At 39.0% G+C, this 144,179-nt stretch overlaps 4 protein-coding genes across 6 annotated transcripts; 2 read left to right on the top strand and 2 right to left on the bottom strand.

Annotated features, from left to right (window-relative positions):
• The first annotated feature begins 40,392 nt into the window (after nucleotides 1–40,392).
• Nucleotides 40,393–45,616, top strand: BET1 (Bet1 golgi vesicular membrane trafficking protein). The gene is made up of 4 exons (XM_021538403.3): nucleotides 40,393–40,574; nucleotides 41,822–41,937; nucleotides 43,841–43,897; nucleotides 44,370–45,616. The coding sequence occupies exons 1-4, from the start codon at nucleotides 40,556–40,558 to the stop codon at nucleotides 44,523–44,525; spliced, it is 348 nt and encodes a 115-aa protein (XP_021394078.1). The 5' UTR covers nucleotides 40,393–40,555; the 3' UTR covers nucleotides 44,526–45,616.
• A 163-nt stretch (nucleotides 45,617–45,779) lies between these two features.
• On the bottom strand, nucleotides 45,780–121,258 carry LOC110474736 (putative acyl-CoA dehydrogenase 6; the record flags this gene model as incomplete). Its single annotated transcript, XM_085574137.1, has 9 exons — nucleotides 45,780–46,576; nucleotides 53,271–53,421; nucleotides 53,544–53,705; nucleotides 59,656–59,829; nucleotides 64,994–65,161; nucleotides 71,119–71,225; nucleotides 75,752–75,881; nucleotides 109,099–109,219; nucleotides 121,166–121,258. Coding segments are annotated over 9 exons (1,197 nt in total), but the record flags the coding sequence as incomplete, so codon positions are not given.
• A 131-nt stretch (nucleotides 121,259–121,389) lies between these two features.
• Nucleotides 121,390–127,609, bottom strand: LOC110482444 (guanine nucleotide-binding protein G(I)/G(S)/G(O) subunit gamma-11). Of its 2 annotated transcripts, none has more exons than XM_085566624.1 (3): nucleotides 127,172–127,609; nucleotides 124,672–124,775; nucleotides 121,390–121,825 (listed from the first exon to the last, which is right to left on the bottom strand). In XM_085566624.1, exons 2-3 carry the CDS (start codon nucleotides 124,765–124,767, stop codon nucleotides 121,700–121,702), a joined length of 222 nt encoding a protein of 73 aa, XP_085422750.1. In that variant the 5' UTR covers nucleotides 124,768–124,775; nucleotides 127,172–127,609; the 3' UTR covers nucleotides 121,390–121,699. The 2 variants fall into 2 exon arrangements, with proteins under 2 accessions (XP_085422750.1, XP_021407383.1); XM_021551708.3 differs by lacking the exon at nucleotides 127,172–127,609 and adding an exon at nucleotides 124,904–125,158.
• Nucleotides 127,610–128,328: 719 nt separating this feature from the next.
• TFPI2 (tissue factor pathway inhibitor 2) lies at nucleotides 128,329–136,730 on the top strand. Of its 2 annotated transcripts, none has more exons than XM_077787986.2 (5): nucleotides 128,329–128,447; nucleotides 128,532–128,711; nucleotides 129,181–129,360; nucleotides 130,574–130,747; nucleotides 133,229–136,730. In XM_077787986.2, exons 1-5 carry the CDS (start codon nucleotides 128,366–128,368, stop codon nucleotides 133,327–133,329), a joined length of 717 nt encoding a protein of 238 aa, XP_077644112.1. In that variant the 5' UTR covers nucleotides 128,329–128,365; the 3' UTR covers nucleotides 133,330–136,730. The 2 variants fall into 2 exon arrangements, with proteins under 2 accessions (XP_077644112.1, XP_077644110.1); XM_077787984.2 differs by having other exon boundaries at nucleotides 133,226–136,730.
• Nucleotides 136,731–144,179: the final 7,449 nt, after the last annotated feature.

Below are 144,179 nucleotides of genomic sequence, written 5' to 3'. Positions count from 1 at the left end.
GTGGGATAGCTCCCAAATACACACCACACCTTCCAGGTGATTACAGAGTCCTTTTATCCATACAAGTATTGAATACCCAAAATATAAATACATATTCATAATTTTGATACATCCCATTCCTCGCTTTGTATGCTAATAATTTCAAAAGATATTAAGCATATGTAGTTTGTCCCTTGAAATGGGTCGATGGTCCCTTTCATGGGGATGAGTTCCAAAATGAGGAAGTAAATGAAGTCTTCTTCATTCTGACCTTTCTACCTTTTCAATGCAAATATGACAAATTAACTCTTGGTAGAACTCCCATTCCTTGTCTTCAATTGGTTTCAGAACAGAGGAGGCCCACAATTGTCTTATGTTTCTAAAAGCTCTTTGTCAGTTTCTATATTCTTCATTATAAACCCAGCTAAATAAACATTGTGCTGACAAGCAATTAATTATTAGTTAACTACTAACTCAACTTCATCAAGGCCTACCCATTTATTTTAATTAACTCTATTAAGGCTTATCTCTAACTAAAATCCTAGCTCTTCTAAAATCTCTAAATTCCTTAAAGCTTATGTTTCAATACAAGTATGTTGAAATAGCCTGATCTTCGTGATGGCAATGACTTTTTTGGCAAAAGCTTTACTTTCGCCTTCCACTGCATTGTCTCTTGTCCTTCTTCTGCAACTATACATCAAAGAAAACCCAGCAGGTTTAGTACTTTATTTTGCTGTTACTAATACCTGTAGTTTTTGCTGTTTCCAGTCCCTTTAAAAAAGGATGGTGTTCTCTTTCTGTCCTTATGCTACAACCACAGGTTTAATCAACAGCAGAGCTTCCAACCCAAATTAATGTGCCCCTGCTGGAGAGCCAGCTGGTCCCACTGATCTCTGCAAGACTGGCCACTTCACTGTGCTGACAACAGGCCTGGAGCTGCAAGTCTTCTGTCCCTAACAGACAGGACAAGGTACATGTGCAAATGGTATTTATTTTCACCTCATATCTGAACATCATAGATATCATCTCCAAGAGCAACCTGTGATGCAGAAAGAAAAAGAAGCAAGGTGCTTAATTTAAGGGGTTTTGCAAAATGAATTTAAAGGGAGCACTAAATCCATGCTCATGGTGAGGTACATGCCTATATTGATTAATGTGCAGCTACTGATCTTTCCAAAACCTGGCAATTATCTAGCCATTCAGCAAAGAACTCCTCCTGGCGAGGAGGCTATTACTCTTTGTATCTCTCAGGACAGTATCAACACTTCTATAATCACATTTGCACTCATTGTTTTGGAAGAAATTAACTATTTATTCTTGAAAAGGGGAAATATGTTTGGGCATGTCCAGTGAAAATTGAAATTTTATCATCTGTTACAGTGAAGTGAGATTGCCTTCAGGCACCAGTGACACATGACCAGTAAATACACAGTGAACATGCTGATAAGACTATCTGCCACGGTCAGGTATGCAGAAACTGAAGAGAGACTACAGACCATATTTACTTCAGTTTTATTTTACTGTAGAGGGTTAAATGCCAGAATCTTAATATTCTGTAGTATCTTTTCTAAAATTAGATAAATATTTTGTTGAGCTTGCTGCCCAATTTTGATCAGAAGAGCTAGAGATCTCAATAATTAAGTGCTTACAAAATTTATAAAAGGGAGCAGACAAAAGAACATTGTGTGAATATTTGGAAATTCACTCCACCATCTTTTAGGTGTTGTTTTGCTGGCCACTCTCCTGTGACTGCAGCAGCCTGTGCTCTATGGAAAGATGCCACAGGAGCACAGGGCATAACCAAGGGCTTCTGACCAATGCTCCCATCAGATCTTTCATCAAGGACTAAGCCATAGCCAGGCTTCATTAGGCTTATGGTACTCAGGAAGCTTTTTTTTTTCCAGACACAATCCTTAATTCAGAGCTCTGGGAGCAATAAAGATCTCTGAATGAACTTTTACCTATAAAGTGTAAAGGGTTCCCATAGCAGCTGACTATTGCTTTGCCTTCACTACCCCTTGGAGGTCCTTTGGACAACCTCAGGATATATGTTATCACACATAGCTATGCTATTTATCACAGGAGTTCTCTTTCCTAATGACTGCTTTCCATAGCCCTATAGATAACTTCCTATTTTGGTAGTATGGTTCCCTTATTAACCAGGTTCTACTACCTTCCATAGTCTTGGAACACCTGGTAAACCAATCTAGCAAGTTGGTACAGTTTCTAAAGGTCTTCTATTAAAAATATTTAAGTAACTAAGAAGAGTGAGAAAGATATATGTAAATATTTTTCCTCTTTGAGTGAAAATAAAACGTATTTATTGTAGTAGATAGGGACAGGTGAACGGAAAATCTCGGGATGTGACGGAAAGCAAGACCTTTCCTCCTCACCCTGTAATATGTGATCTATTACCCTCAAGACACGCAGCCCCACCTAACCCAGTAGTTTTCCACTCCTTACTAATCCCAGAAGACCCTACCCTTCTTCCTTTGACGTAGCAAAGTCCCCCTAGACTATTTAACCCCATGAGATAAGATAATAAATGCCATTTGACCATCCACCACACTGGTGTCTGTGCGTGTCTGTGGCCCGAGTGGCCCAGGCGAGGCCGGGCTGCCGTGCTGTTCTTTCAACCAGGTCGCCTTGCAGCCCTGAAGGCAACAATTTATTATTATTGCATCCGTGAAAAGATAGCCCTTCCTAAAAGCAGGAAAATCTCCTAGCTTATGTTATAATAAGAGACCACTGTGTAATTTTTTAACACAGGTACATATTTTGAGTTATCCTCTTTTCTGTTATTATTTTTCCCTTCCTCCCACCACTCCCCCATTATTTTAATATCTTAATTGCTTGGATATTTCTGTCATTGAATGAGTAAGAAAGCACACAAATCACAGATAAAAAAATAATGACATTCTTTGCAATTAATAGAACTTTATTATTTCCAGAACACCTGACATTTTAGTGCCCTCAAAATTTATTGCATTCATAGAAATAGCTGTGATCTCTTCAGAATACCTAAAATGGATAGAAAAGCTTAATGATGTTCATAAAACTGCATAAAAAACATGGACAACAATTTTTATTACTATATTTCTTTTGTTTTTAAAGTTTCAGGTGGTTCTAGAATTATTCTGTCATACTTTTTCCTTCCTGGATGTTTCAAAATTAAAAAAAAAAAAGTTGATTTATTAAAGAATAAAGCTTTTCCATGGAAAGACAGATACCAGTTTCTACTATTTGAATATTCAGAGTACTCATCTTTGCATAACTGACAGAGGAGATTATAAGAAATTGGTTGGGGAGATAATATATCTCTCCTTCACACACTGGTTTTGAGAGGAGGAAGCTTTCCTAGGGACACAGATTTAACTTAGTGGTACATGAAAAAATGAAATGAAAACATCATCATAATAAGATAAAGATATTCTATAAAGCATGGTTATCAATTGTAACCTTTGAACAACATAAAAAACTGCAGAAAATAAGAGCTTGACAAAACACAATGCCTTTAACAAATATTAATATTTGTTATATATTTGAATATTGAAAATATATATATTAAATATATTTTAATTTGAATATAATATATTTGAATATTAAAAAATTTTGGTGGCAATTGATTTTGATCTGAAATCTCTTGTATTTATGAATGACCAATGAGACATATTAGCCTTGCAGCATAATGAATTCTACTTGGTGTTATCTCACGAGGCTAAAGGATTGATGATCTTCTTTGGTGTCTCTTTGTACAATTAAAGCTTAATTGTTCTGTTTCACCTACAGAAACATTTTTGGGTCTGTTTCCTTCTGCCATTCTGAGAACCTCAAGGAAACTGAGGACAAATGAAAAATGAAGCTGAGAAGAGAAGCAGAATTCTTGACAACAGGAATTCCTCACAGAAAACTCGAGGAAGAGTCTGCAGCCCCACCAGTTGCTTCACAGATTGCCTGGTAGACACAACAAGTACAAAGCTCACTTGAAGTTTGACTGTAGTCAGCCACCCACAGATTACATGGAATACCAAAGCCAGCTGAAAACAAGCCCAGAATTTTGTATGCAGGTACATCTTTTACATGACATTTTAATGCATTATATGTCTTTGTATGAAAAATAGCCTCGCTTCTTTAACTAATAGCCAAGAAAAGTATATTTATTAAGAGTGGGGTATAAGTGATTACTAGCTATGGATATTTGAAACAATCATTTTTAGTCCTTTTCCCACTGATGGATAGATCTAGATTTTTCCCAATGTGTAACAAATCTCTAAGTGGTATATACAGGCAATTTAATCATTTGAGAGGCTCTTGGACCTCATCCATGTCTTATATCTATGTGCATGGCACAGTTTTTCCTCTGACACAACTATTAACTCTAATAAGCTGGAGTGTAGCTATTGTCTAAATGGAATATGGAAGATTCTCTACTTCTCTTTATGACTTACCAAATGAAAATACAAAGTTTGTCAGATTTCTAGGATAGGTTCTCTTTTAAAAATCTAAATGTTCATGATGCTTACATCATGTTGTTCTCATGAATACTTCAGAAGCAGCTTGATCTTAGAGAAAGAGTATCACATCATCAAATATTTCTCTGTTCTGTCTAATTTGGTCTAGACCAGAAGAAAATCAAAGGCTCAAGGTGTAATTAACATAGCTCCATGCTAAGGAATCAGAATGCTCTATATATGTGAAATAAAGAGCTTCCCTAAGGATGAAGGAAGTTTTCAGAAGATAATCTGAGCATTCTATGAGACACTTTATGTGTGCTTCTCACCAGCTTTTTGGGAACTGCTGTACAATTAGCCTTTTTTTTAATCACAGAATTTTTCACCCATTCCTAAAATTTGTGTACAGACAAAAGACAATAAAAAGTGCTAGACAATGAGTCATCACACAGAGGCAAAGATTAGTGATGACAACCTGCACAAATGGCACTGTGAACCTTCTGTAATGAGAGGCTGATTAATGATAACATCATAGAAAAAATAAACTTGTTGATTTATTCCTTACATGAAGGTAACACTGTGATCTGTAAAACCATGATCCCACTGTGTTCAGCACATCGTAAAGGCTACCATCTCTGGTCCAGAATGCCTTGTATCACTGATATCTCATAAGGGCTTCAATGCTGTCAATAAGCTTGGCTTGCATCACCCCAGGTGTTTTACTACTGATCTTTCATCTTTTTCTTCAGCAGTCATGCTGAAACTGTTCGGCAACAGGTATCAGGTATTAAAAATACTCTAGGTATTATCTATTATATTACCTGTAATCTACATAAATTACTTATAATAGGTATCATAGGTATGAGTGACACCTAACATCCTCACTATATCATTAATATGCCATTGAAAGGCAACATAATGGATGTGTAAAATACATGTACATCCTTATGCATGTGTCCTCATGTAACACCCCTTTTGAAAGCTGTCATGCAGGGAACTGCAGAATTGTGGACTAAGATGAATATTTGAAACTGAGTTCTGAAGAGACAGCAAAAACACATAAGCTCTGATTCCATGACACTTGTTAGGGAGGAAAAAAACCCCAAAACCTCAAATACCAAAAATCAAGCAGAGGACCGTGTTAATGAAGAACACTTTTCAAATTAAAAGGTAAACATTGATCCTCAAAGTCTCACCTAAGTGGCTGGCTCAGCCTGTTCTGAACAGAAGCCTCTCAGCCCAAAAGGAGACAAACAGAAAAGGGACTGGAAACCATAAAATTAGCTCTCCTAAAGCACTAAGGACCAGCTTCTATTTATTCTTTGAGGAACAATCTGACATTCAATATTCTTGTAATAAGGAGTTACTGACCTGCAACACTTAACTACTGTGCCTGAATCTCTCCATGGGACACTGAGGAAACGAGAAGCAGACAGCAGGAGAGCTGCAGTCACTGCCAGAGCACAAAGGGGAACTCAGCTTAAAATGAGATGACAGAAAAAATAAAGCCAGGAGTACCACTTCAGAATGGAAAGACTTCCTGGAAAAGCTGAAAGAGAAAATCCAGTTGGGTATTAACAGTGCTGCCTCAAAATTGTGAAAGCTGAGCTGTTCACAAGAGACACTTGAGTAATGCAGTGTGAGATGTAACATTACTGATTCTCATCTCATGGGCTCCAGCATAAAGAAAACTGCCTGATGAAGAAATTGAATAAATTTAAACATAAGGTTTAATAATTAAAGCAAAAGGAATCAACTAGAAGGACACTATTTTATTCCTTTCCCTTGCAATTAAAAAAGAACAGGTGTAGGAGCAGTCAGGAAAACACCAGTCTGCTACAACTGGGAAAATCCCCATTTAGAGTTATGTACTATCAGTTCTAGAAGGTGAGGCTGTTTTCAAGTCACTCAAGACAAAAAGCAGATTTCAGGCATTCAAGAGAATATGAGTGATAAGTGATTTAAAAGTTTCCAGTAAAAGATGAAAGCAACAAGAAGGAAAACACAATGAAAAAAATACTCAATGTGTTGGCAAGTGGAAAGTTGCAAAGATTAGAAATGAGCGTGGGTTTATTTGAAGAAAGTGCACTATTCAAGGTAGGATACATAAGACTTTTGTTCTCTAGAGAAATAGAGGTATAACAAGCAGACCAATATCAGGGCTAACAGAGATGGAAGTGGAAGAGAAAACCATTGGTTCTTCCCAAGGCTACCCCAGTTACCAGAATTGTCCATGAAGAAAAGAATTAGACCTCCAAGATAGAAGATGTACTTGTCTTGGAGTGCAATATAATGAGCCCAAGCTGTAACAATGACAGATACATACACAAATTGTGCTCTGGGAATTTGCAAGGAGAAATCAAACTACATTCAATTGTCAATATGACACATTAGGAACCAAAAGGTATTTATCACTGTAATAAAAAAAACCTGCTTCCATACTTCCAAGGCCCATCATGACTTCAAACTCTTTGATTAAATGAAAAGTTTTCATCTGTGACTTCTGCCTTCAAAGTGGAGCTTACAGAACTCAGTGCATAGTACTCTCCAGGAGTCACAGAGTGAAGGGCTGGTAATCTGAGGATGCAGAGTACTTGCTTCCCTATTTACTTTGCTTTTTAATTCAAGCCTTTGTAATAAGTCTGCCACCATTTTTCCTGAACTGATTTTTTTTCTTCACAACAAGAACAGGACCTTAAAACAGAAATTCTGAAACTATGTCCTGTTTTTGACTGAAGCATACCTCAAAATGTACTGTTAATAATAACCCATAATATATACTCTCTAAATATAAGAATACAGTAATGTGATCAAGTATGGCATATACTTCTCACAGCTTATTCCTAAATGGAATAGTCTCCTTTTGGTGTCGTGAAGCCTTTTTTTTAAAGAGCTGTCATCTACGTATCCTTTAAGTCCCTTGATGTAAGGCAACAACAGTGGCATTGTCTTCCCATTCTTCCTTAATCCTTACAGGGTTTTTCACTTTTGTAACAAAATTTAGCCCCTAATAAACTAAAATATTACTACTTCTACCTTCCATATAGATTTTTATGCATTCATACCAATATGTATGAAGTACCTAAATTAGCCTACATAAGGTGTTTGCATTTCATCTCTTCTCAGAGGTACAAATTTTTCCTTCTCAACTAATTATTCATGTATTTATTTTGATAGAGAAGGGAGTAAAACTCTGTAATTGTGTCCTGGTTTCAGCTAGGGTAGAGTTACTTTCTTCTCAGTAGCTGTTACAATGCTGTGGTTTGGATTTAGACTGAGAATGGTGTTGAAAGCACACTGATGTTTTGGGGTTTTGCTGCCATGTTTATTTTAAGTCAAGGATTTTTTAATGTGTCTCATGCTCTGCCAATAAGGAGGTGTGGAAAAGAATCTGGGAGGGAACAGAGCTGGGACAGGTGACCCAAACTGACCAACAGGATATTTCACAGCATAGAAAGTTATGCCCAGTATTTAAACTGGGGGGAGTTGTCTGGAAGGGCCACTGATCTGGATTTGGGAAGGGGTGTCTGGCATCTGTCAGTGGGTGGTGAGTGAATTCACTGTGCATCACTTTTTTTTTTTTTAAATTTTCATTTTAATTATTATAAAAATTTACATTTGTTACAATATTTTAATTACTTAACTGTGTGTGGTGCTTAATTTCCACCTGGGCTTAAATTCCAACAAATAGCAATAAGTTGCCTGGGAACACCAGTCAATCGTAGACAAGAATAAGTCTGTCAGACATTTTTCCATGTGTAATAGATGTGCTATTATTGCGAGGAGTTAATGCTGATTCGTCCTATGACTGATGTTACATGGCAAGTTACAGTGTTCTGCTGTGACCTTACAATATAACAAAGCTTTAAATTGACACACCAAGAGTGGCAAACAACTTATAGACCATCATGCCTCTCATTATGTTCTGTTTCAAGTTTTTTTAATTGTCTGATCAAATGCCCAACACTTGTATAACAAGAAAAAACTGTCCTCCCAATAAAAAGTAAATGGAATAGCAGTTCTTATCAGATACAGGTGGAGGCCAAGTAGTCATAACAGTACACTAAGGACATTACACAAGGCTGTGTAACAAACTAAGGCATCCATAGGCTGCAAAGTAAAATAAAACTGAATTAAATAATAATTGACATATGACAAATCTGCCCAAGATGTCTTAGGGAAAGTGGAAGAAAGTATTTCAGAGTTTAAATATTTCAGTCAAGAGCACAGAAATACACTTGTAGTATACATTTGACAGTTGCCAGAGCCTTCATTCTTGGTCCAATGAATCTCCTGACATCCTGTTGACGTGCTCAGGCTGTGATCTGTGGGTTTGCCTCAGAAAAGTGGCACAGTGCTATTTGTGTGCAGCTCATTGGTCTCACAGCACACACCAGGGACATCTCCCTCATCACACCTCTCACAGCAGGGTGGGCTATTTTGCTAATGTCCTGTCATTTCGACAACAGGCTTTTCAGGCATAATCTTACAGAATGACAGAGGACACCAGTCTGAGGCAGGATAGATGCTATTTCAATGTCTCATTAATCAGAGCTTTAACTTGGCCATGAGGGTGGGCCTACTTATGGTGGTAAAAATAGGTGGCAAAAATGAGGCAGTAATTCATTGGGCTGCATTAACATGAGCCCAAAAGACATCAGGAAGGGAATAGAGAGTCCATTCTCCCTACTAGGGTCTCAGGCTCAACTTTTCTCATCTCATAGTAGGTGCTAAAACGGTTTACCTAATTGTTTTTCTTGACTGTAAATTGAGCTTAGCATGATTAGCTTAGATGGAAAGTATTATATCTGAAGTTAAGCAAGATGAAAGCCAGAGCTCAAGAAACTTGGTGGCTGATCTGTACTTAAAACAATAATGTTTGCTTCAAACCCATGTGCCTTCTCCTTCTCTACAGTCATGCACACTTACATTATTTGCTAAGTGGACATCCTCAGCTCCAAGTTCTCATAAACATCCAAATTTTCTCCCTGGAATCTATTCAAAATACTCTGATTACCTTTCATAATATAAAAAAAAAAAACCCATAGACAAGACAGGGTGGAAATTCTGATCTCAGTGTCTCAAGAAGCAGAGAAAACCCTTGAATGGTTCTAACAGCTGTTAGAAATGTAAAAAGCAAAATAGACAAGGAGCTACTTTCAGCTGTAAAAAAACCCCCTTGACTACTATGCAGTTCTGTAGTTGAAAATTTCAAAGACCCAACAGCCTGAAAAAGAGATGTTTTCCAAACATCTAAGCTGAATAAACTTTTATTCAAAAAATCCCTGCTGAAGATTGTTAGTGAATAAACTGCAATTTACCTTGTTACATTGTAGAGGTTTGTATTTGCATAAACTGCCATTTAAGATGACTTTGAGCATCATTCTGGCAATCTCCTGCTCCATCCTCTAATGTATCTTGCTCTTTAACAGCCAAAATTTTTTAAAGTTAATTTTACATTTAATCATCAGTCTAATGTCAATATATTCCTGTAGCAATGCTGCAGTCATTATCGCAAAGTATATTTTAGAAAGAAAACCTATTTCCTAAATACATAATGATCTACCATCTTTTAAATGATTTATATTATTAGGCAGGCTTTGGCCTTATGGTTTGTTTTACTAACCATGCTTTTCTTCCAGCTTCTTGAGTAGTTGCCAGAGTTTTGTGAAAAGCTGAAACAAATGTGTGTTCCAAATCCCTACTGGTGAAGGATTTCTAACACTTTGTGCCATGTAATTCTCAAAGCAGAAAGTTCTGACAGTGTTTCTTTTTCCATGTCTTTTTTACTTTGAGAATTCGACTGTGACTTTGTCTTACAGTACAAAGAGTATGAGGAGGTTAGAAATTCCTTTGTACATTCTAAACTCACTCCACACACCAGTTTTCATCCTGATCCAATTAAGTTACTGCTTAAAATTCAGCATGTTTTTAAGCATTATTGCTATACTGGGATGACTTTGACTATTGCCTCTCTATACTTTTGTAATAATTCCCACACTTTTTAAGCCTTTGGAATTTTTTTTTTTAATCTCTCAGATAAAAGACAGTGGAAGTTTTCTCATGATGGTATAAAAATCTTTTCTTTAAAGACAGTGAAAAAGAGGATTCAGTCAAACATCTTGGTTCCTAAGTTAAAAATGAATTAAAGAAAATATGTTGCTTGTTTTAAAGATTTCTTTTAAGCAAATTCTCTTTCCAAAAGTAGAGTTCAAATATATATATATATATATATCCAAGTTCTGACTTCAGCTCAGCCATATAGCATGCAATATATTAATGAATTGCCTTATCACTTGAGCACTAGGTTATGCTTCCCTAGCTAGTTTTAAAAGCAGCAATTCTCGAAGTCATAATTATTTCAGATTCTATATTTATTTTGAATTGATGTCTATAAGTAGAGCTTGCTGTTCTGATTCTTTATAATAATTGGACCTGCTCCAAGACATCTGAATAGTCAGGTGTAAATTTGGCTTGCTGTTGGTCTTAAAAAAAATTATGATTAACATTTATAAACTGAGAACTTAGTGAAATGCTGATGTCGAAAAATGCAAATATAGAGCATAATTAAAGTACATCCAAGTACAGTGACTTTCAAATACATGAATGTTCCTTGCTTCTAGCAGAAGTTTGTGGGGTTCACCAAAATCAGTACTCACTGACTGCAGAATAGCACAGTGTACTCGGAGAGCTGATGTAAGGTCAGCAGTGATCCCATTGAAGCTGAAGAAAGCAAGGATTACATGATGTCCCTTTGAAGAAGGAGTGTGGTAAGATTCCAAACACTCAGACTTTTGTATTTCTAAGTCACCTATTAGCAAATTAAAAGTCCCCATTCCTACTAGAAAGCCCAGTTGAAAAATGTAAGTGGTTTGTTAGTCCAAGGCAACCCAGTTCAAGAATCATTACTGACTAACCCTATCCATTCATTAAAAGAAGTTTTCAGAGCACATAGCAAAATGTAGGTAGCTTTTTAAAAGTGACAGTGTCAGGGTTTTACACCTATCATAACAGAAAGCAGTGATAATAGCTGCTGGTCTTTATTGCTATTTGCTGTATTTCCCAGGAGATTTTAGAAAAGATAAAGACACTGATAATGCCTCCACTCCTCTGTGTATTAGGAAAAGAGGAGGGCTGGCTGGAATAAACTGGAATAAACAGAAGAAAAAAAAATAGTTTTTCATCAGAAAGACTGTTGCAAACTGTCATTACAGAATGAGGTTTGAAAATACTAATTTCAGGCTTTCAAAATGACAGTGACCTCCCTTTCCTGGAGACTGCCTTCTCTTTCCTTCCATACAGCCAAGAACACTTGCAGCCTTGGCAGCCTTGTTCAATCCCTCTTGGGCTGCCCCTTCAGACCTTTTGCTCTGGGGAAGGGCTATCTTGAATGCTAAGGCTGCCTCTACACCATATAGCAGCCTGCTCCCTGAAGCCTCCCTGGGCTCCTGGGGAAAAGTAAAAGGAAACATCATAATGCTGCAGAATATGCATAATACAATAGAAAATAATGTAATTGGAATGCTCTTAATCAGCTTTAATTACAAGTCCCTAGAATACATTACAACACAACCACAGAGCTAATTTTATTAAACCCTTGGTATTTCTGGGTGAAATGTGCTATTACAAGGCTATACTAATTGAAGCCCAGGCAAAAGATCCTGGAACCACTATAGAAACATCCAGAGGAATATGTAATCCTTCTGTATGGAGTTTTAACCAGATTCTCACCTAATCCTGTGTTGGCTTTTACTACTGAATGAAAGCCACCTGTGAAAATAGATGACAATGATTAGTGAGATGTAATAGGAAGCCAAGTACTCCTCAAAGCAGAAGGAATTCAACCCTTCTCTGAGCATCTAGCTGATCCAGTAGGATTCGCAGATCTGTATTCTCTCCTTACCTCCAGTCACATCCCCAGTTAGCCTTCACATCTCTTCTGCTTGTAGAGGCCCCATGGTTTTGAAGAAATGTTAATTTTGTTCACTCTTCATAATTTCTTTTTTCCTGAGAAGCTTCAGTCGCAGTCATCTCCTACTGCAACATGCCCAGCAGTGAAATTTGAACACATACTTTGCCATTAGGACTCTTTTATTGTAGTGTGTGTCTGTGTGCACCTGTGCGATAAAAATAGGCAAATAGGACATGGCAATGCTTTAAAAAGCAGATATGGAAAGAGAAAATGGGCACAAATTTCCACAGCATCAGATTCTGCAGTTTTGCTCCTCATGCTGTTTTCCCTAGGTCTTCAGCTCAAACCAGTTTCTCTCTGCCCTTTTCACCCTACCTGTGGACAATCAGCAATACTACTTTTGAAGAAAGAGGCATCTTTGAGCCTCTGTAAAAAGTATCCTAGGAAACAGCAGGATATTTCCCAGAGCAAAAAAGCTAACTTTTTTTGTATGGGAAATGGAACCAGAGTAATGGTGGTAAACATAGGAACTCATTGTAAAAGCAGAATTCAACTTATGCTGGAAAATGGAAAGAAAACTGATAATTTGGACTCTTCCAATAAGTATTGTCAGAAAACTAACAATTGCAGAACATAAATGTGGAAGTGAGATTTAACTGAATAGCCCCATGTTCTGTGGAGGTGCTCAGTATCACATCTCCTTGCCAGATGTTCCAAACAAAGCTCAAATGTTTAGATAAAATAAGCATTTGAATGTAGAAAGACCAGGCACAAAGGAAAGCAGGAAACATAAAACACACACAAAATCCAGTTTATTCGCTGTCAAGAGGGCAGTATTTTTTCATATTAAATTGGGCTTGCTTCCTGCTGCCAGGTTTGGGGGTCGTGCAGTATTGTGGAGAGATAGGGAACTAAACATTAGATGCAATGCATTCTTTAAGTCTAGTTCTTCTAGACCTGCCTGAAAGAAGCCCTCTGTTCTCATTTTGAGTCTTTGGCTGCAGGTTTGTTTAGCCTCTGGGGAAACAAAAAGATTGCATTAAATATAATTAAATGAAGTATAGCAGAGTCAGTACTGCAGCAAGGTCCTGATCCAGAGCTAATGAAAAACTAACTAAATTAAACCAAATAAGTTTGGAAACAATACTCATAATACAATTATTGCATTTTAAATATGAAAGGGAAAACTGCACCATGGGGAAGGGATTATAGCACTGATAGTGAATGCAATAAGATTTCAGGCAATGGTGCCTGCTAAACCATTGGATCTGGGATAAATGTTCACAATACCCATATTTGAAATACCACCACAAGACAACATTTCAAAAGATAGACCAAGATCAAAGGGGGACTGTTTTCAGGCAGCCTGAACACATGGAGAAAACTTACATAGATGTTTTATTAATAAGAGAAAAAAGATAAAAATGTGGTGTGGTCTCCTCACATCATGTATTATTAGTATGGGCTGCTGCCTCTGTGAACCTGATGGCATCTCAGCTTTAAGAATGATAAATCTAGATTTTTTTCCCACCCCCAGTGCTTTGTTAATGAGATTCTCTATTTAACCATTTTCAGGTAGAACAGGCATAAAATTCTAATCAGCTGTACACTGAACCAAGTTAGTCTGTGTTACTGACCTTGATTTTACTTTACAGATTAATTCCATGTGTTTTGTTCCAGCATTGAAGGGGTGGTGAAAGCATCATCAGTTAGCTACTGGAAAACTCATAACTTTGCTATATAAAAACCAGACTAACACAGTTTGTGGTGCTATTAACAGCAAGGAAAAATCAGAAACTACATTCAGTTTCCACTAAAAAAGTAGATTTTTCTCCTCAGCTGAACTTTAAATAAAAGCTGATGTCACACTTCCCAAAGGCCTAAGTGGGAGGTTTTTCTTGCAATCAAGGTTATCAGTAGTAGAATTATGTTTCAAGGGAAACTAAGTACTGGAGGACAAAGAAGATAAAATCCAGAAAAACAGCCCAGTTATACTCTATATTTTATCACATAGTGTAAGTTTTGATGTCAAGAAAAACAATTCAATTCCAGTGTAGACATAATTCTAAATTCCACTGTGGTCAAATTATAGCCACAGCAGATATGTCATTGGCCAAAATATTAGAAGGTTTATTGCAGTCTGCCTTCACCCATTTTCCAGCTACATGTTTCTTTTGCAAAATGAAACAAAGAATGTAACATGGCAGAAGGAAATGATATTCCAGTGGGGAAGATGTTATGTGTTTGTTTGGGATAATTCAACTTAATGAGCATCCAAGGAAATTAAGAATCTAATATTCAAGATATATTTGACCACTGTACAAACTTATTTTTCTGCAGTATATGTAAATAATTTTTAAACTACTGAACTGAACTTTTTTGAAAAGTGTTTTCTTGTATTCTATGAGAAGAGTGGTTCATTTCAAGACTTTCCCCACCAACATAAATCCCCCTTTTCTGCCTACATAGTCAACACTATTAACTTTTTCTTGTTATGCTTGAAGGTTAGGAGTCAAGGAAATGAAATCAAACACAGGAACAATTCATTTTACTAGGATACAAAATATGAAGTGCCAGTCTCCGGTATTCAAGTGGTATTGGTGTGATGCATTAAAGCAAAGTGTTCGAGAGAGAAAGAGGAATTCTAGTCTCAAGTCCTCATCCACTTTCAAGCAGAAAATTCAGAGTAGTCCTGAGGTTTCTGGCATGCCTGGACACAAAGTGGGCTGCTGAGAATCCAGCAGCAGCCTTCTGGCTCCCTCTGCCACCTCCAGACATTTCAGCATATGCATTTCTGTGATGTTCACATTCCAGCTGTGCACTGATTCAGGCCTGCTATAACAATTTAGGATTTGATCTTGAATTGTTAGAAGAAAATGTTTTCCATTGGATGGAGGCTTCATCAGGCAGCAATGAAATATTAATATAAAGGTTAAAAATGATCCTTAGAATTTTATGTGCTGTTAACTTTACTTGAGGCTGAATAACCTCAGGGGAAAATACAAACATCACTTAGGAAGCATGTTTAAAATAAGGCACAGTAACAAATTAAATGCAGTGTCTAAAATATGAACAAGTTCAATTCAGACGTTGTATTTCCTAGAGCTGCACAGAATTTGGATGGATAGAACAAATGCTACATGGTTCAAAATTACTAACTCATGCTTCCTAAGGTAATTAGTATGAGACCACTGCAGGAATATAATCTTTCACATCTCTGAGATTTATTGTAAGGTGTCAAAAATAGTATCTCAAAGTCAAAGATTTATACTTAATCTAAGTCTTCATATAAAAATCTTCTACCAAGTATACTGGTAGGTTTCTTGCCATTATGAATGGATAAAAATTGCATTTCAGAGATCCTAGCATTTTAGGATCATTAGATAAATTAGGCAACAGAGGAACCTGTCCTGTCAAAGATAGAACAGTATCTGGAAGTTATCTTGCTTCAGAGCCAACAGGAGGTCCTTTCATAGTGTTCCTCCTCTCCCCCATCCCAAGTAACATCAGATACTCCTCGGTGTCAGGCCTTCAAAACTAACTTTCCAAGAACCTCCTAAATAACCCAGAAATTGGTTTACTTACCTAGGACTGGTTCAAGTCACCAACACCCTTCAAGTACAGAATTAAGCCTGAATCTCCTACAAATACCAAATTATTGGCAGTTACAAGCAGCAGTTTTTTGATCAAGCTTCTTAGAGGCTATATAAAGGGGGGGGAAACTGTAATGTAATGATTATTTGAAACATTATATTAAGAGATTCCTAATTAAAATATAGCTGTCAATTACCTTTGTAGGCATTACATAATGATTTGATGTAGCAGTTCTTTAAGATAAATACTCTTGAAAATATTCCTGAGAAGATGAAGATTAACTGCTCCTGTTAAGAACATCCAACATGCATATCACCAGGAGGGTTCTCTGGATAGCTGTATAATAGTAATAATTGTAAGATTTTCTTTATTCTGAGGCAGTTCACTCTATTGGCTATACTCTGAAGCACCTGGGAAGCTGAAACATCGAAATAGAACCAGTTTCATAGGCCTGCATTAGTTTGCTCTGCAGATGTCTTCTGGAAGGAAATTATTTCTGCAGTAAGAACAGCTGTCCCCATCTTGGAGAAGCATACTTTGAAATGCTCTAACACATAACAGAAGACAGCCTTCATGTGTCTTTTTACTAACTAGTTTCCCTCTAAATTCAGTTCTCCTAGAATGATGCAGTGGAGGAGGCCAGAGAGATTTCATACAGCTGAGGTCCTCTTATACTTCATTGCAGTGCAAAAGAGCTGAATGTACTGGCACCAAGCCACAGTCCACATTGAAATTAAAGAGAATTTCTCTGCAAGATACAAGTATCCCTTTTATGCTTACTCTTTCCTTCAGCTCAACTTCTATAGAAACATTGCAACTCAAGACTGATGTGAAAGCATTAAAACTCAAGTACAATTTCTGGATAAATGATCGTGTTTTGTAATGTTCTCTTAGAGAATCTTATGCTGAATCACAGGAAGTGTCAGAGCAATACACCACCAGAAGGCACACTGGACCCAGAGCTTTCTTAGAGAACTTACAAGCACAGGATTTAACATGTGAAGAAAGGTGCAAATATCACTAAGAAGAGAGAGAGGCAAGGAGAGGGAAGGTAGATCTATACAGGCAACTATTAACAGAGACTACTGAACAATTTTAGGACTTATCTGGCTTGTTTGAGTCTAAAGTTAGGCACTTCATTAATCTGTAATAATTGAATATGAAATGCAGTTTTCCAACTACAGCAGACTTTCCTTTAAGGACAGAGGAGTTCATTACAGAACCACAGGATCAAGGAATGGGTAAGGCTGGAAGTGACTACAGTGGGCATATGGTTCAATCTCTCTGCTCTAGCAGGGTCATGCTAGAACACAAGGCACAGGATTGTGTATAGATGGTTCTTTAATATCTCCAGTGAGGGGGACTACACAACATTTCTGGACAACATATTCCTCTGCACGGTCACCTGCACAGTAAAGAAGTTCTCCCTCATGCTCAGGTGGAACTTCCTGTGCATCAATTTCTGCCTGTTGCCTCTTGTCTTCTTGCCTGGCAGCAGAGAAGAGCCTGGTCCATCCTCCTGACACCCTCCCTTCCAATACTGACAGACATGGATGAGATCTCACCTTGTCAAGGCTGAACAGACTCGGTTCCTCAGCCTTTCCTCATAAGAGAAAGATTCCTGTCCCTTGATCATCTTTTCTGCCTGCTGCTCAACCCGCCCCAGAGCTCAATGTGCCCTTTCTACTGAGGAGCTCAGAACTGAACACAGCACTCCTGGTGTGACCACACTAGGGCTGAGTAGGGGGCAAGGATCACCTTCCTTGACCTGTTGTCGATGCTTTTCCTAGTGAGCAGCAGGACATTGGCCACAAAGGTGCTGCTGGATCATGGACAGCTTCTTGCTCACAAGGATTCCCAGGTCCTTCTCCACAGAGCTGAAGTACAACAACGTAACTCAGTTAATTATACTCTTTGACTGAAGTAGATTTGGCCTATTATGAAAAAAAAGGTTTAAAAGCATGGGAGTTAGCAGTTACTGCTCACTATCAGATGTTTCCTTTATGCAACAGGAGAATCACCTGTTCCTTTAAAGTGTAGTGGACACCATACCTGCCCACTCCCCACTTTTCTCCTGCTCTATATGTGTTATGCCTTATTTAAGGGCTTGTTACTTGACTTGATTTCATTTGAAATTATGTGTTGAGAAGCATTAAAATTAACATTAATAAAGTTTTTTCTTCAAATGAGAGAACTTCAGTACAGACCAACTTTGGGTCTCTTTCATGACTAAGAACCTGTACTTTATTGTGTGCAAGGGATACATTTCATGGACTAGTATCATTCCGGAGCATCTAGGCAGTCCATGTGTATTGGAATGCTACAGCAAGAGCTCTTCAAGTAAAATATACATTGAAGCTCTCATTGGTCACAACCATTAGCAGCATTTAATAAATGCTCTGGAGAAGAGCATTTATTTAAGCAAGTCTGCAATATAGATGCAGACCCGGGAGGGTAGTGCTGTCCTGAGTGGAGACAGAAGATCCTTACAGGGACTCCTCAGTGCTTTGCAGAACCTCTGATTCTTCCTTTTGCCTTTCCCCTACTTCCTAATAAAAACTGAAAAAAAACTTCTTTAGAAAGACTGCTACAGAAAGTATTGAAAAATGGGAACTTTATTATCAAAAACAGGCAAATTGAATCAGATGGGCAAAAGCTGCAGAGTACCAAGCACCCAATAACATGAGGTGGATCAACTTTTTCCCATGGGCTGAGAGAATACTGAGGAAGGGCTCTTTGCAGAAGTTACATAAATATGCTCCTATACAAAAAGCACTTACTCATGCAAGATACATGGTTTGGTAGATAACAAGACATTACCATACATAATTATCACTTTCATGCTCAAGTGCCTATTTGTTTAGGCAGTCATTACACACACAGAAATAATTTGCCTACATGCAACTGAAATCCTGTTATCTTTGCTCTTATTTGTGGACTATTTCACATATTTATTTGCTTAATTTTCTGTGAGGAATCTTAAACAAACATTCACTGTTTCTTAAGAAGCATAAAATTAAAATACCAATCTTCTTTTGAATTATTTCCCATAAGACTCTGAATGGCTTGTAATATCTAAGATGCCTCAGCTGAGACATGTCAGAAAGCATAAAAAAACCCACAGATCAAAACAAAACAAACAAATAAAACAACAACCCCTTCCCTCCCAGTATTCTGTCACCTGTAGCACATAACTACTAGGGATGAAGGATCATTACGTGATTAACTGATCAGGAACTTACTACAAGAGCATGTAGTGGTAATTCACAAGGAGGAATGACTTTAAACTGAGAGAAAGTAGATTTAGAAAAGATAATAGGAAGAAATTCTTCACTGTGAGGGTGGTAAGACCCTGGAACAGGTTGTCCAGGGAAGTTTTGGATCCCGAATCCCTGGAAGTATTCGAGGACAGTTTTGATGGGGCTCAGAGCAACCTGATCTAATGAAATGTGAAATGCTCATGATTCTATGACAATTAAAAAGCAACTTCTCAGGATGTGACTGAAGAAGAGTACATGGAATTTTGGACTACAGCTGTCTATTTAATATGTTCTGCTGAGTTTACAAATACAATAGTGCTCCAGCATAAAAATACTACAGTTAGTCTTTAAATTTGGCTTCACAACTATTTTGCTGGTCTACAGTGCAGCTAGGAAGAAAACAGCTATTAAAATTCAAGAAAGAGTTGAACCAGTAAAGCAAGGCAAGTTAGATATCTTTTTAGCCACTAGCAGAGTGACACTCGATATCCTTCTAGTTTCTGATGGGGTCAAAACTTTCACATGAGAATCTGCTGCACTTGCACAAGGTCCACAGCTTAGCTGTGCTCTTAGCTACCCAACAGTGGATACTGGTATTTTTGTTTAGAGTAGCTAAGGAATATATTCTGCTCCTTAAGTGGCCTCTGCTAGCGTTGCTTACACCATTAGCATTTTTATAAAGCAGTTCTAGGATTAGAAATACTGTAATGACTTTCATGGCCAGTGAATACCTAAGGTTTAAGAATTTGGTGAAGAAACAGAGCACTGCTTTTGTACTCACAGGTCTGGAATATGGATTTTCTTTATGTCTGCTCATCCCCTTTTTGTCTTTTGATTGATCTATTAGATCTGGGGTATTTTTAAACTTTTTTTGAGAATCAAATTTTGTAACTACCAAGACCTTCTCTTTGAGTCCTATACTTTGCAACCAATAGAACACATATCTATATAATGTTGACTGAAAAAAGTAATTTTACCATAAAATGATGTTTACTGATGCAAAGTAAGCCATCAGTGATTCTGCACACTCCTAATGGCCTGCCTTGCCCAGATGCCAAGCACCTTAATTTCTTAGCTATGCTTTCAGTGCTTTGCATATAAAAACCAAAGTAGACCAGGTGTTTCTACTCTAAATAGACACTAACAGCTTTGTCAGCCATCAATGAATCTCAAGGGTGCTTTATCCTGATGTTAATGGATTTTTCTCAATTGGCAGTAAAACTGAGGACTTTCTGGTGAAATGGACTTGGGCCATTGTTTTGAAAGCTTATGGAAATATCCAGCCACAGGGGACTTTTCCCCAGAGAGATTCGAATTGTTTCTCTTAAACAGTTTGGAGGAAACTGTTAATCTCAGTAGCTTTTTCCCACTGCTGGCTACACTGGGATCATGAACTCTGCAAATAGTCAGTTACAATTGCCTTGCCAAAATATGTTTTGACATTTGAACTGCTTCATTGCTTGAACTTCTTTTTTCTTTGTCTCACGGGTGATAGAACTAGCCTGAGAGTGATCTCTGGGAAAGTGCAGTTCAGATGAAACAACTACTGAGAACACAATCAACCTAATGCTTTTAGTCAAGGTTGCATTTGTTACAGAGTAGTGAGCACAATGAAAAATCATTTCTTCATATAGGTTTCAAGCAAGGCACTTTTAGAAAGCTAGAAAAAAACAGATTTTGACTTGCAGCAATCCATTCTTCAGCATAGAAGAGGGAACCACAGAAAAAACTACGTTGTATCACAGCCCATGCTGATAAACAAGCAAGAAGTTATTTTGTCACGTAGAGGAGTAGGTAAGTACAAGATGAAGTTCTGCTCTCACAGGAGCCTGTGGGAAGTCTTGAATTTGGATTAGTAGTTTCTGATATTGACTGGACTGAATTGTGAATTGTAGTTGTAACTGTGTTAACTGTAAAACTCTTCATGGTGAGACTTTTTCATATTTGACAGAACACAAAATATTATGAAAATTAATATATTTTGAAGTAGGAACTCAAATTACAGTTGTCCATTGTTGCATACTGAGAAGAAATTACAGCTGAAGAAACAGCAAAATTGTTTACACAAACAGGTAAGTACTACTAAACATTACTATGGAGATGCAAAACATTTCTTCCTTCATATGAGCTCAGTAGGCTATACATACAATTCCAATACTGATACAAAACCTACAACAATTAATTTTCAGCACAGTACATAAATGAGCTGATCTAAGTACAAGCTGATTTCAAGGATTCCAATTTGAACATTAGCCTCTGTGATCCTCCGGATTTGAAGGTAACACAGTGATGTTTTGTTATGAGCTCTTTAGCAAAAGAACACACATTGTCTTTCACATTTGGAACATACTCCAACACACTTAGGGATCTTAAAAAAAGCAACCTATTTATTTCCAACTCTAAGTATTTTTTTTTTAAATGAAAAATGCATCCATGAAAGCTGATGCACTTGGCTAAAAGAATTTAATTATAGTAAAATAATAAAAACATTGGAAGAGATGTTTTGATGTGATCAAATACATAATTTCTGACATTTCTGTAAACCACAATTCAGCTATTTTAGGTTACAAAGAGTTGTTTCTTCTGTAAGTCAGACTATAATTACAACTTACTTAGGAACAAGGTAAAAAGGTTAAGTATTACATAAGGCAACAGTTTTTTGATCCCAACTCATTTTGTTCCTGCCTCTCAGTTCTGGAAACCCTTATGCGTCTCTGACTCCAAAATGAGAAAAGGAATATAAAAAAAAGCAAATTGCCCTCTGTAAGGTGAGGTCTGTTCTGTTTCCTTAAATGTCACTGTGGAAATGCTTACCCTTCACCAGTCTGTGTCCAGGGGTGCTTTAAGATCCATTTTTTATTTGCACCAGTGGCTCTGCTCCTCTAATTTATCCCTTTCTCTATCAAGGTTCCTGATCAATACAAGCTTCTGCCACATCTCCTGGGTTTCCCATAGCCTTAATTTACCTTTTATTTAGTTCCTTCTGGCTTGCAAAGTATCCAGGACCTTATAATTACTCTCAGGTTTAACAAGAGCCAGAGTCTACATTTTTTCTAGCTGGTGGCTGGCAGGGTAAGCACAAAGCAAATGTTGAAGGAGAAGATGATAGAGGACAGTGAAAATCTGTAGTATGCCAGGAACGCTAAATCAAAGTAAGGGCACATATATTGCTCTCTCTTGACTAAGAACAGAGGAAATCACTTTCCCCTTGAGTTCTCCCCAGAATAATTCATCAGCTTCTTGCTTTGCTAATTTGTTTCTAGACACTACATAGAGCTGAGTCAGCCATGGTCCCACTGCTAATCCTGAGGATTACTCATGGGTTTTGAAATCAGCAACAGAAGATTCTCTTATGTATCATGAACTTTTCCTTCACACATTAAGCAATTAACAACCATCTAATTAGGCCCCAAACCACAGTGGATTCACAGCCATTGTTGATAGAGCAAATGAAATCAGATCTTTTCTTTGCTTGCTGAGGGCATGCATGTCTCACTGCAGGAACACCTCTGCATGCCTGAATTATCAGGGGGTGTACGTTTCTAAGTCACATTTTATTTTTTATTAATATCTAGCTGAGGTTAATAAAGGAAGAGTTTCAGCTAGAAAGAACAGAGAATGACTTTATGAAAAGGCAGCAAACAGAATTAAGCCTCATTAGCAAGCTTCAGTTTAACTCTTTACCCTATATTCAGTATTCACCTTTACTGTTTTTACTGGACTCTTAAGATATGAAAACATATAAAATTAACATCTTTCAGTTTTATTAAAGAATGCACAAATTATGCTTAAACAGTCAAGAAAAAATATCTGGTTTAAAGTAGTCTTTTTTCCCTAATCACAGATAATTCAGCTTATTTGGTAAAAGATGGGAACTCTCTGTTTCTGAATTTTATCCTATTTTTTTTCCCTGTGACATTTTAAATGGGCCTGAACAAGTGATTTGTACATTATGTGCCTTGACTTACTGCATCCATAGAACTCGTACCAGATACTGTCAGTAATATTCCACCAACACACTACTTGGACATACTGCAGACATTAATCAGGTCATAAAGATGGAAACCACTCCAGTTCAGGCTACATCAGAACACCGTGAACACTGAAAGTGTGAGTCCAGATTTTGTATGATTTTTGTTTGCAACATAGAGTCAGAATTTACATCAGCTAGTAGTCAGCTGAATCTAGTCCAGACTGCAAGCTATGAAATTTGGCAACAATTCATTTGTCCTATATCCCATACTGTTTTCTGCTAATAGAGAGGGAAGCAGTACACCCAGGAGGGGAAAAAAATACAGAAAGAAAACCAAAATAAAACAGGGTTAAGGCTTCACCTTCAGCCCTGGAAACTCCCACACACAAACAGCTGTCTCAGTTTTTGACAGTTGGAAACGGTCTGGAAACTAAGCACTTCTCACACACTGCTGTGGCCAAAGAAGAGCAGTCATAACACAGTCACCAGATAAGCACAACCTCACTGCCCCTGATCTCTCAACAGGTAAGGCTGGAAGGGACCAAACCACAGAGCTGGTGAGGAATCCCAGCATAAGTTTGGTATCATAGTAAAATTAGCACTTCTAGACTTACACCATATTACTTCTTGTGAGTTCTTCAAGCCTTGCATTTTTCCTCTCTAGAACAACTGTTCCAAATAAAAGCAGAACCATGTGGCTCTTTACATATATTCAATTTACCTGCTGATAGCTCCTAACAACTTGCTAATAGCCCCACCTTGGAAATCATAAGCACATTGATGAGAAAGTAAATAAGCTCAGTAATCACAAATATGCACCACAATATTCAAAGGAAAATCACAGGCTATTTTATGGATTCATAAAACATACACGTGGACAAAACCCCAAACTCCCAAAAGCTGGACTGTATTTTAATGGTTTCTCATTTAAATTAAATAACAACAAGTTATTTTTATATAAAAATAAAAATCAGCTCCATCCGGTATTTTTGCAACATTTTAAATCTACAGGAGGATGTTTCTATAATAGTACTATCCATTTAGAGCCAATCACATGACAGAAAATAAAAGCACTACTCTATGAAGTTTTCCAATGCCTCTCTGTTTCTGAAAATAAAACATCTCTTTTGAAAGTGAAGGCTCCCTATATGGTAGCTTAACAACAGATTTTTTTAAACATAGTTACATGAAGAATGGTTTTTAATAGCTGTTTTCACATTTTTCTTCACAAGTGTCATACCTTTAGAACTTCCCTTACCCAAAGGTACAAACATTTATCAGATGAAAAAATCTTCTGAGTCAGTCTTCACTTAAAATTTATTATATGCCCACAGAGTTTGGAAGGTGTTCAAGATCACAATATAAAGAACTGCCAAATTTGAAATATATTATTTGGTTAGAAGGAAGTGGAAAAAAGTGCTGGATTCAATCAAATTAGTAAATGTTATTCTCTTTTGGTGGCTGACAGAAATATGTATTTTTTTTTGTGGAGTATTTTTCTGACTTTGTGAGAAATACAGTGTTCTTGATCCTAATTAGAATTTTTTTTTTTTTTGCATTCAAACTTTGAGGTATTGTAGTCTTCAAAGCATCTATTTTTTTTAAATGAGGTCTCAAGCCTTGAGACATTTAATACAGCCAATTTTTTATCACAGTGAATTGCTGGTATATACTCCAAACTGGAATGAAGACTATGTATGAGGTGACTTCTATATCTAGAAGGTTTCTTCAGTGTGACTAAGGTTTCACCCTTCCAGCAACTCACTTTTTCATAACTGAGATCTTCTGTTTCATAATGATTATTCCCTATGTTTGATTTAGCTTATTAAAAGTCAGAATACCAAAAATTATTCCTGTAGTCCATGAGCAAAAACTTTGTCAGTATGAACAAGAATTGCTAAGAGAAAAGTGGGAGGAATCTTTTTGTGAGCTCATACATTAGCTAATATTTTGAAACTACTGACAAAGCAATGATATTTTAGTTTAAAAAAATCACACTTATTGGTAAACATGTCCAGAAGTAATTTCAAGGATAAAAACACACAGAAGCAGGGAAAAAAAAAAAGGAATTACATTAGATTCACTATAAAACATACAATTAGTAATACGAGATAAAGTATTCCATAGAGCAATCAAAAGAAGTAGCCACATCAGGGTATTCATTGGCTGCTAGTCACCAAAAGTCTTATGTATCTGATCTCTAAATTGAAAAATCCTGAGGATGTCAGCCTTGTCCAAGCAGAAATGCTTCTGAGATTGAGTAGATTAAGAGGACTCTGAGATTGAGTCCTTTTAGAAGCCCAGAGGACTGGGGGTCTTAGGAGTTTAAGTGTGTGCATTATGAGACAGAAGCTGTGGAGAGGTTCTTGAAATTGCAGTTTGAGATTTGACAGCTAAATCTTGCCTAAATCCCTCTTTCAGATGCACACATTTTTTGTTATATCCCTTATTAAACCTTTTTTTTTTTTTTTCCTAATTTTCCACCACAATGCAGAAATACCAGTTTCTTGCATTATTCACACAATGTGAAGGAAATTATTAGGACTGCAAGATGTTTCAGACACAGCTGCAATCTGTCCTATGTAAGGACTAAAGGTAAGCCAATTCACCCCACAGCAGCTCCAGCTTTCTAAGCACCTGCAGGTTCAGACACTCCCTTCAATGTGTGATGAGGCATCAGCAATCCTGTGTGCAGTAACCTTGATGGTCACTCTGAGCAGACATTTAACACTCCACAAAATATTTGAAAAAGGCCTCAAAAATAATGAACCCTAGATAAATAAGGTATAATTTGCATTTACCGTTGAGAAAAGCAGTGGTCTTTCTGACAAAATATTTGTAAACATTTACTTAGATACTCATCTATGAAATACATATGTCCTTCTACATTCTTCCTATGTTCTGACATGGCACAGATTATTTGCCCTTGAATGTTGAAGCCTGACACCAAGAAGCAATACTGCAATAATTCTGTAAACCACAGAAGAGAGATTTGCAGCCTGGGCCCTGAGCAGATGCAAATAATAAATCAGCTATGATTTCTGGATTTATTGAACAAACACTGAACAGACATTGAAAAGCCATACAATGTAAATCAACAAAAACATCCAATATTTAGTGGACTCTAACAACATATGTATGCATATCTCTGATGTGTAACATAGTGGGATATTAAATATTAATAGAGGAAAGAAAAGGTATTTCCTTTTTGACCTAGTAGCAGTAAAAAATCTTTATTCAGCATAGATGAGAAGATTAACTTTTTCACCCCTCTGTCTAGGGTAGCATAATCTATGCTTATAATTACTTATGTCTGTAGATTTTTAGGTCTCTGTAGCACACTTGTAGTTCCACATCCTTTCAACTGTCCATAGGTAAATATATGACCTTTGAGGTGCTCGTTTTCATAAACAATTACTGTTGCCTTTCCCTTATGGAATGCTGAGCAGAAAAAGATTTTTCATGGTTTTGTTAATTCTCTTTTAATCATTCATAAATTACTTCTGAATGTTATTAATAAAAGTCAATTATTATTTATACAACTACCAGTTTGGAGCTTTGTCCTAATTTTAAATGCATTTGTCAAACCAAATGATATATAGCTTAATGTTTTGTGAGTGACCTGATAACAGACCCAGAAACACTTTTCACTTGATGGACATAGACAGCCATGCATATGTTGGTTTGCAGATTGCTTGAATGTATAGGTCACAGCTATAGGAATACAAGCAACCCTTTTTTGTCTGAGCACAGAAATTGCTCCCAGAGCCTCCGCTGTGGTTCCTGTGCAGTCACTGTTGCACCCTCACTGCTGCTGCTGGCCCAGCATTGCCTTCTCCTGCTTTGTGTGAGTCATTCTGCAGCACTTGGCTATCACTTCTGATTGTGTGAGATAGCTCAAGAGATTACACTTGTGCAAATTCAAAGACTAGTATATTCATACCTAACTGAGAGCATAGCCCTTAAAGAGTTAAATTAGATGGTCAGAGCTGACACAACCACAGGATACTCCACCTCACCCTCACCACTTTGGACTGGAGGGTACTGCACCAGTTCTGCCAGTTTATTTCACAGGTATGTGAAAAAAGGTGATTGTAAGTTTTCAGCAAGATTTTTACTTATAACACTTCCACTGACCATGTGGATCTTTGTGGTCCATGGATCTTTGTGAGTTAACAGATGGTAATTAAACAATTGTTTATGGGAGATTTAACAGACATGTCCCTGCTAAGATAGTATACAGACCATATAAAAGGTCCAAGCCTGTCAAATGAAAGAAAAAGTGCTCTAATTCTGTGCTAAGAAACAAACAGCCTAACAGCTTGACTTCCCTTCTCAATGTGCCATTATTAAATGACAAACCCAACTGACTCAGTCTATGAAAAGCAGAAAATAAATGACATACAATAGAATTGTATATTAAGGGCTATTTATTTCTTCATATTGAAGAAATCCTCTGCCCTACAATCAGTGTTATTTCTTGATGGTATCAGAAATTGCTGCTAAATAAGTTTTTGATTGCCATATTTGTCTGGTGTAATAGATGTGTGCAAGCTTTCTATTTGTTGCCATATTGACTAATACATACTCAGTATTAAGAAAGCTGTTTAGTATCTCAGATTGTTTTCTAAAAAATAGATAAAGCATTCAGCAGAAACCAGGTGATAAGTGGAGCATTTGAAATGAAGCAGTGAATTCTGCCAGCAAATTGCTGTGTGTTTGATAAAAAGGCTGGACTGGAAATACAATTGCAAACTCAAATAAAAAACAGAACTGCTTATGAAATTCCTCAGCAGATTTTTCCCAGTGAAACATATGAAACACAGTAGAAGACAAATATTAAACTTCAGACATAACTGAATCATTCCAGTGTGTGGTCACTTGAGACTCCAGGAGTCTCAACCCAGACTCTGAGGTAACCCCTCTGTTCAGCAGTGTAATCACTGTGTATTTCACAGCTCTCAAGTAGTCAAAAGTGTCCTTGAGGCTTTCTCAAAAACGCTAAGCCTGCTTTCAGAGTGCTTGTAAGAGTCATTAAGAGACGCAAGATAATAAATACATTATCCCCATCCTTGGAGACCCTTCAGGACATTGTTCTGGCAGCCTTCTGGCTGTGAGTCTGTTTGAGCATGGGGTTGGGCCAAATGACCTCCAGAGGTCCCTTCCAATTTTCGATGCTTAGGCAAATTTAACATTACCAATAATTTGTAGTACTTGATGCAATATCTCATCTAATCTGGGAACTGTTCATATTGAAGATAAGGAATGCATCAACATGATATTTTAGCAGTGACTTGACAACTTCTTTAAAGTGTTCACAGAAAAAGTTAGAAGATAAATATTTTATGAAATAATTACTATTAAGCAGCACTGGCTTAACAAGATTACTGTAATTGTCAACTTCTATGGTTTGCTATTTTTATATATCTTGACAGAAACTATAACTAATTTTACAAAGTTCTCAGCTTTCTGAATCAATAGTTTAAAAGAATGAGTAGATTTTTCAAGAAAGCATCTAGGACAGAGTCCTCTATTCTTCACAGAAGAGAAACGTCTGTTAGAATTGATGAAGGTGTATCTTTTCCTCTCTGCTATTGCATATGTACAAGCTAAAACCTAAAACCTGAATCTGCTTCACATCAGACATCTTTCTGTTCCTCTTTTGGATTCTCTTTCAGCTATTTTTTTCATTTCAGAGTCAAAATTCTGTGCTCCTTAAGGTCTTAATGCCTTTTGGGTCAGAAATTCCACCCAAGTTGTATGAACACAGTCTAAATAAAAACTGTCTTAGGAGCAGAAATTGCAGATTTTAGTGAGGTAAACCTACTGAAAGACATTGAGTAATAGCATCTCACATAACAGTATGTGAGAAATTAATAATCAATTAGTAAAGCAAATTCAGAGCAGATGCTCATAACAATTCTTTCATATAATAGATAAAATAGCAAATATTAACAAATATTCAGGACTTTTGAAGGAAGGAAAAATATTTACATTCTCTTTGCTAGCCTACCAGCTTTCAAATAATTCAAAGTGAAAGGTTTCAAGGATTTTTATGTTTCTTTCCAAATCTTTATAAGAGCCAGCTACCACTAAGGAGCATGAAACCTCAAAGTTTTTAATTTTAAATCTATTTCCATTTGTAGTAGGGTTTTTCCAGTCATTGAGGCTATATTTAGAAGTGTAACTATTTTTACAAGAGAGGAATTGCACTGAGAATGAAAAGAATACTTTACAAGCAAAGAGGGTGAGCAGAAGAGATGTCCTTCTCCATCCTCAGAACTCCTGAAAATGTTAGCAAGGTCTAAGAGATGTCCTTCTCCATCCTCGGAACTCCTGAAAATGTTAGCAAGGTCTCCTTTCCTGCCTCTGGTGGAACTCAGCTGATTCTCCAAGTCATGCTTTTCAATGCTTCCCAACACCACTGAGTTATTTCTTGTACTTCCAATCTTGTACACTGTGGTTCAGGTTAATTTGCATAAACCATTTCCATTTTTGGGACATATTTATAAAGTCATTTACATAGCTGACAACTGCATTTCAGTGAACGATTCAGGGCGTGGCTTCTGATCTCCTGCTAATTGAGGTTAGAAAGGCATTACTGATGTAAAAATAATAATGATACCCTGCAACTCTGTACAAACCTACTAATAATTCAGCTGTGGAAAGAAAATAATCTTTTCAAATCCATTAAATGTAATTTGAAATCCTCATTAGTATTCCATTAAATAAAATCTTAACTGTCACTGCATTATGGTCTCCTAGAAAGAGGTTTAATTGTTTTGCTGATGGTTCGCAGTATGTATAAACAGTTTGATTTGACTTCAAGGTAATATTCTCCAGAGTCTTAGGAAAAAAAGAGCTCTTAAGTGATTGAAGGCAGTGAGTTGGACTATTTTAAAAGCCTTGGCTAGAATTGATTACTATCAAAGTTCATATAAGAGATGCCTGAAAACCAGTTTTGTACAAACCAGTTCATTGAAAAACATCAAAGTTAAGATGTAACAACTCATCTAATGAAACTCTTAGCAAAAGTCACCCCTAAAGGAACATACTCTCATTTTCAGCTGCCTGCAATATTCACATCCCTTACATGTGAGTGTCCAGCAGGATTCAACATCTTTTAAGAATTCTGCAGGGTAGGAACAGTTGAATATCTCAGCTCCCTCAGAACATCTCCTGCAAAGCATAACTTCCTTGCTTTTGTATTTGTAGTAACCATGCACAAGCCTTTAAATAATTTCCACCCCTCCACATATTTTCTTCTAGTCTAAGGAAGTCTCGCTCCCTTCTTCCTCATCATCTTCCTTCTCCAGGACAGGAGTCTTATCCCAGGAGCCCCCAGTGACACTGGACACTGCATTCTGTCCCTGAATACATTTGAACACAAACCCTAACTAATTGCTGTCGAATTTGAAAAGGCTTCTGGCCTTATTCTTCATTGCTCACGGGGAAGCTTGGAGTAAACTACACGCCAGGCAGCTCCCAAGTCCCTCTCTTGCCCTTTCCTTCTCTCTCTGTTCCTTGGGATCAGCACCAGGGCTGCTGTCTGACATGGCCAAAAGTAGAGACAACAGGGTGCTCATCGCAGCAGCCTTGCCATGAGCACCTGAGCAGCTGATGCTGAAGAAGCTCGAGCTGAAACACCAGAGAAATGTGCAGCTCTTCTGTCTTCAGTTGTCCTGCTGTAGAAACCCCTGCACCTGTCAGCACATCAGGGTGCAGGGATCCTTCTGAATGCTGCTGGCTGCTTCCCTCCCTGCTGGCAGTGCCATAAGGGAGAGATGAATTTCCTCTTTGTGACAATCACTGGGTGGGGGATGCAGGAAAGGTCAGGAGAAAGCTTTGAAAAAATCAATTAATAGTGTACAATAGAAGAAATCTGCTTATTTTTAACTGTCATCATCTAAATTTTCAAAAATTCTTATGAATTTGTTAAAGTGTGATTGATATCAAATATTTCTTTATAATTCCTAAAATGAGCTTTTGCTCCATAAATTATGTGATTCCTAAGAATAGATTCTTATTACCAGTAAGTGCACACACAGATTTTGTATCTATTCCATAATAAAACATGAGCTTGAAGAGCCTCACACAAAAGCTCTTTGTATATGGCTGTTTGGTGATGTGTGTGAACATGATTTTGCAAACTTTTCTGCACATTCTCTGTGTTTTTCATAAAAATGGAAATTAGGGTGCAACAAAATCAAAACAAAGCTTGTGGTTTCTTTTATCAGGTTTACATTATTTCTAGCCAAAATATTTTCTACTTTATTACAAAGACTTTTATAGAAAATAAATATTTTATATACTACATTATATTAATGTATTTCTATTCAGTTTTCATTTCTATGTTTTTTCCTCCAAATGGCTTCCTTGTTGCTGAAATGTGGCATAAATTTACAGCTCACAGTAGGATAGAATACTCCAGAGGTCATAAGAATTATAAGGCACCTAGGAGAGCTGTTGTGTCTTTCTATATAATATACAAGATGAACCATATAATCTGACTCTATTGTAATGCAAAAAAGGGTCATTCCTCTCCCACTGACTCTGAGGAAGGAATTATGTCCCCCCACAGATCTCCATAATAGATCAGGTAGTTGTTCCTACTGCAACACAAATAGTGGACATTATTCTTTCACTGACTATGAAAAACACTTTTCTTTCCTAAGCCCCATTTCAAGGCATTAGAGCATATTAGTAAAAATGATTAAATAAACCTCTTAACATCGTTGGCAAGAAATTAACATTTTAGTGACAGGGAAAAAGAGGAACAGACATATTTTTGGCTCCATCCCAGACTTTATGTTCCAAGCTTAGAATCCAATCATCCTCCCTCTCCATCCTGCATATCACTTTCTAGGAATATTTTCTGAGCTGTCATTTGCACTTTGTGCTGCAAGAGAAATGAGGAAATACTGCCCCTTTCCCAGCAGCAGCATGTGGGAGTCTCACTTCTCATGTACTACCATGTCAGGAGGAACAAACTTAGAATTCGAGCCAGACCTGCTCTCCTGGCAGGTCACCAAGATTTTCTTGGAGACTTGACCCAGGATATTTTTTGTTTCCTATGATTAATGAAGACCATGAGTCATATCCGAGAGAGGTGGACTCGGCGCCATGTGCACACATACATTGACTTGCACACACATGACACATGCTGGGTATGTCACACTTACATCAAACTGCACACCAGCAGTGGCTCCAGTCCTCCAGTCTGACATCTGGCACAGCATGAGCTGACCTGTATGTGCCAAGCAAATGCTAGGCACAAGAACCAGGTGCCTCAGACCTGCCTTTTTTGCTGTCTGGTTTTGCCAGGCTTCCCTCTGTTACTAATTTCTTAAGAACGGTAGCCTCTGAGGAAGGCCTGCAGCAATTTGTACAATGCATTTGGCCAATGTTCTCAGGCATGTGGTGTAATTCTTGAGAATCCTTGTCTTTGTGGGACCTGTTGTTCTTGTTGGACCTGTTTAATTCAGGATATTCTGTGATTAATATATACTCAGTCACATTGTCATTGGTCATGATTTGTCAAGATACAGAAAACTGCATCTTGTAAAACATAATCATGTGGCCAGAATCATCCCTACTTTTGCTGTGGTCTATGAGACCTATGTGGTCTATGTGATCTATGCTGACCTATGAAAGAGGAATGTGGTGTAAAGTTTATACTGCTGACACCAGTGAGCAGAAAGCCATCAGAGGAACTTTTGAAGCCAGATCCATGACCATGTATCCTGTCAGGAAATAGGGATTCTCATAGGGGTACTAGTATACGTCATTTAGTAATTCCTAAAGCATAGCTTTTACACATATATGGAATACATAACTTAAAAGACAGTCATATTGAATAACAACTTTCAATGAATTAGGTTATCCTAGTAATCTCATTTAAAGAAAAACTAAAGATTCATTAATATGAAATTCAGATATGCTCTCTACATTTTCTTTTACATCAGTGGAGTATATAGACATTCAGCATTGTTCTAGTAAACTAACATCTGTATTTTAACTCTGTCAATTCCCAACAGTACAAAAAATTAGTATTTCAAGTCAACTCAGAAACATCACTCTGAGTAGAGTTTGTTGTGTCTAGTGTTCTCTCCATCCTTCCAGGAAAAGATATTCTCTAGAAACCACCAGCCTGACTCCTCTGATTCAGGATTTCAGGGAAGCGACTTGGGTAAGAGGGTCCAGTTAAATAGTTGGATTCTAGGTAAAAGGATTCAAAAATACCAACCTATATTTACTTGGCTATGAAGAAATACAGATTGCTCAAGGATTATCTGAGCAGGGATATCAAATGGTGTTAAATAGGGTGGACAAACTGAATAAGGTCTCCTTAGCAAAGCATAAAAGGGAAGGTAAAAGTGTTTAAGAGTCGTGCTTAATTTGTCACACGTCAAACAGCAGGGAATGGGGTTCCAGCAGGACAAGGCCAGCACTGAGAGTAAAAGACAGAAGAGCAGCCCAGTAGACTTTGAGCTGTAAGCCAGGACCCAATCCATAACAAAGCACGAGCAGGTGGACCGTGAACCAAGGGGCAACCCACTACTGGGTATGGGCTGGTGGACCTCAGACCATTCACAATAGGATGCAGGTTTTGTGCACTCGAACTGGGGGTAAATGGGGTGGAAACCTTTGACCCCATTTCCAGACCTTTTGCCTAAAACAGTCCCTAAAGGGACAGAGGGTAGTGGTTATTGTCCATGTACGGGTTTCTGAGTACAGTTGGTGTCAATGTAGATGGTTTGCATGTGGTGGCATAGATGTAGAATATAATTTAATTTGAACTCATAAATCATGTCCTTTTTGACCACTACAAGTGATGATGACTTCTCAAATTATTTTCAAGTAAATATTACTTCTCTTAGTGAATGGTCTGCAGGAGATGGAATCTTTCTTCATGGATGTAGCATAGAATAGAACCTAAGTTTGATTTTAACTACATTTACAGAAAATCATGAAGAGAACCTATGACTTTTAATTCTGAAACATAGTGATTCTTTCTGCACTATAATTACTTCAGGCTTTGACCCCATGCCATAAAAAATGATGTAATTTTTTAAAATTTTCATTTGAAGTTAGATATTGTCAGATATTCAGTAAGTTAAAGTAGCTTTCTCTTAGAAGTGCATTAACGCATCTTTGTGGAGAACAATGTTCCGCTTTCTTCCACTTTGCTAAACTTCATCAAACAAACAATATAGATACAGAAATTAAATTTGTATTCTTGTGGCCCAGTGTAGTGCTATGCAGAAATACACAAGAAAACTCAGAACGAGCCACCATGGGACAGAAAGTCACATATTCCCATTATCACTGTGCTCTGTCCAGCACAGGTAATTAACCCAGCTGCTGCAGTCCATGCAGCAGCCTAAGAAAATAATCTTTATAAAGGTGCTTTGAATGGGCAATTTGTTTATAATGGTCTTTCCGAAAAACAGATGGCTTGCAAGAGCTTTTGCAGATTTATGTTCAGGCATTAGCTTCTCAAATTAATTATCAAATAAATTGATTTGTGCATAATTTGTTGACTCGTGAGGAGACTAAAGAGATTTCTCTTAGGGAGGAAGTATATGATGGTTTGTTTTTTCCTTCTTAAGTAATTCTTCAGTGGCCAAACACAGAAGTAGAACAAAGCTAGCTCCAATATCCAAGAATCTTGATTCACACATTCTCAGTTCTGCCTTACTGGACAAAAAAACAAGCATGATGTCTGCTCCATTTGTCTTGAAAAATATCCCATAGGAAAATGCTCTGCAAGTCTGCAAAATAGAGCTCCCTTCATTGAACTCATTGTGCTCAAAGTCTCTGTTTTTATTGAATTCTCTGCTTTAACTGGTGAAAGGTCAAAATAAACAACACAAATCATCAAATTACTAGTTAATTGTATCTTACGGAGGATTGGGACTGTGTGCTCCATTCATTTTTTCTATTGAAATGAAAAATTACTTTGACTTCCACTTTTTATTTAAAATGTATTAGTCCTCCTCTTTAGACATTACAGTTATTAATGCTCAGGCTTCTGCCATGGCTCTGAATTCTTATCACTCACTCAGCTGATATTATTACCCAGTCAGAGCTGACATCAGAAATGGTACCATAATATTAGAGAAAGAAATCATGACTGGAATTATTCATAGATTACACAGCATACACTACTTGGGAGATAAATAATCAGCAGAGGTGTTTTTTTTAAATAAAAATTTATAGCCTGATCCAAAGTCAATACAAAAATTCTCCATGACTTCAGTAAATTTTGATTCTAGCCCTACGTAATGAAATTTAGGAGGGAGACAGCAGTTGTGTCCATAACCTCTCTTCTTTATTTTGATGTAATTTAACAGCACTGACAATAAATTTATAAAAATACAGCAGAGATTTCTGGGTGTGTTCCCTGCAGAATCAAACAGGAGTCAGAGCAGTTTACAATACTAAAAATCAGAGAAGGAGAGAATAAGAATAATCACAGTATTTTGCAACTAGGTAAATAATAATTATAATTAAATTATATGGTGCATGAACTAATATAAAGCTCAATACTTCCCTAATACAACTTATATTAAAGTGAGAAGAAAGACGCCTTCACTGCTACAAATTTTAAAAGTGTTGTAAAGGTGAAAAAGACCATACTTTCTCACTAGACACTTTCTGCTGATGCAACTACAGATATTGTTTCTCTTTTCCCAAGGTGGTTCTTTGCTGCTCATGTGTATCTGAAAAACCAAGCTTCCTGAGGGACCTCTATTATGACTGTAAAATGGAGATGGTACTGAAATCAGGAACAAGAAAATAGTGTGGAAAGTGTTCCATCACAACTTTATATAAATACAAATTGGAAATTTTGCTCTAAGCATATTTACTGAGTTGTAAAATGTTATGATAGGTTTATGTGATTTTTCAACCTATAATCATACACATATGCAAAGCTGTGAGATAGTAAGTCTTTATAGCTACAAAGTGTTAATGATCTTTTGAACTTGTTTATGGAAAGGCTTAGGATGACTAGGCAGGAATAAATACGATTACATATATTCTAGGAAGCCCCTCTGATTTCCGGCAACATGGTTTTATAAAAGATTATAAGAATTCTCAGAATCTTGTCCAGGTAGATATCTTCTTGGTTATCTTCTAAAGACAAAAAAAAAAAAAATCTATTTAGGCAGATACTTGATAACTGTCTTATTAAAATAACATCATAAAAAAAATTACTTAGACTACAAAATGAGATGAAATGCATCCAAACTTTATTCCAGAAAGAAGGTGCCAGCTATGATAGAATTGCTTTAAGACCAGAAGCAGCCATAGTTCTCTTTGGCATTATTTAATAAAGTTTTGAATCATCATGATGGGTGAACCAACAGGTTTGGTGGTACTTGCAGTGATTTATATGTGGTCTCATGATTAAACAATTTGTGACGACTGCACACACTATTCCTCTGATGACTCAGATGGTTAATTGTTTTCAGTCTGGATGGCAAGGAGCAGCAGACTCCTTCAGCCATTTAAAGTCTTACAGAATGTGTGGTTTCACACAGTATTTGGTTTTCTTGATGGCATTATTTGGAGAATACAACCAGGAAGAACAAGGCTTGTGACATACTAAGCCTACTATCAGATTTGTCAGCTTAACAACATGGGAGCAAAGTCCTAAATTATTTGACTAGGTTCGTTGGAACAGAGCATTTTGAGAGTTCTCATTTGCTAAAAATTCTTAGAACAAACCAAAATATTAATTGACAAGGATACTGATGAAATATGCTGACATTACTCCTTTTTGAAGATATTGAGGCTAACTAAAATAGTCTGTTGTCTTGTGCTGCTTCTCTGTCAGTAATGCCTTAGTTTTATTAAGAAAAGTCAGCTGTTACTTAATTGTGCAATGGATCAAGGTTTAATTGCCAAGTGTTTTTTTTTAATAATTGAAGCTTACTGCTTAACAAAACATTGAAATATTTGATACTAAACATTATATTGTGTGATATCTGCTTTTCAACTTGCTAATGATGCCTGTGACTAGTTAGGTTGTTTTCACAATCTATAATTGCTGAAAGTAGTAAGTTAATAATGAGGACTGTAAAAACCTGTTTCTAAATGTGTAAAACCACTGAAATTCTTGTTACTTATTTAATTATTTGATTTAAATAATGTCATTATTATATCATGTTAGTAAGAGGCATGGGTTTTCAGTTGTATATTGGAAGACTGATTTTACAGGATGCTCGAATCAGATAATCAGATTTCCTGTGATTTTTTTTTTTTCATTTTTATTGCTTTTGCAGTGGAATCATGGAGTAATCCACTAATAAAATCTGTGGGCTGTTTGCTATATAAATGCATCCATCCAGTTTAATTTGAGTCAGTAAAGAGAACCAGTAGAAGTCAGCAGAGTCAATAAAAGTGGTAGCAGTGATAGGACAGCTGGTAGGACATGTGGAATGCTCTTCTTCTAAAAGACATAATTTCTGTTTTTTTAATGAGTAAATTGTTCACTAATATTTTGGGGAAAGGAGACTGACATGCACATTGCCTCAGCAGGGTCTCTGACAATGACACACCTGCAGCAGGCTACTATTAAAAGACTGTAAAAGCATTGACAAGACAGGCAAGCTTGTAGGCTTTATTTATTTATTTTTAACATGCTTTTTCTCTTCCTTTGTGTTGTCACTGGTAAACCAAATATTGATGAGTCTCTCATTTAAAACCACTTGCCAACTACTCGTTTAAGCTTCCTGGCAGGAAGAACTGCAGATGCCACAGAACAGCTGCAGCCACACCTGCTGGCTACCCATGCACAGCTGGTTTGCAGTACTGAGGAGTTCAGGGCACAGCCTCCAGGCAGGGAGCTGCCAGGGAATGGGCCAGAAAGCCAGCAGCAGTACAGAAAAATTGTATTTATTTCACAGATGTGTTCTGTGAAATGATTAACATGAATACAAGCTGTTCCACGGAAATGTAAAATAAACATAGCAAATATTAATGACACACAGTTGACCTCTGTGTGCAGCTTCTGCTCTGAGATGTAATCATGATTTCCTTGTTGTAATGCCAGGAGATCTACAGGATTAACTTTCCTATGAGGTACTTACAGTGTATGAAAAAAACATAAATTCAGTATGACTAAAATGGATTTGAAACATTAATCATATCAGTATAATTTTCATGCTTTGCTGTAAGAAACTGTAGAATTAAATGTGATGTTTATAAATCACATATAGACTCAAGATGTTATTTCACAATGTGATTATATAGATTATATATCTATACACTATGAGTTGTGAACACCTTACATGTGTTAATTGGGATTTTATTTTACAGAAAATGTAAGTAAAAATTAAAAATGAGCCCCTTAACAGGAATTATAACTACAATCCTTGTCGAGAGATATACATTTTACCTAGTTATGTATAAACCCATGTTTACTGAAAAATTGAAGACGAGTCATGTGGGAAAGAGGTGACACATAATATGCAAATACTGTAAAGACAAATCTTCTCATATAGCAATGTCACCAATGTCATTCTTGGATAATACATTGACACAAAAATGTAAATAAAATTACACCTTCGCTGCTATGAAAAGACATTTCCTCAAATTCAGGTTTAACTTTCTGATTACTTGTTTTATAGATTGTCACATTAGCCCTTCTACAAAAATTGTGATGATGAGGACATTGCTCCTAACAGAGCCCTTGTTCAAATCTGAAGCACTCAGGAAGAAGGTTTTCTCTGAATCTGTTCATTTTGCAACCTCTCAATTTTGCTGCTCTAAGCAGGTAATCCCTTAAGAGATTACCTTAAGGGTAATCTTAAAGCAAGGACTCATTTTTTACCCTGCTCTTTTTGCCCATTTTTTACCTTACTCTTTACCCCAGTAAGGTAAAAAATGGGCCTGTCTGTGAACTTGAGATGGTGTTACCTCAAAGGGCTAAATCTTTGAGCTTCAGGCTGGTGATAGCACTTTTCCCATCTTTGAAACAACTGATACATTTCCCTGAATTGCTGTAAATCTAGTCTCAGGTTATCAGTAATGGCAGCTAGTGAATTCCTGTAAGAATTTCTGAGCTCCAGACAGAATCTCATGGAGATTAGCTTCACAGTGAGCACTACAGAGAACAACACTGCAGCTAATTTCTTTTCCTTGGCCTTCTCTTCTGTTTTAGATGAGCAAATGATGCTGTACTTGAAATTTTGGATAAACTGCTTAAATTATCAAAAATAAAATAAATAGTAATTTTTTGCATTAACTAACTTTAATTTTGCAATGTTGTTTGAGACATAGGCATCCAAGGGTGACAGAGAAGTAAGTAAATCAGCAACTTCTCAACATCTGCCCGGAACTTGGAGAGGTACAAGACTAAGGTCTCAAATGCACTTCAACAAATGCAGAGAAAATAAATGGTCCAAGTACTTGTGGGTATATTCACTGGAGACTTGGGATGTCTTACAGCAATTATACAGGAGGTCATCAGGATGCCATGGGCCTTCTTATTGACCAGAACGATTCTATTCTTCCTTCTACAACTCTGCCTGCCTAGGTGAAGACTCCTGGTGTACTGCAAGCTCACTGAAGAAGGAGCTGTGGTCTGTTTTTATATACCTTGTACAATGCAAGTAGGTGCTGGTCCAATACTGACAGTCTTAGTTCCTACCAGAAGACAAACACCAGAGCAATTAATGAAAAGGCAGCCTGTTGTAGTTGGAAAGGGAATTCAGCTTCTTTAGTCCAGTGGACACCAGGTGAAATAGCAAATTCTGAATGAACTCAGTGGTGTTTGCTTTACATTGGAGTACTAATTAATCCTTCTGGTATCATCCTGGCAAATAAATTCAATTCACTGGTGTAGAGTGAGAACACATTTTTCATATAAGCTAGAAAACCCCATATGTGCTAAAGCATTGCAAGGGGTTAAAGAATGAAGGAGAAATTACCTTTTAAACCAAAATTTAAATCATTCAATAATCATTCAATGATATTTTAAAACATTCAATAAAGTAATCTTCAGGTTTCCAGTCTAAGCATCTGTATGCTGCAGTGGCACGCTTTTTACTCCTAAATAGACAGTGGAGTGGGGGGGAAAGAGAAGTGAAAAGCTCCTCTTAGCACTTAATGTTCTTGGCATTCTGCGTCGGCCCTCGGGCGGGACTACAGCCCCCAGCAGCCCCCGCGCGGCGCCGTGGCGCGCACCCGGCGGGCCGCGCGCGCAGCGCTGTCGTGGCGCTCGCGGGGGAAGCGTCCGCGCCGCCGCGTGCCCGCGCTCCCGGCAGCTCCTCAGCCTCCTCCTCCTCAGCCTCCTCTTCCTCAGCCTCATCCTCATCCTCCTCATCCTCCTCATCCTCCTCGTCCCTCTCCTCCCGCGGCAGCTTAGGGCAGAGCCATGAGGCGCGCGGGGCTGGGTAAGCGCGGCGGGGGGACCGGGCCCGGCCCGTGTCGGGCTGGGGGCGGTGAGGCCGCGGGGAGCCGCGCCCGGCTGCGGCCGTGTGGCAGGGCTCGGCAGCGTTGGCGGGGACAGGCCGTCACCGCTGCCTCTGCCTCTCCTTCTGGCCTAGCTGGATTTGCGGAGCAGCGCCAGCGTTTGTGTTTTGTCATAGAATCGTACGATTTGCTTTGGAAGTGACTTCAAAGGCCGGCTAGGACCACTCCCCCGCCCCCATGCCGTGACACCTTCCTCTAGAGCAGGTTGCTCAGAGGCCTGTCCAGCCTGGCTTTGAACTGTTCCAGGGATGGGGTATCCACAACTTCTTCGGGCAGCCGGTTCCAGTGCCTCACCACCCTCATAGTAAAGCATTCTTTTGTGATATTGCATTTAAACCTATTGTCCTTCAATTTGGACCTGTTTCGCTTGTCATGCCACTACATGCTTTTGTAGATAGTCTTGCTCCATTTAGTTGTGCTGTTGTTTAGTTGTTCCAATACCAAGATAGTTTGAGCTGTGTTCCCATGGATTGGCAGATTTGTTTTTCTTCTGTCAAGTCCGTTCCGAATTCAGAAATTGTTCGTTTGGGGTTTTTTTTTTTTAAGTGCTTCTCTATGTTTTCTTGCCGTGTTTAGGGAGTAAAAAAACAAGAATTCCGACTGTTATAAACTTATTACAGATAAAATCTGGTGCTAATGGAGAAATCCTTGCAGAGTTCCTGCTGAGTGTTTTGAGCAGTTTAGGCCTCATTTTTCAGCCAGCAGTCATGCTGATGAGTAGAAGGAAACTTTGAACTCCCACGTCATGTTCTACAACTATGTGGGTGCTGTGACGGCACTGTAAAGCTCAGGAGGTGTTTACACCTCTGAGATGTATGACTGAGCTCTGGGGCTTCCTCCTAGAAAGTATTTAGGGCTAAACCAGGTGTGTCTGACACTACCCTAGATTTACTCCTACACTTCAGATTTGTATTGTGCAGCAGTATTTTCATGAACTAAAACAAGTCCTGGGAACACTTCTTAGAGAATCAAGAGAGGTATGAGGAAGTGTATCATTAAGAAGTGGGCATTTGATAGTGCTGAAGTCTTCAGTCCTTTCCTTTGTCAGACTGGCAGCTCCCTCTGGGTTGGAGTGGAGGCCAGCCAGCCGTGTGCTGTTCCTGAAGAGGGGATGGATGTCTATGCAGACAGTTCTGAAGGAAGCGTGCCTGCTGACTTGTGTTTGCAGGTGATGGAGCAGCTGCAGGGAGCCATGGCTACACCAACAGCGGTTACAGCGTTTACGAAGAGGAGAACGACAGGTTAACAGAAAGCCTGCGTACAAAAGTCAGCGCCATTAAATCGGTACGTGTCTAACTGCAGCGGTGTCGCCACAGGCACTTCATTCAGTTATAGGAATCAGGGAAGCAGTAGACTTAGTGTAGAACAGAAATTTACAACTGTGATGTTTTAATCGGGTTGGATGTCAGGTGACTGACCGCCAAAGCTGCTCTGTCCTCAGGTGGATGGACAAGGGAGGAAAAAGCACAATAAAAGGTCCATGCATCAAGATATGGGCAGGGAGAGATGACTCACCAATTACCATCATTAGCAAAACAGACTCAACTTGGGGAAATGAATTTATTGACAGTCAAATCAGTAGGGTAATGAGAAATAAAAGACTTAAAATGCCTTGCCACTACCTTTCCCTTTTTCCTGGGCTCAACTTCACTCCCAATTTTCTCTACTTCTTAAACCTCAGTGGTGCAGGGGAATGGGAAATGGGAGTTTCAGTCAAAAAAATTGTGACATGAAAACAGCCTTCAGAAATAGCATCCTCTGAAGGAAAGGTTTGGTGCTCTTAGGATTCTAATTCCTTTCAGAAATTGAGGACTTCTTTCAAACAAGTCTAACTGAAAGACAGCTCTGAGATTAAAGTTGTGTGGATTTATTGATCTTACAAGTTTAAAGTATTATAAAGCACATTCCAGTAAAGTTTTTAGGCCTGAACTCACTCGACATCTTACTGCTAATATTCTTGCTTAAAATTGGTTTAGTCTCAAAGAGAAATGAAACAGTTTTAGAATAAGAATTTGGAACAAGTTAAGGGGTAAAAAAAAGCTTTGACCTTTGTTATCAAATTTAATTTCTTGTCTCCTGCTGTGCTATGTTACATTTCAAAATCCATGTATGTCAACAAAGCAATTTGTGGTTCCCCAAGGAGCTCTTTCTGGAGTTGTCTTTTAGTGCAATGGGATAATCTTGGCATATGGAATAGCCTTCACATAATCTTCCAAGAAGCCTGGTGTAAAATCAGTTTCACTCTTGATTGAAATGCATCAGTATGAGATAATGAGATTCAAGTTTTGACATGTGAAAACAAATGGATTTTGGCTAATCCAAAGCATGGCAGCCTGGAGTGCCTTTCCCTCCATCCCAGAAGTTGAGCAGGTTGTTCAAGGCCAGTGTGCTGATGACAGAGGAATGGCTGCTAAGAGTTGGGCTCAGTGTCAGTTCTCCCCTGTTTAACTCCAGAGCTGCTTTAAGCCAAGGCTCTTCTGGCTGGCTCCCACCTTTGTGCTGTTGCAGCTCCAGCTGGGCCCGGTCTTGTACCTCTCTGATTCCAACACTAGCCTGGCTTCACTTTCTGGCTTGACCTGGGACCTGTCTCAGGCTTCTGCCCAGGCCGGCGTTGGCCCTGGTGACTGTCTCAGAACTGGCTCTTGTGCAGCTTTCCTCCTGTTCTGTGACACAAAGCAGAGAAGGGCTACACAAGTTCACTGAAGAAAGTCCTGTTTATAGCACAGCAGCAGCTTGTCAAAAGAGATGAGTTTGCAGGTTACAAGTGTCAACTCCAGCAACACTTTTAAGTCAAACCAATGCTCAGGGTTCTCTCTACTGTTTGCCAGCAGTTTTAACAGTTGTTCCAGGAAATGGGTAATTGCTACTTCAGACTTGACTAGATCTTGAGATTTTAAAGTCTGTGCAATAATTCAAGTATGACATTATCTGGAAAAAGGGAAGAGGAGCATCGAGTACTTCCTGTGACTCTTTACTTCCTGTGACTCTTTAGACTCATCAATCAGATGAAAAATCTTACTTCTTTAAGGGTTATTGATAGATAACTGTTTTTGGTTTTTGAAAATATCAGGTATTGCTTTCACTGGGGAAAATGTTAGTCATGTATTTTCGACTGGGTTTTCTAGTGTATGTATTAACTTATTATTCATATTTAATACTTTTTTTGTTTTGTTTTTGTTTCTGATAGCTTTCCATTGAAATTGGAACAGAAGTTAAAAACCAGAATAAAATGTTATCAGAAATGGTAAGTATTGAATAACTAGCTTTCTTTAAATATGGGTCAGGATTAGAAGTTAATAATGTAAAGCATCCTGTCTTTTATTATGAACATTGGTATTAAAATGTTGACACCTTATTGTTGACTGTAACATGTGACTGATTTGTCAGCAGTATCAGCATTTCTGTTAAAAAATATAAGATGTGCAAATACATTACTCTTAAGGTACAACCAAGATCTTTATGCTTCAGATAGGAGTATAGGTTTTCAATCAGCAAAAGTCACTAAAAAGGTACATCTTGGTGCCTTGGGGTAATAATAACAGTGGATAAATGGGTGAAAGTTTTTCATGGTTAATTTTTGTCTCTAAAATAATTTTAATTTTGGAAACTTTATAAAAACAGGGAAAACTATAGTGAGCTGTAAGGGTATTTCTTTCTCATAGTAACATGTTTTTTTCTCTTTTGTTTGCTTGCTTGTTTCTTTTTTTAAAATGTAGGAGAATGATTTTGACTCTACGGGTGGACTGCTAGGTGCAACTATGGGCAGACTGAGAACACTCTCCAGAGGAAGCCAGACAAAGCTATTATGCTACATGATGCTCTTTTCATTATTTGTTTTTTTTGTAATATACTGGATTATTAAAATGAGGTGATGCATGTTACCTCTGGTTTACATTGTATAATTTCAGCTGTAGACTTAGTTAATGAAGACATTGATTTCTAGTGGCACATTTGGTGGATAAAACAGTGAAATTGTTGTAAATTGCATTAACAATTAATGCGAAGTTATATATAATTTTCTTAATGTATCAGAGTTTTTCCTCCTGTTTTGGGGGGATTATTTATAAATATGCAGAAACAGCTAGCCTAGTGGGATGGATTTTTTTAGGGGAAAACTGTTTTTAGAATTGATTGAAAACATTCAAAGAACAGTGGTTATTTGAAAATGAAGTAATTGCAGAATTTTGAGGCTTTCTTTTTCATTCTGCTTTTCATTCTGGACCATGCTCTAAATTAGAGCTGCAGTTTCAGGCATATAGTAATTTCAGTTGCAAGAGCACAAACAATATGTGGATCTTTCTAAATAGATCTTACCTGTGGAGTTTTAAAGGCTGGCCTGAAGCTAGCAAATACCCCCAAAAATTACTTTTGTGGTTAGATCTGATAATGTTTAAGTAACTTTAACTGCGTGTTTTGGCAAGAAGTTACTTAAAACTGGATTTTTTATTTTTTAATTTAAAGGTGACAGATTGTGTTTACACATCTACTATTTTAAGCAAATGCCTTTCATCATTGGGACCAGCCAATATGGACACAGTACAAATGTTTTCTTTATATTTAAAGTATTTAAAACTTAAATGATTCAATTGAATCACTTGAACTTCTACCATTAGTATGTTTACTTTTCAGTTAGTGATAGTCCCTAAATCTACAGCGCATGATGTCTGAAATACAATGGCAGATATTTTGAATTTTACGTTAAAGCATATTATGATGCACTTGTTGGAGGTGCAGTCACATTAAGGTATGTTATTTTGAAGACTTAATTTTGGCTCACCAAGTAGTTTCTAATCATTAAGGCTATTACATTGCTGAGTTTAATATTCAAAAAAATTTTAAGTTTGCTAGATATTGAAATTGTATCTACAATTTTTGAAAAACTTTTTTAGAAATTCTGTATGATGTGTTACCATTAATGACAAATTATGAATTTACAAATAAAGTGTCCTGTAGTATTATCCTAGCTAGTGTTGTTTATACACATTTTTTCTACTGTGGAATACCAGTATATTTTTTTTAAATGGTGGTGTATTTAAGGGGCAATTTCTATTGTTTTAATCAATAATACAGGCTGCCTCTTCCAGCTTAAATGGCTTTTTAAGGAAGACTTAAGTAATTACGCACAGTTTTCATATTAATGTGTTTAATATTTTCCTTAATAATTATTAAGAAAACACAACATGGTACATTGCTGCTGAAGTTCAGGTCTCTGCAAGCTTCAGATACACTTAAACAGTTGTTTATAGTGTTCTACAAATAAAACTAACACTAGTCCCATCACCAAAAGTCCGCAACAGAGGAGTACAAATTGATACAGATTTCACAAAGACGGAGCTCATTTTTGCTTGCTAAAAGTGAAAGATAGGGAAGGTAAGGCACTGTTCTGGGGTTTCATTATGGCAGGGAATAATTTGTGCCATAGTTGTTCATCTTGAAAGCAAAGCTATACTGAAATGAGATTAAGCTACATAGCTTCCATTCACATGGAAGTTCTGTTTCGTAATTGTCAGCTTAGATGCTGTGAAGTGTAGATAAAGCTTGATTAAAGAAGATATTTTTTTCTGTGTGCTTGGCCCGGGTCATTGGAAAACTTAGGTAACTCACTGAAAAAATGGAATGCAGGAGGCTGCAAGCTTTCAGAGTGCTTCATATCAACAAAAATTTGACACTGGAAAACACAGAGTGGTAATGGTGAAAGACCTTGATTTGCATTCTGATAGCAAAATTACTGATCTGTTTTCTGCTCGAAGTGTACTGCCTGCTTGTCACCTTCAGTGTGCAGTACAAGTCATGCTCTTGCTTTCTTAATTTTCAAGGAAGAGTGCAGATGCATCACTTTCTTGGAAGTATGTCCATGTATTTGCATATGATGGAAAGCATGGTTTCGTCTGTGCCACCTCCTATTGACATCAATCTCAAGTCCCTGCAGAAATATAAAGGGTAGATTTAAACATTTGTATGCTGTTGTGATGGTGCTGTGCTGGACAGCTTGTCCAGAGCTACTTACACATTGCATACAAACACCACATGCCGCTGGCTCCTGGGCAGGGGTCTGTGGTGCTTCCCACAACACCCCTGCTGCTCCTGTCCCAAACCTGTGGGTGCCTAAGCCTGCAGTTGAACTGTAGGAGGGGAGGGAGCTTTTCCTGGGCCAGCAGCAAAAAGCATTGCAGCACTTAAATTTGCTTAACTGGTAAAAGAGTCAACCAGCACATGAGGTATTGGAGAATTGCACAGAAACAGTACAATTTCCTTTCAAGGTTTTTAACCAATCCAGGTTTTCCTAATGGCTACATAAGATCTGGTAAAAGCCTTATTAGCATTATATAGTACCTTAATGTTTCATAGTATCACAAGTAGTGTTGTATGGTATTCTGGTGTGGTTTCATATAGTATTATGGAGCTTCTGTGCTTTAAAAATTAATGGCTGCTTCAAGAATATTTATTCTTTATTTGATATTTCTAATAAACCTGCCCTAACCATCACTAAGTCATCCCTAACAGTACTGCCTACGTTCTCTGTGCCAGCCAGAATGCTAACTACTGCAGCCTCGAGCAATTTTACTCACAAATACTTTACCTCACGGGAGAAGAAAAAAACATCAGCAATAAAACTACCAGAACAATTCTAAACTACATCTACTTAGTAACTTGAAGATTCCCCACCTTCCTATGGGCCTTGCTGAAGGCAGCAGACCTGGAAAGTGGTAGATTGCTTGTTCTTAGTGGTGCAGTGCTATCTTCTTTGTCAAGCTGCAGAAAGCCCCTGCCAGTGCTCAGCATTGGCATCTTCACTGTAGCAACAGCAAGTAACTAATCCTCAGAACTCCTCTGTGATGTCAATAGAAATCCTCTCTATGCAGCAGGAATCCTGGACACATGGGGCTTGTTTATATGAAATTATAAATAGACAGTGCTAAGATCTGGTTTTGGTGTGTGACAAACAAGTCAGGCTGTCACATATACAGACACATCCCAGAAAAACAGAACACCTTTCGTACGTTTTCTGCTTGTGTGTATCTTTACAAATTTGCTGATTATATTTTTGTCTCAATGGGTGAGATAAAGAATATTTCTTACAGGACCTACAGCCAGGTGCTGATCTTTCCTCTGAGGAGACAGGACAGGTTTCCCCCTTAATGTAAATGGATTAAGATGACAAAAGATACAAATTACTTTAATCCAGAAGCCTTCTTCTGAGAAAGAAACTTGCTTTCATCGTAAGAAGACGAAACCACAGGATTAACTATCCTGACAGAAACTCTGTAAGGAAGCTGGGAAAGAGCACATAGTGAAGTCAACTTCTATATCAGTTATTTAATGTATGCTTATGTTTATTAATACAGCACATAAATATTTCAATATATATAAATATTGGAATTGGATTGCTTTTGTAAGGGACATCGTTAGGCTACTGCTGTAAAGGCTTTTAATTTGGCACAATAACATTTTGCTTTTGATTCCTGCATCACTTTTGTTGCCACATGACAGAGCAGCACATCATGAACTACCTGCAGCCCTGCCGAGGTGAGCACCCCCTGACAAAGGACCATGAGGAACCAGCCTGCAGCACACCAGGCAGTTTGTAAAAGTGTAATTTTGAGGTACCAAACCTCTAGCCACTTGTTGAATGTCATTGAATGCTGTTTTCTTTAGAGAGTGGGAGTTAACCTGAGGAAGGACAAAAATCCAACTATTATGTTCTATCCCTCTAAAACATTCCCTGCGAAGAATTTCCTTACATTCAGGAAATCCCATGTGTCTGAAATACTCACTGTAGATTATAAGACTTCACTCAACCAAATCAAGATATATAAATGGCAATTAATCATTTTTTTAATGAATAAAAAATAATCCATGTTTTAATGAATAAAAGGAAAAAAATCTTCAATGTCACATTAAAAAACTGCACTTAGGAGGGAGAGTGAGGAGCCATTCCCACCCACCAAACTCAGTCCAGGTAATTACTAACTTCTAGTTAGGTAGTAACAGGAGAAAAAAAAGCCCTCCACGTTGTCAAATTGTGTTTCCCATCTCCATAGAAGCCATGTCATACAGCCTAAAGAAATGTGTCAAGCATTGCTTAAAGGAGAAAAAACAAGATCCCTTTAATCTTAGACTACCCTAATTTGAAGGTTATAAGATAACAAAGTTGTTCTAATGATTAGGAACCCTCTAATTAACAGCATGAAAATGTCTTTCTGAATAGTGTTATCCAAAATAGTCTACAGTTTAACATTCCTTTGTTGGCTGGTGTTGACCCCTCTGCACCCTGAGTGACATTTGCACCTTAGCACAAGCTAAGCTATGTCTGTTACCCGGCCCCTAAAACTTTTGGTCCCAGTTTTCCTGAAAATCGGGTCCTTATTCCAGTCTGAGCTCTTCCTTCTATGCGATTTCCCCAGCCATAAGGCAGGGACAGGTACCCATTCACAGCACAAGCAAAGTTTTAGATTTTTGCATGTGCTATATGCAGCTTAAGGCACGCTAAATCCGTTTGTAGCTTCAAGCTGGTAAAATGTGATCGTGTTTGCAGTTGTGCCTTCCAGTACCATTTATTACCTACAGCTGAAAAGCTGGGCCTGCTCTGAGAGCTGCTTTACAATTGCATTTTCCTCTGGAAAACCATATGGAATTGGATTGAAGCCCTTTCTGCTCCCAAACAAACTGAGAGGAGCCTGCTGCACTATCTATGATGCAGGTGTCTTCACAAAACTTCAAACTTCCTGCCAAAATAAACTAAGAATTTTTTTCCCCTTTTCTGGCAGTGATCAGTGCCAGTCAGGGGGAAGAAAGTGGGTCTTGGTGATTTAAGCCCCGGTTTCCCCTAATAGCCTGGCATTATGGCTGCAGTCCTTCAAAGATGCTGCTCTCTGCATCCCTGGTTAGAAGGCCATTGGTAAAAAACCTTACCAAGTTTTGCATGGCTCAGAGTATCACTGCTTCTTTTCAGCACAAACTGCACTTGATTACAAAACCTTTACCCTTTTTTCTCATAAGCACGATTTTAGGTTTTAACTATTTAAAGGTTTTATTACTGGTAAGAATTTCCTCCAAAAAAGGTACTGATGAACCCTCAAGCCACAATATTTTGTGACTTCTTCCATCTTCAGTTTCACTAAATTACCTATAGGCTGTCCAAATTAAGCAGAATCTGAAGGAGGCTTTGTTCTAGAGAGAAGAGTTTGAGCTGGTGCCACTCAGTGCAGCAGGCATCTGACCAGGCTGGCACAGCCCACAGCTGTGCCTGCCAGTTCCCATGACCCTGTTCCTTCCCCCTCAGGGATATTCTGAAGGCCAAGATGAGGGAATGGCCTGCTCTGAGTATAAAGCAGAGTCAAGAACAGCTCTACTTTAAAGTCATCATTGTACAGTTACCTGCCTTGATTTGCTGTCTTAAAGGTAGATGTCATGTGCTTCATCTCCTAAATTCCTTCTCAAGGTACTCATAAAAGTTAAACAAAGTGGTAGACAGGCGTCTGTCTCAAAACCTCTGCAGAAAAAGCTGGAAACTGCAGATTTTGTTTCACAGATGACAGGAACTGGTATTAAGTCTTGTCTCAGCAGTTAGCTACAGACTTCAAAGCAAATTGGTTTTGTCAGCAGAAATGGATAGGTTTCATTTTGTTTGGTACAACTATAAATTACTATATTGAAATAAACTGATTAAACTCCCCAGTTGTCTGGACTCAAGTTTAGACATGCTTTGTAAGGAACGAAATACAATAAACAATGAAATAAAAAATGAAACTGAATGAAGTATTTAAACTAACTTTTTAAACATGAGAAGGAAAAAAATCTAGACGGAAAGACATTACTTATCTATCCTCAATTACAAATATACCTTCATATTGCAATAACTACATGCCAGTTGATGAAAAAAATGAAAATGTGTTTCTTCTGCAGCTATGCATTTTCAGTGCTACTTACACTTCTATTTCACATGAGTAGTAGAATGTTTTTCACTGCTGCTTTCTTGAGTCTTTTACAGTGTAGCAAGAAATGATGGCATTCTCCCCATCACAGCCCACTTGTGAGAACTGGCAGCAGTTAGACATGGTGTTTAGCAGTTAATAACAATCTTAATTAAAAATAAACCTAACAAACCAAACTCTTTTAAGAAGACCACATAAGGTCTTCCAATAACAATTGAAGTTCACATAATTACTATTAAAACATATGGATCACTACCTAAAATTTTTTAAAACTCATGAAATCTGAAAAATTGCAATAAACTTGATACTAAAAGATTTCTTTCCTCTATCTCTCATAACCCTGGTTTTTCATATAGATGATGGGTTTGTTCAATAATAGATTTTTGCTAAGTCTCAATGGCTTTAAGGCCTTTCAGACAGAGAAGAGAAAAATAAACAAGAATGACTCCAGGCTAGTGCTTTCCTTCTCCAGAATCCTGCCATTAGGGTACAGTCTGGAAAGTCAACTCTTTATGGCTTTTATATTGGCTTGTATTTTTCTATTAAACCTTTTCATATTTGGGCTCTAAGATTTTTTTTCTTAACCTATTCCCTTTTTAGAATCTGTACTAGTTAGACATTCACATACATAAAATCAACACAGTATAGACACCTACATGGTGAAGCAGCTCTCCATGCTTTCTAGAGAATAAGTGCAGTTGTTCTACAAAGTTTAAAAGGTTACTGATAAAAAATAAGTTGGCAAACACTTTTGTGCTATTTCTGTTTATGATCTCTAACTGACCCTAATAACTAAAATTCAGAGACCTCATGCACTAACTATACATTGTGCTGTATGTTCTTTGAGGCGTGAGTAACAGCCCGATGTGTCGAAGACTAACCTACATCTCTCTGGGAACTTCATAAAGATCATGCTACAAAAATGTTTCTACATTAGGACTAGATGTCCTGCTGTGCAATTATACTGCTGCTACTGGACAAACATCACAGTGACGTGAATAGTTACTCAGACGGCCGTACTAAAAGGAACGACTTTAGGGAAGTTGCTGCTTTGCTTATTGTTACAGATTAACAAGATTCTATCTTGAACGTGTAATCGTTTATTTAGGTAAAACTCTCCTTGTCCCTTCCTGGACCTTTGGTTACTCAATGGTGGAATTTTACTGAATCATAGAAATTTTCAGAGTATAAATATCACACTGCCTTTAGCCTCATTTATGACAGTGTTTGTTTTAGAGGTAGAAAGATATATTTCTTTAGCCAGCTGGCTGTGCACACCAACAGGAAACACTCTGAATTTCTTCTAAGGAAAAATGTGACTGTGCTGGTATAATTGGAAATCACTCTGAAATCCACACAAAAAAGAAAGCCCTGCTCACAGTTAGCGCTACTATACTGGGCTAGGAAATCTTAAACAAAGCTATGTAAAAGCATGTACGCATTAATCTGTACAGACTACATAATTTACAGTAAGTGCTGCAAAGACAAGGATTCATTTTATTCAGAGTGCCTACTGCAGTAGCTCTCAGCATCTCCATCTCCAGTGACCATTAGTTGTTTAAACAAGGCTGTGAAAAAAATAACTAAGGAAAACCATCATATTGACAGCTGGTTTAAAACCACCATCATAAAGGAGTCTGTACCTTCATAAGAAAAAATTCAGGAGTCCACTTGTCAAAAATATTGAGGATCTCTTGGCTTACTGCAATAGCATTCTTATTCATAAAATGCTATTAAAAATAGAAAAAGTAACCCAACCTACCTATGAAGAAACAAAATTTTTGCAGGTTTTCTCAAGTGTTCTGCTCTCACTTTACACAGATATATTTACCAAAACTTTCAACTAACTGAACCACTGATTTGGCTGACTTTGGATTAGGTATTGTCTATGTAACAGCTGAACAGAAAACTGTTACTGCAAATGAATCCAAGGTCAATTTTGGTCCTTCTACAGAATGTAACACACTGAAGCCAGATACCAAGAAAAATGTTTCCTTAAGGAGAATTTTGCTCTAAGTAGATAGAGACTAAAATTTGAAGGGACTTTAATTAATTTGCAAAAAGGCTTCTGTACCATTTTAATGATCTAACAACTTTCTGGAAGCAATTACATCTCTTGTATGTCTCACATGGTATCTAGTGTGACTAAATGGGTGGAGACTGCTATCAGAACAGACTACTGCAGAAACCAAGTGGGAAACTCCAGTTTCACACATAGCCGGGGAAAAGAGGATTTTCATTCATTTTAGAAGAAGATTTATTTCTGTTCTTGTAATCAAGATTACAAGCACAAAAGGCAAAGAGAAAAAAGTCACTGGTTGGTAGCTCTCAATTTCCCCCCTCTTTTTTCTACTCTGTGGCAGATAGCAGAGGACCATCATGGAAAATACTGAGTTTTCCTCTTTCATTTGACATTTAAGCTAACCTGTGGGCAGTTCAAACTTCACAACTATAACACAAAGCCAAGATTTGGCAAAAGACTAGCAAGTTCTGACACATGTCTACCCAAAGTTAGTTGCACTGGGTGTCCTTGCATCCACAACCCACTTCAGTGACATGCTATGAAGCAGAACAACACTATTCACACTGGTGAGAATCTTTTCAAGTAGGTGATTGTTTAACAGGATATTTAAGAGGCTAAATTTCAGTTAAAGACACTTTGTATTTTCATCACTCCCTTACCTGTAAAACCTGCTCACGAGAACTTCATTGGTGAATCCCATTCCTCCCCAAAACTGGAGACAGCTGTCAGTCACTTCACGGGTCAGACGACCTGCCTTTAGCTTAGCCATGGAAGCAAATTTTGTCACATCGTTGCCTTCTACATAGAGAGCTAATAAAAAAAAGAAGAGATAAAAAAGCAGTCACTCTGGAAGCCACCTCCCCATGTTCCTTTAGCCTGACAAGGGTCTTTGCACAAGAGGAGCAGATCTGGGCAGCAGAGTGGGAGCTCACCCACGGCGCGGTGCAGCAGCGAGCGCAGGAGCTCCACCTCGGTTGCCAGCTCGGCCAGGCGGAAGTGCACGGTTTGGTTGTGCAGGACAGGCTGGCCAAACACCTTCCGCTGCCCTGTGTAGTCAATAGTTTCTTGTAGAATAGTTTCCATTGGTGTCAGGGCTGGAGAAACAAAGCACAGAACAAGATATAATTTTAGCCAGATCTGTTTAGCTTCTTGTTGAAAAATAAGGTTTTTTCACATTGTACAACCAGCACATTAAGTTTTTTAAAATAAATGGTTCTGTACACTCAGTTTGCGGTGAAGCCTCAATTCTGAGAAAAGTCTGGTACTTCCTTGTACCTTGAAGACATCTATCTCACTTGAGCCCTAAACTGCCAAAACCTGGAAGAGAGGGAAGAGAAATGGGTAGGAAAGGAGAGCATAGAAAGCAGTACCAACATGATGAGATAAACTTTATGCTTAGTGTCTCATTTAGGGCCCTAGCAAAAGCTTCTGGCAACTCCTACTTTCCATGCTACCTGTGCCCTGAAGGTTTTTTAAAATCCTGGAAAAAAATCTGAAGGCTGACAGTGTAGTGTGCTTGGTGAGGAAGGCTGCAGAAATATAAATTGAAGGAAGCCTTCAGAGAGAAGGCAGAAACCTGTTCTGAGATCAAGGAACACAAACAGACTGCTTGTTACATCTGCATTCAGTGATCCCAGCATAGAGAAGAAAAAAAGCATATCCACTTTAAAAAAAAACATTAAATAATTCTCCTAATGGAAACAGAATGAAAAGAGGATACTGCTGTAAAACATGTGAGAGGGGCAGCAGACGATGCTTTCAAGCAGAGCTAGTTTGCTGCTGCTTTTTGTGCAACTGAGACATATATCATTTTAAACAAGAAAAAAATGGAAAAGTTTCTCTTCTGAGGCAAACCAGCCTTGAAGTGAATGACTAAGCTATCAGTCTCTTGCAGTGTAGCTGGGATAACAGCAGATACAGAATGTGTGGAGAATTTTGTTTGGCAAATATGGGCTCATGTTACTATGAAAAGCAGCAGGGCATGATTTCATAAATTTATCTGTATGAGAAGGGTCACATTATCTTTTTTCAAAATATGCATATCCACATCCATTTGCATTTAAAGTCTAAACCACAAAACTCTGAATATGAAATGCAAAATAAACCCAAGTCTTGGACTAGGATGAAATCCCTTTTCCTACCTGCCAGTTACTCACATGATAATCCCTTGCAGGAGCCTGGCCTGGTTCCATGTACATTTTTGCTTTGTTTTCAAGATCACTGCTAATTAAATTTTATCTCTGTACTGCTCTCCTGTGTAGACTCTGCATCCCACTAATTTCCCCTGCCATGATCATTCTCTATCACTTCCAGAGCGCCACTTTTCACATTATGTCTCCACATTCCATAGGGTGATCGGCTTTTCTCACTACCTAAATATTTTCTCCTCCTTTCTCATACAACTAACCTCAATGCTTATTTTTCAGAAGAACATATACAGTAATATCCTCATTTCTTCTGTGTTAACACACAATGCTGTCACCCAAATTCTGGCTTTCTGGATAGGAAAATAATTTTCTCTTTTCAGAAACATCTCCTGAATAGAAATACTGCCCTTCCAAAGGACAGTGTCACACAACACTGTAGCATGTATAGCAGTTAATTTTTTATTTGTATGTCTATGGTCTCCAGCTTGAGAAGTGTAAAGAAAGAGCAAGGAGTATCCAGGCACCATTTGTCCCTTTCCCTTGGACTGAAATCTGGGAAGAATACAGCAAAGTCTGAGCTGATGGGTGGGGAACTAAACAGTACATGCCAGTGCTAGGAGAACAGAAGGGAGGTGGAAGGGATAAAGATGAGGGATTAATCTTGTGTTGGTCTGTCAGTGCAAGGTGCTCCAGCATGGCTTGTGTTGTTCCCAGTGTCCAGCACCAGGGAAAGAGGGATGGGAACAGCAAAGAGGAGGCAGGAGCAAGATCAGGTGGGAAGAAACAGGACAGAAAACATTTAGGTCCTGCTTGCAAAAGGTCTAAAGATCATGAAGGGACTTAGCCAGACTCTGCTCAGGCTGTCACCACACATCATGGCTCAGACTGGGGTTCTGGGAAAACTGCTCTTACACTGTGTCCACCTCTCCAATCCACTGCTGCTTTTCTGCCCCTGCTGATCCATCCTCCTCCTTTGCTGCCATTACTGCCGTTCTTATTTCAGGAACTATTATTTGCACACAGAAACAAATAGAGGAACTCTAAGGAGTGTCCTGGGCTGCTTCAAAAGAGGTCATCAGGTCAAGGGTCATGGTTCTCTCCCTCTACTCTGTTCTCCCAAGACCCCATCTGGAATACTGCATCCATCTCTGGAGCCCACAGTACAAAACAGCCATTGATCTGTTGTTGCACTGGGTCCAGAGGTGGGTCCTGAAGAAGATTAAAGGGCTGGAGCACCTCTCCCATGAGGACAGGCTAAGAGTGTTGGGGTTGTTCAGCCTAGAGCACTGCAGCCTCTGGGGAAGCCTTGTTGCAGCCTTTTGGTATATAAAGGGAGCTTATAAGAAAGATAGGGACAGAGTTTTTACCAGATCCTGTAGTATCAGGACAAGAGGAACTGGTTTTAAATTGAAAGAATGTAGATTTAGAGAAAACAAAAGGAAGAATGTTTTGGAACTGGAACTACATGATCTTTAGGGTCCTTTCCAACCCAAACCATTCTACTGGTCTTATGATTTTAAGATATTCCTGATGAGAGTGGTGAGACACTGGAACATGTTGCCCAGAGAAGTTGTGGGTGCCCCAAGACACATCCATTCCGTGGACATGTTCAAGGCCAGGATGGATAGGCTTTGAGCAATCTGGTTTAGTGAAATATGTCCCTGCTCATGGTGGAGGGGTTGGATGTGATGAATGCTAAAGGTCCCTTCCCAAACCATTCTGTGATGCTGATGACAGGTACTCAGAGCTCTGAGCACAGCTCTAACATGGCAAAGCTTGGCTGTGTAGCAAACAGCACCAAAACACAGCCCATCATGAGTACCATGACAGCCAACAGCTGTGTTCAACAAGATAACAGCACACAACACTTTGCCAGTCATATGAATTCAGAGCAATGCCATTCATATAGGGAACAACCCTCTTTTTCTGTGGATTTGTTTCCTTTTCTTATACAATGCTCCCCACATCCTCAGACAAACTTAGCCCCATGGGTTTCAACTGACAGCATGCAGGAAATGTCACTCTAGGGCAGCCTAAGGAATGCATGGCCTACCACACAGCTGAGAATTGTGAAAGCACTTGAAGTTGCCAAATGCAGAATAAACTTTTCCTTGTATCTCCGTCCAACTTATACTATTCCACTTGAAATTTCTGCTCACTGTAAAGACACTTTGTCTTGTTGCTGTTTCCTCCCAAAAGAAAAGGAATTAATATCTTTTTCTTAGTTTGTGACTGATCATTCTCTAATGAAACGTACAGTGAGCTCTAAGCTGAGCAATCTGATTTTTAAGGATGTGTGTTGCCCATGCAAAAGGATCTGTCATCCACTTACTGGCTGTGACTCAATGGTGCTCATGAAACTGAAGTTGCAGGAGCAAATACATGTAATTAGAAAAGTGCCATTCTGCTTTCACATGCACACTGAATTCCCTCTTTGTCTCTGAGCTAAGCAATTCACAACACAACTGTTTGCTTTTTTTGCCATAGCAACATTATTTTCCTGTGATCAGTGCAACAGGCCCTCAAAGTGTTTACCAAGTGTCACAACACGGGATACACGTGGCACCTTTTTTCTTTCAATGAAGCAAGAAACACAGTGACTTTGACCAATGCCTTTGAGGATATGTCACTCAGAAGAAGAGACCACACCTAGGAGCAAATTTTGCAATTCCAGGAAGCTAGTTTTCCATTTGTATGTTAAACCTGTTTGATTGCAAATAGATTTTAAAAGAAAAAAGAAAACAAGTGAAGAAAGATACTGGCCACAAAGGAGATAATTAATAAACAAAAAGAAGTCTAGAGCATGCGATACTTTAAACTAAAAATACATAAACCCCCCCACCAAACAAAGAGAAACAGAACAAAAAACCCCCAAACACAAAAATATAACACCCAGAAAGGAAAACCAGACGAGAATGGCAGTCAACTGCCTTTTCCAAGTTAAAGTGAGGAAAGCAGGATTGGTCCCTAAAGTATCTAAAAGCAGACTGATGATTTTCAGTGTCACAGTCATGAACTGGGAAGGAACAGAAATGTCCTACTGAGGGGCAGAAGTGAAGACCAGGGTTAAACAGGGTTAAATGCAGACTTAATCCCAAAACTGATGAAGGCACTTAGTTTCATATATCTGAGCCTTCACCTGAGCAGTCATGGTTGAACATACGCAAAACTATTTGCATTAACTCCTCTAGATGCTGTGATACAACAAACTGCACCCATCGAGTACTGAGCTCCCTTCTGAACACTGGTTAGTCCTTTTTGTGTTTACAATTGGAGATCCCTGAAGATTTCAGTTTGCCCCAAACCATGGGTCTTGTCCCTGTTGCCAGTGCTTTTATGCATTTTACATCAGATAGTTGAAAAAAAGCAAACCCAAGAGGTCCAGCAAGGTTTTACACAGCAGCCACTGCAGAAGGCTGTGCCCTCTCCTTGGGGAGCTCCTAGACTCCTCCTGCCTGCTGTCCCCTGCCTGGCCATAGCAGGCAAGGAGAAATGCCCTTCCCACGCTGCTCATCCAGGGCAAGCGTTCACCTGCTCCTGCTGCGTTGTTTTGGACAAAAAAAATGAATTGCAACCTGGTGTTGCAGTTCCTGGCAGAGCACAGCGACAGGCAGGCAGTTGTGCAAGACTGGAGAGTACCAAGCTGCCCGTGGTTTCAGAGGAGTGATCTAACCTGCCGGGCTGTGTGCACTGATGCTGTCAGTGCGCGTCACTTTCGCCCGGGGCATGACTAATGCTGCCTGGGGAGTCTCGCTGCGGCCCAGAGCTTCTTATGGTCTGTATAATTTAGACTTCAAACTGAGAATAAAAATGCACAACGCACATCCTTGCAGTCTGTATACACCTCAGTTAAAGCAGAGCTGTGGTAGGATCACAACTCCTGCTTGCCTGAGTCTGCAGTGACAGCCTTGGCAAGTGTCACCTCCTGTCCTTTGCCAAAACTACTCTCACATGTCCTATTTATCTCAAGCTGAACTAAGAACTTTGTCTCAATAAACGATTTTTTTTAAAAGGCATTTGAACTCCAAAATATTTGGTCTGGGATGAACCCAAAGCAGTGAGTGCTTTTTTTATTTGTTCACTGAATCAAAACACCACTTCTTAAAATGCTCAATTCCCCAGCCACACACAGACAGTTAAAGACAGAATGCACAGGAGTGTGAATACAGTGACATTACTTAGACAACCCTGGAATCTAAAGAAGACCAATCTTCTTACAGTGAACCACATTATATTTAACCAAACACTGAGTGGTAGGGAGAAAGTTTGCAGGCTGAAAGTAGACAATTCAGACTTGGATCTGGTTTCCTGGAATATCCAGAATCCATATAACCCAAATACATAGATTTGAGTATAGCCTGAGTTCTGAGTAACATAAATTCTGTGATGACATAACTTCAGGGAAATGAATGTACCACTTATGTCCAGATGTAAAACATCTGCAAAACAAAGCTCTGACATCCGCACGGGCCACTTAACTTTATGCAGCCAATAAGTTAATTTTCTAAAATCCATGATCAGCATGATAATGCACTGTACTACAGGAAAAGTCAGCATCCTTCTAGTTCATGTTGATATTTTGATAGCCTTTGCACTATATTTGTAATAGACATAACATGATGCCATATTTTCTTATCAGCAGAGTAGCACCAAGAAAAAGAAACAAGGCAAAAAGAGCCTCTGAAATGGCTCACAAAATATTTTCTGCTCCAGGTTTTTCTACAGAAAAAGGAATTTTTCTACAGAAAGGGAATATTGTCTGTATCCAGGCTGTTTTTTATTATTTAAAAAACAGATCCTAAAAGGTCATTGCAACTTACAAGAAAAGTGTTGTTAGTGATGCAAACAGTGACCCCTGTGTCTCTGCCTGGCTGCAGAAGCATGAACGATGACTTACCAGTCGCTACTCCCCACAGCCGCTCTTCTTGGAATTGCAACATCTGGTATGTAAAACCCTTTCCTTCCTCACCGATGAGGTTCTTGCAGGGGACTCTTACATCTTCAAAAAAGATCTGAGCTGTGTCCGATGACCTCATACCTAGTTTGTCTATCTTTTTAGCAACAAGAATGCCTGAAGAGAAAGGCATATGAGAAAGGGGTATGAGAAAGGCCACCAAAAATAGAAGCACTATGAATAAATACACTGTTGTCAGAAAGAAAAGTCTGCAGATGTGAATGTATGTTCCAAAACAACAGTGAAACCTACCTTTAGGAAAAATATAATAATATTCTGGAGTAAAGTGGCCCAAATCCTATTTTAAAAGGGTTTTCCACTTTACTAAACCAGCAAATGAGAAAATTTTCATTATGTACCCAAATAATGAATATTTACTATTCATAATAAACTGGCTCCACACAGATCTTCAAACAATGCAATATTTATTTGTTTATGTTTGATTTTTATTTAGCATTATAATAAAATGCTGAAATTCAATTTGGCAATATTTGCCAAGTGCCTGCACTGCTATGAAACAGTACACAAATATTCAGTAAGGACAAAAACAGAGCTGTATTTTAAGCTGAAGCTAAGAGTATTTCTCCTTGAAATTCTCTTCCTTCCCTCTCTTCTTCATTTATCCTCCCCTTCCTAGCCTATGCTGTTTTTTTCTGGTACAGTGATCACTCTGACTTTTCATGTGTGTATTTTTGTGAGGAGGGTTTGCTTCTCCACAGACCTCTCTAGACAGCACTGACTCTGACCCCATGTGCATTGGTCTGTTGAAGATGAACCTGGTTCATTCAGGTCTGGCCACATGAGGGTTCAGCTACCTGAACCCTCAGGAAGGGCAGGACTCCTTCCTGTTGTTTGGTTTTTCTTAGCTACAAGTTCTTCCTTGCATAGCTTACCCCTATGCCATGAGAGTTTAACAGGCATCCACTGTTTTCTCGTGGCATTTCTCCTGTCTTCAGCTTTTATCTCCCTGTTGATCTGGAGTTAATTCAAATATTCAGGGTGAAAGTCAAGAAAGTTTCAAAAGTAAAAGGAGGACAACAACCAGGCATAAGGATTTGTGCATAACAAGGTAATTACATCTGACAAGTCTGCATGTGTAGCAAAACGGTCCTCCAACTCAGCATATGTATCTTCACCAGAAAACCAAAGCTTTTTACTACTCACGCACATGTTATTCCAACCAGCTTAATGATGAGGAGGTATTCTGTTCTTATTTTCCTCTTTATTCTTTTTCAATCCTCTACTACTCTCTGGCACGGCTCAGTAGAAGCCGGTTGGTCACCACACAGATTGTTCTGGTCCTTCTGTTTGTATCTTGCTATTCTTCACAGCTTTTAGAAAACATCTCTTTCTGAACTAATACAGACATCTCACCCTTTACTCACAGGAGGCCTTCAGACATATGAAAATTACTTTGGTTTTTGTAGGCAGAAGAAGTTGGCAGTAATTTCCTTCACATTTACTCTCTCTGGCTGCACTGAATAAGGTTGTGGAAATTTTCATCTCTTCACAGAGATGAAATACTGACAGTATTTACAATTGCCAAGACTTCTCTGAGAACAATATTCACATAGACTTCCACAAGTTGCACTCAAGATTTTTTTCTCCACCAACCAATCTGTAACCAGATTATGTATTAGGGAGACTTGCTTTGATATATGATCAATGTAGGAATAAAATCAGGACAGAGGTATAAAAATTCTTGACTTTTGAATTGAAAATTATCCAGCAATTTGTACTCAGTCAGCCAAAAAAGCATTTGTAGTTTGTTTCCATATTAAAAACACAGCTCCATAATCATGCACTGGGAAACTTAGAAGCCCAGATGAAATCTGGAACATTGTTTCCCATTGGAAATACTGCTATTTGGCTTCCTTGTGAGTTGCAGACATCATGTATGGTCTAAAGCCAACTGGCGTTATGCAATCACTGCTCCTCACCCATATGAAGATGCACTTACTGCTCTTGCTAGTGGGTGGTTTAAAAGGATTCTTCTTAAGAAAGCACAACTGCTGCCAGTTCATTATTATATTGCTAAATCAATCCTGTTGTTGACTTCCCAGATCCACATACAGCAACCACTATTGAAGAAAGCTCTTACAGGCTTGGTTAGTGAGCTAAATATGCTGATGATTTCTACCAGTAGACTGGATTGAGTGTCCAATTTTCCTGGGTCCAGCAGCATCCCCCTTTGTCATGCCCTATCAGCTTCACTTGCTCTTAATTCATGGTTGTCACTCACAAGGAGTCCAAGCTGCATCAGTCTCTTCTGAGGCTAGCACATGCTTTACATCATGGAAGACAATCATACATAATTATCTCTGGCCACTACGGGGGCATCAAAATCTCCCTTCCTGTAATTATCTTCCTTCTCTTCCTAAGGGGTACTACAAATGGAAAATGACCAGCAGCGGTAGAAATTACTGGTCCAGATAACTCCTGGTGTTCACCTGTATTAAATAAATTACACACAATAACTCACAAATCTGAATTTATTATAGCCAAGCGCCTGACTTACCAAAATCACTCCAACACACATTTGAGCTACTTGAACCAGTATCATTGAGATGGATTGCTATTTCTCTGCCTGGGCAGTTCTTCCCAAGTGTCTTTGATTTTTCATTTTCTCCCATTCCTCCAGCCTTCTGACAATCTCTTTTATTTCCTGTATTCTATCTTGAGAGAAAGGCAGTTGCTGTCTCCTGACACCACTTAGTGCCATTACAAATGGAAACACTTTAAATTGCAATCCAAGAAACACACTCTTTTCATGGTTGTTCTTTTCCTTATTAACTCCTCCTTGCAATCTCCCCTAGAGCTGTCTGAGGACTCAGAGGACAAACCAGAGGACAAAACAGTTACCATATCAGGGCTGCAAGCCATTTGTCTATATACCTTACACACAGACATTTTGCAGCTTACTAGGTTCTATTTCATTATATGAAAAATTCAGCTGCTTTTCTAAGACATTGTTATTGTATGAGAAGTATTCGCCTAATTTGGATATCTATTGTGCATCCATGGTGCTGTTATCCAAACTTCCTTTATGAGAGATGTATTCAGCAGTGTCTATCAAAGCTAGACCATGGTTTACTTCAGCCCAGATTAGAGTGTATATATACCTAAAATTAGAAGAAGCAAATCCTATTATGTCTAGCCAATAAACTATCAATTGTTGAAATTAATAATTAATTTTCAGACTTGGAAACTTTTTCTCTCTCTTTTGTCCCCCACCACACTATATAAATACAAAACAACTTAGATTTTTAGCAAAAATACACCACAGATCCTTTCTCACCCAGCCATAGAGGCTGGTGCCTGCAGAGCTGAGTCAGATACAGCACATTTGCTCTCCATTGCAGTTGTTTTTGAGCTTTGACACACAAACATCCACGGGCATTTGAGAGTGCATCATTCTGTGATGTCCTCCAGACGCTTCCTGTACAGCCTTGGTCTGCTGCCCTCCATGGAGCACAATCTTTAGCAGACAGACATCCTTAGGATGTATCAAGCCAGATGAGCTTCCTGAAAAATCTCACTTCTGATATGACTCACCCAAAGAGTACAATCAACAGTCTTAATACTTCATTTCAAAAGGTCGCCAATCTTGGTACTGTGACCCCTTTGGAGATAAATATGTGTATCATCACAAAAGAATTAAAACACATGCATTTTGAGGAGCACAAATTTTGCTCCTAGGGAGACTTCTACACTTCTGCAGATCAGAATAAGGTCTCAGATAATTTTTCTGCTCTACATCTATTTAATGCAGGTAAAGAAGATATGTGTGTAGGCTGTGAGATCTAACATCTCCCCTCTCCTAGAGCTATGACAATTCATGTCTTTTTGGAGTAAGCCAAGTAGCTGAAAACATCTAATCCAATTTCTGTGTATTTTAGCTGCCACTAACTCTGGGTCAGCTGCTTTGTTGTTTTAGGAAGATTGATCTCAGAGAAGAAGTACTGCATTTGCATTCTGACCCCTCCATGAAAAATCACAAGAAGGACTTCATTTATTTATCAGCAGATGGCTGATAAGAGAATTTACCTGGAAATTCAGAGCAATTCTGGCTGCAAGTTACATGTTTGCTCATCACTTCACAATAAGAATGAAGTTCACCACTAGTGAAGAAGTTCAGGTCTGTCTTCCATGAGCTCCCATTCAAAGCATGTCTTGCATGAGCAGAGGTTCACTCAGTTCACTCAGAACCTGCTTGATTCCCAAGGCTTGCTTGATTCCCACTTGCTTGACTTACTCCATGCTTAAATTCACTTAAAAGACATTCCCTTAAGAAGCCCTCATCATCCTCTTTTGCGACACTGGAGACCTGGGTTTTGTTCTAATCCATTAAGTGAACATAGAGACATTCACTTCACTGCTATGGTGGTGTTCCTACATGTGAAATGTCAATAATGGCACATACTTTGTGTGTAAAATACTCTGAATTGAATGAACAAAAAAGCCCTGAGTATAAATACCTTATATATAAATATATTAATATACATTATTCTGGATTTAATAACTATTAAAAACTATTGAATTGTTAATGGTTTATTTGCATAAAATAAACATTAATTAAAATTAAAATTAAATATACTATATATTATATTGCACATAAATTAATATGTTGCATATTTTTAAACATTAAAATGAGTCAAAACTGAAAAGGTTTAAAAACTTTTGAACAGGTGTCAGAACTGCAAAAGATCCCCACCAGCACAATCTTAACTGCATCCTCTCTGGATGATGTTCTTTATGCATACAGCACTTGTGCATTCTGCAAGGTCTGCAGATTGCTCAGGAACAGACACTGTGTGGATGTACCACTGAAACTGGTAGCCTTAGCTCAGGCAGTAATTCTTCCATGTCTTCACCTGAATTGCTAGTCTTATTCAAAACCAAATCCCTGCTTCCAAGATATTTCAATCTTTCACTCCAGCCCACATTTAACTCTTAGACTATTTTTATAATTTAACTGGCAATAGTGCCCTGGTGAAAGGATCCCTTTGCACAGCACAGCACAGCCATGAAACACTCTGAATGTGCCTGCAATTCTCTTCAGCAATTCTCTTCTACCAGGCTTGAGAGGTATTTCCCAAGTTTGAAATCTCTAAACTCTTTATCCTTTTACTTTCATATGGTTATGAATCAGTGCCATGAAAATGTATCTGAACAACTCCTCTAAATATATTTTTGGTTAAACACCTTTCCTTCTTGTATTAGGCATATAAAAACCACCAATAAAAACCAAATGAGAAGACAAAGAGTTCTGTGTTATTACCAGGTAGATTCATTGGCAGACATATGAGAGATTTATTTCGATGGGGAGGTCCTTTGCTGGTATTTGCCAGGAGGCACATCCAGTCTGCCTGGCTCCCAGTCGTAATCCACATTTTACCTCCATTTATGACATATTCATCGCCCTTTCTCACAGCCGATGTCTTGATATCTATTTCAAAACACAGGAAATGAAGGGTTATTCTTGTGAAGGAGAGGTACATTGGTCCACGTATGACTGGCAGGGTCACTGCCTTGCTCTCAGACAGAAAACTATTTGCTTCTCCCTCATACTCCCCTATCCTGTAACCCTTCCAGGACATAAGGCAAAACAGTCTGGAAAACTTGGAAGGCAAGCCAGGGAAACAGGACCACTTCTCCCATATTCCTTTAGGTGGAGTCTTCATCCCAGTAGATGAGAGCAGAAAGCTTCCTCAGTAGATGTGGTGGTCAAAAACTTGGGAGAGAAGCATTTCACTGTGAGGTGATCTATTAGAGTTTCACTTGCTGTGTACCTTAGTCCTGAGGAGGCCATTAATTCCAGAGTCATGACTTTAGCAAACACAAGCCTCGGTATCTGTGAATGCATAAACATAAACCAACATGCACTTCCTGCATGCTCTTGGTCACCGTGCTGCAATACGTTCAAAGCTGCTAAACTACTGAAGGCCAAGTCTTGCAATGAGTGTCTGGACATGAAGGAACTCTAAACACATGCTATTTATACACCCTGGCAAAAAACAATCTTATTTTCATCTGCAACGGTTCACATCATGCTGCAAACAGTCCTAGCTGCAACAGACAGCCAGAAAGAATAATTATATGTCCTCCAGCAGAGTTTCCAAAGGGCTCCCTTCTTTTCCCTGCAATCAAACTTCTCTGACAAGAACCCCAGCTGATGAGGACTCTCCAACAGTATGAGCCCAATAGTACCTGTGAATCTAACAAGGCTATGAAATCCATAAGAGACCATCCACTGAAGGGGGATCATAGAGGGGAGAGATCCATAGATCTTGGAGAGTAGGAGTCAGACAAGAAATGGAGTGGGCAGGCATGTTTAAGTAATCTGGTTACACTTTCATACGCAATCACCTCAGTCTGCACATGCATGTTCTCCCTAGGGCTCTAAACATAAACCAAAAGCAAACCCAAGTATCTGATCTTCATTTAGGAGATAAACTGGGACTGAGGTCAGCATGGCTGAAAATTTGTCTTATTAATGAAGGCACAGGAGAAAAATGATGGGAGAAAATTATATAAGGTATAAAATAAGGAAGTATGGGATATAGCTATGGCTAAACGAATGTAAGCAAGGGAAAGAGATCGTAATCATGTAGATAAAACCAGCAGACACAGAGGAATTCACCCAATAAAAAGACTATGGCAAATCTGTCCAAGGGACTCAATATAAAATCTGTATAATAATGAATGCCAAGAACCTTAAGTAATCTAAAGTACTGGCACTTATAATACATGGACACAGACACTGTACACTCATATACATGGAGACTAAATAATAAATGAAGGACACACAAGAGTTGGAATAAGAAATATGACTGTACTGAAGTGGTAAGATGGGAGCATACACAGTGATTTACATCACACATCCCTTTGTTATGGAACAGCTACTGAAGAGATTAGATAGAAGTCCCATAGAAGGTCTGCAAAAGAACAATGAGCACTGTGATGTTACCACAAATGTAAATAGTTCTTGCAGGCATGGCGTCACAGGGGACTAACCACCCAAATACAGATTAAAAGAACAAATGCCTCACTAATGAGAATGATCAAGTACTCCAGATTCAATGGTTCACAGTTTACTTCAAACACTTGAGAAACAACTATTTTACATGATCTTGTGAAGAATTGATTCTATTTAATTAGAGATGATTAATAAAGATGATCAAATAAATATGTAATATATAATATGTTTAAAATATAGCAGGCTTTGAAAACCTACTTAACAATTCACTATGGTCAAGTAGACCCAGGAATATGGCTATGAAGATAATTTGGAATATTTCACTAGTTATTTTCCCTGACAGAGCATATCTCTGGGAAAAGGCTACTTCAGTGGGTGCTCCATAACTCATTTTTGCAGGCACATACCACTGACTCTTACAACCATCATTCTCTGAGGAGCCCTTCTAGGGAAGAGCACAAGGCATCACCTGAGGTGAATGATACAGCGGATGCCATACAAGCAGCCAGGGCTGGTCACATCACTGTTCAAATCACACCTATTCAAGCCTCAATTTTCCTCTCCACTGCACTCGAGTCCAGCCATGTGCTTAAATAGATTTGATTAAAGGTAAGGTTGGCTTCACCTTTTAAGGTCAGTATTACAGTCAGAGATAAGAAACACACATCCTTAAAGTAAAGTATGATCAACATACCTGAAATTTACATCATCATCACACGAAAAAAAGACAACTCAAAACTTTAAAGAAATACCTTCATGTCTAACTGAATGAATAATCACTTCAAAAATCAGGAAATTACTTGTAGGAAATGAACAAGATTAATCATGAAAGTAAGCTACAATTTGGAGATTAGAATATAAGCACTGCAGCAGGTTGAACTAAGTTAAATCTTGCAGATGAAAACCAACAAAATCAAAGAAGATTGTGGTAGAAAACAATACTGTTTCAACCACAGAAATGAAAACAGGATAGAAAAAAAAAAAGGCATATAGAGGATACTTTAAAAAATATTTCACAAGAGATTACAGTCAGATTCACAATTTGGTTGACAAAGCAGAACAAAAAAAAGAGTGTATAGAAACTGAAATTAGTAAAAAAAGAGATTGCTGGTTTTAGCAATCTGCACAACCTGAAAATATTTTTGGAAATTAAAAAAAAAAAAAAATTCAGTTTACCCATGGTATCTTATTTAAACCCAACCTGATTTATTATGAAATAGGCTTTTCTAGAGAAAAATCCTATTGGACCCAAGCAAGTGAAATTAACACTACTAGGTAACTGTGAGTTAAAATTTGAAAATATAAGAATTAGAACAAAAGTGGAAATGTGCATAAGGAACTTGGCGAAGCAGAAATTGCATCAGGTTACATAAAAAGAAGCAATTCTGATGTACAGAGAAAATTTATATCAGAATGTACAGTGAATGATGTACTAGTTAAGCCCCTCCTTGGATATCAACCTCTGGACAAAACCTACTGAATATTTGCATTAATGATCTTTAAAAGGATAGGAATACACTAATTAAATTTGTCTGTGACACAAACTTGGGAGACATCACCAACTCAGACAACTAAAGTATGGCCCAGCAAGAAAATAATTATCTTGAGTTTTCAAATTCAGCATGGCAAGGACAGGCACTCAGACACAAAGCAGTAAAAGTGATTGCTAAGTCCTGCAATGTTTCAATAGCAAACTGGTAATGAGGATGATCCACAGTTAATCACAGGATTCACAAGTCTGCAAGCTGTTGTGTAACATCATGTATTGGAGTGTAATACTTCTACCAAGGTTGGAAATGTATTTGTGCCATTATAGACACCATGTGAAATCCTGGGGTTTCATGCTCAGAAAAGACAACCTCAATCCAGAAAAGAAGAAAGGCTGGAGAAAGATACTTATGTTTAAGAGGTAGACATCAACAGAGTTACTAGCTGCAGATACCTGAACATTCCCTGAAGCTAGAGGATGTGTTTGAGAAAAGTGTTTTTCATGATGTGGTCTTATATATACCCACAGACTACAGTCTATAAATTGTGGAATAAGAGTGAGATAAAATGAGACAATATAATTCAAATTTACACAAATGTTTATGCTGTGTAGTACCAGAATCCTGAAATTAAAGACACATTCTGTACCATCTGTACTGTTCTGTTTTTTTCTTCTCAAGCCAACTCTCTGCTAGTTTTGGTTCACATGGTCACTACTATGGACAATATAGAAAAACCAAACTTGAAAGTAGACAGATGTTTTTTCATATTGACATGAATTTTGTATTAGACTAATATACACAGTCCTTTTTATTACGTTGAATTCTGAATAAATTAGTTTGAGGCACATTTCAATCCTCACGTAAACATTGTTTTTGTCTTCTGTGTTCCTATCACCTTCAGCAATTTTGGAACTGCAGGAAAAAATGTTAGAGATACCTTATTCTGTGTCATCCTTCAGTTTAAAATATACTGACTCACATGGCAGAAGCACGTCCCCAACATTCACTTGTGAACAGCTGCTCTGCCCCTTCACTTCTCTCAGGGAGACAAACATCCCAATAGCATCAGAAACAAAAGGAAGCACCAAGTGCAGTTTCACACACCTCAGGCTGTTTACAGCTGGGCCATCTGGAGATGGTGCAGAATGGTGCAACTCAAAACACGAGCTATTGCTGCTCATACCTAACTTGTCCATTTAATTGCCCTTCAGAAGCACTGTAAGCTGGATTTGGCATTTATATCACGGATCAAATCTTCCAGGAGGGGGGAAAAGGTATTTTCATTTCATCCTGCAGTGTATGTCCAAGCTGCAGCATAGGTTCAGTAGATAATCCTCTTTGATTCCAAATTAGTTTTTAACTGCATTCATCTAAGTGTATCACACCACTTTAACTAGATGATAAACAAGATGCTGTTGAAGGAATATTTATGTTACTTATTATCTAGAACACTGCATCCAAAAGAAAAAATTAAATTCATATTAAGAATTTTCTGGTAATTTTCCTAATTAAACTAGAGAGGCACTTATTAAAATAAATGATGTTTTTATTACATTAGTAAAATTCAAATTTATAATTACTTTAATAAATAAATTATTAAGTGCTATTATGAGATTGATTATTTAAATCTTATTAATATTTAAATTATAACAAGCAATAATGTAGTTTTAATTATATTGAAATTTAATATTTTTATATTTATTACTTATAACAATTAAGCATTATTAATAAGTACTCTTTAATAAACAAGTCTACTAAAATTATGGAATTTTTCTTAGAACAAATTCAATTAACCCAGAAAGGAAAACAGCAATAAATTATGCAGGAAGATTTAGTCCCATTACCTCATTATCCACATTAACATTCTTGAAATCTACCTGCTGCACCCTTGCTTGAGCACTGGATGTTAATCTATTTGCCTTGAAAAAACAACAGGAGTTTGGTCACGGAGGTGATAGGACTCCTCAGATAAAAAATGTCTGTCATACTTGGCAAGTTTGTCTGCAGGAAGACGTCTCATTAATTTGTAAGAACACAATGTGGTCAGCTTGGCCATGCTCTGTCCAACAGCTAAACCTCTAAAAGTAATCACTTATCACTCCTTTTTCCATGAAGTCCATGATTCATCATCAAAGGAAACATATTTTCCTTTTCTACCGTATCTGTTTTGATTTAATTTCTCAAATTTTCTACTGCCTCAGGCACTTCAGAATAACAGTTTCATTTGTCCTGGTTTCTAAACCTATTTTTGCACTAAACCAAGAAAAACAGTTGCATGCAAAGTAACTAAATCATAAAGATAATAAACTGGACATTGCAAATTCTTCATTAGCTCTAAATAAAGCAATCACCAATTGAGAGATATTTTTGCTTCACAGGAATGACAGAAGGGGCTGAGGTGAAATAAAGATGAACAAGAGGAAATAATTGTGAAAGTGATGCTGTCATTTTCAGAAGAGAGGGGCTCTGTAGTTTTCCCCCATTCAGGGAGAGGTCTTTGTCACGGCAGCCCAAGTTCCAGTGCAGCTGAAGGGGCTGTGTTCCCTGTCAGTACATCTGGAGCTGCACGACTGAATTTGGCTGTGCAGCTGATGAGGTGTGGAGTGCCCCTGCCAGCAGTGAGCCTGGACAGAGCAGGACAGCACTGGAAGAAAACTGGGGCCAGCAAAAAAGCTGCATTAATCTGTTGTGCTCAGCCTATACACAAGGTCACTCCATTGATTCACCTGACAAGATATGTTAAAATTGATTGCTTCTGGATGCATGAGAAGTATGTGTTATGTTCCTGGAATGTTACTTTTTGCCCTCACCATGCCAGACTTTCCTTCCTTTTGTTTCTTACAAAGGACAAGGGCAAAGTGAAGGGTCAGGAAAAACAGATCCTTTCCATTAAAACATCAGGCTGTCTAAAACTGTCAGTTTGCTAGCTTAACTTACTTGCAACATCTGACCCAGCTCCATCTTCACTGATTCCCAAGCAAGCCACAAAATCACCAGCTATAGTTGGTACGAGGAACTGTTTTTTCAACTCATGAGAACCAAACCTGCAACAATATAACAAAAAAGATAGGATATTAAAACCCTATGAAGGTAAATTTTATTCAGAAGTTCGTTACAAATTCTGTTCTACCCACACAGAGATCAATTTTCCTATGTCTAGGGAAAAAAAAAAAAAAAGCTGTCCCAGAGCCAAAAGATAGAATAAGATACCTTCCAAAGTCTTCACCAGAAGTGCAGTCACAATCATTTCAAAGAAGCTTTAAAAAGTGTTCAGGCATCTTACTCCCACAGAAATGTGTGGTCTAGATGCCCAAAATCTATCTACATGACTGTTGCTTTAAAAGTTCCAGGTCTAATAAATACAACCCCTGAGGATTCCTCTCAATGCTCCCGCACTAATACGCAGCCACCAGGATGGAGGACCTGCCCTCTGTTTATCTTCTGACTTTTACACCATCTCTTTGCCAGATTTTAGTGGTGAGTGAAATCTTTGGCCACCATCTGCAAATACCTGTATTTAAATTATTTATATTTCACATCTACATTTAAATCATGCAGTAAAATCCATTAATGCTTCTTCCAGCTGTTCTTTTAACTCCGCAAGAAAAAAAAAAAAAAAAAAGGGAAACAGCAAACTCTTGATGGTATTTTAACACAAAAATTTCATTTGGCTGTATTTAAATTCAGTTAAGAGGCACATGCTGTTTTCCCGCTGTTTAAAAGACTGTATCCAGTCAAAATATGCCATATTTCATTTCATGCTTGATTTTGTCCTAATTAGAATTCACTGATTTCCTTTTGCAGTGTGAATGGTGAGTTCATGATCTGGTTCTCGAACCTTTCTTGTGTGACTGAAAAATTCCTTGGGTCATGAAATGTCTTATGTGTCCAGGAATCCATAAATTCAAGTTCCTCCTCAGCCTCCTCTTTGTTGTGAGGCTTCCCAGGTCATCATCACCACTCAGCTCCTCACTGGGGTCTCCTTCTAAAACATTGTCCCAGTACTTCCAAAAGAGTGGTGCCATTCAAACTAAGACTAAGTCATCCCCTCCAACCAGCCCTGGACAGGCAGAGAACAGACTGGGATCTGGCAGACACTTCCACTTGGTACACACAAGGAGCTCAATTCCTGGTCCTGTCCCTGCTGAAAATCACAGCAGCAATTCCAAATAACTACAAGTAGCAAGTTTGGAGGGCCTACTCCTTCCTCTAGCATACTGGAACAAAGTTCCCATGTCTGTTAGACAGCATACTTTATTTTTTAATTTTCATGGGGCATGATCAAGTATGGCTAGCTGCACATTCATCAATCAAAAAAAAAACCCAAACAGCCCAACCAACAAAATGGACAATCAGATTATGATAGTTGTGATTTTTGGCAATGCTTTCTAATGTTTGAAACTTTGCTAACCTTTAGCATTTCAACAGAGGATTTTCATTGCAAAAACTTTGCTTAGAATAATATTTTTTGTTTGATGTCTTTCTTTGTTTTGAGTTCCAGAAAACAGTTCAGTTCTTTCCAAAAATGTGGTTATAGAAAATGTTATTTTGCAATAAAAATAAAAAAAAAATTGGTTGGGCACCACTATCTTCAGAAGATGGCGGGTCTCCATGCCTTGCAGGAGACAGCTTGCTTCTTGCTAAGCTGCTAGCTTTTGTGTTAAAAATATGTCATTTTTGTAAAATTTTACCCATCTTAAATGCATCCTAGAAAAATCTCAGGTTTGCACAAATGTAATACCCACTTCTTCCCAATTTAACAGCTCCAGAACTAGAAAACTCTGTTTTCAAGGAGATCATGCTCTGGACTCAAGACAGACCCGACCATGTCTGCCTTCTGGTTGGGTCCATACCCCAGAGGATAGTTTCCCATGTGATTACCTGTGCAGCCTTAGCATCACCATAAAATATATTTCTATGCATTTGAGTATCCACACATACACACAAGTCTACAGTCAATGAATCTTGTTGATCCTATGCAACATAAAATCTCACACAACTGTGAGATTCTGACACATTGACTTGCGTGAAAGTGCTTATTCATCTTTTCTTGCTCCATACTTTGTAACTAATATTGGTGGAATGTCATGAAAACAAAGACAGAAATTCCAGTGGTATACAATCTTGTAATTAGAGGGTAAAAGGAAAGTAAAACCATGGCAAAATACAGATGTAACACTTCTGTGATCCACGCAGTTCTGTTTATATTTTCTAATTGTCAGCTGCAGCTTCTCTTCTTTACAGCAAACAATAAATCAGATAGTAAAGCCAACTTTTTTTATATTAATTCCCAGCTATGCTGCTAACAAGGGTGGAGAAAGAATCAGTGATGAAATAGAAAAGCATTCTCTTCCCACTAAATAATCATCATTGTCCTTACTATTTGCCTATATAAAACAGGGGGTGGAAAAAAAAGTTCACTGCCTACTGCTGAGATAAGCAGCTCTAAACTGATCTGGTATCACTACAGATGTGACACACTTCAGGTATGTCTATAAGCTCTGGGAAATGCATATAATTCACTGCCTCAGCTAGGAGCTGCTTTCTCCACTCTATTTGTAAGCAAGCAAGGGCAGTATTATATCTGAATGCATTTGAAAGACCTGGCAGAAGGTTATGTTCCAAACCATCAAAGGTCAGATCACTGCGGGCAAAGCATTTTCTATTTAGTTCTTAAATTTAGAAAGTCTTATTGCTTCACTTAGGGGACTCTGGGAATTACAGGAATCACATTCATGGAGTTAGTTTGTAGGTACACTCAACATATGCTGGATGAATGTTGAACAAAGCTCAAAGTTATGAAAGCCACCAAAGAGCTACAGAGGCTTTTTTATGGGTTGATGGTTGATTCCCACATTATTGTTTGATTTGTGTAACAATGAATAATCAAGATGCAAAATCTGACTTATCTCTACAACGTGTTTAGAATCCCCACAGTACACAGATACTATTAAAGAAACAATCCAGGACATGGGTGCCATTTAAATCCATGACCCAGGACAAGCAATCCTGGGAGTGGTGGGATCTTCCCACTACACAGCATGAGGTAAAGATGCACACAGGCAAAATTTCCTGTAGCTTTCTCTTTTCATTACCAAGTTTCACTTTTATATGTGTGTGGGGGGAATTGTACTGCATAAGGAGCCCATGTAATTGGCTCTGCAGTGGACGAAAAATTCAATCATGCAGATACAAATTCAATTAAAGATTTCATCAAGTTAACAACAATTTCACTCTTCTTTTCCAAGAACTTCCAGTTTAGGATTTCATTAGCACAAATATGCATAACTTCACTGTTCTACTACAGCAGAACAGAGTAACAGAAGGCCAAAAAACTGCGATGGAACAAAATCCCATTTTCTTTTACCCACAGATTTTCTTTAAACCCCTGAATAAAGGGCTGTCATGAGGGCAAGGTAGTACTGTCTGAAGTCTTTTAAAATACTTATTCTCAGTGGGACTATAGTTAAGCCACTGTTGCAAGAGACATATTGAACTCCATGCATTTAGCAAGCTTTTGGTGCATTACACAAAGGAGAAGAAAACTTTAAGAAAATTTTTTAAGAAAAATTTGTTGTAGGTGAGACCTCCAAAGTCACACATACAGCAGGATAAGCAGATCCCAAGAGAATGAAGCTTATATTCCAGACTCTACAGTAGATTTACAGGGGTTTTCATTCAGAATGGGGGAAAAAAGTCAACAATTTTTTTTGTTAGCAAAAAAACCCTAAAATGTTCTTCTGAGTAAAACTTCCCTTCTTGTATATCTGTTTAGTGCAGAGAAATTCCCTATTTCAACATAATTATTAGAAATTAATTCCCACCCTCAGCTTCCAGAATTTTAGGTGTATCCATATTCCAGGGGCAGACTGCTGGATCACCCAGTTGCCCCACTCTAGTTTTGAACTGCTGTTACGATAGAGTGTGTCTGCAAAACTCCTACATTAAGAAGTTGGTAACTGTCACTTTTATTGAGGGAGGAAAAAACCACAACAAATCAGATTAAGAAAATGTAGGAGCCTGAATGATAGTAAGCGATTCAAATGGAAACACTGATGTAGCTGATGAAAAAAACAAAAATGATTAATTGCCTAGAATGGGCATATTTAGGAAGCATGATATTTGTGCTACAGCTTTAGGACTGACACATTGCAAAGCTGGAAAAAGAGCAATTATAAAGCAGAATTAGACTGATACTAATCATTGCAACTAAATGCATCTTTAGTATTACTGCACTGGGATATAAGAAAAAAAGACAGACATGAAGAAATTGGATTCTGGAATTGCTTTTTTAAAATTGGTTTTGGTACCAAGATTTTGTGTTTGTAAACATATCATTTACTACTCAATGAGGTTTATGTTTTAACATATAATTAATATAATTCTAGCATTAAAAAAAAAAAAAAAAAGTGGAAGTATTTTCTCCTCTAAAGCAAACTGAGAGAAGTAAAGAGTTGGTTCTTTTCTCAGGCATTACGGAGTAGCCACTAGACAGTAAATTTACACAGTATTGTTTTTTTCTACTGATGACAATTGGGTTTTAGCCTAAACCAAACTTTCTGAAAATTACCTTGTAAGAGCAGGGGTAGCCATGCCAGCTTGCACTCCAATAGCCATGGGAATACCTCCACAACGGATATTTCCCAGCTCTTCTGCCACTGCAATATTATAGGAGAAGTCCAAACCCATGCCGCCATATTCTGAGGAAAAAACAAATCTATGATTCTCAAATTCTAGACTGCCATAAGCAACAAGAAAAACAACAAAAAAAGATGTTGCTACTGCAAGGACTTGCCAACTGCAATTTAACTGCTAATTTTTATGTATTTGACAATTACCAGCTTCCCTTTCACAAAAGCAAAACACATTATTCTCTACAATATTGAGAACTGAGCTGAGAATGACACCTGCTCTAATTATGTGCACATCAGGTCACTTCTGAGCATCCTATGTAGCCTCATTACTTTTACTGGAAACAGAAGGAATAAGTGACATGCTGTTGTAAATGATACCAGAGGGTAAAATTATTCTTTCCAACAGCAAGGTCATATGAACAAATCACACCACAAGGTAATAAGTGCTTTTATTTCCCCATGATAACACCTGACATCCACTCTCATCACACAATGCAATCATCTTTCTCAGACACAGCAGCCAAGTCAGCACGGAGCGCGACCACACGCGGGTCATGTTTCTATTCTAAATTCCTGCTCTAGCTCAAAATGCATGTTAGACACAACTGCAGTACTGAATGCATTTACTCCACACCCTGCACCCATCTGTGCAGTGATTAAAGCCCTCTGTTCCCAGGGAGCTGACAGCCTGGGGTACTGACCTGGTGCCAGCACAGCCCATTGCTGCCCCTCTCCCACCAGCATTCCAATCTGCAAATTCAATTAAAGAAGAAATTATTCTTCACCTCATTCCCATGCCCAGTGCTGATAAACCCACTACATAGTGAAACACAGAAAAAGGCTACATTGCTATGATGGATGAGGTAATTTTTAGCTGTATAAAATAGCTTATAGTCCATAGGAAATATGGTGAGAAAGTGAAGGTTAAGGTTACTACCTGACGTCATTAGTTGACTGAGCAGCTTTGATTAGATAATGCTGCCTCTTTTTTTTTTTTCTTTTAGATCCTTTGAAGACCAGCTAAAAAAGTTTTGAATAAACAGATACAAACCCTCACCCCTCACACACACAATAAGGGGCAGATGACCCTTGTCTGTTTTCACTTGCTGACCTCAAACACTGAGTACACTCTTCACTGACCTGCTCTGAAGTTTTCAAAAAATACCATTAAATAAAGGTCAAAACACCACAGTGCATATAAACATGGGGCTTTGCATGCTATCATCTGTTTCCTAAACCCACAAAAACTATCTTTGTGCATCCTTTCTTTGCTGAAAGGAAAAAATACAATAGGAAAGGCTAAGCATAAAGTTCAGTTTCCAAAAAACACTTCTCCTTAGGTCATACTGAATAGTCTAGACTGACAGAATTAAAAAACTGCTACTTTTCCAAACTTTTGCTTGAAAAGAATGTTTCTTAAAAATACACACAAAATTAAAGTGCCTACTGGGAGCTTAAGCAGTATAATGAAACATATCAGCAATATGGAAATGTGTTTAACATAACAGATAATCTAATTTTCTTGCCTTTACACAGCCCCCATCAATAAATAAATGCTCTGAAAAGCAGTAAGGAATCTATGTGTACGTAAAGCCAAAATTATTTAAAGATATCTGGAATTAGAGAGATTGTATTAATTTGGTAGCAGAGTTATAATAGACAACCTCAGTTCTGGCACCTCACAAATTCTTTTAAGAATTAGATTTTTTTTATATAATTTTATTTAATTGTCAAACTACTGTTATTACTGATTTTATTTTTAGTTTTGTCTACCAGGCAGTTATATTCCCATCTTTCACTTAAATTTCACAGAAATTTAAGAAACCTTAGTTTCTTGATTTGTCCAAAGTAACTTCCCAGGAGGAATGTTATGCACAAAACTGACTCAAAGAAGGGCTACTTTATCCAAGTATACAGTTTAGAGACATTCTTTGTCCCTACCACTTTGTCCCTTGTATATTACCACAAAACAGACTCTTCTTGCAGTCATTTGAGATAAGTTACTGAGTACACTTTAAAAACAAAATACTGAAAAAGGTCAACTTTTAAAGGGATAACAATGAAAGAATTTCTGAACAAAGGGAGTAAAAGATCAGAATGAAGCTTTGGGAGCTGGAGAGGGAAGTCCTGCCAGGCAAAGAGATGGTAAAATCCTGAAGTTTTATAATCTGGGGATAGATAATGCAAGAGACAACCACAGCTGCAGGCAGGAAGGGCAAAAGCAAATGGTAAAACCATTAATCAGACCACACCTAAGCTTTAGTCAGTTCTGTTCCAGGAGCCAAGTTAAAGCTTCATGGAGAAATGTGAGTGATTTGCTGGACAATGACAGGGAATGTCTTTTTTAGCCCTGAATACTTGATCAAAGTGGAGACTGATTTTTCAGTGCAGTCTGTGCCATTATATCCCTGGTAATTCAGGTAACTTAGGCCGTGGCCAAACTCAGCTGTGTCCCATCTCTTCGGAGAACTGGCACTCCACACTGAGCCAGGCTGCAGTGGTGTCACACACAGCTTCAGCAGACAGTGCTGGCTACAAGCACCAAAGAAATTTCCTTTTTTCCTCAGTTCCTAGTGGCAGCCTGGTGTTGGCAGACCCACCGCCAGCACCCCAGGCAGCAATTCTGGGGCTGGTCTGAGCACATTTCCCTGCATGTCATGGAACTCGGCTCTTAATCTGGGAAAAAACCACCAACCAGACTTATTTCCATCTGCTTCAGTGATGATGGTAAAAGTTTTATGACATTAATGTTCAATTTTTATTTGGAACAGAACTTGGGAATAACTCTTTTTGGAGGAGGGAAGAACTTTTTAAAATAACCCTTATTTGCAAAAAAGTCAATATGCTGGTGGTAGTAGGTTTGTGTTCACCAGTCTCATCAACAAACACCACTTCCTGGAAGTACCTCTTCTATGATTTAATGCTAATAGGTCAATTAAATTTTAATTCAGAAGAGCAAACACCACGCCTGACATAGGAGTGAAAATTTTGGTGAAGAATCCATAGTTCAAGAAACCAAATTAATTCCAGATTTGATTGCTTTACAAAACATACAAATAAACACACACAAAATCTCAAAAAATTAACAGCAAAAAAACCACACCAAAAAAAACTCCACATCAAGAATAACAAATTATATTTAAATACTCACATATAAAACATTTCTGGGGTAGGTAAATATTTCATTTTACTTTAAAATGAGATGAGGGGCCTTTAGAGAATTATTTGGCTACATTACCATTTATAATTTGCAAGAAAATTAAATTAATAAAGCACAAAGTAGATTAAATTAGGCAGAAAGTCTATTGCATTATTGCTTTTATAGCTGAAAACAGGTAAAAAGAGGCAACTCAGCTATATTCAAATTGTTACATTTTTGATGATAATAGCACAACTTCCAGCAGCTAAATGGCCTAATACAATATCTTATTCATTGTCGGATTTCAAGTTCTTTTACAAAGCAATTAAAATATAAGGCCCAAAGCAGAGAGCACAGAAACATACAAATAAATAAAGATTCTGCACTGCAGCCCATGGGCAGGAGCCAAGCTGCAGGAAAGAAAAAGTGTGTGGAGGAAGGAAGAGCAGAGAGGATGTGCTATGGACTGACTACAACCTCCCATTGCCATCCTGCTGTGCCGCTTGTGCTGGCGAACGAGGAAGGTGAGTCAGGAATGAAGAATGGAAGATGAACCTGGGAAGAAGGGGGAGAGGATGTTGGAACTTCTTGTTTTAATTTGCCTTTGCTTCTCACTACACAGATCTACTTTAACTGGCAGGAAATTAAAATAACTTTCTGCAAGCCAAGTCTGCTTTTTCCTGTGATGGTAACTGGTGGCCAGCCCCCCTGACTTTCCTCGGCAGCCAGGCCTTGGCATTCGATTTTCTGCCCTGTCCTGTTGAAGAGGGGGAGTGAGTTAGTGGCTGGCCAAGAGGAACCTAGCACACCATGGTCAGTGTATTAACCTATTCCTTTAAACTGGCTCTCTGCTTTTCTATTGATCACCACCATCACATTATTTGAACACTCCTACAACCCACAAAAACTCCTTATTTTAGACAGACCAGCAAATTTTTACATGTCATGTTTGTAGATCCAGGCAGTGGAGTAGGAATCCAAAAGAACACAATGAATCTTAAAAAACATTGGTTTTAAAAGATGCAAGTGTACATTCTACTAAATCTGACAATTTAGGGTATCAGGAGTTTTACATATGAATTTAGGGCAGATGGCCCAAAACTACAAATAAAAGAGCAAGACATGATCTCCAGTTGCAACATGTCAAAACAGAAGCACTGCTGAGAAGACCAGTTGGAAAAGCAATGGCAAATTCTATGAAAAAGGAGTCATAAAGGCAAACAAGAAGCTGAAGTCTTTCATATAATCATTTCACTTTTGTAAAGACCAGAGCATTTCTTGCCGCTTATTCAAGATCCCTGTTCAAATATGACTCTGTTCCATGATGAGACAGGCTTGAAGTCTCTAGTCAAAAATCTGTAAGATTTTACAAGTGTCTCTATTTGGAATTTGCTTCTGAACCCCATGTAGTAGCTGCTAGTGAGAATGACAATATCTGTGGTGAAAAGGGTCTGGAAATGAATTGAAGCAAGGTGAAACAGGTGGTCCTCAGAGTGTTTTAAGAAGGTAAGTGAACCTAGATAAAGGAATGATGATAATACAATGCAGAATGTATCCAGAACTCCATTTTAAATGCTTATATTTATATAATTTATCTTGCTTGTTTATCTGCTTTCCAAATTTTCAGTGAAGTGTATCTACACCAAAGAAAATCACTCAGCATTATTTCTACTATGGGCATTTACCTCAGTGCAAGAAAAAAAAATCAAATATGTGCTTTTATATTTGTCACAGACAAATAAAACATGAATCCAATCCCAGTTTGAAGATAGGTCTGAGACTACTATATTTGACACTAGAATGACAAAGCTAATTGCCAGTTCACAGCCTACAATTTTAAATCAACAGAAGCAAAATTTAATTGTTCAAACTTTATTCACCTGTCATAAATATGGTTCAAGAATTTCAGCTCCAGAGAAGTACAAAAAACCTTGAATATACATAACTCCAAACGTCATCAGGTAGGACAGTACAGAAGTCCATATCATAATTCCTTTCCTCTGCTTTATATTGAAGGAATTTAAAGAATTACCAAGGGTGTACTCTCTGTCTTGTGCAATTTCCCATAAGTCCATTATGAAAAGTTGAAACTGATGAAGTTCAGAAAACATCTCCTGCCTTCTTGGTTATTTGCTTCTGGCTGGGTGTAGAGGAAAAACCCTCTCATTAAGAGTAACAGAAAAACTGTGAGTCCACTTTAATCTTGTTGGGACTAAGACATAAGTATTTTTGGGCTACTTTTTCCCCCCAGACCAATTCACAAAAAAATCAAAATGAAATAGCAAACTAAAAAAGCCAACAAGGAAAAAAACCTTCCAACACAAATAAACCATTGTAACAGACGCAAAGTTCTTTTTAACAGATTACCTTAGTAAGAGAGACCAAACTCCCCCAGTTTGAATGAAATTTTGTCCCAAACCAAGAAAAAATAATAGTGCTTCATGATTTTGTTTGGTTGATCCTAGATAGATTGCAGTCACCTTTCAGTACTTGCTCTCTCACAGATACCATTTAATCCAATAATTTCAAGACAGGTAAGGACTTACTCTCCTAAACAAACTTTTAGTATTTCTCATTATCTAGTAGCCCTTGGAAAAGGAGAAATATGGATTGGCTTCTCATTACTTTTCAAGCACTTATGGTTAGCAGCACAAGTACAATCCCAAGAGCAATTAACAACACAAAATGTGTGTTCCTGCAAAACTCCTTCTGTATTCTGTATTATTCTGTACTGTATTCTGTTAATTCTTGCTACAGACATCATCACAGCTGCCACCACAGAAACTAAATTTACTGAGACAAATAAGGTTATTGGGTCTGTATAGGACTGTTTCAGATTAAGACAGATCTACACTATAAAATAAAGGAGAAACTTCTCACACAGTGTAAGGATAAAAACTCTCCTATAACACAAAATACCACATCAGAACTTGGCAATGCCTGCCACTGGGCAGATAAATGCACCACACAGACCTGGCCCCAGCTAGGGACAGCATGGACACCTTTAAAAAGGCTTCAGAGCTGTGTAGGACACTTTAAAAAGCCAGAGCAGTATATTCTAAATCACCAAGTTGCCAACACTTGCACTAACTACCCTCTGATTTCTAAAATATCCCTCAAAAATTTGTAGAGTTTTCCTCCTTTTCTAAGTGGTTATGCAGAATCACCCAATGACATTGATTAGAAATCACATTTGTACCAAACTTTGAACTGAGAAGGTTAGCAAACTCTTAAAAACAATATCACACAAACCCACAAATTTTGTGTACAAACAATGTTATGGGGAAGGAAAAGCAAAGCTGCCCAGCACAACAGAATAAAATGTACACATGGCAAGAAACATTAACAATGTAAAAGATGTAGTAGCGAAAAAAAAAAAAAAAAAAAAGAAAAAAGAATATCCAAAGTGCACACAGCCCCAGGCATCAGATGTTGCATCAACTCCAAGCCAGAGAAAAACTTTAAGCAATCCTTGGTCACAGACCCTTCAGTTGTCTTCTGTCTGGAGTTTTAAATGTAGCTTATTCCCCCCACCACTCAACTCTGATCCAACACCTGTTCCAAAGAATTGGAATTTAATCAAAATAGCTTACAGCTTTTTCTTTAAGGTTAAAGAGCATAGATCTCAACTGTTCTACATTTGTACATTTGAAAATGTCAGTCAAACTAAATGCCACAGCCTAAAGAAAATTAAATAAACACCAAACACACAGAAAAATGAAATCAAGAAGTATAAAGGCTGAGTATCACCCTTCCTGAGCTTCAGTGGAAAAGCCATGTTACTTCTCATTGGGATTCTCTTTGGGCAAGCTCATAAACAAATCACAGAATGAATTTCAAGGATATCCCCTTTGCAATCTGCCTTCTATGTGAGATCAGCCAACCAGCAACAGCTGCCAGCCTCCTTACATACACCGAGCACACACGTTGCTGCCAGCCTGCTCTGAGCTTTGCTTACTTGAGCATTACTCAAGTAATGAGTCAGGCCCATCCAGCAGTGAATGCTTGTTCTCTCCAGCTTAAAGGTGGCCACCCTTCTGATGCTCAAGCCACCACTGCATCAAATCCTTCAACAACGTGTGTCCCCTGAAGTCCTCCTGACACAACCATATGTCAGCCCTCAGAGGCACTAAAATCTGTCACCAGCATCTGTCAGCCCCATGTAAAATGCATTCTTCGTCCCAAGAAAATGTCTAAACAGCTGCTCAACTATCATTAACATATTTGTTCACATTGAACAGGTAATAATTAGTCCCACACCTGTACAAGGATGAAGCAGGTACATCACCTTTATGTGGTGCTGGTGCTTCTATTCAGGACTCGTCCTCTCACATGAACCACCACAAATTCCTACAAAAAGTTTATGTTACTTTGCATCACTGCAAATTTTCTTCCAGTAGGATCTTAAGTATGAATGCACAAATAGATATTATAAGAATATGCAGTAATGCACAGACATTGAACCATACACAGGTCAACAGGGAAAGAAAATGGGAATTGACTTATCAATGGGTAACTGACAGAGATACCCCAAGGAACACACCCCAGTTTAAGCACAAGAAGAGATGAGTAACAGGACTGAATAAAAGTATGTACATTTGTAAAGAGTTTTCAAAAGCTGGATGAAAAGAAGCCACTGTACTCAGTTTTGTAGCACTCTATGGGCAAAAACAGACTTACTGCTTTCATTTCTTTCAGGCATCTAATTACTTTCATTCCTTTAAGGTATCAGGATATACAGTCACTATTAAAAATATCATTCTGTTTCTTCTGAATGCCAAATAAATAAATAATTAAACTGAGAAGCAATACTAAGGGATTTAAGGATTACAGATTTATTACATTTGCTACTTATTAAAATTTATAAAATTGTGTAAGTTTTTTTAAACTTATAAAATGCTAAGGTTTACTACAAAGGCTAAATATTTATCAGCTGAAAGCTGTGTTTAATTTTCTTCCCTAGCAGATCTTTTAATCCAGTCCAAGCTAATAAATAGCTTGTTGGAAATTCACATTTGTCTTGACATTTAATATGTCACACTCAAAGACATAAATTTTACTAAATCATACTTTCCAAAACTTGCAATCTACAAATGGAATTATAAATTGAGAATTGAAATTTTGGGCATGGGGGAAGAAACTTAAAAAATGTTAATTTTCAATAACCTTAAAAATACCCAAAAGGAATTTCAGCATGTATGCAGTGAATAATGAAATAAATTTGGACATGCTCTGGAGATAGCCTGGCAAGTATAGGGGTTTTAGTTCAGTAGCAGCAAACTTAGAACAGAAATGCATTGCATGAGGCTTCCACAGGAATTCCTGATCAGCACAGATTTAAAGGAGTAAAAGAATTTCCAGTGGCTGCCTTCTTAAGTCCTTGATATTTTGGGTCAGATACAGAGAAGAAGGTAACATTCCATCCTAGAATGCCTGCCACATTGCAGGTCTGCACAGTCCCAGCACAGCCAACAGATTATTAAAGAGACATCCATCAAGTGATGCTGCAGCCAGAAGCACACCCTCTGTCATTAGGCAATTTCCCAGGTTATAAAATCTCTTCAGCTGGCAACATCTGCATCTGCACGCTGGCACAGCCTTCGGCGTGAGCAGGGCTGGGACCACCAGTTCCACCCCCTTGTCTCTGGCAGCCCCCAGCCACTCTCTGTGGGACAGCCCATCGGGCTGCTGCAGCATCTCCAGAGGTTTTGGCTCCCAAGCACAGCGGAAACCAAAGGAGACCATCTGTGTTTGTGATTGTTGAGAAACCTGACTGGCTTTGAAACCACTTTCTGTTAGCAAAAGCAAAGCAATAAAGAGTATTTCTAGGTCTGAGCAATGGATTATGGTGAGCTCCTCAAAACAAAACCCAAATTTGAAGTTTTCCAGGAAAGGAAATGGGTTTGATCTCAAATGGGAAACAAAAGTAAAATAAAAGTGAAACAATATGAGTATTTTTATAACATAACATAACATAACATAACATAACATAACATAACATAACATAACAAACATAACATAACATAACATAACATAACATAACATAACATAACAAACATAACATAACATTTTAAATTGTATACTTCTGTCAGGTGACCTTAGCTTTTTTTAAAGACACACAAAGGAAAGATCACAATAAAAAACACTTCTGGGGTAAAAATGAAAGCATTTTTGCGATGTCCAAACAATGCATTTCCCTTAATTTTCTCCAATAAAGTCAATATTTTGGTAAAACTGATACATTTCCATGCTTTCTCTATTCTTGATAATTTTAATGGAGAAAAAATTTCATTGACAACTTTTATTTGGTTTAAAGAATGTGGATAAATGTTTTAAACCATATTCTAGAGCTGCAAATACAGCTGATCATTTCTCATTTTTGCCTATGATTCTGTGTGCATCCTTGTCCTTAAGATTTGTCAGCCAGACCATATCATGAAACAGATTATTCCTCTCTGTTTGTAAAAGTGCTGACACAACAGGATTCTGATCTGAACTGCTATCTCCAGTGTGAAATATGCTACTCTACTATTTTTATTTATGCTGACATTGGAGGGTGTGCCTTGTATGTGCTACTAGCCAAAACTGAAAGGATTTTCAGTATAGTGCAATCATACCACAAATAAAATACCCCATTCAAGATTATTTTCTTCAAAATAACCTTCTACTCAGAGTGTTATATTATTTCTATAAGCATTTCATCACACAATGTTGTCTCCAAGAAATTATTATTGATCAGAATTATCTTTTTCTTCTTATAGATTTGGTTCCGAAATCAGTAACAAATCAACTCACAAACCAATGAAAAGCAGGTTGTTCCAAGAAGGACTAACAGCACCCTGCTGCAGAGCAGATAAAATTACAATAGAGTTTGCAATTAAATCACATCAAAGTGCCTATTACACAATTACCAGTGTGACACACTGGGGTCCATAACATACCTAGGGATTAATCTAAAAAAGGGAAACAATGACAAAAAGGGAACAATGACATGGCTAAAGGTATCTGTAGAAGACTGAGACGAGTTCAGAAAAATAACAAAACCTCCTCCCCAGAACATCCCTGTCACTCTCCTTGATTCCCAATCCTACCTGAACTATAATTAATGATTCTAAGAATTCATGCACCCAGTAGCTAAGTAGCCTTTTACTACACAGTTTAGCTGTAATTTTTTACAACAGAAATGGAATATAGATTTAGCCATAGCAAATTAAAGTCTACAGTAAGGATGCATTTGCACCACTTGCTATTTAAACACTTAAGACTAAAGTCAGACTTCTCCCAGTTGTGAATATTTACAGACCATTCAGGAACCCAAGAAAGGTTCACTACTCATCTCAGTAATTTATTTTTTTATAAGTAGCTATGCAGCAAATTTTATTTCAAGTTCTTGTTCTCAAAATATCACTCTAGAGTTATATAGCAATAAATGTGTATTTCATATTCAATATACCGAATACGTGGTCACATAGTAAATTTGTAAAGTAATTAAATTTAATTGGTTTCTTCAAGAAATTCTGAAAGGCAAATTACATTAAATCAACACATGTATTGTATTGTTATGGGATATCCCTGAAACTGAATTTAAAATATTTATATTTTAAAATAAAAGAAGCAAAACCATTTTAATTGAGGGAAAAAATTCCACTGTCTTAATATAAATTCAGAAATTATTCCAGGAGATATTTTAAAAATAATCTTAGAAGTATTTGCTATTACCAGAATTATTATCTTCATGGTTCAATAATCTAGCCAATAACACACCTTCCTTTCAAATTAAAACAAACAAACAACAACAAACCAGGGAGGCTGGAGTCCCCTCCAGCTTCCACTCCCAAGGACACAGACTTTCCAGACACATCTACATGTAGACAAAATGTGGGGATGATGGGGGAGGGAAAAGTAGCCTTTTCATGTAGGAAAAAAATTCTGTCAAAACTACATATTACTACTAATTTTTAATTGGTCTTGTATGAAGGACTTTCCATTAGATCCATCTAATTGCAAAGAATTTTTAAAGCACTTGCAACCATTCATCAGACACTTGGTGTTTATACAGTGTTTTATACTGTTTCTAAATGAGTAACTGAAACATCTAAAATAAAAAATAAAATAACATGCAATTTATTGGCAAATAGTGTAAGAATCTCCAGAAACAAAACACACAATTAGAAAATTATTTTAATATATTAAGGCTTCTTGTCATGTTTTTGAGTTACATAACTTTCCATCTCGTAAGAGGGACAATTTTAGAAGGACACTCAATACTATTTGCCTATAATACTCAAATACTCAATACTCAAAACTATTTGCCTAATTTTCACATGCATTTCACATCTATCACTGCATGCTTCTGTGGCCATAAGACCCCAATGGGCAGCATAGGTCTGTAAGAAAGGGAACTGAAGAGCATTTTATTAACCTTTTATCACAGTTAGTCATGTCACTGTGCAGCACTGTAAGTAAGATTGCTGATGAATCCTTTGTCTCATGTGGTCTCCTGGACATTTCTGTTCAGAGGGAGAAGTATTTTCCATCACTTCCTTGTTACTCTTAAACAACTTCTCCAAAGAGCTTGCTGATAAGCTTTCCAAAATTTCAGAAGCATCCTAAAGAGGTGCTGGGCTAAATTAGTTTCCTCATTTATGGGCAGCACATGACATGGGAGGTGGGTGAGGCTGCAGGGAGCATCCTGAGGACACACAAAGAGCCCATTGCTGCTGGACCCTTGGAGTTCCCCAGCAGCTGAAAGCACTGTGGGCTTTCCATGCTGCACAGCAGAGGCAGCAGAAGTGCAGATGTATGGTTCTGGCTTAAAAGGCATTTCCAGCACTCGTATCTCACAGTCATGCAAAAATACAGGATTGTCAACATCTCTGAGTACCCTTAGTCTGGTGGAGACACCAAGCCCACACTGACTCAGACTGTATAAACTGCCCAAGAGCCAGGGCAGCTCTTCAAGGGTGCAAAGGAGCTTTTTCATCAGCATGATCCAAGTGCAGAGTGAGATGCTGAAGAAACAAAGTGATACATAAGCATCTGTAATGTGACGCATTCTGAAGCTTCTGCTGTGTCTCGGACAAAATTATAATAAATGTATTACAATTTATAAGCTTCATGATCTTGAGCATACTGCACATCCTTTCAGTGCTGCATTATTATAATCCTTTTTCTCCTTAAGAACTATTTGCTAACTCATTATGATTAATCCACTGCATAGCATCTCTCAGCCTCAGGTAGTCCCAAACTGAGTGATTCTGGCAACAGCAAATTAATGGTGAGCAAAGCATCGGTGACTGCGCCTCCTTTTCCCCAACTACATCATTCTACACAACCATTAAGAATGAGAAAGCCCACACCAAAGACATCAATTTATGCTAAACTCTCACCCTATATTTAAAATAGTCGAGGAAAGGGCAAATACATTGTTCATTAAATACTGAACACTAAAAATTAGCAATATGCTTTAAGACCGTGCTATACATCATTGAAACAATGAAAACTTACATGAACAATTCCTCACTTGTAAAGCTGGAGTTCTCTTTCCATTAATAAAACCAAATCAAACAACTAACCAACTAACCAACAATAACAACAACAACAAAAAAGGGAGGGGAAAGTGAAATAAGCTTTTCTGTCTGGAAAAGATCACAGCATCTTCTAGGCTACAGCCTCATGACTTCAAGTCAAGTGACATAAAACAAGTAAAACATTAATTAATGTGTATCATCTGCCTAAAAATCTCCAATGCAGAAGCAAAGGAAAAAAAGAGCTTATTTATTTTACTCATTTATGCAAACATGGTATAGCTGAAATGACTGAGCTGTTTTTCTTACATCACTAAGCATAAACAAAGAATTGTTTCTTGTTTGAAATCTGTCTCAAACTGTGGTTAATCTTGTTTTCTAAATTTTGGAGTAGCACTGATAAAATATGAACTGAGAGTAATTAACTAAAGCAAGAAATGAAAAATGTAGCAAATACAAATTAATCTAAATAGCATGCTAAAAGACAGACCTTAGCAATTACATCTTCAAACCCTGTCACTATTCTCTGCAACTTAAGGAGGTTTACATGAAAGACTAGATACATATTCTGTTGCACAGATTTTTCTTACATGTTGGAAGTGGAAAGAAACAGAAAATCCCACAAAAGAAATCCCAGCCTTTTACCATTTTAGGGAAATTGCTTTTTGGAAGCTTTGCTGCTGCAGACTGAGGTTAACCACACTAATTTTTTACCACTGGAAAATGTCTTCCACTTGCAATTTACTCCGTGAGATTTGGCTTGCTTCTGACATTGTGTTGGAGTGGTTAGTACTGTTGGAGTTTAATCTTGCCCTGCTGTTGAAAAAGTGTGTGCAGCCTGTCAACTTCCAGAAAACTCTAGGCTAAAACTTTAAGCAAAAGAGAAGAACTAGTAAGCTTTACTGTGTTGGAACAAAGAGATATAAGAAACTGGTTACTCTTATTTGAAAATTAATATGCTTGAGTAATCAAACATTGAAAAACCTTGATATGATTTTTGTTTGTTTTTTGTCTCTCAGTGTATCCTTCCATGCCAGTTTCCCAGGGCTAAGATGTGTCTTCAGACAAATCCCATTCTCTGGTTTTTGTTTTCCATTCTAACCTGGGGTGAAATGTTCCCTAATTTCTACCTCAATGAAAAGTCTTTATCAGTGTAAATGCAGCTTTGGGCACTGTGCTTCACTCAGTCCTGTTTCTTATGCTAATGAAGATTTATCTTCTTTATCCCACATTCAGGATGTTTTTGGAATATCTTAGCAAGATGAATGGGCATTATTGATCTGATTGCTTTGTTGATTACAAACACAGAAAAAAATGGAATAATCCAAACCACATTCATACAGATTTTACAGCAGGATCAGAAGACCTCTTTGTTTAGCCTGCCAGCAATGGAGAATGTGCTGCAACAAGGTTATATAAAAACTAATCATATTGGAATTTAATTATTCCAAATGTTTCCCTGTTGACTCAATTTATTTTTTTTAATATGACCTCTAGCTAAGTTTCTCAACTGCTGTCAAAACAGCCACAGTAGTGTGCTCTGCCAGCTACTAAGCAAAAAGCCCTCACCTCCCCACACTGCCTTGCTGCCTCCCCATGTCTGGATGGTCAGATTTCACTTGGAGATACAAGGCACTACCTGCTATCAGGTCTTTCCTGCTAAGGAGGAGACAGGCCAAACAGTTGTACTTCTTATCTTTCATTTACCCATTTATCTACCTTCATTTTCTTATCTCCTTGCATAAGCACAGAAGCATTTTATATGTCTTCAAAATAAATGGCCAGTGAGGCAATAAAGCCCCCGTATTGTACTATGAAATTTCTTCTAAAATACGTCACTACTTACTGAAAAGATTAATTTTTTTCCCCTTAATGATGACAGCAGGATTTTAAAAACTAGTAAAAGACATGGAGGAGGATGGTGTGGAAGGACAAAGTAATTTAGAAATAGTGCATTGCCTGCTATTTGCTATTGTGATGTTTTTGGTCTCTATGAATGTAGATACTGCAAGATAAGTAACACAAGCATACAGAGTAAGTCTCTTGATACACAAGTTATGGGATTTTATCACAGCCTCAAAAAAGCCAAAGGAGAAAAAAAAAGAAACCCTGAAGCTGAGAGTAGTATAATTAACAAGGAACACAATGAAGGAACAGTTCCAGGGAAGTGCATGGAAAGGAAGGCAGACATCTGAGGAGAGTGATGCTCACCATTGCAAAAAACAAGGGAGAAGGCAGTTTAACAATAGAAGTATTTTGTTTTTAAACTTAATTCAATGAAGCAAGGGGCGGAAGGAAATGTGAATCCTCACAACCAACTAGGTATGTGCTTTAACAGATTCCTCCTGGAAAAAGCACAGTAAGAAAAAGCTTCTTTGAAGGCAGGTAGAGACTGGAGAAACAACCCAGCTTCACTCAGAGGAACTCAGCTTTAACAGACCAAGGTTTTTTATCACCATCCCATAATCTTGTCTGGTATAAGAATGGCCTCCATGGAAATGGGCACCTACAGTACAAACCTAACAACTGGTGGGGGCTCACAGTTCTACAGAGACTGCGGCCACAAACAGGTAAAGGTAAAGGTTTGGGACTTTTGCCAGCTGGGACTCTCATTTTCCTTATCCTGAGGTGAGGACTGGTTTGAAGATAGTTGAAGATTATCCCTAAGTGGGAACGCCTGCCCCATCTACAAGCAGAAATCAGCATGAGAAAGGTTTCTGACTCCTGGAACAACCACAGCCATCACACCGTGGTGCTGCCAGAAGCCCTGCTTCTTCCATCCTGAGCATAATTTGTCTCTGGCTGTTTGTTTCCCCATCCCCAATCACAATTGCCTGAAGCAACAGAAGAGTTATGAAATAACCAGTATTAAAAAGTGGCAGACTGTTTTAAATTATACCACAGTGTACTTCACTGGTTATGCTATCTCCCTGCACAACACAGCGGGTTCCCACTTTTAACTATTAGAAGGATACTTTTTAAAATCAATTTGTAAAATTTACACCAGCTCTTTAAGAACCTTTGTGACACAAAAGTATGCTTCAAATTTAAAGCTCCCTTTTTTCTAATTCTAATGGCCAGTCTACACACTCTTTAATGAGTGTCACTAATCCCAACAGGGCTGTCTGAATAATATAAAACTAAACTAGATGTGTATGAAAAACCTTCTGTCCCATACACAAATTCTATCTAGAAGTTTCATATTTGTCTGTTTAATACTCAATCTGGATGTTTTACATGTCAGAATAACAAAAGACATTAACAAAATCACACCAGTTTTGCTGGTTTGTTCTCCAAAATTTGCTTTCGAAGTCTTTCCATGGCATACACTCTAACTTCAGTGTGACTTAACAAACTGTTTATAGGGAACAGCATGAAAACTGAAGACTGATGGTTTCCTTACTTATCTTTTTCTGTTTAGAGTTGAGATTATTTTCTTATTAGCATGATAAATGACTTAACATTTTTCACTTTTTTCAATGATTATATAAGCCAGCTTCCTTTTATACAGACACAGAGTAAAAAAAAATTTTACAATAAATATATATGTGATTGAAACATGTATATCAAATAATTTACAGTCAGAAATGGTCTTTTTGCCTGTTTGCTAATAGACAACAAACTTATAAACATGCTTGAAATTGTTTAATAAACACTTTTTCTGAACAAATGTATGGAGATTCTGAAAACAAACTGTCTATTAGCAATACAAACCTTTTTTCCCTTATACATCATCTTGCACTGTTCACTGAAAAGAGACTTATTTATATCTATCTTGTCTATAAAGATGCTCTTAATGATGATTAAAGACTTGAGGACATGAGAAAGAAAGCCAAGAATTTCCACAGAAGGTCCCAGAGGACAAAGTCCCAGCTGCATATCTTCTCCACCATTACAAATGGTATTACTTCACCAGTGAGGTTCCCAACTTTTGGTGAAATTGATAATCTCAGCATTCCATTTGCTGGCAGCTTTTCAGTCTATATTTCTCATTGTCTCCCACTGTCCTAAACAGGTCCTCATATCCTTGTTTATGCCAGACACTTACATTGTAATCACAGGACTCTAATCACTCCATAGCTCAACTGGAGAGCTCTTAAATTGTTCCAAGAGATCAACCCTTTGAGCTTTCTTGATTTCTTCTTTGACCTCATTCGTTTGCCAAAACTTTCAGGCCAAGACATGCCCAGCTAATAGCTTCCATTCAAAATCTGTCCTCAATGTTAGTAAAATATGCAGTTAATTTAGTTTTTGTCCTAAGAGCTGTGGATGAAAATTCCCTGAAACACAGAAGAGATTGCTTTCCTCTGTTTTGAGCTTTCACCGGTAATTACAGTGACGACCTTTGCAAAAAAAGTGGTAAACATATGCAGAAAGAAAAGCAGCCTTGTAACAAAAAGAAGAAAACAAATATTTAAAATAAAGAATGGGATCAAATTCTGCTCAAACATAAAAGATAATGGCAAAACTCTTGCAGCAGAATATTGTTCAGTGCTACTTACTGAATTTAGGTCTTTCACTGACACAAGCAGTCCAGCATCAAAGCAAAGTTATCCCAACAGTCAAACAAGAAGACCTCTCAAAAATGTCTTTCTGGCTGATTAACAGATGGGTAAAAAAATAAATCAAGATCACAGACCAAATTAAACTAGGTAAAATACATTGTCTATACATACTTGTCTCTAGCAGCATATAAAATGACAATTTTCCAGTATTTTTGTATTTGGGAAAAACAAAAGAATCATAGGAAACTAAGGCAAATTAAAAAATTAAAAACTGATCTAAGTTTATTTTTTTTATTATTACCAGTAGACATGTCATGTGCCAGGAAAAGGGCTCTGTTGTTTCTACAGTTTTAAACAAATTAACCACAGCTTTCCTAGCCAATAATGTATACTGCATGAACTCTAGATTAGAGACTAAAAGACATTACTTAAGAATATTCTTGATTGCTACTTGGGATTTAGAGCAGCCAAGTGCATGGAGATCCAATTTTACCCCAAGTAAGTCATCTTACTGTTATCCAAATATGAAGAGTGACAGAAACTGCAGTCACCCTTAATACTACAGACTCAAGTCATTCAGTCTGCAGCTCCTCATGAATATTCTCATGAAAATAAGATACACTTCATCTCCTCTGTGTTTCAGGAGACAGCTTCTTTCATTCTCTCCTGCAATGGGAGGTTAGGAGGCAAGCAAGAAATCAGGCACAGTTTTGATGTCAGTGTGAAGAACACTGAAAGTCCCAGTGCATGACTGTGATTTAGAGCAGCTGAGAGTCCCTGAAAATGCAGGGCACCTGCAACAACTTATTTGGAACACTTATTGTGTTATAAACACACAGAAATAAATCTTGCTAGTATTTTCCTCTCAGTTACTGCTGCACTGACTTTAATCAGGCAGAAGCGGGGTTCATGCTGCCATTTGAACAAATGATGGACAGAAAAATCTAATTCCCATTTTGCTGCATGACCAGACCCCACAGCTGCACGGTGGTTTCTCAGACAGGCTCTCTGCTCTGCCACCCACACCCTTTGCTGGGTTTGCAGGGTTGCAGGTCTGCAAAAACAACTAGAAAACAACAACTAGACAAAAACACCACCGCAGCAATGCTGCCATGCCTGCAAGCCCACTGCTAACAAGTCACATCCAACCACTCAGCAAGATGCAGGATTAATGTGTCAGGTGAGAACCAAGGTACCAGCAGGAAAAATGGACAACATTTCTTTGGAAAATGTAAAAAAAAAAAAACACCAAAAAAACCCAAAACGTAAGACATGTTTTTCTTTTTTATTCTTCTAAGAGTGAGATCTAAACCTCTGTGTCTTTACTGAAGCAACAAAGAGACTCAGGTATATGCTCCTTATGACAACTTGAGACTGCTTAAGAAATGTTTATACAAAACCACAAGAGTAATGAAGCATGAGCAAGCTTCTTCAATTCAATCAAACTGGCAAGTTTACAAATTTCAGTAACACATTTCATGACACATTTATTGCAAGCTTACAGTAATGCCCATCTGCCCAGGAGCAGGAATGGAAAACTTAAGAGTTTGTAATGCTTCACTGAAATTTCACTTGCTGATTAAAAAATGAGAATCTCCAACTAGCAGTATGTCTACTTCAGGACATTGAACCTCTGAAAAACAAGACCTCCTATATAGACTTCCATATCTATAAATTCAGTCAGGAAAGACCCTCTGAAAAATACAATGTTCCACAAGCAATACAATTACTTCACCCTTTAAAATTATGGCAAAATAAAAATTGTTCATTAATTTAAAGACTGGAAAATGCCTATGTCTGGATGATGCTCTTAGGGTTTAATTTTAGATATTCCTGAGAGGGGCAGGGAGCTGAACCCCGTGGTTGTTATGCCACTCCCCTCTTCCCTCTTTCAAAGGACAAAAGGGGTACAGAGAAAGGTGGAGAGATTTGCATAAATCTGCTCAGCCACACCTGAGATTCAGCCTTGACATAAAACTGCACAAAGTGTCTTCACATGGACTGATCTCCTACCATCTGTAGGTTTGGGTAATTAATAGTCAGGGAATTGGTCTAACTAGTTTCAAATTAAATATTTTCAAAACTCATTGAGAATTAGTGAATAAGCCATGCTAATTAAATATTGAAGGAATAAGTGAAAATAAGCAGCAGGAGAGGCGTCTCTGTGCCCTACTCCCAGTGCACAGAGGACTTAAGGGCATTTACTAGAACTCATTATTTGGATCTGTGAGCTTCTGCTTGACCCCTAATTTTTCTTCAACATATTAAGGCTGTGTAAAATATCTATAAATGCAAGGCACAGCTTTGAAAATGAATTTATAAAGATTTTTAGAAAAACCAAACCAGTGAAGGCTTTGATAATATATCCAAAAGAAGAAAAAATACACTCAACAATAATAATGTACCATCTCAAAGCAATACAGAAAGACTCTATTACCAGCATGCAAAACATATAGTAGAAAAGCATTCCTGCAAAAACAGTATAGTAATTCTTCTCACGGATACCTGAATATATGCAACATTGCATTAGGCCACAAGTGTAGAGTGATGAAAAATGAATCAGGTGGGTAACCTGACAACAAACAGAGAAAAAGAGAGGATAAATACCTCAGTGAAAGTGGAATATGGATTGGAATTTTTTTTTCTATAAATATTTATGGCAGCAGTGATGATCACGACTCTGCCTGGTGACCCAGCAAACAAAAAATAATTAGATTGTGGTATTTTTTGCCATCATGTGGAGGGAAATCCTGTGCAGGTGCTCAGCTCCCCGTTGTTTTTTGTCTCAGGCTTTGCACCACCAGCTCCCCACTCCAGGCTGCAGCCAGGGGAGAGGCTGGGGTGTGGGGGGTAAGCAGCTCTAAGTGCAGCCACCCCAGCTGGGCCAAGGGAGCACGCAGCTGCAGCTCACACCACATTTCTCTTCTTGGTGGCACACATTCTTGTCTCTCTCCTCTCACCCATCAAGGAATTTCTCAGACACTCAGGAACTGGTTATCTTAGGGACCTCAAATTAATCTGGCTAAGGTTCGTAATATCCCAAAGTATTAAAGGAAACTGAGTTCTTAATAAAGTAAGAGTTTTTTCTGAAAACCAACCCAAACCACGTCACAGCTTCATAAAAACAGCTTTCAGTGTCCCTCCCTTGCTTCCAAAGACCACTGCTGCAGACCAAGTAGCACTGGTGTAATTTCATCACAGCCATCCCTCTGCCCAAACTAAAAACTGTTCTGTTCTGGACAAGAAAGGGGGCATGGTGACATCTGCTCATCTCCTGGGCGACATCTCCATGAATAGATCAGGGAGCTTCCCTTTATTACAGAGAAGTTGCATTAGATGCCTCCTGCCCTTTAATCCAGGCCTTATTAAAGTCAGTGAGGATGCTGCCTTTAAAACCACTGCAAGCAGCACTTGTCACCTGTCTCACCATTCCCCTGCTGGGCATTGCAGCAGTGCAGTCATTCCAGGAGACAGGCAGGCTGCACAGACACACACCCAGCACACACTGCCCCGTCTGGTTCCAGGTAGCTTGAAGGCTTTATTAGAAACCAACAAGGAAAGGTCTTCTAAGGAGGCAAAGAAAGAGGAAGAATATTTATCACATTATTTCCTTTCTCTCATTATAATTTCAGTTTTCAAAAAACTAAAACTTCAAATATGTGCCCAGTTCTCATTGATGTTCAAAGGAGCCAAAACCCAATAACTAGTACTCAGGCATTTTATTGCACAGAGGTTATTTAAAGAAAGGTGATATTTGACCCACAGTAGCTGAAAACACACAGGCAAGCAACAGAGATGCTATATTCAATTATCCAAGTCTCAGACAGTGGCCTGAGTGTTGAAAATACTGTTGCATAAAGAAGATGCATGTTGACATACAGTTTTCACAGAGGTTCAACTTAAACCCAATCTTGACTAGAATTCCTCCAGTTTTGTCCTTTGCAGATGACACACAACTCGTATACCAAAAAGAAGAGCAATGTTTTGATTGTGCTTTTTGTTAACCAGCTTCACAAACATAGTGAGTCCAAAGCCTGTGTTGAATGTGGGTGTTTTCATCTGGCCCTGTGCTTTAGAATTACTGCATATCATTGAGATATTTTTCACTCTAACTTATGCCCTGATTGGTTGCAATCTGTTACTTATTAAAATTGCAGCTGATCATTAAAAATGTATTTGTGGCATTCCTCAGATTCTTTGGATTCAGCTGAAATAAAACCATCCCTGCAAGTGGTTTCACAGCATGATACCTGAACAGCAAGAGTATTTTCTACTATGTTCTTAAAACATTCACCTGTTTTCTGAAATTTACCACTCTCACAACAAAAAAACCAAACAACCCTGACTCAAAAACATCACAGACAAGAGTGGAAAGGGTGGTTAAAAACTGAGCAGGGATGTTGGGAGATGCCAGAGGTAAACACTTCTCCACAAGGGTCATATGTTGGGATCTTTCAAATTTTGGACTACAGTAACTCCCTCAGGATTGTCTGAGAGCACGAACAAACCATCCTGATCAGAAATCTCCTGTCTCTCACATTCATCACAGCTACCTGAACTCCCAAATTTAGGGTTAATTTTCTGGCTCTGCTCCAGATTTTGCCATATCTGCATTTCAGCTGTGAAGCCTGACTCCAGGTGGGCACCACCATCCACCCAGCACCACGGACCTGGCTACACTGGTGGCCTCTACCCCGTAGGTATAGCTTTTGGAGCAGGTTGGTGGTTTGTCTGGTTTTTGGGTTTTTTTTTTGTTTTGTGGGTTTTTTGGTTTTTGGGTTTTTTTGTTGATGTTGTTGTTGTTGCTGTTGTTATTTGGGGTTTTTTGTGGTTTTTTTTTTTAATAAATTGGCATAATTAGAGATAAAAAGGAAACCTGTAAGGGCTTGTACCACTCCAAAGCCAGGGATAATTGCAAAACACAAGTCTTACTTCATCACTATTTCACATTTTGCAACTTTAGCCACAGACAAATTGGCCATGTTATGTTTTGATTTTTCCTCTTATTTGCTTCTTAATTTTCTTATTTCTTTTTAAACAATGCATCAAATAAATTACAATCCTTTTCTTTGCAGGATTTTGTTTACATTTTAATGCCTGTGAAATTAACTATGCAGAATCATAGAAGGTTTTGGCTTGACCTTTAAATGTCATATAAATCAACCCTTCTTGTGCTGAGTATGGACTCCTTCAACTACATCAGACCTCTGTCTAATCTGACCTTGAACGTTCCACAGAAGGGACATCTGACCACCTCTCTGAGCAGTCTGTTCCAGAGCTTCAGCACCTTGATTATAAAAGATATTTTCCTTACATCTAATCTGAATCTACCCTCTTCTAATTTAAAACCATTACTCCCTGTACTAGCACTACAAGCCTTGCCAAAGATCTTGTCCCCACCTTTCTCATAAACTCCCTGAAAGTACCGAAAGACTGCAACAAGGTCCCTCTGGAGTCTTCTCCAGGCTGAAGAGCTCCATCCCTCTCAGCATTTCCCCACAGGAGAGGTGCCCTGTCCTTCTCATCACCTTTATGACCCTCCTCTGGCCTCGCTCCAAAGGCTCAAATCTTTCCTGTGCTGAGGACCCCAGGGCTGGATGCAGCACCCAGGTGGGCACAGGAGAGGGGGACAGTCACCCCCCCTTGACCTGCTGGCCACATTGCTTCCCATGCAGCCCAGGATACCTTTGGCTTTCTGGGCCATGAGTGCACATTTGCCAGGTCACGTCCAATTTTCATCCACCAGCACCCCCAGCTGCAGCGTTGTTCTCTGCAAGGCTACTCTCATATTAACAGCTCGTGGATATCTGGGACTCAGAGAGAACTTGGGTATTGTTCCATTTCACCTTTTCTCACCAAGCTTTGTTATAACCAGAAATTAATTATTTCAATCCCTTTATTATTGTTCAGCAGAACTTATATTTAAATTTCCTTTCCCCCCAAACTTATTTAGTACACTTCAAGAACTACCTTTAAGGATACACTCTTATAAGAAATTAAACTCCAATGCTTTGTGATTATTTTTTGAGTGTTGTCAGTTCAAACCTAGTATTAAATTAAAAGCTGTTTCATAATGTTAAAAAAAATGTTCTGTACAATAATCTGCCTTCTGATGGTAATTTTGTATAATTAATGCCACCTTTCCATGTAACCTTTTGTGTTCTAAAGTTTATTCTGTACTCCCACATGGAAAATTAGATCATTCAGCATGTGGAGATATTTACAGAATACAGCTCACAATTACCCATTGAATAAATAAAATAGTGAAATGAAGGGAAAATTATTTTAAAATATCAGCTTTTTTTTCTTTCAAGCACTACCAGTGTCTTCACTCAAATGACAGGAAAGGAGATGATGGTAGCCACTGTGAGAAACCACCACCCTTCACATGTACTGCTTCATCTCTCATCAGAACATGCAAAGTCTCTGCTGAAGGCTTCTTCCACCTTTCATTACAGACAAGCTAATTACAGAGCTCGCTGGAGTGGTAGGAGAGGCAGCAGGTTTAAGCCCCAGATCTCCCAGCCATGTCCATGTACCCACTCTCTATTCAGCCTCTCCTGACTATATCCATGAGCAGAAGACTGTGCACACCACAAACACAGATCTACCCAAATCTGGGCAAAATATTTTAAATGTCCATGCTGGACAGCCTATCCACAGAATGCAGCATGCATCCCAGACAGCTTGAAACTATGACAGAAAACCTGAGGATGCCTCCTGAATGCTCATTATGCAGGCACAAAGTACAACATAGAATGTGTCGTCCCCCCCCACTCCACCTTCCCCACTTTGCTGTGCATTTTTCCTTGCAGAAACCCCACGATGCTATAGATCTAGATAATAGTTGCTGCAAAGGTAAAAATCTCCTATAATCTCATCATTTTAGTTTTTGCATCTCAAATTGTTTCAAAGTCTGTTGTCTGAAACCTGGGAGCAATTAAAACCTGTCAAACCTTTGGCAAGATCAAAGTTGGAAGATTTTTCTAATCCTCTGCATTTACATGTTTTATGTTTCAGACACCTAACTAAACTGCTTGAAAAATATCTTTAGAGGAAGTCCAATTCATTACCTTCCACTGTTTTTCCAGTTTCCTAACAGAAAATGGATATTTTCCCTCCCTTCCCTAATTTAGCAGGCAGCACCACAGAATCTGTGCAGTGGTCAGATTCTGATCCATCTCAAAGATGATACTCTGAAATCCCTGGAGCTGCTTATGGGTTACACAATGCAATGACTTTACAGGCCAGTTCTTGCAAAATCAGTTTGCAGAAACATGCTCAGTGGGCACCTCCAAAACTCAGGATTCCTTCAGTTTTAAATGTACCACCCAGCAGAACTTATAGCATCTTTCATGTGCATTAAAGATCTGCTGGTGACTAAATTAATGATGAAGCAAACTTTTCAAAGACCAAAATACTCATCTATCTTCTAGGAGAGAAGAAACTGGATTCTCATTAACAAGAAATAAATGCAAAAATGGAATAAAGTGAAATTAGTATCTTAAAAATAATTACAAAGTCCTGCTGGAAGGAGCAAAACATTTCCTGTCAAAATGAGTTGTATGTTAAGAATTTTCCTCCTGGTGTTTGTTTCCTCTTGTATTCTCCTCTTTCCACATCCTTCTCTTGGGCTACGGGATCTGATGACAAACAGTTTCAACCTGGGCAGAGATAGAGGAAGGAATTCCAACATTGTGTTGTAAGGATATAGGGTTAAAATACAGGAAACTGCCTTTATTCTTGAGAGAATCAAGTTTATCTGGGCATCTCATTAGTGCGGTGCCAGGGAGTCCAGGTGAGACCTGTCCAAAAGTAAAAAGTGCATAATTATTTCCTTTATAGGTCCAGCAGCCCACAGGTTTTACAGGAACAACCAGAACGTACAGCTTACACAACTTTTCCCATGCAGAAGCATGTAAAAGAATAATACAATCCACAAAAAGGTCAGAGGATGCATTGTGATCAGCTCAAATACCCCCAGAACACAAAGATGCCAAAATCTCTTCTGAAATGCAGCACTGCTACAAGTATCAGCTGCCATAACTATTTTCTTTTAATAATTCAGAACCTTATATGTGCAGAATATGAATTAGTGTAAGGCTTTAAAATAAAAAAATAGAAATTTTACATGGTTCCTTTTTGTTCTTCCAAACAACCCCAAGCATAGTGTGACTATCCAACCAGAAAAACTGTCCTCCCTCCATGGTGTCAAAGGACCTGGTTAAAAGTAAAATAAAAAACATCACCAGTGTGATTTTTTTTTTTTTTTAATCATGTGCCAAGTATGACAGCAGCCTTGTGCACAGGAAGCATCTGGACACACTGGAAAGAATTTCCTGACCAGCTCCAAGTGACAAACTGAACTAACAGCTCCTTTACACCAGCTACACAAGAGCAAATTGCTCCCATGCTATCACTCTTGGGGAAAAAAAAAAAAAAAAAAAAGAAGCAGGGAAGAGAGTCCCTCATTAGTCTATCTAAAACAAGCAAGCCAAGCCAAAAAAAACCAGAAAAATTGATTCAGAGGCTTTTTTCATTACTTTTTTTCAAAATATTTTTATTGCCTTCAGTCCTTTCAAAATCAGTTAAAATAGAAGTAGTAAATAGAAGTTGTTAGGGAAACTACATAAGGACCCATCAGAACCCTCTCAAGAAGAAAGAGATGAGGTTCAGTGGGAAACACAAGAGGTGGCTGAAAACAGTTGGTAAAATTTAGAAAATAAATATTGATAGTAATGACCTGTAAAAAAGATGTTCACAACCATACAAAGACGGAGAAAAGTACAAAAATTACCTTGGCAGTTTTGGGTTAATGGTTGGACTTGATGATCTAAGAGGTCTTTTCTAAACTTTATGATTCTGTGACTACTTAAAGGCTTCCTTTCCTGGGCTGCAGAAGGATCCCAAACAAGTCAAAATATGTATTGTGAATGTTTTTGCCAGGCTTAGACTCCAGCACACAGAGAAGTGCTAGATGTGCTATTCAGGGGGGAGTTGGTGAGGCCAGAGGCCACAAAGAACAAGAAGCTGTGAAATGGTGTATTCACCTGCTGAGTGAGCAGCTGATGATCAGAAATACAATTACTCTCCCTGTAGTAGCTGTGGATGGTGCCACCATCTATGCATTTATTTAACATTCTCTGGATTCTGTTAAACTTTGCTCCTTGTGATTTCTGTGGAATGAGTTTCACAGCTTATACATAATGTAAAAAGAAAAAAAAATCCTTTCAGAAGGCTTATTACTCACTGATCTTCTGCTCTCTTGAGAGACTCCTATTCTTGAATAATAAAGCAAGGGTGAGAACAGTCCCATTCATTTCCTCTGACACACAGTATAGGAAACAGAAGAAATGCTGACTAAAGTCACCTTCAAAGAATTTTAAAGCATTCAATGATGCCACAAAAAACTCAGATACCTTCCCGTGCGGTATACATTCATGGAAATTTTTCATTAATTCTGCCTTTGCTCCCTCTTTAGGTGTACAAGTGAAGCTGATTTGTGAGTGGTTGAGGCCCTGGGCAAGTGCCCATTTTCTGCCAGTTCTCAGGCTCAAGGGCAGTGCTCATTCACAGGTCATGCTGTTCCAAGGTCCCACACAAGAAGTTCTGCCCTCCTCCAGAGCCATGCCACGCTCCTGGCTCCTTCTGCCCAGCACTGAAGGCATCTCCCAGGGCAGGCAAGACCACAGAGCAGATTTATTGTCTTATGGAAAACTATAGCTACTGCACTAGAGATAACAGAAATCAGCAATTCTAAACCACCCAGGAAAGACACAAAGAGAACAAACAGACACATTCTTCAGGAAATAGATTGTCCTGCAAGAAGTATTTTGTTTATCACAAATGGCCTCCCACGACTCTGTTTAAGAAATAAAACCAGAAAAAAACCCTTACACTGAGGTCTTACTTCAAAACTTTTTCTGTAAAACAGAAAACTTCAGTTAAATATCAGTGTATGTACAATTCTGGTGATTGGAAGAACACTTTTCTTACCACTTTGTCTCTCACAGTTGGTCCACACTTCAAATTGTACTGATATGTAAGAGGTGCATTTATACTTTCAGAAAGCTTTTAAATTATGGCATTTATGTATGTGACAGACGTCAAGAATCTTGAGACTGGGAAAAAACAGGTATGTGTAAATAGACATACTTGTAATACCCAGATTATTTTAGTATAACCTCATTCATTGGCCAAGCTTTGTCAAGAGACAGTCTTGCTATTTGATCTACAGACATAAAGAATAAACAAGGCTCCTCTAATACAAACTTCCTGAGCAGTATGTCTTACTTGATAATGTCTCAAACTCTATATTCTTTTCAGGTGTTATATTAATTTCTTTAATATGTTTCTTTAACTGCTCTCATCAGTGTGCATTCTTCTCTTATTCAGAATTAAAAAATCAAAAACATCTGATTTTTAGCAGATATATATTTTTAAAAATCTCCAAGCCCAATTTCCTACAAAACTGGAGGAAAGTCAATCACAATAGAGGACAGACTCTCCTGCATAACCCAGTGTAGAACAGATGTAGAACAGGGACAGAACAGTGACAGCTGCTTGCAACATTCTCATCTCAGATTCTAAGTGCTCCAAGTCAGATTCAAGACGCCACGTGGGTCTGACAAGCCTGTGATTCACAGAAGTGAATTTGGCATGGCAGGTCTGCAGTGAGAGAAATGTGTGTCAAGAGCTCAAGCCTTAATTGCACATGCTCCCAGTTAGATGCTTCTAACTTTCTCTAGGAAAGAGACATTTTAAATTATCTTCTCAATATAATTTTGACATAACCTGTACACATACCAGATTTCAGAAATTCCTAAGTCTGACCCCTAAGATATTGTTATTAGCACACCTGAACTGCATGAAGTACTGCATTACAAGACACAAGTGTGAGGATTTGTCTTATCTGAAGCACAAAAGCAGAATCCCAGGAACTAATCTGATCCTTCTATCAACAACACATTTAAAGGAAGATTATCTCTTCTGCAAAGACTGGGTGTCCTTCAGTAAGTCAGTTCTCTGCTGGCTGCTATCAATAGCTGAACAAGCTATTCACAGAGGGACCACTGCATTTCCCAACCAGCCACAAAGAAAAGAAGCACAACTATTTCTCAAGTCAGGTTCACAGTTAAAGAAAAATCAAAGATGAACTCAAGTGCTATTTTCCTGTCTGATCAGAAATACCTGATGATCTGTGGAATGCAGCAAACTGCCCCCCCCTTACCATTTTCAACTGAATTTCATCTGGCACTTGCAAGATACTAGATGGGACTTGAATAGTCAGCATTTCACAACACTGGAAGAGGGGAAAAAAATCACAACTACACAGAGCTCAGGTGTATACACACATACAAAACCCTGTTTTCCTGAGATTTCAATCCAATCCACCAAATTAGAAGGTCTAATAAGCACCTGAAATTGCTTATAGTGATCTGATTAAGGTCTCCAAACCTCTGCCACACATCACAAATTTTGTCATCAAATTGATTCAAATAAAGCAGTGACTGATTTGGTCTACTGTTTTTTGAAGGCCTATCAAAATTATTACTTGATTGCAAAACAGGTATAAATTATAGCTGGTAAACACTTGGGAGTGATGATTTATCATTTCATGTGTGTCTGAAAATATGGCCGAAGGCTTCTCTTGCAAACCTTTAGAGTGCAACTACTATTAATTAATGATTATTGCACTCTTTTGTAAGTGGAAAAAAGATCAAGTAGTCAATTCAGCTGACTATACTTAAATCTACTAAACCAAGAACAAGAACTGCAGCTGGTCCACTACTGCCATGTAGGAACAGTTTGGGGTAAATCAATTCACTTCTGACAAATATATCCCTCCTAGTTCTATCTACAGAAGTACCTGAACATCTTCCATTTACTTTCTAAGTTGCCATCAAATCCCGTTTCACCTGAACTACTAAATCCCTTTCTAGTTATTGCTCCTCCCAGGTACTTCTAGGCTCATTCTGTATATTAACAATACCTAGCATTACAGAAAGGGGAAAAAATAACCCCATACACTCTTTCCATGTGACTCTCCATGTCCAAACTCTCACAAGGTGTCATTTTATCAGACAAATGTATACTTGGAAAGAAAACAACAGAATTAAACTTAGAGGACAGTATATATCTATAATCCCTCCCCACACTCAGCACAGAGACACTCGTAATAAACAGGCTTTCTGAAGGAAAGGTACTGTATCATTTTCCAATTGCAGTGCAATCAATCACTTACAACATTGTTTTTGTTTTATTAGATGCTTCTCTGTCTGAAGTGACAAGAAGGCACTGATTATTACTTTCTCCAGTCCTGAATCTAGCATTTGTCCCAGCAGTAGGGGAAGGGGATAGACAGTGTACTGAACTACACTTTCCCATTCTTGTGCAAATAGTACCACAGTTGCTTAATTTTCCTGAAATATATAAGTACATATTTTCTACATTCACTGCTAGGTGTCTGACAGTAATAAATGAAGGCTACTATTTGGAAAAACTTGTCATAATTATTTCTAGATGCCAACGCATTCCACTAAATATTTCTACAGTACTGCCAGTGTAAACACTAATGAAATAGCCAGAGCAGACATCATTATCACTTATGTTTCAGTGATGCCATGTGAATACGCAGGAGAGCAAACATTGCCCTCCCACAAACCCTTCTCTCCCATCCTTTACAGGATTCCTGTGCTTTTACATCAACTGATAAAACAACTTTTAGTCATCTGCACTGGCATATGCAGGCACTTGGTACATTTTGAGCCTGCATTTTTGGCAATACATCCTAAAATTTAGCAACAGCCAAGGCTTTGATTCATAAATCATAAGATCACAAATAACCAAACAGATACTTTCCACTTTTAATCCAGTATCTAATCTAATCTGCACATAGAACAGTTCAAAGAATATGTCTTGCCCACTTCCCTTAGCAAAACAGACAATGGCAAACTACCAAGAATGGTTAAATATTTCTGCTGCCTGCCCTAATATTCTCTGCCCTTAGTTTTGGGACTGGCAGTAGCTCAATAACTCAGAATTTCATAATTTATTAAGAAATACACAGTAAAGATAAATGAATAATAATAAGTATATAGGGATGTTGTTTTTTCTTCTAAATCCTGAATGAAATAATTCTGAAAAAAAAATTTGCATAAATCAGAAAGACACTTTTTATGCATAAATTAGCTTCACTTTTCACCATCTATTTTACTAGTAGGAAGAATCTTGCAATGTAACAGGACACAAACTTTTTCCTAAGGAAAACTAACATATGCACTATTTTTGAGTCATGTAAAAAATACCAGAGCAGAGAAATGGTTCAAAGAGAAGACTTTTTCTGTGGCAGAGAACTGACCAGACAGTAAGTTAAATCTACTGATGATCTTAAAAATTCTCCAATTATGGGTGCATGTCTGAGTTTTGCCCACAGTGTTTACATGACCTCCAATGAACATCCTAAACTACAGCCAATATTCACTAGAACTAAGTACTGTGTAAACAACTGTGAAAAAATATACAGGAAAAGCTTTGCCAAGTTTGTAGCCTGCAACTGTATACAGTGGGAATTGATGGAGCTTTGGCAATACAAATAGTGCCCCAAATCAGTTCTCCACACAGAGAAAGTTTCCAGTGATAAAAGACACATGTAAGGCACATTCTTTTAAAAACCTGACTCCCATGAAGCAGCTCATTGTTCATAAAGGCAATGGTGTTTACACAGGAAAAAGCCCAGTTTCAACAAATCTGAAATCCAACAGATGTTTCCTTCTATCTAAGCAAAACAAGTTTGTGACCCATTTCTGCCCAATCAGAAAGCTTCAAAATTATTTCTGCAGGAAAAAAACCCTCCATACTTAACAGAATGATCTTGGAAAAGAAATTCAATAAAACTTGTATTTCAAAATTGCAGCTATTACTAAAGTGAATTAACTTTAAAAAAATCAGTGTTCTTTAAAGAGAATGTCTTATGATCTGGACTTGAAGAGATGCAACATGATAATTTTGGTTTGTGAAAGAGAAAGTAAGGCAGACAGCTAACTCACAAGTGCTCTGCATTGCAATTACTCTCCTCAAATCAATTTAACCTCTCTTCTTCATACTTCCTGCAACACTCCTCTGAAGTTCCTGTCTGCTCTTGGCTTCTCCAAATCTCATAAGACTTCTCTTCCTCTGCAAACATCAACTAAATAACAGAAGTGGCTAAGCAGAGTATAAAAGTGAATAGTTTAATTTTATTTTACAGTATACACGAATCATATAGCAAGCCTAAGCACTTTGTAGAGGTGTAGAAGACAAAGAATTTCAGGCTCTACCAAAGTTGTGCAGTTGAGACTGTGCTGTTACACACCACACTTTGACTTACCAGCAGGAGAAAGTTTCAGGACTTTCAGGATATACCTGGTGGCATTACACCATTACAGAGCAAAACTGGATCTGGTGACATCCTGTTGCACAACTGAATGCTGCAAAGACAGCATCTTCCAAGGAGTTGGTGCACTTTCTGTGCCCAACAATACTGAACTGAGATGGATCACAAATTGCTGAGGATTTTATCAATTTTTATGCCTTTTATAAAATGCAGCTGCAGAGGTCAAGCAAATTACATTAACAGCATACAAACATCAAAGCCAAAGTTTAAATGGTCTTAAACATGAGCATGCCAAGTGTAATCATTGTTTGCAACCTTCTGTGCCAACTTTACCTCCACAAGTCCCTTCTTCACTGGATTTCACTCCAATTATTTCTTGTCCAGATATGTTGTGAGCTTTATATAAAGTTCCCACCTCTGTAATGTTTTATGTGCATCACCTTCAGCACTGAGGTTCCTTACCCCAGCTAAAGCCTCTGCATGCCTTGTGATGAATATAAGAAGGGAGAACTGAAATCTGGAAACCAAGCAATGTCCCTTTATTACAACCAACACGAATATCAGCAACGTGAAGGAGACCCAGTGAGATGCAATTCAAATCTGCCTATCAAACAATTATAGCAGAAAGTAGAAGGGGTTTTCTCTCTCCTCCAGTAATCCTACTTGTCCTTTAAATAGATCTTAAGCATAATCTTGAACTGTCAGCATTTCTGTAAAGAAATACCAGCTCAGACCTAATTGGATTTGTCAGACAATCACAGCCCAACAATTCTCTGAGATCTAACAGCTGAACAGCTGTGGGACAACCTTCCACATTATAATATAAGAATATGAGTTCATTTCAAGAGGGAGTTTTTCTTCTGAAATTAAGTGATAAAAAGACATAATTTGTTGCACAGAACCCTGTGCCTTAGAAACATCATGATGTGGTGTGGCATAGCTGAGGTTGTGTGAGCTGCCCCATATAGAAAATTATCTGCAGTTAACTGTTCAAACACATTGGGCTGATCTGAATGTAGGAAAATAAGGGTAAAAAAATTACCAAGAATTATGACTTGAATATGTAACAGCAGCATTTGAAAAGAAAACAAGTATATATTATATATAAACAAAAAAATAGCAGAATATGTATCTTAGCTGAAGAGCAGAAATACTTCATATTCCTCTGGACTTTTTGTGTCACCTACATATATAAACATACACACAAAAACTTACTCTCTGTGTCATCAGCCTCCTGTTCTGTTCAGGCTTCTGTGGGCTGGAAAAATGCATTTAAAAGAAAATCTAGGGGATAATGGCCTAAAGGCCACACTGTCCTCATCCTTTGAAATGATGGAGAGGTTGCATGTTCAGGAAGTACAATAAACCAGATCTTAAAATGCTTCCAATGCCTACAAATTGTGATTTCTTTAATGAAGATCTGGATTCCTTTGTATTTATCTGGATGCAGAAGAAAAGTTCTTATACAGATTTTATATTGAAAATTGAAGTGATGTTCATTTCCCTAATTTAAAAATAACTGTCATACAGGTTTTAACATTTGTATTTAGAAGAATATCAACTTAAGTACATCAACAATGTTATTTTGTGTATTTGCAATGGTAACCAGCATGCATGTGACTGAGGGATATAAGCAAACCTTGCACTGAATTCCAGCCCATGCTTTGACCTGGGGCAAAAGCAAATTAATCTATTGAGCATATTATTATTAACAGTCAGGAGTTATACACTCGCCTACCTGTTGGCTTATCCACACCAAGGAAACCAGCCTGTCCCAGAATTTTAAACACTTTATGTGCTGGGAACTGTCCTTCTTCTTCCCACTTATCCACAAAGGGATTAATCTCCTTGTCAATGATCTAGATTTGGAAAACAAATTATACAAGTTATAAACACAGGGATCCTACACAAAAACTTTTGACTACTTTCACCTAAAAACTGTAATTCAAGAAGAAAAATAAAAAAGCAATATACAAGGAAAAGCCTACTAATTATCTTACTTCCTGTTGGATATCCTTATTTTCCACTCACCCACAACTATTACAACAAATGTAATGAGGCAATGTAAATAATTATTTTAGCAATTACTACTAGAATAGGCCATCAGGGTTAATTTAAGTCTCTCCAAGGTCTATGAAAATGGCTGTTTCCCCCATTATTTGTTACTTTTTTGGGTACAGTTTCTAGAAAGTGACAGGAAGGAAAATCTGGACTATCCTCAAAAGAACCTTGGCAAAAAAATGTTGATCTGTTCTTGATGACCATCTATAGTACCAAGAAAATCAAGTAGAAGAGATTAATTTCCTTTCCCTTTGCCTGAAACATGCTCAAGGAAGTCGGTGCTGTTTTGGGTATGTCTGTATTTAGACTTCCTCACAAGTCTGACTGAACATTTACTGGAAAGTAAGACCTTCTTCCAAGAATTGATAATATTCCAAATCTAGTCCCTGAGAAACTCTTGACTGTGCTACTGCTAGTGCTGCACACCTTCCAAAAGTCAGTGCCCTAAGCTGCCTGGCTACAGTCCTTACTCTCTTCAGGTTGCATTGTTCTTTTCCCTTTGCAAGCAAAACACATCTGCAGTACAGCCACTACATGCAGCAACATTTCCAGGTTTCAGGGCACAAGAGTTGGATGTTTCGCTCCACAAAGTTCCAGACTTCCCTGGGAAAGGAGCAAAGTGGGCAGGCTGCAGGTGTGTCCTTGCTGCCTACCAGCTCACCATGATGCAGCTGGTGGTGCTCACCTCTACCCACCCCTGCAGCCCAAACCAGCCTAGCCACAGGCTGCTTCTGCCATGCAGCCAAGGGCACCACATACCTCAGTCCAAATGGGAAACATCCTCCCCGCAAACTAAACCCGACCAAAACAAGCACCAGTCCCAACAGGAAGGTAGTGCTTTAACCTGTGACTATGATTTTATTACTATTCTGTTTCATGAAGAGAGAATTTGTTATTTCAAGAACTTACTCCTCTTAGTCTTCTTTCCCCACTAAATAAACAAGTCCTGTGGTGCTATTTCTTGAGCTGGAAATAGAATCCTCTCCCTCCATGACTGCTGTATTCTTGAGACCCTGCAAAAATTTCTTCCAAACTATGTATTTATTGCACATACTTTGGAGAATTTCAGCCCATATATGGCTGCTTTCTGCCTTCCAGTTGGTCACAGAAATAAGAATACTTGAATATTGGTAATAGGAAAATTACTTTTTCATTTCTCTCACCAAATTCTGAGAAATTCGTATACTGAATGTTCAACTAATTCAGCAATTATTGTCTCTCTCCCACTGTTATATTGATTAACACAGGCCTAATGATCAATAGTAAAAGACCACTTGGCAGAACCCTATCTAGGAGAGCTCATATTTCTCTTCTGTACTGCCATATCCCACATGCTCAGATCCTAAGATGCCGACCCTCAATGTTGAAGGTGGTGAAACACCCTTTTGGCTGTAATAGCATCTGGCAATGCTCATTGGGTAACACCCAGGGGAATACCCGAAAGAGCATACAAAAAGTTATTCCAGTGTTTTGATGGATCTTGGCAAAAATATGTGGTGAATATGCTAATATAGAGTTTTGTTTGTTGTAGCTGGTACTGGGCCAAGTTTTTTGTAGCCTACATATAAAGCTACTTTTGAAGTTAACCAGATTCTGAATGACTAAGCCACGCTTTCTGCAGGTTTGCTCCTGTGTATTTGAGTAAAACACAAATTGCTTAACAGAACTGACTTATTACCAGGTGAGGTTTGCCACATTGAGTAAAACATGATCTTCCTTGCACGACACAACAATTAAACCCCCAATGACAACCTCACTGCACAAACCATAACTTGAATAGGCTTTAAAGATTTTTTTTTTTAAAGCAGAGTCCAGATACTGATAGCCACAGTCTCTTCTTACCTATTGGACCATTCACTATGGTTTTGCAGGAACACGTTCCCTTGTACAACCTCATAAAAAAATAAGCCAAATTCCTGAAGAACTACAGTACTCCTGGCTGCTGTTTCATCACTGATTACTGGGTATTGTCATCCCTTCCTAAAAAAGCTAACTGAAACAAGGAGGGGTATTTTTAAAGGGTCAAGACAACAGTGACTGAATGATCACAAAATTAAACATTTGCTTAAAAGCTTGCTGAGGACAGGTCAAATAATGCTTTGTACTCACTCATCTGATTTGTCCCTTCCCTTGGCTTTAGCTATTTCCTCACATTTGTGCCCCCATAAAAATATTTTACACTTGAACTGCAGGTACATATTATGTAGGCAGCTTAACTTAAACCCTAAGGTACCTATGCAGTGTTTGGCAATTGTACAGAAGCAAGGTTTCAGCAGTATGTGAGCAGTATGTGGTCTGCTTATTTATATATGCTTTATCATGAGAAACATGGAAATCATGGATGCCAGAATTTAGACTTCCATCATCAGGATACCAACTATAAAAAGATCTAAAACTTCTAGCAGTAGAAATATTTAGCACTGCATACTACAGATGTCATCTGACAGATACCCTCAGCCATAAAAGAAATCTTTCCACCTGATCTAGCTTGCCAAATCTTCATAGCATTGGTGATATAAAGTTGATTAAGGAGCCATACAACTTTCCCACCTGATGAAGTACCATTATACCACAACAAAAATTGTTATTTTTTGTTGTGGTATACTGGGGACAGTAAGTCTTATAGATGGAACTGGTGTTTTTCTCAGGCTACTTCTCCAAACACTAAAGATGCAAACTTAAAGGACTAGGCTCTGGAGTCAGCCTTGGTTTAGCCTGCATCCCAGTATGAGCTTAGGCTGTTCTCTGGGAAGCCTCCAAAAAATGGCCTCAGGGCTGTTATCAGCTGTGAATTATTAAAAACACTCTGGATACTTGCCCAGTTGGAAATGGATCAAGCCAATAAATTCACTTCATGTTGAACTATGGTAAGAAAAATAAGTGTTTTCATTATAAACTGTCTTGACAAAGTTTTGTGAAAACAGCACCTGTAGCTTCCTGCCTAGGACTGGGGAAATGCCATGGCAGGGTTGGAGAAGGGACAGAGACATAAATTCAGATTTTTTTAGAAACAGGTAATTTTAATTTTTCTTCAGAAAAGAGCAATGAAAATATTCCCTGAAATCACTGCCATAGTTTTGACTATTTTCCACTGAAATTTAGTATATTATTTAAATGAGAAAAGTAACAAAAATATATTATGCTGATACTCAGTATTTTGTGCTGATTATGTATCAGCAACTACCTAGAAACATTAGCAATTGCCATCTAATTCTGCATTCTAAAATAAATGCATTCTACAACAGTAGAAACTGCACTTGAATTAAATTAGGTACTGAAAATATGTACGACTGTCCTTTATAACACTTAAAAATTAGTTTTCTTTATTCACCATGATGTTTACCTTCTATCATGCAATTCAGAAATTAAAGACCACACCAGTTCTACACAATCTCTTCTAAGTACCTCTTTTAAGACTGCACAGTGTACAGTTTCAGCACACTATTAGTAAGATTATAAATTTTAAAACAATAAACTGAATTCGTAAAAAATTACATAAATTTCACTACAGCTTCCTGTGAGTTATACCTCAGCTGAGAATAGACTAATTTACTAGAGAAGAAAAAATGTCTAAGAAAAAGGTATTTTTTATTAAGAAGATTAAATGGAGTCTGCGAAGTCAGGATTAGATTAAATATTAGGAAGAAATTCTTTACTCAGAGGGTGGTAAAAAACTGAAACAGATTGCCCAGAAAAGTTGTGGATGCCTTGTTCCTGGAAGTGTTCAAGGTCAGGTTGAAAGGGGCCTTGAGAAACCTGACCTAGTGACCAGCACCCCTGTCCAAGGCAGGGGGGCTGCAAACAGATGATCTTTAAGGTCCAATCCAACACAAACCATTCTATGATTCTATTATTTTATTACATAACTGTTCCATATTATGTTAGGAGCAGCATTTTTTTCTCTTTAAATCAAGTTACAGCAATTGAACTTAGCTCTATTAATAAAATAACCAAAGATCACACAGTTAGTAGGATCTTTAATATAAAAAGCAAATAAATAAACAACAAAATACTAATGACAGTTCTTGAGTGGTTTTACTTAGACACTAGTGCAACAATGACTTGAACAAGAGGTAATAGACCAGAGATTCCTTTGGTTTCCATATCAGCAATAAATAAAGCAAATAATTAACAGCCTTCAAAACAACATTTGTCCTTCAGTTTTAATCAAAACCACAAGGAGCAATGACTGCACAGTGAGACAACTCAGCACTGTGGCAATGCTGTGTTGAGGTCAAGTTAGTGCTTCAGAACAACGCAAGGCAAAGCTGAGGTGGGCAAACCCATGGGCCACATTGGTGCTACCAAACCTGGACACCAAAAGCCACCCCAGGGGTGCCAGACAGCCAGGACCCTACTGGCAAGCTCCTGACGGGCCACACGTGCAGCCTGTGCAGCTCTGCTCAGGTGCTCCCCAGGAGGACCTAGGGAAGCTTTCCATGATGGTACGGGATTGAACTGAAAAAGTTCAATTTAAAAGTAGACATCCACTTCATGATCCCGTGAAAAACATGTGGAAGGAAAAAGTCCTGAGTGAGCAGCTGCCCACTTCCCACATGTTGCTCTCCATCTTGGTTCCCCCAAGCACACCTGAATGAGTTTCTCAGAATATATTACTCATTTCTTCTCACTCCTGGGCTTGGAGGTCACAGCCCTCCTTGACTCCCTCAAGACTCTTCCAAAGCCCTAAATCAAGTTTGATGGACAATCTTTTGCCAGTAATATTCTTCAGAATGGTAGGGAAAGGCCACAGGGAAGGAGGCTGAGGTGTGGAAACACATTCAGGACAGAACTAGGGAGAATGTAGGTGCGTGAGAGAAGCAGGTCAGCTCCTTGTAGCTGCTCCCTACCAGAGAGGCTGTGGAGAGACTGAGCTTCTGCACGGCAGCTCACTGATGAGCATGTCTGGGGCACGCAGTAGGCAAATTCATGTCCTTCTGTCCCTCCAGCACTAGCAGGATCGATGGCAGTGCTGTGCTTCCAGCCCCCAGGACACATGCTAGGAGACCCTAGCAGAAGCCAGGAGCTGCCCACGTGCCTGGATCACCCAGCATGGTGGTGGAGAGCCTGACCTGACAGGCTCAGTGCCCCAGCAGAAAAGGCAATCATTCAGTCTGTGATGACATTGGGTGCAGAAGCAGAGGCAGTATGTGACTTAAACACCACAACAGGCTAAAAATAACCCCATTAAACAGCTATGATTTAACCACACAGCAGCCAGAAAATGTTCTTTAGCCACTGGTTAGCCAGTGCTAACCTTGCCTGCTCAAAGTCATTTAGTGCATTTTCTTCTGGCAAGCAAAATCCATTATTACAAGCTTGCCTGTGGTCTGCAGTAATCTGGAGAGTGAAGCTGCAGCCGACTGCTTCCTCTTTCAGGATGCACCACCAGTACAGGGCAAAGGTCTTCAGGAAGTTTTGCAGGACTGTTTTCTGGGGATTGTTTTCTTTGTGGGTGGAGTTTTTTGGGGGGTTGTTTGGAATTTTTTTATTGATTTTGGGTTTTTTCATACTAATCGAAACAAGGGAGATAGCTCTAACTTGTCCTATAAAAACATAGATTATTATTAGTTAGGAGCTCACCTAGGAGATCTATGTAAAATATAACTCACTGCTATGCAAGAGGTCATAGCAAATGTCCCAGATGCTACCAAAACCCTTCTCTGCTTCACAGACAAGTCTCCTCTTGCCCACAATATAGAAGATTTGGCATTTGGATACAATATGCATCTCTTACTCAGTATTCCCAGTTGGCTACCCAGACAAATACATGACGTGAAACACCTGGGCAAATGATCAGCTACAAGAATTGTCAATGAAAAATTTGGCCTATTTGCATATAGGATTTGAGGTTGGGCCTCAATGATGATATAGAAACTTTTGTAGCCTGAGCTGTCATCAGACTGTTTCTGGAAACAAGCCAACAAAACATTTTCCATGATGGTATGGGGTTGAACTGAAAAAGATCAGTTTAAAACTAGACATTAATTTTGTGACCCTATGAAAAATGTGGCAGAAAAAAAGTCCTAGAATTCGCTGGTAATTAAAGAACAAAAAGGAAATAATTTTGATGAAGGTTTTCCAAACATTTGATTTCCCCAGCTTTTAATACATGTCACATGCAGAAGCCAATGGCTCTACTTGGTGCCTGCAGGACAAGGTGTACTCTACACAGAGGAAAAACCTACTGGATCAAAAGGACATTTCAAGCCAGTTGGAATGTATCACTGAGAAGGAAAAAAAAAAGTGGGTTTCTCCAATGCTGCTGCACATAGCTGTCGCAAGAACTGACCTTCCAGAGAAGCTTCCAATGGATTTTAAACCAATATTGAGTATGCTTATATAAGGAAGAAACACAGAAAATTTTCCTAATAGCTGGAAAATATAAGGCTTAAATGGGAAAGACATGCAGTTAAAACTGATTAATCAGAGCACAACAATTTCTTTTCATACCTTCAATTAAGCTGTGCCACAGGCAACAAAGTGATCTGCAATCTGCTACTGCACTGGGTACCAAAGACTGCAGTGATCACCAAATATGGGAACAAACAGTTACTAAATGAAATTTTCCCTTTCTCAGAGGAAAAAAAAAATAGTGTAGGGAAAAACCCTATAATGTAAGAGTTGGCAGTTTCTCACTGTTTAATAAAGCATACCTGTCCTCATCTATTTTTACAAAACCTGATTTTCCATGGGAAAAAAGCATACACTTTTTAAGTATTCTGCAATTGTGCCTGGTCTATTCATTTGTCAGTATCTTATTATCTTCTGTTTAAATCATTATGTTTATTCCTTTTCACTGCAACACAGTTCCTTGCAACAAACCTAAAGGGATAAAGCAAGGGTGATTACTCAGAAATTTGAATAGTGATTATCTTTTGGTCCCATATATTTGGCTACAATTTTTACTTCAGGAAACCAAAAAATCCAAACTCTGAATCAACTACAAAGTTTTTTCCACCACTTACTGAAATCTTAAAATGCTACAAGTTCACCAGGGAGTGAAGAAGCACGTTCTGCCCTCCACCCTAGGCAGCTGCTGGCACATCTGGGAGCCTCATTGCTGAAGCAGAGAGGACACACATCGTCACCATACTAAGAAAATGAAAGGTTCAGCCCACCACCCTGGAGCTGAGCCCTGCTCAACCATTTCCTGAGGAAAGAGAGGCTAGAAGGCAGCTCCAGCTGGGAAGGAACACATGATCCCAGCCAACATCTTCTCCCTCCTTATGTCATTTTTCCAAAGATAGTTGCAAAGACTAATCCCTCCTGTGCAGACCTGAGTGTCTTGGCAGTCCCTGCACACTCACAAATACAACCACTTCAACTGCCCTACCAAGAGTATGGCAGAAAAGAGAGGATCCCAAAATTTGTGAAAAAGTGAGTGCTGAGGGCACAACTATTCCTAGGATCTGAGGGCAGATGCTTTTAAACAGGGTAGTCCTACAAGACCAAAAATGTGTAGTGTGCCAATCCAGGCACTGATCTGGGACAAGCCTGTTGGATGACAGGGAGCCCTGGACACTGGAATAGTATCCAGGCTACTCGTATCAAGTTATGAAAAGGATAAAGGACTGAGCAAGTGACCATCTTTTCTTACTCCTGCAAATCATACTTTCAACACAGAGATGTTGATGAGATAGAGCATAATGTCCACCAGAGGCTGGCATGCTGTGGGGTTTGGGTCCTCCTTCTGACTCTGGGTTACATCCCTGGAGAAACTAAACAAGTTCTCTCACTGCAGCCCACACTATCACATCTGAATTGTCAGACAAAACCTGTATCAACCCCAGTTTTTTGCTCAGTCATAAAATGCTTATTAAGACAAAATTTTAGTTGTCACAAATGCATAACTGTATTGCCTAATCAAATGTGGCAATGATAAAGAAATATAATAGCTAGATCTGAGAGACAAAAACATCCACTAGGCATAGATCTACTAAAAAAATGTTCACTGAGAAGTCTAACTAGACACAGTGGAAATTTGTTCTAACATTGATATGAGGCAGGAAAAAAAAATCTAGTGTTAGGACACAACAACTCAATCTCAATGTCAGCTTTACTCTGACACCAAGTAACAAATAGGACTGGTGATTACAAAATTGCCTTAATTGCACTTTTGCAAAACACTGAAGCACTTGTACAGAAAGTGACATTTTTCCTATTATGAGAAAAAGCTTTTTACAGAGCTTGCTTAAATAAACTGAACCTCTTTTTTTCTTTTTTTTTTTTTTTTTCTGTCCTATTCTCCTACACTAATTTAAAAGCACTTCTTGTTAGGGCACTAGTAGGTGTACTTGATGGTCTCCCATATTACAGCGGTATATCCCAGCTGCCTCTTCTAATAACAAAATTCAATCGTGAAAATTTCCTCTCTGATAAATTGCTACCAAAAATTCTCAGTACCAGCAAGAGAATTAGCCCTTAAATGTTTGTGTGATGTTTCTGTCAGACACAAGGTGAAAAAGACTACTGCAATACCCCAGAGTCTGGGAATACATTTTGCTTCCCTTAGACAGATGGGCAGTCAGTGCAGAATCTGTGAGCCTTACCAGTGTTACATCTGTTTTCTTCCTGAAGCTTTTAACTCTGGTGTACGATAAATTAGGTTTTAAAATTACAAATGCTAGTCATGTATTGTTCAGATTCAGCTGTATGTTTTCTCTCTTGCAACTTAGTAAGAAACAGGAATTTAAGTGATTCTTTCTAATACCACCAAGTTACTACTTCACCATCCTGTGACAGGAGTTTATGTTTTCTTACAACAATAAATAAACCAACTCCATCCAAGGTGCTCCAATGTTAATAGTAGTCACCTTTCATTATTTTGACAGTAGTCAGAAAGAACCATATTATTTTGATGGAAAATTTAGAGAAAATTTACCAGAAAGTTAAAGGAAATTTCAATATAAAATTCAGATCCTGCATGTTCTAATATGAAGATACATTAATTGCTGCAAAAATATATAGATATATATTAATAAACAGAAACTCATGACATATAAGCCAAGAGTGGCAAAAAATACAGTAGTGTTCTTTAGTGGAGTCTCATTGTCACAGGGGAAATTCACATCCTACAGACACACAACACAGTGTAACTATACCCAGTCACCACTGGCATAAAATTAAATGCTATTTTTATTACATTAAACTCTAGCAAAATATATGTCAAATTTCACCATTTCCCAAAGTTTCTTACTACTAATGCCAGAGAAAAAGACAAATAGGCAGCCCATATACATTCTATATGTATATTAATATTGTTAGGCATACATATATACATGGAATAAGTTAAACCTTTTTTTTAAAACCAGTTATACTAATTACTGAAGCAAGCTGTAGGATATCAGTGTACTGCAAGCATTGTTCAACAAGTTAAGGAAAAGTTACGTTTTCAATTTCCAAGAGGAAGGGTGGTGACCTATAAAGTTGTAAAGGAAACCACTCACAGGATTATTTCAATACCCTTGCTAAAAACAGCCCATGGAATTAAAAGAGTCTCTTCCTCATCCTGCTCAGAACAATTGGGACATTATAGATCATTTAAAGCACATTAATAAACTAAAAAATAAAATTAATTCAAACAAACAAAAAACCTAGTTCTCACTCATGGAATTGCACTGCTCATTTCTCTGATTTCTCTGGTACTTGCATCTGGATTTAGCTACTGGAAAGGTATACAGGTATACTTAAAATGTGCTGCAGATACTGAATGGTCATTCTCTCCCAATGACTTTGGGGACACTTTTCAATTTATCCTAAAGTCACTGAGGAAAGGCTTAACTTAAGACAAAACAAACACTGATTGCTAGAAGCTTTGTGTGAACATCAGACTGGATTTGACATAAATAGTGTTTTTTCTTTTTTTTCCAATATGATCAGAGCAAATCTAAAATAAGTGCTATGTGAGCATTTTTTTTAAATGGAGGGCAATGAAAAAAAGCAGGTTTATATTGCCTACTATGATTTATTTTACAATATATTATCACAGGGCTTTATGTGATAAATGTAGCATCACCTTCCCTCTTAGCCCATGATGTAATTATCTGTATTGAACCCAGCAAGGTAGAACATACTGTTATCTGCACTTCAGTAGGCATGGCAAGCATAAAAATCAAGGGAGGGGAATTTTTTATTTAAAAAACGCATTGTGTCACACAGCAGAGCAGCAATTAGCAGACACTAATATAGCTATTTCCCCTGTCCTCAATACACAGCTACAAATACTTGAGATACAAAACAATGTGTGCCTTAACCTATCCATGACAGAGAAGCAGGACTTGAAATCACCTGCTTCTTTGTCATGGATAGTGGGAGATCACATCCTTCACAAGGTCTGGCATTGTCCTCTGCATTTCAGGACACTAATTTTTTATGAATGCAGTTGTTGTCCCTGGGCATGTAATGAAGAGCAGCATGCCAGGGAACAGGTTCATTGGGCAGATAGCTCTGCAGATATAGATATATGAAGGCTCTCTCCAGTCAGATTCAGCACAAATTTGACACAATGGTATTAGCTACAAAATTCTAAATTATTAATCCAGGTGAAGGAGGAGGCTTCATTTCCAGCTTTTGGTTCTTTCTCTATCATCTCATTTCTGCTTTCCAAAGAGTCCAGGAATGTAGAGAAATGAAACTAATTTACTAAGAAAGTGTCAGGTCATGTGTCTCTTTTCCTTTTTGCTCGGGTTTCTTTTTTATAACAGATACAATACATCCCCTTCTCCCAAAGCTCAGTGATAACAGATCTCAGTGATAGAAAATCTGATTAATTACACTGGGTTTGGGATATTTTAACACTGGAAGTGTGAATGTATAAAATAATCAAAGCCAAGATAAATGTCACTTCATTCAGAAGTAATTCCTCTATGTTTTGTCCACAGTGGACTGGAGGAGAGGTGAAATTTGGAAATAATTAAGTTTATTTGGGGAAATACAAGTAATTTTTAAAAGCAAGTAATTTTATGCAAATAATTTTTAAAAACACCCATAGGGCAGCATAGCTCCAAACTCATATGAAAGTATCTGGCAATCCAGAGCATACTGTTTTAAAAAACTACAGCAGAGCACTGCACGACCAGCCAGAATTTGGAAACTTGCCTACAATCTGTGATAAGTCCTTACATTCCCTTCTCCTGAACCCATTGTATGTTTGTTTTTATGTGGTGGCCACAACAATGGTGTTTGGCCCTTGCAGCAGGTACTGAACTCCAGCACTTTTCCCAGCGGTTCATATGTTAAAGGTGGATGTCTCTTTCCCACTGGTGCTCGGCCTCGCAGCAGGCACCACACCAGGGCTCCCACCAGCCGAACCTGCCGATTCTTTGGCTTTGGCAGGCGCCCTGAACAGTGCCACGGAGATCTGCGGATGACACTGACCTCGCTGACGGGAATACACGAAGTTCGCCAGCACTAACATTACTAACAGGTTGCCATTTGGCATGCAATTTACATGCTACGTTACCAGAAGCGCCCCGTTTCCGTTTTATTAATGATTTAGTTTTTCAGGAGGCTCCCACTGTGTGCGCCTCTAGAACGGGGACGGTGCCCGGCGGGCTCTGCTCGGCAGGACCGAGCCCAGGGCAGCGCACACCGGGCAGGCTCTGCCACCCGGCGGGTCGCACGCAGGCCGGGAACACACGGTTTCTGGCCTTGCCGGAGGCAAGTTTACTTATTTAAGCGCACGCCGAGCCGTCCCGCGGGCTCGCTGCCCTCGCCCTGGCTCGCTCCCGGTGCCCCGGTACCTTCCGGAGGGCCTCCCGCAGGTGGCGGTGCCGCGGGCTGTCCCCGGCGCGCAGCGCCCGCGCAGCGCCCGCGCAGCGCCCGCGCAGCGCCCAGCCCCGCCGGCCCGCAGCGCCCAGCCCCGCCGGCCCGGGGCAAAGCCGCCGGGCACGGACCGGGCTGCCCCGCCCCGCCCCGCCCTCCTCCCGCTCTCTCGCCCCGGCAGCAAGGCACGGCAGCTCTCGGGTTACGGGCAGGTTTCTTTAATGCCAACGAACAGCCAGGAAGAGACCGACAAGCGGGCGGCGAGCGGGCCCCGCGCGGCGACAGGGCCGGCCGCGTTGGGGAGCGGGGCACGGCCGGCCCTGCCCGGCGGCCGGCGCGGGGCTCGGCAGCTTTCGCGTGGGTTTCTGTACTTTTCTAAGGACAAATAGAAAATAAAAAGAAATCCGCTCCTGTGCTCGTTCGACACGGACCGGCGGCGGTGGGGACACGCTAGTTACTCCCTAGGTTACGGGAGGAATGTCTGCTCCAGGGGAAGGCGCGGGGTTCCTTCTCTAAGCGATGACACAGCCTCCCTTCTCCTTGAAGGGGTTCTTGTCCTCGGGAACCCCCTTCACCAACGGGTCCTCTCCCGACCGCTCCTCGATGTAGTTCTTGATCTCTTCGGAGCACTTGGACACCTCGGGGGAAAGGACAGAAAAGTGACTGCGTTACGGTCGTGGGAAATGTTCATCAGAGGAGGAAACCCGTGAATTTACATTCTCTCTTATTCCCTTCCCACCAAACATAAAATATCTGGCCACAGAGCACTAAGCACGTGAATACTCTGCTTCCTTCCTCTCTTTTCACAGCCTGATATTGACAGAACATGTGAGTATCTCTGAGAATGTAAACACCACTCCAGACAGCCGACGCTGCGTAGTTAAATTTGTGTTCATAATTAGCCAATCTAGTTTTATTAAGCTGTGGATCACACTCTCCCTCAGCACCAGCATGACTTATGGTCAACAATTTCTGGTTCAGTAACTTTCAGTTCAGTTTCAAAGTATCTACGGCTTTATGTGTTTTTCACAAACAAAACACTCAGCAATGATTTTTCAGTAGTAATACCAATTCTTACTTCGCAGTTCTGCTATCGCAATGATGCACCTTGAATGAGAATCTAACTAGGAAAGACAAATTGGTTACCTGGGTTATTTCAAACAATGGTTAATAAAAGAGCCTATTGTGTTTTGAGACTATAACACTTCCAATAGCATTCAAACTAGCACTGATGTAGATAAGCTTGCACAGACCCCACCTATGAAGAAGCATATTTAGTTTCTGTTCACTGACACAGAAGCACATGCAGGACATGTGGTAGTGGTGTCTGTGGAGCCTGAGAGCGCACAAGTGAACGTCTGGGTCTCCTGAGGTTCTTTGTGCACACACATCTCTTACTCCCCATGCCAGCAGAAACTGTCCCTAGATGCCCAAATACCTGACATGCCTAAGGACACATTCCTGCTCTGTCCCCACCTCCTCCCTTCCTACCCACAGGCCCTGCAGTGGTACAGCTGTGCAGAGTCAGCAGCAGGAATCAGCTGTTGGCCAGGCCACTAGATGATTAGTATTTCTAATTTAAGGTCCCTTGCCTCTTCTGTTAATTATATTTTATTTCAAAGGTAAAACTACAAGAGAACCAATGAATTCACTTGCTGTATCACAAACGACAGAGCATGGCCTGTGCAAAATTAAGCTTTAAACCATCAGAAAGAACAGAGTTAATTCCCAATTAAACAGTGCATAAAATAAGATCTAGCTGCCTTAGAGCAAAGAAGATGCTGGATGTACAAATCCCATTACATGTGTCTTGTTCTTCTGCGCCGTGAGAACTTTGTTCATTCAAATTGGAGCACCCATAGTAAAATTGCATGCCAAAGTATATGAAGGACCAGGGTTTGTTTTACTTCAGTCAGTACTGCCAGGATCACTTTCACTTATAAGAAAATAAAAAAAACTACTTAAATACACATTTAGAAAATTTTTTCATTCCAAAGGCCACTTCCTTTTTATTTCATAAAGTTATTAGTGGGGGGTCAAGAAAATTTTGGCTCATGTTTTTATTTTGGTACCAACGGTAATGTGGTTTCTGCATACCCCAATCCATGTAACACCCATACCAGGGTGTTACAATCCCTGTAACACCCATACCAGGTACCAGGGGACTGTGGCAACTACACCAATTTCATTCTCCCAAGGAAACTTCTGTTACAATGCACTGGTAAAATTAAGTATGTTTCACTACAGGAAAATTTGAAAATAGCCATTTTTCTAAAGTGATCAGGGTTTTGGTTTATTCAAAAAATGTAGACAAGTATTTAAAGTTATTATTATTTCCAAAACTTTATATCCTGCAGAGTGTATTTCAGTAGCCTAAGAATCATCTCTGAGAGATGATACATGTATCAATACTAGTTGGATGTTGAGCCCTCAATACTGCTGGAGCTTTAGACTATACTGTAACATCTATAATCACTGATTCCTAACTGACAGCTAAAACATAACTCCGGCTTTCTTATTTTCTAAAGAAAATAGGTCTAGGCTAAAACCTAGACGTTCAATGTAATCAACATGACTAATGTTAACTGATTCACACATATAAACGCATTATTGGTCCTAACTTGAAGGGTTTTTTAGGTGTAATTTACCTCAATTGGCGTGCAGAATTGAAAAAAAAAATAGTTTTGTCATGGAGTAAGATCAGTTCTACACATCCTTCGTCTACAGAAAATGTACAAAACCATAAACCTTTAAGGGGAAAGTACTTGTGGGAAGGAACAATCAGTGAAAACGTCTAAATGTCTATGGAACGAGGCTGGGTGGGTCACGGCTCGGCACGGGCGGTGCTTTGGCTCCTGCCCTCCCGCCCGGGCACGGCACAGCACGGGAAGCGGGGCGGGGGCGCGGGCGGCTGAGACCCGGCTGCGGGCCAAGGCAGGGTGCAATGCCGCGACAGGGTTCCCCTCTCCTGGCTTCCCAAGGGAGGACCACCCCTCCCCTAGCACCAGCAGGTCCCAGCGCGTTCTGCATACAGAAGAGCGGAACAGAGCGCGACGTGCTCCTCCCTCGCCCAGCAAGGCAGTCTGGTGCCGGCCTTGGGAGCCAGGGACTCACGGGGAGGGGAAGTTAGGGGGTGCCAAACCCACGGGGAACAGCCGCGGCGAGGAGACCCGTGCCAAACCCTCGGGGCGCTTTATCCCAGGGATGGTGCGCTCCTTCCCCCGGGCTCCACAGCCACCCCGGGAAGGACCGGCGCTCCCGCGGGTGTTAGCGGTGCTGTGCCAACAGCGCCGTCCCCGGCCCCTGACCCAAAGTGGTGGCAGGACCGTCGGTGCAAACCGCGGCCGCCCCAAAGCAGCCGGGGCTCTGCGGACGAGCGGCTCGCACAGCCCCGCCGCCCGGGGAGGAGCGGGCTTGCTCCCCGCTCCGCACCCGGCCCCGCCGCCCCCGGGCAGCTCCGGGCCCCTTCTCCGCGCCCGCTCACCGGCTGCCTTTCCAGCTTCACTTCTTTCCGGAGCTGCTCCACTTCCATTTTCAGCTTGTCCTTCTCGCTCAGGTCCTCGATGTTGATGGCTGGCATCGTCTACACTACAGAAGTGCGCAGGGAGCGAGGACAAAAGGTTACGTCTGGGCAGCGAGGCCGCCGGGGCCGGAGCCCCCGGGCGGTGGCGGGGCTGTGGGACGGCCGCCCCCGGCCCGCCCCCGGGCTCACTCACACGCTGCCGCCCGAGGTGCCCCGCTGCTCGGCGGCGGCCGCTTCCTCCCCGGCGCTCCTGCACCCCTTCCCCGCGCCGCTCCGGCCTTTAAACCTGCGCGCTAATCCCCCCTAACCGGATTAGAGCCCGGCCCGGCCCCGCTGCCGGGGCGTTGACACCGGCCCTGCCAGCACAGGGAGGTCTGGCCGTCCCAGCAGGAGCCGGGAGCTGGGAGACCCTCTTGTGCTGACCTCCCTGGCCTCATCCTCTACAACTCCAGCGCGGGGCAAGAGCAGCGAGGTCGGCTGGGGCTTTTGGCCCAGCAGTGAGATCTTTCCCCCCACCACCTTCTCCTCATGCACCTCCCGGCCATAGAAATCACTCATTCTCTGTGCCACCAGCATTCTTGGGCTCTGTGTTCTTCTGCCCAGCTGCTAAGGCAGAAGCAGGTGGTGTGCATGGGTACGTTCCTCAATACTTGTGCATTACAACTACAGATGAACTGGACTAAGGTAGAGAATGGAAGAAACCACTCCCACATAAAGTGCCTCAACAGGTAGCCAGCCCATCAATGCCAAAAGCGCAACCTTTTGGTAGGTATCTCTGCAAAGCAGAATTGCAACATTGCTTAAGAGGGATTTTGTGCCTGGCTTGCACAAGGGTCTCTGAACACATGGAGTTATGACAGGTGTTGAGGTGGAGTACTGAACATAAGGGAAGGGATGCATTCAGAAGTAGTTAGGAAATTCTCCTGTGGTTGCATACGGGTTTGAGGTCTAGATCCCAAATAGGTTTCTATGCTTTTAGAAACTGAGTGGTCCTTCCATGCATGTTTGTACAGCACCTAGCATCTCTCATCCTAGCAGCTGCTTTCCTACAATAGCAATGGAAGCACAGTTCAGGACCCCTGAGATTGAACACAGCTACAGGCTATTAAAATGGGCTTGCAGTCCTTCTGTTATCTGCCACTTCAAAGATCCTCACAGGCAGTTAGCCCTCTCTCTTTCCTTCTCTGTTTTTTCCCATTAAACATTTTTCCTTTCTCCTCCTCTTTCTACTCACCAGATGTAAGCAGCTGTCAGCAGCATGTAAGATTTACATCTTCTCCAGCACTGCTCTTATAGTGCCCTTGGGGTTTGTATTCGTTTAACTTTAGCCAGTTCACTAAAACCAGTTTCTCTCCCTCTCCCTATGGCTACTATCTTCCCCTCCCCAGCTGGTGGTATGCACTTTCCACACCCCCATAAACCTACACTGACAGCTGTATTCCCAAACCCCACCAGCTGCTGGTCGTGGGCCAGTCTAAACAGGTGGAAGGAGCTGGCTGGCCAGCATCTCAGAACAGCCTGGGTTGTTGGTGGGAGCAGAAACACTGTGGTGTGGAGAGGCAGAGAGCATGGGATGTGGTGGAGGCAGGTGTGGGGTGCAGGAGTGAGCTGAAGGTGGGCTCTGGCATACCACTGACATGGTTGGGGTTGGAAGAATTTGGTACCCAGAGCTCTGTAATGGAAAGCTTTCACTGATCTCTCTGCTGTCGTGACTAGTTCTGCAGATGGCATTCAGTAACGGACTTTCTACAACTTGCTGTGTTAAATTTACTGTGGTTCATGTATTTTTACAGATATTTACCTGATCTAAATTAAAGCAAAGGAGAAGCTGAATAGCAGCATTGATGGATAGGGGGCTTCAAATCAGTTTGATTTCTATGTGTCTGTGCACAGACGAAATGGAAAATAATGAAAATGGTGCTTGCATTGCAGCATTCACTTTGCTGCTATTATTTAAAGTGGTATTTAAATTTCTCTCTTTGCAATTCCAAAAAAAAAAATGTGATGAAAACTAAAGGACATCAGTCTAGGACAACATATTAAAAAACATCATATTAAACTACTTTAGTTTCCCAATGTTAGAAAGAAGACTTTTTGCTTTCTTTTGGAAATAGAAAAAGTATGTGGGTTTTTTTATTTGTTTGTTGGTTCCTTTCTTCAGGAGGGACATAAGATTTGATATAGCTGCTCTGCCTAATATGCTGAACAAAATCCCTAAAAATGAGGACACCCATTAATAACTGTTGTAGCTATAAGAATCTATCGTGGCACATACATCCCATCATGATGACTCAAGCCGCACCAGAGTTTATTTTCTTGTCACTAAAGCACCCACTTATACTCTAGCTACTGGAGATTCTGAAAAAAGGAACAGTTCTGGAAAAGGAGGGAAAGAGGTGCCATTCATACCCTTTCAGAAGTCATGTACGTGGAGTAGGAATTAGACTTGCTCCTTTCTTACCTTTATGAAAAATAAAACTATGTCAGGAAACTAGGTTGTAGTCCTCCACAACATAAGGAAAGCATAGAAGCAATGGAGAGAAAGTCAGTTCAAGTAAACAGGGCGCTCTGAAGTGCCTCCTGCTTACAGCCTGTATAGACTTTGTCTTCTTTCCTGCAGGCCACAAATTTCCAGGGCCCTGTATTGCAACCCATCGAGGGCAGTGCCTGCCTGCAGGACTGCGGCCCAATGTCACTGTAAAGGGAGCAGAGCAGAACAATAGGAGATCAGATTAGTTTGTTGTTATCTATGGAGAACACGCCTAATATACAGCCACTCTTATCTCTCTTACTATATGCGATCCGGGGTAAACACTAATTAATGCAATGTGTCTGTTAAATTAGAGAGGGAAAACGCGCTGTTTGCCGCTCACCCCTCCTCCCACAGATCACATCTCATTGTGATGAGATGTAACCGCCTGGTGCGGTTACAATCTGTAGAATAAACCCGGTCATGATGTTTCCTGAAATCCACCCCTCTTTGCACTGCCAGAGTTGTTATCCATTAGACCTCTCCAGAGTCCAAGCCCTCTGACGATGCCGCATTTTCTCAAGTTCATCAGCGTTTTTCACTACGGAGGTAAACTAGTGCCGCTCGTCTGTCTCGGCGGCACTCGCCAAGCAGCCTCTACTCCATCCGGCTGGATCAGGACCTGCAGCAGGATCAGCGTTTGATTTTCGGCGTTCCACCGTCCCCTACCCGGAGCTTCCGAATAGGGAGCGGCCTCGGGGCAACGGGGGGAAGGCGAGGATGACGGGGGAAGAGGGGAGGCTTTCGCTAAGTGACCTGTCCTGGATTCTCCGTGATTTACAGGAAACGTTCTTTGAGCATCATCCCGTACCGTGAGCGGGGCGGGGAGTGGACCCCAGCCAGCTCGCCCAGCCCCGGGCGGAGGCTCTGCGGGGAGCGCAGCCCCGGCGGCGCCCCCCGCCCGGCCCCGCTGCTCCCGCGGCGGGGCGGACTCGGCTTCGCGCAGCTTTCCGCGCCCCGGTGACGGCCGGGTCAGCCGCGACCTCCTGCCCCGCTGAATCAGACCTTCCCCTCCCACCACCTGCGCAAGGAGGCGGCCCGGGGAAGCCGCCCCGGTGCATATAAAGCGCTGCCGTCGGCGGGGAAGCGCCGCTCGCTCCCCGAAGCCCGCTGCCGCCCGCCGCCATGGCCCCCGGCCGCCGCCTGCCGCTGCCCGCGCTGCTGCTGCCGCTGCTGAGCGCCGCGCTGGCCCAGCGCCCCCTCACAGGTAGGAGCGGGCCCTCGTGGGACCCCGGGGCCGGGGCCGCCCCCCGGCGCGGCGGCCTCAGCCCCGCGGCTGCTGTCTCCGCAGAGAAGCAGCGCGCCTGCCTGCTGCCCCCCGACGAGGGGCCCTGCCGCGCCCTGGTGCCGCGCTGGTACTACGACCGGCACACGCAGAGCTGCCAGGAGTTCACCTACGGGGGCTGCTACGGCAACGCCAACAACTTCCTCACCTTCGACGACTGCGAGAAGAGCTGCTGGACCATCAAGAGTGAGTCCAGGCACCGGCGGTGCCCCAGAGGGTCCCGGCGTGGCAGGGGGCTGGAGGGGGCGCGCCGGGGAGGCTGCTCGGCTTTGCGGGACGCTTTGCACCCACCCGATATACCACGGAGCCCTAGAATCATAGAGCTGTTTAAGTTGGAAAAGACCTTTAGATCGAGTCGAACTGGTGACCCTCCTGCTTGTTGCAGCTTCTTGCTGATGTCAATTTTAGGCAGAAAATACAGAGTGAGTTGATCCAGAGGTGATGCGTGGAATTTATCTATTAGTATTTTAAATGTGATTTAATATAGCACTTAATTGCTAATTAATGCATTGAATTCCTCCAGTAAAAAGCAGGTGGGACAAACTGGGACTTGCCTGCAACTGAAGTAATACTGTTTTGCCTATACTACCATGTTGTTCTGTATGTGAAGCACGAAGGGCTGGCTTTATAGGGGATGAAATTATTTTTTCTGCAGAAGTGCCCAAATTATGCCGGATGGAGGCTGATGGAGGACCTTGCAGGAGTTATCTAAGAAGATATGCCTTTAACTTGAGCTCGATGAGGTGTGAGGAATTCATCTATGGTGGCTGTTATGGAAATGGCAACAACTTCAGAGATTTGCAGTCTTGTGTGGACCACTGTCTACCAGAAAAAAGTAATGGTTGTTCCAATTTTTAATAAAATAGATGGTTTGAAAGTGATATGAAGATGATACTTCATTTGATATTTTCCTCTGAAAACCCATGCAGTGGTATTTTTGAAGACTTGTGTAAAGCAGATGTTTATATTGTCCACTTTAATTTTAATAAGTTGTCCTAGCTGTTACTGAAAGAACAAAAATGCTGAGATCTTAAATAGATCCATAGCTATACCAAATCAATTTCTTGACTTCTAGAGAGCTGTAGAGCTCTATTTGAAGAGAAATAATAAGGTTGAAGTTCTGTGTTGAGGAAGATGTGTTAGAGATTGTGGCAGTCACATTCAGGGAAGTGGCAATGTAAAGCAGAAGCACCTTTCTAAAATTCAGATGAGAATTTTAGGGAGCTTGTGGTAGGTGGCTCAGGTTTTTGACACTCAACAGCTCAGCTTCTAACAAAAGTGTTTTGCCTGATATGATTCTTCACTGTCTCTCCATTTGAGCTTTAAATAAAATTGGTGCCAATTATGAGCAGATGACTATAACTAAGCTTTGACGTGACCATCAGGTTAATATCTAGTTCAAGACAGGCTCTTTGAAGATTTACCAGAATGTATAGAAGTTGTCACTGCCCTAAGCGATATTAGTACTTGATGACATTTATTTGTGGCTGATGACAGATTATCAGCATTTTCTTAGGTGAAAGCTGAATTATTTCTGTTGGACATACAGTGGGTTGATGAAGGGGCTACAGCAGAAAAAAAAATTGTTGAGGCAAAAAGAAACTGGCTCTTGAGGAAAATTGTTGGATTTTTACTTTTTGCTGCAAGCAGAATTTGCTGAGAAAATTATAGAAAAGTTGTACCTTTTTTTTTTCCTCTACAGAGACTTTTGCATTGAAATTATTGCTATATTCCTATATATGCGGAATAAGATCACATAAAAATCTTTGCTGTCATATGTATAGCATCACAAATGGGGGAAGCTGATGAATTTCACTTATGGGATCTAATCCTGTTTTCTAGGATGGTCTGTTGCTTTCTCAAATGCACAGCTCCCAGGAATAAGATGTAGAAAGTCTTTGAAGTGATCAATAATAGTGTCAATTCAAGGGGAAAAAGGACTGTTTAGACACAAAATTTATTTCAGAATCAATTTTAAGAAGCCATGTACAGAGATTAAATTTATGTTATTTTTCTCGCTCTTTTTTCCTTTGTCCCTTTTTCCCAAGCTGGCCCCTTGCTCTGCTATAGCCCAATGGATGAAGGATTATGTTCCTCTTCCGTGCCTCGCTATTACTATGACTCCAAGACTAAATCATGTAAAGAGTTCAGATATACTGGCTGTGGTGGAAATGCCAACAACTTCGTCACTGAAATGGATTGCTACAATGTCTGTAGAAATGGTAAGGGTTTTTTGTTTTGTTTTTTGTTTTGTTTTTTGTATTTTGTCAGTCACAAGCATTTAAAGAAATTCATATAACAGTAACAAATGTTCGTAGTGTTCTTTGATTCATCTTGGCTTGCTACAGGTGTACTTTTTGCATTTGGACTCTTGTGTTTTTAAGGGCACGGAAAATTGAAAGGCAATGCTAAATCCTTCTGGCAAGATCAGTGTAATGTGAAGTGGTTACACCATATTTGAATGAAGTGTAGAGGAGGGAGCACGCAAAATAGACTAAGCCTACTTCCTAGAGCCCACAAGGAATCAATCTTTAAACTGTTCAGTATCTCCATGACCACTAATTAAGATATCCTTTCATGCTGGATAGTTTTAAATAGGATTAAAGTCAGTTGTGAAATTAATTTACTTTTTTCCCTTTGCATTTTTAGAAGTTGCCATCCTTCCTTAATTCCCTGTTGCCTACTCACATTTCCTATTCCCATTACTAAAGATTTCTGCCTCATCAGTTGTGCTGTGTTGGCTGTTTTCTCTGGCTATGGGGAGAAAGCTTGGAATGATAATTGATTTTTCCTAATGCTTTTATTCAAACCAGCTACTGCCTGTGCTTGTAAATCAAAACAGTTGTGCTTTTATTTGCAGTCATATTGCAGCTATTGCAAGTTTTAATTCTCGTTTAATTAATTTGAATTAATGAAAATAAATGAGAGAGATAGAGAAAAGCATAATTGTATGTTGTTGCCCAGAAAACTTAGGAAGCAGACATTGCACACAGTATTCTAAAAATCGATACTAATGGGAAAAGTACTTAAGACTGTATTAGGTATGTGCATTGCATTTGAGAAAAAGAAAAAGGAAAAACTAAAAAGCAGCTCTCTTTTAAACATAATACTCACAAGAACTGAGTACTTCAGTATTGAAGTTGTATAGTCAGAAGCCTTATGCTGGGTGATGATTCTTCAGTTCTGGGCTGGAAATCCAGGGCTGGGGCAAGGACTGTACCCTGAGCACAGTTCTGAGAAATAAAAGTATTGCCTGCCAGTTAGTCATGACAGTAATATTTCTGTGGATGACAAGTCTGAGTGTCTCTGCCATCCTATTACAAGAGAGTCTCTAATAGTATGTTAAGTTATCTGAGATGCTTGTGATTATCTAATTTGCATCCATTACTACCTGTGAAGTGGTTGGGCCAGGCTCCAGTGTGGAGTGTGCAGGGAGAGGAGGATGGAAACTGCTTCTTCAGCGTCTCACCTCCCCACTGCCCCTGCCCACACCCAGCCAGATTCACCTGGGGGTTCTCTCTTCCTCACATTTTTTTTTTGTTTTTTGTATGTGTGGAAGAAAGAGGTAAGGAGATGCTGTCTGTCTTGTAACTAGAGCACCAGATAGCCATGTGTGAAGTATCAGTTACAAGCTTTTTAATGAACTTGGGGATTTCACAGTTCAGTAAGGCTTGGTACAGCTGAAGACCAAAGTTAAGGGCATAATTAGTGCTGATTAATGTTGTGCTATGCATATTAATTTCTATAGCTTGGGAGTGCACAGCAACATTAAGCAAATAATTCAGGCACCTTAAGCCACTCCTCCTCTCCTGCTTCCATTATTTCCTCCTCAGCAGCTTTCATGTTACCTGTTGGAGTCTCAAGCTGAATTCAGTTCACCTTCCCTCTGCAAATATACAGCTGTTTGTTAAACTGATCTATTGTGTTTTGAGTGAAAGGGTTTGTGATTAATTTAATCTTTAAAAGAATATTTATATTCTTTATATAAAGAATTTCTATTAGAAAAGGATTATATTGGAAAAGAAAGTAAATGCATTGGGGTTACAGCAAAAGAATTGGGAACTGGCCCCAGTGGCTCTGCATGCTGGTAAATAGGTAGCATAAAAACAAAGATTTTCAGTCAAGATTGCAGAAGACTTGTTTTCTCAATTGCTCTCACACAATTCATGCAGCCTTTGAAAGCACATCTGGCGTTAGCTCTGACTGTCTTAGGCCATTTTGCAGTTTCTGTGAGTTATGTGCAGGAACTCAAATAATTTTATCTTTACATCTCCCACAAGCACTGGCTGTATTTTAACCTTTGCCCCACTGTTCAGAGAAATGTAAGAATAGGTTAAGATTTTTTGTTTATGTGGGGTTAATTTTTGGTTGGTTGTTGGGTTTGTTTGTTTTGTTGTTTGGTTTGTTTTTTTTAACAGAGGGCAGTGTATTTAGTTCCATTCTGCTGTAACTGCAGGACACTTAGATAAGGCTTTGATGCTCAGAAAAAGAGCAGCAAAGTAGGATTCCAGTGCCAAAGGTAAACACACTGGTGACCTTACAGTGTGACAATAGGGAATGCATGGGAATACATGTTACAGTTTCTGGTATGTTTGTTATTATTGGACAGTGAACAATGTAACATGAACAAAACTTAAACAATAACAAGTAGTAACAGTTTTGTCATTCAGTTTCCCTAAGTGCTTCCTTTCTTTTGTTAGCAGGAAATCAGAAACCAAGTATCAACAAGCCAACAAATGTACTCCGCAGAAAAATAGTGAGAAAACTGAAGAAAAAATCTCAGATGTATAACCTGAAGTCTTAAAGCTGACGTGCTCTTGGATGTTTGAAACACTTTTGTCAATTCCACTTTCTTCTTTTGTAAGATATTTTTCACAAAGTTTTATACTGACATAGTTCTGTCTTTCAGAGCTGCTTTTTATGCAATTTACTTTTTTATAAGGAACTGTACTTAATAGAAGAATGAAGTTTGGTTCTTCTGCTGTGTTTGTAATAATATTTTGGAAAGACTTGTTTAGATATCCATGTTTTTATGGGGGGAATGTTACTACTGCCTTGGGAGAAAATTTCAGCTGCTGAAAATCAATTAAAATTTGAAAAATTAAATGTCTGTTATTATAACGAAGGAGAGTCCAACACTGAAAATCTACCATGGATTTTTAAATTTTGTGTTGCATCCTCTGCTTGCTAAAGAAAAGGAACTTTTCACAAGTGTGTTCAGAGGTTTATTGCCCTGCCATTTACATACTTTGGCCCTATAATTTAAATAGATTGTAATTTACAGTTAATGTTCATAGTGAAAGCTTTCAAAAGCCTTCGTAAGTGTAAAAGAAGTATAAATTTAAATGCAGCTCATCCCACAGAAGAGAATTTGGAATAGGGATGCCTTGATAAACACTCTGACAAAGGTAATGAATAAGTTAGTTGAGTATTAAAATAAAAAATGTAGCCATTACTTTTTTGTGACATTTGAAATTTTTGCTAAGTTACTGCAGATCTTCATATGGCATTAATCAACATAGTTTTACTGATTTTAATGGAACTATGCTGATTACATCTGCAGAAGATTTTGATATTTGTGATAATGCACTGGCTGTTGAAGCAGAGCAGCAGAAATTTCTGCAAATTTCATCTACAAAAGAGTAATCCCTCTTTTGAGGCACTTTTATATTTCTTATGGTAGGTTATGCCTATGGTGATACTTTTGCACATTCTTTTATATTTTGTATTTTAGTCATGTCTGAATTTCAGTTAATTTCACCTACAATATTTTCTAAATATAAATTCATAAGTAATGTTAATAAAATGTTTTTTGTGAAAAAAAAAAAAAAAGCTTGTTCTGTCATTATCCTGAATGAGTTGTATAGACCAATATGTGTACTGGAACCTATAATTTCTTAATTATGACTCTAACAGAGTTTAGTTGTCTCTTCAATTATTTCCTTACACTGAGGTCTTTATTTGAAGAAAGCCAATAAATGGCATTGATGTTAATCATCCCCAGCAGTTTTGTAGCTCAGCTGGCTTTCTTGAAAGAGCTGCTCTCCAAGGGGTGCTTAGATTAGCTTATTTGCTGCTGGGTCTCCTGTTTGATGTTGCACTATCTGAATGGCTTTTGTGTGGGTGACAAGGTATTTGTTTGAAATTGCACTGGCTTTCAGTTAGAATAATTCAGATGTGTGCTTTAAACCTATTTCGGAGAGGGAACATGATGGGCAAACTAGTAAAGATCTGATTTTCTTACTGACATTTCTCTCATTGCCATACTTTTGATTAAAGCGGTTGTCTGTGCTTGCCATTGTCTTTCTGTCACTCCATTTCTGGTTCTTGGTCTCAAAACCCCTTTTTATTTTAATAAAATTCCTTTATTAATTAATTTATTCACTCTTGCTCAGTGCAGATGAATGAGGATACTGTGGCAGACAATTGCAGGTAACTAGTGACACAGTTTTGAGTTCTTGTCCCATGCCAAACCTCTTGGTAGCCAGCCTTCCAACAGAAAGGGACTAGTATAAACGCCCTGAGGGAGCCAGGGCACAATACCTGTGGACATTGCCCATATCCCTTCCTGTTGGTTGTGAACTTCAGCTGTGCTGTTTAGAGCATCAGCCCAGAATGTCCTCTGAATATCTTCATACCTAACACTAACATTTAGAGCTGTGTTCGTTTCACAGTCTGACCATGGCTTATAAAAACATAAGCCTGTGTAGGAAGTCAAAGTTCAATTTAAACACAATTTATAACTGTAAAGAATGGCTATCTTTTAACAGCAACACCATGGGGTCTATAATATATACAATCTTTGAAATCATGCTTGAGAAATTACTATTGCCCCTTATCTCTTTGTGTCTTTGACTTTCATAGGAGTTTCTTTGGATGGGATACAAAAGTGGACCTAGAATTTAAAGGAAGCCCCAAATCTGAGAGCAGCTCCACTCTTGTTTTTGATCCAGAACTGTGTGCCTTGAACAATGCAATACCCTGCTCATGTCCTGGAAAGGATTCAAGAGTTTGCCACTCATCTGTTCATGCCAACTCAGGGCTCAGTGAGAAGTGTCTTGATGGACCAGAGTGCTGCAGTGATCACCGCAGCACCCTGTGTAATGCAGCTGTTCCATGGGCACTTGCTTCACTTGCATAAAAACATCATTTAAAGCCTAAGGGCTTGCTGTTAAAGTACATAGTGAAATATCACAGGCTTGGGTTTTAATCCCTTATCTACCTGGTATCATACAGAAATTTAAGATAAACCATGATTTTCACAGGGTTTCGTAGTGAGCAGGCTGTAGAGTATTCTGGAGGAGGTGGGGCAGGGGAAGGAAATATTAATGAAAGATTTTTTTTCAGTTCCTTATAGAAGCTGTTACATAAATTGTACCATATGTCCAGGTAAATGCCTTCACTTTTTCTTCTTTAAGCCACAAAGAATTCAGCTGTCACTGTGCTGCTCTGCTTTGTGTTCTTTGGTTACTCTAACATCCCTTCAGCCTACTGTGACTTCGGCTAATCTAAACACTTGTCATCTAAAGCCCTTTATATAATTCATTACTTACTTCCTCTTTTAGTCTGCTGATGAAACAACAGTTGGCCCAACCTTGGGCCAACTGTTAGTGTTTTGCCACATTGAAAATTAATACAGTCCTTAACATCCTGCAAATTAACTTTTATTATAGTAGCCAGTGTCCAGCATCTGGTATTGTGTGTCACAGTGCAAATTTCTACAGCAGAGGAGGGAAGCAATGATTATAATCAGTTGGGTTTGCATAGGCAAGCTGCCACCGAAACTCCTGACTAGTGATTTGCACAGGACAGTCATACCTGCCACTGAAAAGCAGTTGCTGGAATAAGCAGATTTTAATAAACTGCATTGCAACATCCTTGCTCTTTAACTTTCATTGTGACCCATAATTCCAGATCCTTTCTTAGTGATATATTGCAAAGAGCTGTATGAAAATTATAAAAATGAAAATCTGCACTGATTCTTCATCATGTGACAGTACTCAAAGATTTGCTTTGTAAATTATTTCCAGAGTAGAAGATTGGCTTCATTGTTATATTTCAGTGGTACTTTAAATGTCAAAAAGATTAAAAAAAATCCTTGTGGAAACACATAATATTTTTATTGATAAGCTACATGATGGCCAGCGGAATTTTACCATACGTAATTTTAACACTGATTTGCCCCAATAAAGGGCTTTCCCACAATTCCATACTTTAGTAGTGAACTGACAATGAGTTCAGCTTGTATGCCTGGAGTCAGATTTCTGATTACAAGAAGCATTCCTGTTTCTCTGTCACTTCTCATTAGCTGAGGTAGAAAACATGGAACTTTTTTAGAAAAAACATTTTTTAGAAACAATGTCCCATGTTAAAAAAATATAATAAAAACTTGTGTCTCAGATCAGAGGTGAGAGATTCTATCCTGAAGGTTGCAGTCACCCATATGGCTGAGGGCAGCTATTCTGACCCACACAGGGACAAGAATTCTGTTTTACTAGAGAAACAGTCCAGCTATGACTGTGTAAATCTGGAAGAACCATGCTGTGGATGTGCCAGTATTATGCACTTACAGCAGTGTTACTGAAAGCAAAATCTGCCTCATTTTCTTTCTAGTAAGAAAGACTATCACAATAACTAGCACAGAAATACATGCTTCTGTTGAAGTAAGCCTCATTTTTCAGTGTCTGGTGGTCCTGTACATTAATGTCTATTATCTGATAAAATAGTTAATTGCTGAAGAGAAGGGGTGTTAATCATATACAGCCTAATGAACAGCAGTGATATTTAAAAAGTAACCTATGGAAACAAGAAGCATAAAAGCATTAGCCACTGTTGTGATCATGAGCTGTGATTTCCAAATAAATTCCAGAGAAATGAGTGTTCCCGGCTCATGTGTGGGCTATTCATGAAAGGGAGAGAGTTCAGGCAAGTTGAAGACTAATCTGTGAAATGTAGAGCATTGTATCTATTATGTGGGAATGAAAGAAGTCACTTTTGATGAAGGTTCCCTTTGTACTGGCAGCGATGACCATAATTTCAGATGTAAATGGAGAAAAGTGGTGCTCTTCCAGACAAATCAGATTAGGTGCCTAATTGCTGTTGTGTGAAAGGTTTTAAATGCAATTGCTACTCAAAGCACATCACACTGTCTGACTTGGTGGGGCTAAACTTCAAGCTAGTAAGCATACAGAAATCTTAAGCCTTATTATTTCTGAGGCCAGATCCTCATGAAAGGCCTTAATAAATTAACTACAGGTTAAATACTTCACTATATCTACCATGTGAATTAACAATAGTTTTGCTCAGTGAGCTTTTTTGGAGGTAGGGCACTACTCAGGAAGTTTGCAGCAGCTTTTCTAGGATAGCAATGCCTGTTTGCATTTTTTTAAGGCTTAGAGTGAAATGCAGTAATAAAACTCACAGTATCTAATAAATGCATATGAAAACTGTTATCTATGAGATTTTTTTTCCTGTATGTGGGAAGCAAGATAAAGAGGTTAGATTATACTAATAAAAGCTATTTAAAGAGTCAAGAGAGTAGAGGGTGAATAATACGCCACACAACCACAGCAGAAGGAAGCTTTCCATCATTACAGTAATTTTCAACTGGGGAATCTTGATTTTCAGTGATGTTAAGAAAGAGCACTTTATAGAAGTGCCTCCAGTAGAAAGCAGCACAACTCACAAGTCTTTCACGCCCTCCCCACCTTGCATTTTTTTTACCCTTAAAGTGGGAGGGAAATCTAATGAGAAAAAAAGTAATGACAAATGGTATTTACTGCTCTCTCATGGATTCAGCCTGCTGCGGCTAGAGCGTAAGGAGCCTGCACAGTTTCCACTGTGCCAGCCAGAGGGACTCTACCACGATTTTAACAAGAGCTGGAGTGAATTAAAGACTTCAATAACCTTCTTTTAGGTGCAGAAACATGATCTTACACAAAGCAGTGTTCTGCAGCAACACATGCATGTGCTTTACCTGTGATCTACTTCACCAGTGTTCATCAGTGGGTGCAAGCAAATAAACAAAGGCTAAACAAAAAGTTTCCAAACTTCATTTCAGTGCCTACAGAGTTCCTGGATATGATTCCTTGATCTGGTGGGGCAACTAACTCACTGATTTACTCCAATATGTCTTTAAATAGGATTATAACTAAAATAGGCTGTGAAGCCCATTTTACAAAAATACTGGGAAATATCTGTTTTAATATTAAAGGTGTTTCCTTGATTAGTTTTTCTCAGGATTTGTTCCTTCCACTTTTGTCAAGACTTCTTTTAAAATCTAAAACAATATTCAGATAATTAGAGATCAATTTATATTGAAGGAAGAATTTAGTATGGTTTAAATTCATCAGATAATTTGCATACTCTTCTTTCCAATAGGTTACACATGAGTAGACACCTAAGTGCCCCTTTGGTACTGGCAATTAAAATGAATTCCTTAACTGGTTTCATAAGAGCAGTTTTGCATCCTTCTAGTGTGAATTAACCTAAGCAATACTCAAACAAAACTGTGCAGCATGAATCACACAAGTTCTAATAAAATAAGTTTACTAAAAAGTAAGTGGGTCACTGAAGTAGTGCTCACCTCCTTTTTGTTTTCCAATTTTCTATTTTTTTATTTAATATGAGACTGAAAAGAAGATTACAGACTGTACTCTGCAGTAATGCAGATGAAAAGCTGCTCTTGAACCCCAGATATAAAGTAAAAAAGTTATTCACAAAACTATTGCAATAGAGCTGATAGAGAATTATCCAACTCTTCATTGCCTCGTTTTTGTGCAGAGACATCTGCAGTTTTTCTATCCCAAACAGACAGAAATATGCCTTTAAATGTGACAGTGAGTACTTAGTAGCATTGAAGTTTGTGGTTTTATTTTTTCTCATTTTTGAGAAATCTGATTTCTCAAAATAGCTTTCTGATTTCATCCCACAAAGTGTTAGGGAGGAGCATGCTGAGTTTCAGCTGCAGAGGGTGAGGCTTCAGATCTCAGAGCCTCAAAATGTCCTCAAACTATTTATTGCTGAAACCCTCAGCTCTGTGAAGAAGCCACTGACAAACAGTTCAAATGGCTTTCTGGAGAGAAAAGAGGTGGGACATACCTTAAGCACTTGAGAAAGGCAAATCAGAGGAAAATATAAAAGTTCCATCTCTTGCATGCTCCCTCCTAATCACAAGAGACATTTTTACAAGTTGTGCAGCGATGATCATTCTTTGGCTAAGGAATCCTGGGCTGGAAGGAGGAGGGGAAAGCCTTTTTTGACTCATTGCACTTCCTTCTGCTTTGCCCTCTTGAACAACCTCTGCCTGCACCACGTTCTTAAAAAAGCCAGAGACCACAGGACCTGACCATGTTCTCTGTGCTTATTAGCCACATGGTCTGAGCTCCTTTCACTCCAGATTTTCCTATGAATGTAAGTGACTGTCCCAAGTGAAGAGTAACATAATGCTGGAAATGCAAATACATTTTCTGAGGACATCACAGAAAAACTAAGGATGCAGCTGAGTTCATGCACACTTCTGGGCACCCAGGGCACTTAGGATTGCCATTACCTGGGGAAATCCCTATTCCCAGTGCAAGTCACAGCCTATGCTAGAAGTATGACTTTGATTTGGGAAGGACATGTGTCCCAGTGCCGTGCAGACCTAGGAGAGCTCACTGCCAGGGACATGAGCTGAGAGGTACAGAGCAGGGGGAGCAGGGCCTGAGTAGGGACACAGCCCTGGGTGCATCACTCAGGATTGGGATGGGGAAGTGGCTTTGGGGAGAGAGAGAGCAGGAGTGAGCAGGGGCTCCCACCACATGACCTGGCCTGCTGGAATGCTGAGGCTGGTGACAGAGCTCTTCTCCCCTGGCCCTTCTGGTGAATGCATCCCCCTGTCTGTTCTGTACAGTGTGCTCATATAAAATCTGCATCTTTTATTCCAAGGAATTTATATTACTTGAGTGCTACATTGAAAACTTGTTGGTCATGTGGTCATATTGCAGCACTATCACACACTAGCAAATGTACAAAAAGCAAAAGAAATTAAAAAAAATCAGCTGTCTGGATTCTCAGGTGTGATGCTGTTGAGGCAGGACAGTATGAAAAAACTCCAGTTGAGAAGGCTTGAGAGTAGAACTCCGATTTATTTCAAATACATCTCTCTTTTATAGAGAGCATTGTCCAGACCAATTCCATTGGTCCCAGAGTTAAAACATCTGACACCATTGGTGTGCAGTGAATGATGCTCAGTGGCAGAACTAATCTATAAACAAGGTGAACAACAAGAAAGATAAAGAATTATTTGCATTCTTTCCCAACTGTTTCCCAGGCTCTTGCCTGGTTAGAAACTCTCTGTTTTCTCTTTGACTGAACTGAGAACATCCACACAGGTGGGACCATAGGGTATTAATCGAGTTTTGAAATACATCACTGTACTCAGCAACAGCCTAAAAGGTAGTGTTTTTCACCATCAGACAGCTGAAAACATGAAATAATAACAATTTTGTTTTCCAGCTGATGCAATAAATCTCAGCAGCACTAAGCACTCCATAAAACACACTAAAGCATGATTTTGAGGCTTTTGGAACAGATGGATGATGGTGACAACTTTCTCTATTTTATTGCTTTCAAGCAAAGCAGATGTGAAGAGAAATTGCAACGCATAACTAAATCCATATCTAACACTGGTATGGGTTATTGGTAGCATTCACTCACTCTGGTTTGATAATGTCTCTTTTAGATGTTTGTATAGTCATGCTCTGATACATAATTAGGACTCAGTCTTCCTGTGTTATTTCTGCTAAATTTCCATTTAACTGTTATTTAATATTCAATAAAAATGCTTATTTTCCTAATCAACAGGTATGGGACTCTGCCTTGACTCAGTGCATGACTTTATGGGATATGTTTGGGGTGTAAAATGTCCCCTTTACTAGTAACGCAGATTTTGCAGTCTGCACTTTGGTCTCTTACATTTCTTCAGTTTTAGTAATGAAGAAGAATGAAAAGGAGGTTGTTGGTGAAGGAACTTCACAGTCCTGTATCTGCACAGAGTGTTTGTATAGCTGAAGGTGAAAACAGAAGGGGTCAGGAAACAAAGATTGCATTTGCAAAGGTTTGATTTGCATGATTTTAATAAGTGTGTAGCTTTCTAACCCCTACTGATAGAGTTCCAAGAATTTCCCAGGAGCTTTTAAAAAAGTGTCTAGGGCACCTTATCTCTGTCCTTGGACATTTATATCTATATTTATTAAGGTAAATACCTTTGAAAATCTGGCTCCACGTTTCATTTTCAAAGTGGTTGAAGACCAGGTGGTTCACAGTTCATGCTAAATGTCTTGCTCAGAATCACACAATTTGGCATTGCTGAACATGACTCTTTATTTTCTTGTGTGCCAAGGGCAAGAATCTCACCATGCAGTGCTCAACAGGTTGGATCACCATGAAAATAATGTGCATAATTCTACCCATTAAGTGGGCAGTTGTTTAGAATGGGAAAGCTGAAAAACAGGAAAATAAGTGAAAAGTGCACATATAAATGCCCAGCTCGGTGAATTGGCCAGAAATGGTCAGAGGCTGAGCCAGATCCTAGTCTCTGCTGCCTTCTGCTTTTGAATGTGAATTTGGGGTTGTGAATTTTGCAATATTAGGAGTTGCCAAAATTTAATTGATTTGACTAAAGTAAAAAAATAAATTCTATAAATGCAGCAGTATGAGAAAGCATCAAAATGTGAACCACTCCTGTTTTCATATTTGCAAACCAGAAACCTGTCTGACATTTTGTGCAATCAAAACCACACCCTTTTCCATTCAGCTTTGATTTCTTAACAAGAAAGCTCCCATATCGTTCCCTCTTTCCATGGTTGCTGGTACTATCTACAGTTTCAGATAACATAAATGAAAACTGACTGTGCCAAAGTGAAAATAATATTCATTTTTTAACACAGTTAGCATTTTCACATTTCTATTTTTTGTGTTTTTGAGTTCTGAGGTGAATCATACACGGAAAAAAATAAAACACTTTATATTAAATCAGTCTCAGAATGCCAAGAAAAAACATCTACCGCACCCTGTGATTAATTCATTAATCCATCTTTCAAAACAAGCAATCTAATTAGCTTGCAAACAAGAACATGACGCACACGTGTCTCTTCAAACAGTGTTGACATACTAAATAGTTTGGATTCCTGCAATATACAGCCTTTACCTTGCAACTTCTAGTTCCAGTAAGACCCAAGACCAAAATATTTTTGACATCCAAGTTTACTTGATGCACAGTATGGAATGAGCTCGTGGTCTGAGGCTGAAACATGAAGAACAGATTTTTTTTAATAAAGTTGTAATTTCAAGTGCATCTAAGTGGCAGTCCTGAAATGAACAGAGCTTACTAAAAACATATGCAGATGTTCAGAGATCTGAGTGCTATTGTTTGGCCTCTTCAGGAGAACTAAAACTCAACTGATGGCTCATGCCATAGACATGTATTTGCATACATGAAAGAGAAGGAGAATTGATGGAGGCAGACTGTGAAGATTGCAAGGACAGATAGGTCTGCCAACTCAGTTAGGGGAGGGATACCACATCAAGAGGCTTGACAGTGCTGTATAAAGTAAGGGTGAATGTTTCAGGGGGGAAGGTGGGACTGAAGCTGAATTTTGTATGTGCCTCTCATCCAATTAAAAGGCAATCCAGAAAACCTACTGAATAAAACCGTTACTATTCTATTCATAATGATGCAATAACATTAAAATATTTCTGAAAGATCAACCAGGATAAACAGTCTGGTTTTAATCTCTTATTTTTTGTCCTTAGGTAGTAGTTATTTTTACTTTCTCTGTGCTTATGTCTGACTCTGCTACTATGTCACTAAATCTCAGAAATGGGACTGAGATGAGCATGTGGTAACCCTCAAAGTCTCTGCCATTTCACCCACAAGATCAGTCCTTTCAGCTAATGGAGGTACTGTGGCACTGAATTAGTCCCTGTCATGATCCAACACAATTTCTTCTACTGACTTCTTGACTTTTTGCTAACATTTTTGGCATAGACTGCAATATAACTGGAAATACAAATATATATTTTTTTGATGTTCAACACAAAAGAGAGAATTAAGTTGTTAGATATGTTGCTCAAGACTTTGTTTATTTTGGAAATCTGTAAGGAACACAATCAGTTTCTGAGATTTAAATTAGCTCATTGACTACTGAAAAAACACAACAGCTATAATCCTACAGCAAAGACAAGAAAGGTGAAGGGTCTATAACATTTAGATATGTTTGACAATATGTCTTCTGTCATACCTCATGTTTGGTTAGTGGCTGGGATGGGTGAGGAGTAATGTGGGAAAATACACATACACCTCACGTGTTGTGAAATGGTTCTTGCGTTGATTCCCTGCACCAGCTGAATCAGAAAGCTCTGGTGGGGTGGCCTTGTAGCAGATTATGAGAAAGGCCAGAGATTTGGGTTCATGTGGATCCAGTCATGCTGGTAAAACAGCAGGGAGGTTCACAAATGCATTGATGGTTGAGAATGACCAACATATGAGTAAATAATGAACTGACGGAATTTCTCCTACAGAAGCCACACAGTAAGGAACTGGTTTGGAAGCAATCAGCACTCAATACATGTGAAATTCAGGCCTGGTAAGCAGTGCTTCTTCTTATAACC

Source organism: Lonchura striata, chromosome 2 (assembly GCF_050655825.1).
Source record: "Lonchura striata isolate lonStrDom1 chromosome 2, ASM5065582v1, whole genome shotgun sequence".
NCBI lineage: Eukaryota > Metazoa > Chordata > Aves > Passeriformes > Estrildidae > Lonchura > Lonchura striata.
This window is presented reverse-complemented; position numbering and strand designations above follow the sequence as displayed.

What these genes read in the sequence shown, in the direction of transcription:
- BET1 (XM_021538403.3), top strand. An exon ending in AAGTCAGCGCCATTAAATCG is followed by an intron (nt 41,938 to 43,840) that starts GTACGTGTCTAA and finishes TGTTTCTGATAG; the next exon opens with CTTTCCATTGAAATTGGAAC. An exon ending in ATAAAATGTTATCAGAAATG is followed by an intron (nt 43,898 to 44,369) that starts GTAAGTATTGAA and finishes TTTAAAATGTAG; the next exon opens with GAGAATGATTTTGACTCTAC.
- TFPI2 (XM_077787984.2), top strand. Translation starts at nt 128,366, where the DNA reads ATGGCCCCCGGCCGCCGCCTGCCGCTGCCCGCGCTGCTGCTGCCGCTG. An exon ending in GGCCCAGCGCCCCCTCACAG is followed by an intron (nt 128,448 to 128,531) that starts GTAGGAGCGGGC and finishes CTGTCTCCGCAG; the next exon opens with AGAAGCAGCGCGCCTGCCTG. An exon ending in CCACTGTCTACCAGAAAAAA is followed by an intron (nt 129,361 to 130,573) that starts GTAATGGTTGTT and finishes CTTTTTCCCAAG; the next exon opens with CTGGCCCCTTGCTCTGCTAT.
- LOC110482444 (XM_085566624.1), bottom strand. Translation starts at nt 124,767, where the DNA reads ATGCCAGCCATCAACATCGAGGACCTGAGCGAGAAGGACAAGCTGAAA. An exon ending in TGAAGCTGGAAAGGCAGCCG is followed by an intron (nt 121,826 to 124,671) that starts GTGAGCGGGCGC and finishes CTTTCCCCCGAG; the next exon opens with GTGTCCAAGTGCTCCGAAGA.